The sequence below is a fragment of the Ochotona princeps genome, chromosome 4 (assembly GCF_030435755.1).
Source record: "Ochotona princeps isolate mOchPri1 chromosome 4, mOchPri1.hap1, whole genome shotgun sequence".
Taxonomy (NCBI): Eukaryota; Metazoa; Chordata; class Mammalia; order Lagomorpha; family Ochotonidae; genus Ochotona; species Ochotona princeps.
Genome location: NC_080835.1, coordinates 54,441,748 through 54,580,751, shown reverse-complemented (window position 1 = coordinate 54,580,751; position 139,004 = coordinate 54,441,748). Strand labels below are relative to the sequence as shown.

The 139,004-nt window shown below is 52.9% G+C and overlaps 2 protein-coding genes and 1 long non-coding RNA gene across 6 annotated transcripts; 1 reads left to right on the top strand and 2 right to left on the bottom strand.

The window, feature by feature from the left end:
- The first annotated feature begins 30,846 nt into the window (after nucleotides 1–30,846).
- ARRB1 (arrestin beta 1) lies at nucleotides 30,847–96,460 on the top strand. 4 transcript variants are annotated; one of them, XM_004589888.3, is made up of 16 exons: nucleotides 30,847–31,088; nucleotides 78,125–78,155; nucleotides 79,647–79,707; nucleotides 82,676–82,720; nucleotides 83,348–83,544; nucleotides 84,501–84,560; nucleotides 85,258–85,325; nucleotides 86,740–86,875; nucleotides 87,338–87,422; nucleotides 87,696–87,768; nucleotides 89,302–89,439; nucleotides 90,137–90,220; nucleotides 92,355–92,378; nucleotides 94,134–94,204; nucleotides 94,765–94,816; nucleotides 95,823–96,460. In XM_004589888.3, exons 1-16 carry the CDS (start codon nucleotides 31,069–31,071, stop codon nucleotides 95,932–95,934), a joined length of 1,257 nt encoding a protein of 418 aa, XP_004589945.1. In that variant the 5' UTR covers nucleotides 30,847–31,068; the 3' UTR covers nucleotides 95,935–96,460. The 4 variants fall into 4 exon arrangements, with proteins under 4 accessions (XP_004589945.1, XP_058519569.1, XP_058519570.1 ...); XM_058663586.1 differs by lacking the exon at nucleotides 30,847–31,088 and adding an exon at nucleotides 65,247–65,419; XM_058663588.1 differs by lacking the exon at nucleotides 30,847–31,088 and adding an exon at nucleotides 75,162–75,528.
- On the bottom strand, nucleotides 31,432–36,321 carry LOC131480210 (uncharacterized). Its single transcript, XR_009245334.1, has 3 exons — nucleotides 36,264–36,321; nucleotides 32,533–32,995; nucleotides 31,432–31,929 (listed from the first exon to the last, which is right to left on the bottom strand). It is a non-coding gene; the product is annotated as an uncharacterized LOC131480210 (long non-coding RNA).
- A 15,553-nt stretch (nucleotides 96,461–112,013) lies between the features above and the next one.
- TPBGL (trophoblast glycoprotein like) lies at nucleotides 112,014–113,817 on the bottom strand. The gene has a single exon (XM_004589889.2). The coding sequence runs from the start codon at nucleotides 113,368–113,370 to the stop codon at nucleotides 112,192–112,194; it is 1,179 nt and encodes a 392-aa protein (XP_004589946.2). The 5' UTR covers nucleotides 113,371–113,817; the 3' UTR covers nucleotides 112,014–112,191.
- Between the last annotated feature and the right edge of the window lie 25,187 nt (nucleotides 113,818–139,004).

Sequence of the window (139,004 nt, the reverse complement as noted above, 5' to 3'; positions counted from 1 at the left end):
CTGATAAGGAAATAAATTGGGCAATAACTTTGTGGCACATGAGAACCAGAGCTGTAGACAGGATGCGTAGCCAGAGAGCCTGCATGTCAGGACTCCCTGAGGCAGTTCACGGCACCTGCTGTGGGGAGGGGCCCATCAATGGCTTTGGTATCAGCAAACATTCTGTACTCTCATCACTCGAAGACCTCAGACATTTCAGAATATCCCATCTCAGTTACCGGAATTCATGGATGTGTGGTCTGGTCTTGGAGCATAGCTTGCATAATTAGATCCCTGTGTCACCTACTCCTGTGCAAAGAAACCAACAACATCTCAGAGTGAAGATGAAGATGTAGAGGACATAGACATTGGCACTGAATGAAAATTCTCCAGTTCATGAGAGAGACACATCAGATGAGGTGGGGAGCTCTGTGTGCTCTGGGTATCTGTGGAAAGGTTCCTTGAGTTTGGCATTCTGAACATTGTGGTCTGGGTACTTCCTGACTGTCGGGGCTGCCCTGTGCACTGTAGGAGGTGTGGCCTCCACAGAATGGCAGCAGCAACCAACCCCACTCCACTGTGACAGCCCAAAGTGTCCTGGCCTTTGCCGAACTTCCTGGGGCAAGGATGTCAGATTGAGCTTAAAAACATACAAGACACCCAGTTAAGTGTGAATTTGGATTTCTGGTCAATGACAAGTGAGTTGTTGTTGTTTTAAAAGATTTGCTTGTTCATTTGAAAGGCAGAGTGACATAGAGAGAGAGAGAGACAAATCCACCTTCTACCTGTTGGTTCACTTCTCAGATGGCTACAACAGTCAGGGCCAGGCAGGGCCAAAGTCAGGAGCCGGGAGCTTCCTCTGGGTTTCTCACTAGGGTAGCACAGGCAGCAGATGATGGCTCAGATGCTTGGAGCTGCATAAACTCAAACTGGTGCTCAGATGGGACGCCATTGATACAGGTGGAGGCTTAGTCGGCTATGCCATAGCACCGGCCCCTCAACAAAGATTTTACTGTAAGTACTTCCCAAATGATATCCTGCTCAAGGAACACGCTTAGTAAAAAGTACTTGTTTATCTGAAATGCACATTTAACTGGCCTGTATTTTCTGGCACCACTGAGGGGGCAGGGGAAATGCTCTATGCTGAGAGCTCCTGCCATGCATTTCTGACCCAGCTCCCTGATGATGCCCTGGAAAAGAAAACGAAAATGGCCCAAGTGCTTGTACACCTGCACCCACTTGGGAGACTTCGATACGATTCCTGGCTCCTGGTTTCAGTTTGATTCAGCCCCTGCTGCCATGTCATTTAGGGATTAACTAGTAGATGGAAGATCTCTCTCTTCTCTCTCCATCACTTCATCGTTCAAGTAAAAAAAAAAAAAATCAATCTTAGGAGCTGGTACTGTGTCATAACAAGCTCATCCTCTACCTGCAGCACCAGTATCCCATGTGGGTATCAGTTGTAGTCCCGGCTGCTCCACTTCCAGTTCAGCTCACTGCTATGGCCTGGGAAACTGACAGAAGATGGCCCAAGTCCTTGGGACTCTGAACCTTCATGGGAGACACAGAAGAAGCCCCTGGTTCCCAGCTTTGGACTGGCCTTTGCAGGCATTTGGGAGTGAACCAAGGGATGGAAGATGTCTCTGTCTTTCTCTTTCCTTCTTTCTCTGTAGTTCTGATTTTCAATTAAAATAAAGACATTTTAAAAACAAAAGTATTTTTAAAGCTCAGCTGTGGGCCTGGTGCTGTGGCCTAGTGGCTAAAGTCCTCGCCTTGAATGCACCAGGATCCCATATGGGAGCCGGTTCTAATCCTAGCAGCTCCACTTCCCATCCAGCTCCCTGCTTGTGTCCAGGGAAAGCAATCGAGGACAGGCCAAAGTCTTGGGACACTGCACCCACGTGGGAGACCCGCAAGAGCTCCTGGCTCCCGGCTTCAGATCTGCACAGCACCAGCCATTGTGGTCACTTCGGGAGTGAATCATCGAACGGAAGATCTTCCTCTCTGTCTCTCCTCCTCTCTGTATATCTGCTTTTTCAATAAAAATAAATAAGTCTCAAAAAAAAAAAAAAAAGGAAAAATGAAAGAGGAAGAGGAAAGAGGAAGGAGAAGGCCTCTGAGCTGGAGAGAGCCCGGAGGGCAGTGAGGGATGAAAGAGTCAGAGACGAAGTACTGCTGAATGTGCAGCAAAGAGCACCTGGGAGAGCAGCATGCAGCTAGTGACATGGTGGGGAAAGCAGGTGAGCATGATCCTCCTGGGGCTGCAGCCTCTGTGATGCGCAATGCATGGGGTGCTGCTGCTGCTGCTGCGCTCTCCCCGCACTCAGTCTGCACCTGCTCACTCCAGTCTCCTTGCTGTTATCAGCATGCCGCTGTGATCTTGCCTCAGGGCCTCTGCACACGCTGTTAAGATGCCCCCATCTCCAGGCTTTTAGTTCAAGGTTCTCTTGCCCATCTGTCCTTCTCTAACACAATCTATTTATTAACAACATTTCCTAATCATCTTGCCTTGTAACACATTTATCATCATCTAATGAAACTTATGCAAACACCTGCTAAACTGCTGCTTTGATTTGAAGGACAATAGGATCATGTGGTTCACAACTGAAAGTCGTACTTTCGCCGTTATAAGCAGCACTGTCCACATTGGCTTTCTGTGCACAGGCAGCTTTGGGTGAAGGTCCCAGCCATAGGACTGCTGGACCCAGGGTTAAGCTCATTTGTCCCTTTATTTGCTCATAAAATCTTTCCTGCCTCTCACTAGATTGTGAGCTTCCTGTGAGAGTGCAGTTTTAGAGCTTTTGTTTGTTGCTGAATCCCAAGTGCTGCCAACACGTCTCAGCACCCAGTGGGTGCTCAAGAAACACACAGCATCTACAATATTTAAATGCAATTAGGCCTGGCACAGTCATGCAGCAGGCTAGTCCTCTGTGGCACTGGCATCCCCTATAGGTACCGGTTTGAGACTTGTCTGCTTCATTTCCTATCCAGCTCCCTACTTATGACCTGGAAAAGTAGTGGAGGATGGTTATTGTGCCAAAGACTTGACCTGGTAAATACTCGTGGTGTGAATGAATGACCCCATTGCTGGAAGCTTGAGGGTTCATTCCTGGCAGCTGTCCCAGCTCCAGCTCCTTCCTAACCCCACGGTCTTGATGATCTTGGCAGGAGCTGGTCTCTACCTGCTGCTGTCAACTCTTCTGGAAGTTGGGAGCCTTGTTTCTTTTCAGACTCAGCAGTGTTTGTCTAAGACGTCCTTATTCTCTTCTGCATCCCCCACTTTGTTTACCCAGAAAGGCATTCAAAACTGCACCTGTTAACACCAGGCAGCCTGTCACCCCCATGCTCCTTTCTTTGACCACGATTTCCTCTTTTCTAGTAACTTACAAAGCCATCTAGCACTTGGAGGTATAACAGGTGGCAGAGCAAGAAGGAGAATTATTTTCCTTTCTCCCCCCCAAATACTTGAAAGGCAGTTACAGAAAGAGAGATCTTTCATCCATGTGTTCACTCCCCAGATGGCCGCAATGGCTGAAGCTAAGCTGATCTGAAACCAGGAGCCAAGAACTTCTTGTAGACTCCCATGTTGGTGCAATGGCCCAAGCATTTGGACCACTTTCTACTGCTTTCTCAGGTGCATTAGCATGGAGCTGGATCAGAAATGGAGTAGCTGGGATTTGAACAGGCCCTCATATAGAATGTGGATACTGGAAGTGGTAACTTTACCTGCTATGGTTCAGAACTAGATCCAAGAGGAGTAATTTTCAAGACATAAATTCACGGAGCAAGTGTTTGATGCCATCCCATGTGTTCACGATAGGAACAGGGCAGGGACAGAGTGACAATGGTCCTACCATGGAGGGAGCATCACTCACGGGAAGACAGGACCCAGAATCAGTGTCGTGGAGGACAGGGCCTATACCCTCTCATCTCAGAGTCCCCAGCTTTCAGCACAGCCTGTGGTACAGGCAACACGGCCACCTGCCCCGCTCCCTCTATGCTGCAGAGAGAGTTTGCAGTGTGAGGCTCCAGTCCCTTGGAGAGTAACTGTGAGCAAGCAGCCCAGAACACTCCTCACCTGCTGAGAGGACCCTTCTTGTTGCCTGCTTGATTTTGGGCTCCACTTTGTGTTTCTGGGTGTGTTTGTTGATATTTGTCTAAGTCAACAGTTTAACTGCAGGACACCTGTCCACTCTGTTTCCCGGCATTCCCGTCTGTGACCCACAGGGAATACCCAGCTCAGTTCTTGGGTTTTTGCCTGGCTTCCAGGTTTTCCCCAAGAGTGCGGAGAAAGGGAAAGTGGCTAAGGTCTGCAGCCGGAGCCATCTGGGTTTAAATCCTTGCCTATGATGTACTGGTGGTGAGGGCTTAAGGACTCTGCCCTGCCCTGCCCTGCCCTGCCCTGCCCGACCCCACTGCCCCTGTTAACCATCTCGATAAGGAAGGAGTAAAGTTCAAAGCCATGATTCAGGGCTGTGCCTGGGACAGAGCTGCCACGACGACATCTGCGTGCCCAGGGCCTGGCTCTGCCTTCACCCTTGTGGTCACATGGACGCTTGAGATGGGTCCTCTGACCGCAGAGAACTTCTGAGGATCTTTGGTGGCAGCACCGTCACACCTTTTGGCTCCTCAACTAAACTTCTAGACATTCTGAGAGAATGAGATGAGATGAAATGAAAATATTGCTTGGTTGTCTTTGATCCTGTCTGGCACTGTCTCCACAGCAGGTGAGAGCTCTCAACAGCAGGTATTTCCCGGGAGAGCTCTTAAATTTCAGTCGATAGAAAGGCACAGAATATTCTAGAAGTCAGACACCTATATCAGTGTCCCTACTGGAAAGGGGGAAATCTCACTTTAAAAAAAATATTTTATTTTATTTTTAAATATTGCTTACGTAGTTGAGAGGGATGCATACCCATGTGGACCTCTGATTAGCTATTGAGGAAGGTGGGTGGGATAAATGTTCCAGATTTTTTTTTCCTCCTGTATTTGTGGGTCTGGGTAGGAGGAGGAGAGAGAATTGCTCTTTGCTGTCAAAGTACACCAGCACCTTGGGAAGAGGGAAGGTCGTTTGACGAAGCCTTAGAGACCTTTATATGGGGAAGCATGTTCCATGGGTGTTACTTGAATGGATTTGATCATTCTGAGACATTGTCAGTTTCACTGCTCCAGGGTTGAGAAAAATCTTTCCAAGTTCTATTGGTTGACAGAGTCCATTTTAGTGCATCCACAGACCAACACTTGCTGCAAAATTCGGCCAGGAGAGCCATCCGACCTGTTCCACTTTCCATTTTTGGATGAGCACTCAATACCTTCTGCTGGCCTAAATGAGCTAGCCATCATGTTCCCTGTGTTCATCTGTGTATGCTTTTCCACTATATGGGCATCAGGTATCGAGGAGGCCCAGTTCCAACGTGTGCACTCCAAGGTCTGACCACATGTCTTGTGGTTTTCCCTGTGGCTGAGGTTTGAGTCCAGCAGTCTAGCTGGGAGTCCTGCAAGACGCCTCTCATGGGGTAACCTCAGACTTGACTCTTGTGTATGCTGGCTAGTGCAGGGTCAGGTTTAGTCCCTCACTCATACCAGCCAACACAAAAATCAGTGGATGCAGCTGCTTGGTTGATTCTATCCCTTGCCCCATGTCTCACATGAACTGACAGTCCTACCTCAGCCCAGCCTGACACAGGGCCAGTCCTCATGCACACCAGTGGGTGCTGTGGACTAGTTGTGGTGACCTCAGATAGCCTCCACCAGGCCGCCCCCCAGTCCAGGTTTTGACATGTGCCAATATATGCTGCAGTCTAGCCCAGCCCATGCCACATCCCACCCAACTTTCCTCTACACCCATGGATGCTATGGCTTAGTTTAGCTAGTCCTACCCCCAGACCTGGCCCACATGTATGCTGATGGGTGTAGCTCTCTATCCAGCCTGATCCAGTTCTAGCTCTGGCTCTTGTGCTCTCTAGTGGGAGCTGCTGCTTAGCAGGGCAGTGCCCAGAGTTCCTTTACCAGGTTTGCTTCCAACCCAGGATCCTGGGCTTACTAAGGAGCACGGTGGTCCAGCCTGACATGACTTGTATCCAGCCCTGACTCTTGTCAGTGAATGCTGTGTAAAGCCCAGCTGATCTGTACCTATTCTTGCTCTTGGGTGTGCCAGTAGGTGTGGTAGTCTAATCCAACCTGGCCCTCCCCCAGACCCAGTCCACATGCAAGCCAATGGATGTTACAGGCCTGCTTAGCTGTGTCCACCCCAATTCCAAGCTCTCACATTCACCAGCGAAGCAGTGGCTTAGCAGGGGAGTCCCCAAAGCTCCTCTACCAGGCCTGCTCCTAGCCCCAGGTCTTGTGTATGCTGGTGGGTGTCATGGTCCAGACTGACATGGCCTGCCTCATCTTGGCATTTGCTGGTAGATACTGCAGCCTGGCTGTGCCTGGCTTGCCTCCAGTCCCAGCTCACACTGGTGGGTACTGCAGCCTGGCCCAGCCTGGTTAGCCTCCAGCTCCCACCCCACCATGCGAACCAGCAGGTGTTGTGGCCTAACCTGGACTGGGCTGCACCCCATCCTGGCTCTAGCACATGCCAGTGAGACCTGTCAACTGACCCAGCCTGGCCCACCCTCAGACCCAGCCCATACTTATGCCAAGGGGTACTATAGCCCAGCTAGTCTTGGGCTGCTCCCATCCCCAGCTTTCATGCTCACTAGCAGGAGCTATGGCCCAACAGGGGAGTTCCCCACATTTATTTTTAAATCTTTCTTTGAGAGGTAGAGATTGAAACAGAGAGAGCTCAAATCCATTGGTTCAATCTCCAAATGCCTGTAATAGCTGGGAGAGGCCAGGCTGAAGCTGGGTAGTGGGAACTCAATCCAGGTTTCCCAGGTGGGTAGCAGGCACTCAAGTACTTGAGCCATCACCTGCTGTTTTCCAGAATTCACATAAGCATGAAGCTGGCATCAGGAGCCAAGCTGGGACTCTAATCCAGATACTCCAATATGGGGTGTGGATGTCCCAATGGCCATCAAGATACTAGGCCATTACCCCCCCCCACACACACACACTAGACCAATATCTATAGTGACTGACCCATCAAGAAAAGGCTCTTTAAGACTTGAAGAAACTGGAGGCTCTTGATTGCACAAGAAATAGAAGATTCAAGAGAGGCTGAAACAGTCTGAACTTGAAGATTACCCAGTAGTCATTTCAGGAGAGAATAGCTATTAAGATAAAGGATTTAGCCTTCAAGCAAGAACAAGGCAGAATATACAGATTTTGTGGCTGAGAAAGAAACGAGGTTCTCACTCACTAGCACTATGCTAGTGCTGTCGAAAGGGAGGGTCCTGCTGTGGCTAGGAAAGGTTTAAGGGACTTGTCAGGTACACGCAGCACACAGGTCTAACACACATCAGTTACATACAGTACACAGGTTTAAGAAAAATGTCTGGTGCATGCAATACACGGATCTTGTTTGGGTTAGAGTCAAGCAAATTAACTGTAAAAAAATGGGAGAAAAATTACATGACCTTTTGGGAAATTTGAAAACTGATAGGTATTGATTGACCAGATCTTGAAGACTGTTAAAGCTGGTGATGGGTACATGGCATGGTTTTAAATAAGTTTTAAATTCTCCATAATATAGTGAAATAAAACAAGGCCCCAAGAAAGAACAAAAATGGAGTACTTCAAATGTTCAGAGCCACTGTGAGGCCAGCATCACATCTGAGCACTGGTTTGTTTGAGTGTCAGTTTCTCTGCTTCTGATCCAGCTCCCTGCTGTTACTCCCTGGGAAGCAATTGAAGATGGCACAAGTGCTTGGGTCCTGTTGTGAAGAGTGAGCTGTCAACAGGCAGTTAAGGGGGTGGAGTCTAAATGAGAAGGGGGTGGAGTCTCTCTAACGCTGAACATAGTCCTTCTTCCCAGAGGCTGACTTAGCAACTCTTGTTCTACCATGAGGACAGACTAGTTAGGATTTCGGATTCTAGCTCTCTGATTGGTGTTATCCCAGCCTCCTGATTGGTTTTTACCTGTTATTCTGCTTGTACTCCTCTCCTGATTGGCTAAGTCCCAGCACAAAAACAAATAAACAAGCAACAACTTGTTTTGTCTCCATATTCTTGAATTTACACAACTTTTGTATGTACAATATATTTTTTAATAAATTGTTCTTTTTAACTCGTCAAGTGGCTGCAACAGCTGGAGAGGAGCTAATCTGAAGCCAGGAGCTTCTTCTGAGTCAACCACGCAGGTGCAGGGTCCCAAGACCTTGGGTTGTCCTTGACTGCTTTCCCAGGCCACAAGCAGGGAGCTGGAAGGGAAGCAGAGCTGCTGGGATATGAACCAGAGCCAATATGGTATCCTGGTGATTGCAAGGTGAGACCTTTAGCCACTAGGCTACTGCGTTGGGCCCACATCTAGAATTTTTTTTAAAAGATTGATTTATTTAAATGAAAGAGAGTGTGCGTGCATGCGCATGAGAGAAATCTTCCATTGCTGGTTCACTTCCCAAATTGTGGCAATGCCTGGGGCTGGGCAAAGCCAAAACCAAGAACCATGAGCTTCATTCAGGTCTGCCACATGGATGCAGGGCACACGTGCTTGAGTCATCTTCTGCTGCTTTCCCAAGTGCATTAATAGACAGCTCAATAGGAAGTGGAGCAGCAGGGACTCAAACTAGTTCCCAGATGGGATGCCACTTCTGCAGGTGGCAGCCTTACTCTATATACCACAACGCTGGCCCCTTCTAAAATTTAAAAAGCAACAACAATAATGAACATTTAAATTAATTAATTATTTGAGAGCTTGTTTGGAGGTTCTAGCAGGGGAGTGCAGTTACTCATATACCCTAGACCGAAGACCAGTCTTCCTCTAGCAGGGATGGTCGTCCTCTTCGACCGAGTGCACAGCTTTGGGAGGGATGCACATGGAGCTGTGAGGGAGGAAGGGGATACCCCCCTAGGCCACCCAGATTATCCAAATCAACCCTGGTGATCAATGGGGTGACAGATGTCACAGCCAGATCGCCCTCACATCCTAATTAATTAGTTATTTGAAAGGTAGAGTGTCAGGGAGAGAGGAAGAGATGGACAGAAATGTCTTCCATCTGCTCTTCACTTCACCAGAAGTCTACCATGGCCAGGGCTAGGCCAGGCTAGAACCAGGAGCCTGGAACTCCCTCTAATACTCTCATATGGGCATCAGGGACTCAAGTACTTGGAGCATCTTCCCAAGAGCATTAGCAGTGAGCTGGACTCAACCCAGTGTTATGATATGAGATGCCAGCATCAAAAGGGGCACAATGCCAGCACAACCCTACTTTTAGAATTTTTAAAGGAAAAAGTTTGATTTGTGGACATTTTAGATTTATAGAAAACTTACAAAGATAACATACAAAGTTCTCATCTAGAACTTATCCAGTTTCCTCTAATGTTATCACCTCACATAATCACCATCAGAACTAGCAAGTTTGCATTTGTGCATCACCTTGAACTAAACTCCAGATTTTGTTTCCCTAGGTTTCCCGCTGCTCTCCTTCATCTGTCCCACACCGTGTTTTTCACCACGGTCTCTTCTGTGACAGCTTCTCAATGTTGCTTTGTTTCTGAACATCCCTTAGGCTGCAGACTGCTACACAGGTTTTTTTCTACTATTAGACCAGGGTTCACTGTTTCAGGGAGAAAACCAAACAAAGGGTGACGCATTGGGCTCATCCATGACATCAGCAGGTGATGGTAACCTTGGTAACCTGCATTGCATAGGGAAGCAGTCACTGTCAGGTTAAAGGGACCCTGCTGGCCCCTTCTTCCTGTGCTTTGGAAGTGAGACCTTAGGTCCTGCACATGTGGGAGGTAGGAGGGCCAGTTAAGCTCCAGTTGGAAGGAAGGCGTCCACATATATCATCTTGTGTTTTCTGTAGGGAATGTTTCTCTTTTCTCTCCATGTGTTTATTTGTCCAACCATTTATTTAGAGCAGTATGGACTCGTGTTTATTTATCTTATACTTGTGTGATAAATCAATACGACCTTATTTGTTTTCTTGTTGAAATGGCTTCAGCTTTGACTGCTGGGAACTCTTGCAGATCGGCTCCTGCCTCCCTCTGCTGCATCTTGGTCTTATTCAAGCACTCCCGTACTTTCTGGCACTGGTTTTCCAGCCTTTTCCATTGTATTTTTATTTGAGTAATCATTTTCCATTTCCCTGAAATCGATCATGTTTTCTGATCCCTTGGATGAGCAGTTCTTTGTTGTTTTATGGATCTGACGTGATTGCAAATTAGAATTTTTTTTTCCTGAAGATTTATTTATTTGAAAGGCAGAGTTACAGAGACAGAAAGAGAAAGAAAGAGATTCACCAATTCCTTTCTCAGATGGCCACAATGGCCAGGGTTGTGTCAGGCTGAAGCCAAGAACCAGGAGCCTCATCCAGGACTCCCTCAGTGGTACAGGGGCTCAAGCACTTGAATCATATTCATCTCCCTTTCCCAGGCAGGGAGCTGGCTCAGAAGTGGAGCAGCCGGGACTCTAACTGAGGCCTATATGGGATGCTGGTACTGCAGGCGAGGGCTTAACATGCTGAACCACAGCGCAGGGCCCCAAAACTTTTCTTCTAATCATTGTATTGAAAATGCTACTGAGTGGATTTAAATAATCTGAATTACTGTTTAAAGAAGACTTAATTATGGTTATAAGACACATGCAAATGTTATAATTCTTGGCAAGGTGAAAGTAATAGTGCGACTGTCACAGTTGAAAGAGGGAGATGCAAGAAGATTGAAAACCTCAGGTGCTGATGCCTTCATTCTCCATAGAAATCAAGAGATGTTATCTAAAGCGAAAATAGCAGTCGGCCCTGTGGCAAAGCACATTAAGTCACCGCCTGTGACACCTACATCCCATGTGGGTGCTGGCTGAAGTCTTGGTTGATCCACTTTCAGTGCAGAATATGGCCAAGTATATGGTCACCCTTGTGGCCGACCCAGATGAAGCTCTTGGTTCCTGGCCTCAATCCATTGTTGCTGTCTGGGGAATATACTGGCAGATGGAAGATCTCTCTCTCTCTTTCTCTCTCTCTGTAACTCTGACTTTCAAATAAATACGTAAGTATTTAGGAAGAAAACAAAATGTGTAGAATTAGAAATAAAGAGCTGTGTTTTTCTGTTTGAGAAGGTTAATTTGTTTTTATTGGAAAGGGAGAGACAGAGAAAGATTATCCATCACTGCTTTACTCTCCATATGGCTACAACGGCCAGAGCTGAGCTGATCTGAACCCAGGAGCCAGGAGTTCCCTCTGTGTCTCCCCACGGGTTCAGGGTCCCAAGGCTTTGGGCCATCCTCCACTGCTTTTCCAGGCCATTAGCAGAGGATTGGATTAGAAATGGAGCAGCCAGGACATGAACCGGCACCCATATACTATGCCAGTGCTTGCAGGTGAAGGATTAGCCAGTTGAGCTGTCGCACCAGCCCCAGAAATAAAGATTTTAAGTGTCCCAGGGTGCAAGGGATTGAAAGAAAGTTATCACGGTTAAAAATAGAAAGGGTTGCTTTTCTTTAGAGAGGGGTGGTAGGGTATATTAAACATTTTTAAAGAACAATCATGTATTACTTTTTAGTTATATGGTAGCTAATACATATGTAAATATTGATTGCAGAAAAAGGCTGATGTTAGAACGTGCAGCGTGGGCAGGAGCTGGTGATGTTGATGGGACAGAAAGGCCGCTTGCCTGCTGTGGTGCAGGGTGTGTGGGAAGCAGGGTTCGTAGCTGCAGAGTGCAGGCAGTTCCCACAGGGTGAGACTCTTGCTTCTGCTCCTTTGATAGGTTTGTCTATCCAACAATTTGCTGCCGCTTGCGGAGCTTCAGGCCCTGTCGCTGGGCTGAGGCTCTAGAGCCATCTTTGCTCTTAGCATTTAGATCAAGCATTTCAGAGACTGCTGACTATGGTGCTTGCAGCCCCTGCCTCCCCATGGGAAGGGTGGAGTCCAGCTGTCCTCTCTGCCTTCCAGGAGGGAGATTGGAAGATGTCCAGGAATGTGGTGTCCAAACACCTTTGTTTGCTTATGTCTGTCCCTGTTGTCCCATGTGTTAGGAAACCCCTCTGTACTGGGCAAACCTACAGAGTGTGTCCCTCTTCCAAAGGAACGATTCTAGCTCAGCCTGTTTCTTCCATGGTCCTGGTTCTGCTGGAGGAAGCCCAGGAATTCACAGCTAACATGACTTGCTTTCTGAATATTGGATGGGTCAAGGCTGTACTTGGGGAGGATGCAGATCAGGAAGCTGGGTGGCAAAGGGGAAGGGAAGGGAAAACTCCAAGGAAGTGAACTAGGAACAGTAGGATAGAGTCAGGTGGTGTGGCTTCCCAGCCTTCAAAGACAGTATGTTGGGGCCATTTAGCTGGACCCAGAGAAGGGACCAGATTGTCATGCCCACCCTATTCCTAAAAATGCATTTAGCTCGTAAACATTTACTGAGCATATATGATTGTGTACTAGACATTATTATATACTAGGTAGTATCTATTTGAAAGGCAGAGTTAGAGATGGAGAAAGAAAGCTTCCATCCACTGTTTCACTTCCCACATGTCACAATGGGTCAAATTTAAGCCAGGAGCCAGGAATGCCATCCAGGATTCCGGTGTGGGTTCAGGGGTCCAAGGATTTGGGCCATTTTCTTTTCTTTTCCTTTCTTTTTAATTTTTTTTTAAATTTTAGATGATTGTTTACATAGTTGATCAGCATGGGAAGGATTGAGGGTTAGGGAAAAGTGGATGTAATCATCATTTCCAATTTTTCTGTTTCCTCTTCCTGTTTCTGGGGGAAGGGAAGAAATAAAGGGAGGAGTCAACCATGACTACCCAGGGATGGGGAACAGCCACCTGATATCAGCTTGGGTCCCGATGTGACACACACTCTGAGAGTTCTGCCCAGAGAGTTTTGATAGTTATGAAATGTTGTCAATTTTGCCAATCCAAGGGTGAAGAAATCCTTTTAATGTCCATTGGCTGACCTAGTTAACCCTAGAGTCTCCATCCATTGGGCCATTTGCTGCTGCTTTCCAAGGTGCATTTGCAGTGAGTTAGATAAGAAGTGTAGCAGCTGGAACTTGAATCAGCATCACAGGCAGTAGCTTAACCTGCTATGTCATAGTATTGGCATTAGGCACTGATTTTGAAGTTACATTACACTGATTCATTTTTAAAAAGATTTATTTACTCATTTATTTGAAATGGAGAGTCAGAAAGATGGGGAAGGGGATACAGAGAGAGATAAGGAGAGAGAGAGAGAGAGATTCCACTTATTGGTTTACTCCCCAAATAACTACGACAGCCAGGGCTGGCCAGGCCAAAGCTAGAAGTCTGGAACTCCATCAAGGTCTTGCAAACACTTACACCATCTTGTTGCTTTCAGGTGCATTTGTAGAAGATGGATTAGAAGCAGAGCATGATAGACTAGTGGCTAAATCCTTGCCTTGCACGCACCAGGATCCCATGTGGGTTCCCGTTCTAATCCCGGCTGTTTCACTTTCCATCCAGCTCCCTGCTTGTGGCCTGGGAAAGCAGTTGAGGATGGCTCAAAGCCTCGGGACCCTGTAACCATGTGGGAGACCTGGAAGAAGCTCCTGGTTCACTATTTCAGATCAGCTTAGCTCAGGTTCTTGTGGCCGCTTGGGAAGTGGACCAATGTATGGAGGTTCTTTCTCTCTGTATCCCCTTCTCTCTTTAGATTTGTGTTTCCAATAAAATAAATATATCTTAAAAAGCAAAAAAACAAACAAACAAAAAACGAAGAAGAAGCAGCAGAAGCAGAGCAGCCAGGACTTGAGCTGGTGCTCTAGTATGGGGTGCTGGTGTCACAGGTGGCAGCTTAACCCACAACACTGTGATGTTTTGCCCTTACACACATTGACTAGTTCAGGCCCTGGGGATGTACCCAGGAATGAGACAATAGAGGTAAAGACCAGAGCTTTTGACCAAGACGGGAATATTGATAATTGACTATTCTCTTTAGGCCCACTTCCCATTCCACGAATCAGCTTGTCTATCCTTACATTTGTACCATTAGATAATCCTCACAATCATAACTGGATAGTAACCTTTTGAAATCTGATGGTATGAGTATTCCAACTTTGTTCTTTTCCCCCAAAAGGTTGATTTGATTGTTTTCATGTAAATATCCCATGTTAATATCTTAAATGTTTTATAATTTTCAGTGTAAAGGTGGGAGTTCTGCATTACTTTTATGAATTTTATCCTTAACTATCTATGCATTTTTGTGTTTGATAAATAGAATTTTAAATTTTATTTTCAATTCTTTCTATAAACAATTGACTTCTATATATTGATCTCATGTATTAATTCTAGGAGCTTTTGAATATTCCTTAGTGTTCTCTATGTAAGTGATAATGTCATCTGCAAAAAAAAGCTCTACTTCCTTCTTCCCCATTTTTGTGCCTTTTACATTTTTTTTATTTCTAATCATCGTGACTAAGATCTTTGGTTTCAGATTAAATACTAGTGATGACAATTGAGGTTGACATCTTAGTCTTAAGCTAGAACTGCTCTAACACAAGACTTTAGACAGAGTAATTACAAACAACAGAAATGTTTTGCTTATAGTGCTGAAGTCTGGCAAGCCCAAGATCATCACTAGATGTGGTATCTGATGAAGGCCCTATGTTGGAATGGGAAAAAGAACTCCATGAAACTTCTCTTTTAAAAAAAATCCATATTCTTAAAAAAACTTATTTATTTATTTTTATTGGAAAGTCAGATATGCAAAGAGACAGGAAGATCTTCCATCTGCTGATTCACTCACCAAGTGGACGCAATGGCCAGAGCTGTGCTGATCTGAAGCCTGGAGCCCAGAGCCTCTTCCAGGTCTCCCATTTGGGTACAGGGTCCCAAGGCTTTGGGTCATCCTTGACTGCTTTCCCAGACCACAAACAGGGAGCTGGATGGGAAGCAGGGCTGCTGGGATTAGAATGGGTGCCCATATGGGATCCTGGGCATGCCAGGCAAGAACTTTAGCCACTAGGCTATCACGCTGGGCCCAAAAAACTCATTTATTTTCATTGACCTTGAAAGGTAGAGACAGAAACAGCGAGAGGTTATCCATATACTAGCTTACTCCCAAACTGCCGGTAGCAGGGCCAAACCTTCACCATAGCCAGGAAATTCCCTGTCTTTCAAGCAGAGGGCGCAGACCCTAGTGCTTCAGTTATCACCTGCTGCCTGTGAGGGTGCCCACTAGCAGGAAGCTGGGTAGAAAGTGGAGAGACTGACCTGAAAAAGGGCACTCTGATTTGGGTTGCTGGTGTCCTGGGCAGCTACTTACCTGTTTCACCATTTGTGCCTACCTGCCCTGAAACCTCTTTCAAAAGCAGAGGTGCTAACTACATTCACCGGGTCTCTTGCCCCAAGATCCAATCACTTGCTATGGGTCCTACTTCTTGGTACTTACCCCAAAGAGGATTGAATTTTAGTGTGAAATTTGGAGATACAAGCATTCAGACGATAGCAGAAAGTAGTTGATATTTTTCCAATTTTTTCTTTTGCATTTATTTTCATTCATTTTATTTTTATGGTAGTATAACATTTATCTTTTTTATTTTTTATGTTTACATAGTTGATCAGGCTAGGAAGGGTCGAGGATTAGGGGAAAGTGAATGAGACCATTGTTTCCAAATTTTCTTTCTCTTCTTCCTGTGTACAGGGGAAGGGGGAAGATAAGGGGAAAAGCTGCACCCACCCTACCAACCGCCCTGGTACCCATGGATGGGGAATGGCCACCTGATATCATCCCAGAGTCTCAGATGTAGAGCGTGCTCTGAAGGTTCTGCCCAGGTGGTTTTGATAGTTCTGAAACGCTGTCAATACCACCAATCCAAAGATGAGGAAATCCTGCCAAGGTCCATTGGCTGACATAGTCCACTTTAAGGTCTCCATTAGCCCAGATATTCACTGCCAACGCTTGACTGGGGTAGTTGTTCAATTTGTTCTGCCCTCCTTCCTCTGCTATGGTACCAGATGTCCTCTGTAGGCCCCAATGGACGGCCATATCCTCCATGTGCATCTGGGTATGCTATCCACTGTTCCACCAGTGGCTTCACTGCAGAGGCCCAGTTCTGACACATGCACTTCATGGTCAGACCACAGATCCGGTGATTTTAATCATGGTTGGAGTTCAGAGTCTGGTGGCTAAGTTGGGGGGAATCCCCCGCAAAGAGACCTCATCTGCAGTGATCCCTGACCTGACTCTATTATGTGCTTGCCAGTATGGTGTCTGGCTCAGTCCTATTACTAGATAAGTTCTGTCTCTAGTCCCATCTTTTATGTAAACCAATGGATGCTGCAGCCCAGCCCAACCCTGACTACCACACACTCAGCCCTCACATATCCTAATAGGTTACAGCCCAGTTGGAGTTGATACCCAATAACTGTCACCAGGCCCACTCCTAGTCCTGGTCCCTGTGCTTGCCAGTTTGTGCAACAGACTGGTCCAGTCTGTCCTGCATCCCATTCAGCTCTCATACATGTCAGTGGGTACTGAGGCCTAGCTCAGTTCAACCAATCTCACTATCCAGCCCACACTCATGGCAGCGGGTGCCACTGCCTGTCTAGTCAGGCCCGCCCCCAGTCCTGGTTCTCCTGCTCACCAGTGGGAGCTGCAACCACCCAGAGAGGTGCCCAAGTTTCCCTACTGGGCCCACACTCAGTCCAGGATCTTATACTCTTCAGGTGGTTCGGCAGTCTAGATTGACAGGACTAGCCCTAGTCCCAGCACTTGCCAGTTAATGCTGCGGTAAAGCCCAACCAACCCACTCTTACTCTGGCCTATGCATCAATAGGTACCATCCTTTAGCCCAGCCTGGTTCTCCTCCTTACCCGGTTCACATGCAGGCCAACTGGTGTTGTAGTCCTGCCTGGCCTGGTCTGCCCCTGATTACACTCACCTGTGGGAGCAGTGGCCCAGCAGGGGAGCCCCCTGCAGTCCTCCTATCGGGCTCATAATACCCCCCCATTCCCCAACTCTCATGTGTGCTGGTGGATGTCACAGCCTAGTCTGGCATGTCCTGCCTCACCTTGGCATTTGCCAGTGAGTGCTGTAGCTGTCTGGCCTGGTCTATCCCCAGTTCCAGCTCATGCTGGCGGGTGCTGCAGCCTAGCCCAGCCCAGCCAGACTCCAGGCCTGGCCTTAATGTAAATTGGCTGGTGTTGGGGCCTCACCCAGCCTGTCCTGCGCCCTATCCTGGTTCTCAAATCTGCCAGTGGGTGTTATAAACTGACCCAGACAGGCCCGCCCCAGACCTGACCCACATGTATGCTGGCAGGTACCCTAACTGGTTTGGTCTGGGCTGCTACTAGCCTTGGTTCTTGCCCTCACCTGCAGGGACTACATCCTGACAGAGGAGTTCCCCAAGTTCCCCTATCAGATTTCCTCCCAGGGGCAGATATCATGCATAGTGGTGGGTTCTTGGTCCAGACTGACTTAGCTACCTCCTGTCCTGGCTGGAATTGTGGCCTTGCTCAACCAGCCCCACCCATTCTGTTTCTTACTGTTGGGAGCTACAGCCCAGCCACACATGGTCTACACCTAGACACAGCTTTGGCCTGCTTTGGCAGATACTGAGACCTAGTCCAGCCCATCTTACACTCTCCCTGGCTTTCACAAGCCTGCAGATGCTGGAGTCTAGCCCAGTTTTGCGCACCCCAGACCCAGTCCACACCCATTCCAAGGGACACCACAGTCATGTCCAGGCCAGACCATCACCCCCATTCCAGCTCTCATGCTCACCAGTGGGATCTACCACCCAGATGGGGTGTCCAGCTCCCCAATCTGGCCTATTCCCAGCCACAGATCTTGTGTGTGCCAGTGGTTGCTCTGCCCCAGCCTGGCACAGCCCCTCCCCTGTCTTGGCCTTTGCCATTAGATACTACAGGCCTGGCCTCTCCAGCCCCACCCACAGTTCTAACTCTCACTAGCAAGTTCTGCAACCTGGCCCTGTTCAGTCTGATCTCATCTCTGGCTCATGCAAACCAGTAGGTATGATAGCTTAGTCCAGTATGCCCTGCACTTCAGCCTGGCTACTGCACATGTCGGTGAGCTAAGGTTGGCCTGGCCCTGCCCGGTCCACCCCTCTCCAGAACCAACCCACACACTTACCAACAGGATAAGCTACCTTGCCCAGCCTGACCAACACCCAAGCATGAATTACATGCTTGCCAGTGGGAGCTATGGCCCTGTAGGGGAGTTTCCCAGGTTCCCCCATTTGGCCCACTGCCAGACCCAGATCTCACAAGTGCAAGCAGGTGGTAGGCTCTTATTCAATGTAGTTTACCCCCTACGTCCTGGCCGTTGTATGAGCTGGTGGATGTTGTGGCCCAGCTCGCCCCATACCCTATTCTTGGGTGTGCCTGCAGGTAATGCAGCCTGGACCAGCCTGGCCTGTTCTCAACCCCAGTACCCATGAGTGTCAGAGGGTTCATAGTCATGCTTAGCTCAGCCTGTCACTACCCTCAGCTCTTAAGCAAACCAGCAGATATTGTAGTTCCATGGAGGGGGGGACATATTCTCAACAGAATCTACCCCCAGAGCTGGTTCTCTTGCATGTTGGTTAGTGTCATGGCCCAGCTTAATGTGACCTGTCCCCTGTTCCAACACTCACTGGTGGATACTGTGATCTAGCCCTGCCAGGTAGGCCTCCAGCCTAGATTTTGTGTGCACTGGTAGGTGGTGGTTGGTAGTGGTCAATGGCAGCTAGCACAACTCAGGTCTCCCACTTGGGCGGGTGTATCAGTCTGACCCAGAAAGTTCCTCTGGCTTCCCCCTGCCAAACCACTAGGTTTCAGCCCCCTTACTTACCTGCAAGTACAGTGGCCTTGTTGGTGGAAATCCCCCAGAAGTCATTCCTCTTTGTAACAAACTCACTCAGTGGTTCCTCCGCCATTGCATTCCTGTATCCCCCTTCCCTGAGCAATCTATATTCCCTCTGTCTAGGAGGGCATGGGTACGCGAGGCCAGTCTTCCCAAGCCCAGTCTTCTGCGTTGGGTGGTACCCTGGCCTGGAGCTCTGCCTGCCCACCAGAAACTCAAGATCATAGACAGGTTCCTAGACCTGGTCCTCTGGCACACATATAGGCTTGGGTCCTTACCTTTCCACTTCCCTGGGACACAATTGTGTGCTGGAGACCTCAGGCTTGGCCCACAGCCCACGGGCACACCACACTAGCCTTGGGCTTTTCCTTCCAGCCTCTCTATCCACCCTTATGCCAAAACATGATCTCAGGCCTGTTCCAACAGTCCCCGGTGCAAGTCCCCAGACCCCAGAGCTTGTGGAAGAGAGCAAAGCTGCAGGTGTCTCTGGCTTCACTTTTTTTCAAGTGTAAGTATCATGTTAAAATATGATTTTTCCTTTAATGGGTTGAAGAAGTTCTCTTTTTTTGTTGTTGATTTTCTGGATGAGTTATTATTGTTGCTGCTATTTTTATTATTTTAACCATTAACTGGGATTGCATTTTGCCAAACATCTTTTGTGCACTTGTTGAGATGGAGTATTTGGCTTTTGTCCATCATTTGTCAATGCTGTCAATTATATCAATGTAAGTGGTAAGCCAATCTTATATCCTGATATAAAATTCACACAGTTGTGATGTATTCTTTCACATCTATAGACAGATTCAGTTCTTTCATGTTTTGTTTAGAGTATTTCGCATCTAGATTCATGAGGAGTATTTATCTTTTATTGTTTTTCCTTGCAATATATTTTTTAGATTTGCCATCATACTATCTTGGCCACATAAAATAAGCTGAAGAGTGTTTCCTCCTTTATTTTCTGAGCAAGTTGGAAAATAACAAGATTAGCATTAATTAGCATTAATTCTTCCTGAAGTGCTTTTAGAATCCACCATTGAAATCCATCAGACTTGGGGTTTCTTTGTGGCAAGGTTTTTGATAATGACATTGCATTTGCTTATGAATTCAGATTTTGTATTCATCTGTGTCAGTTTTGGTCATTTGTGTCTCCTAAGGAATTGGCTTATTTCATCTAAGTTTTTAATTTTATTTCCATAATTTGTTTATCATTTCGGTTATCCTCCATTTCATCTTTGTGGGATCTTCATGAGATTCTCACTTTTAGTTTTTTAAAAATAGATTTTACTATGTGCATTTTAGACCACTGTACTTGCAGGTAAGTGAGGGGGCTGAGACTGAGTGATTTGGCAGGGGGAAACCAGAGGACCTTTCTGGGTCAGACTGATGCACCTGCCCAAGTGGGAGACCTGAGTTGTGCTAGTTATCACTGACCATTGAGATGATATTAAGGAATATTTACAGGTAGTAAAACAGTTATTATAGTGAAGCAAATATTAGCTCTCACCTCACATAACCTTTTTTTTTTTTGAGAAGCACAGATCAAATCTGATTTATTTAATAAAAATCCCTAGTACAATTAAATCTTTTTCAAGATTTATTTATTTGGAAGCCAGAGTTACAGAGAGTGAAAGAAAGAGAGACAGAGGGATCTTCCCTTTACTTATTCACTTCCCAAATGGCTACAATGGCTGGGGCTGGGCCAGGCGTAAGTTGGGAGGCAGGAATTACATCCAGGTCTGTCACAGGGTGGCAGGAGCCCAAGTTTGGGTCATCTTCTGTTGCTTTCCCAGGCACATTGGCAGGGAGCTGGGTCAGTAGTGAAGTAGCTGATATTCAGACTGGCACTCGTTTGGAATGCTGGCATTGCAAGTGGCAGCTTAACTCAGTTTGCCCCAGTGGTGGCTCTCATTTTGTTTTTATTCTTAGTCCTGATGTTCAACATTAACTCTCTAAGCTTGTTTATCCTAATATCCAACATTTTAACTTTCATTCTTGATATTTGTAATTTGTGTTTCCTTTCTGTAAAATCAGTGTCACTGAAATTTCATGGTCTCATCATTTTGCTTCTGCGGTGGCAATTTTTAGCTTTGTTGGGTTTTTCTAATTCCTAAAATTTGTTTGGTTTATATTCTCACATTTATTATTTCCTTTTTTTCATTTACACAGGGTTTAATCTTTTTATTTTCTAATCGTGGCAGAAACTCAGATTTTTTTGGTTTACAAACATTTCTACTAGAAACATATAAGCTACACATTTCCCAGAAAGCACAATTTTAATTAGATTGCACATTATATTTTTAAAATATGTATTTATTTATTTATTTTTATTAGGAAGGCAGATCTATAGAGAGAAGGAGAGGAATCACCATTGCAGCCATTTGGGGAGTAAACCAGTGGATAGGAGATCTTTCTCTGTCTATCTCTGTCTCCCTACCTTTCAACTAGAATGTATTTTTATTGGAAAGGCAGATTTACAGAGAGAAGAAGAGACAGAAAGATCTTCCATCTGCTAGTTCACTCCCAAATGGCTGCAATGGCTGAAACTGAAATGAAACTGAAACTCCAAACAAGGAGCCAGGAGCTTCTTCTGGGTCTCCCACGTGGGTGCAGGGTCCCAAGGCTTTGGCCCATTTTCTACTGCTTTCCCAGGCTATAAGCAGGGAGCTGGATGAGAGGTGGAGTAGCTGGGACACAAACTGTCACCCATATGGGATCCTGGTACTTGGAGGTGGAGAATTAGCCAGTTGAGGCATTGTGCTGGGCCCAAAAGCAAATTTTAAACATGTTTTTAAAAGACTACATGTAGGTCAAGGCCAGATGACTCAGTGGCTAAATCCTTGCCTTGCAACTGCCGGGATCCTATATAGGCACTGGTTCAGATCGGCTCAGCTCAACTCTGGCTGTTGCGGCCACTTGCTGAGTGAACCAATGAATAAAAGATCTTCCTCTCTGTCTCTCTTTCTCTCTGTAAATCTGTCTTTCCAATAAAAATAAATAAATTTTTTTAAAAAAGGCTACTTGTAACAAAATTGTAATGATGCTTAATACCCTAATATGGGCATTGGTTCAAGTTCCAGCTCCCTGTTAATGTGCCTGGGAAAGCAACAGAAGATGACCCACTGTATACTTATACACCCTTGGTTACCTGCACCCACATGGGAGGCCCAGATGGAGTTCCAAATTATTGGCTTTGGACTGACTCAGTGAAATAAAATGGATCCAGTAGCCGACAATGAGAAACAATGTAACCATCCATCAACTTGGATGGACAAAATGGATTGACAAATGCAGTTTAATCATACATTCTTGCTGTTTCTTTGTTTTAAAAAATTTATTTACTAATTTGAAAGAATAAGAGAGAGACATAGAGAGATCCTCCATTTTCTGGTTCATTCCCCAGCACAAAGCTGGGCCAAAGCCAGCAGCCAGCAGCCTCCTCTGGGTCTCCCATCTGGGTGCAGTGGCCCAATCACCCAGGCCATTCTCTGCTGCTCTTCTAGCCATACTAGGAGGAAGCTGGATAGGAAGAGGAATATCTGGGTGCTGAATCAGTGCTCATGTGAAATGGCAGCACTGCAAGACAGTGGTCTCACCCGCTATACCACTGTGCTGGCCCCTGATGATACATTCTGATTTATAATGTATAATCATACACTTGGCAGTAGATAGACATATTGATTATAATGTGGATAAAACATTATGCTACATAGAAAAGGCCAGACACAGAAACTATATGTGGTAGGATTCATTTGTATGAAATTTGCAGAAATGGCAAATATAGACAAAGTAGATTAATAGCTTCCTGGAGTAGCGACGACGAAAAGGGAAGTGGAGATTAGCAGTAAATGGTCATCCGGGAGCCAACTGGGAAAGGAAGGAAATGTAGAACTTGTTCAGTTTACCAAAAAGAATTGTCAAATATGCTTCAAATAAATAATTTATTTACACTGTGATTGAATCAATAGGAAGTTTATAAACAGTATGCAATGAATTTTACCATTTTTTTGTAGTTATTTCCAAAGGGAAATAACATAAGAGTAAAACATAAATTTCAAATAGGAGAGATTTAAAGAGTTCTTTGACAATCCAATTAATATTAAAGTTGATAAAAATAAGACATTAAAAACACTTGTTAGAAAAATTTACTTATTTGAAAGGTAGAGTTACAGAGAGAGACAGAGACAGAGACAAAGACAAATCTTCCATTTGCTGATTCACTTACCAAATGGTAGCCACAGCCACGAGGAATTCATCTGGGTCTCCAAACTGCGTGACTGGAGCGCAGGTATTTAGGCCATTCTGTCTGTTTTTTCAGGTACATCTGCAGGGAGCTGGATCAGGAGCAGAGCTGGGACGAAACCAGTGCTCCAATGGGAGCTGGTGTAATAGGCAGCTTAACCCTCGGCACCACAGCTTTAGCCCCTTTATCTTCTCTAGAATCTTGGACAAAAACCCTTGGTTATGAGACACAGTGTGTGCTGTTAATGTCTCTGTGACAAGCCTGACTGTACTTATGGACTCACATTCCAATTCTCTCTTTCTTGCTCTGGGCAACATTGGAAACCTCTGCCGTATGCTTTCAGCTTTTCACCTTCCACTGCCTACTGGGAAGTTAGCCCATCAGCTCTGAGCAGGAACAGGAAGGGGTCAGCCCAGGGCCTGAGGAAAGTCTATATATGCCCACCTACCCTTCAGGAGCCCCCCAAACCTGGGGCTTACCTCCACTGGGCCTGCCTCCTCTCCAGGGTTTCCCCTGCACTTCGCAGACATGCTCAAAGCTCCAAATTCCAGCCTCCTTCAGGACTTCCAGCAGCTTGCTGTTTGGGTGCTGATTTCCCTGCACTGCCCAACTTGGGCACCACCCTCTGGAAGAGAGCACAGAAATTTACATTTACCCAGTGTAGTTCCCAACTTCCACAGGCAAAATTCCCTGCAGCTGTGGACTCTTCTGTTCGCTCTAAGTCCTTGTAGGTTTTATATTTGATTAAGCAGAGTTACCAGGGAGGGATGGCAAGACACAGCAGTGTCTTCCATCCACGGGTTTATTTCTCAAATGGCCACAGTGGATTGGGTCTGGGTCAGGCTGAAGCCAGGAGTCTGTTAGTAGAGACTATCTACCTCATATGAGAAGCCGACCTTTCAGGTAGCAGCTTAACTCGCTATGCCACAATGCCTGCCTCAAATCATTGTTTTTATCTTGTGTCCCAAATGGATATATACTGTTGCCTGCAGGATGGTTGGTCTATCATTATTAGAATCAGAAACATTATATCCTGTTACAGAAAGCTGACCATATAAAGGTATGCTGGCAACAATGGCCTCTCTGGGAACAGGGGCAGCCACAGCTTGTTGTCATCTCTTCATTCTTAGCCGGTGCTGCAGTTCACTTGGTCGCAAGTCACAGTGAAGTGAACCTTGAATGTATGTGACTACTCAAGCTCTTTTATTATGTTTGGGAAAGTTTCTTCCTTACAAATCTCAGAGTCAGTTAAAACTCATATCCCAATATGAAAACTGTAAATACTTATTACATACTTTTTCAGCAATGATCACATGACCTGGGATCAGCTGTTCAGATGTGTGGGGAATTTTGCCTCAGAGATGCAGGGCCAGCAGGCAGCCCACTCTGGTGACCAAGGCAGCAGTGGCCATACCTAACTCCCCAGGCAGCAGGATTGAGTCAAGTGCTGGCAATCGTCACAGCTTGAACTTCAGTGCCGACCCTCCCCCAGCAGCAGCTCCCTAAACGCATTGTCAACAAGCATCTTCTGTGTTGAATTCAGCTGGAACCGTCTTTTGTTGACTACAATTGAGAGCCTCCAATTGCCCACTTGGGGTTGAACACCAGCAATTCCTTATAAGGAAATGAGGGTCAGAAGGGTGGTAAGACAGCCGCAAAGCAGTGCCTGCCACATTGGCACGCTGACCTGTCTCAACCTCATCTTCCTCCCCAGCCCTGCCCCTCCCCTCTCTGTGTGGGGGCCACAAATGCAACTGAATTATTCTACCACAGTGGCATGCCCTTTCCTTCCTCCCTAGAGTTGTAGCTGCTGTGTCATTTTTCCCGCACTCATCACTCCTCCTTCCACCACTGACACCACCTCCTAACTGGTCTTCCTGTCTGTAACCTCTCTGGCCCATGTCCCATCCATTCTTTTAAAAGGTGTATTTATTTATTTGCAATGTGGAGGTGGATAGGGAGAAACAGACACACACACACACACACACACACACACGAATCAAGGTCTCATCTGCTGGTTCACTCCCCAAATGCACAGAAGGGCCAGGAGCTGGGAAAATTTAAGCCAGTTCTTCCCCTGGGTGAAAGGAACCAAGTGCATGAGCCTCCCCACTGCGTTCCCAGTGACTGCATGTGAAGGATGCTGGAGTCAGGAGCCAGCCTGGACCCTGGCACCTAGGCACTCCAATGGCAGATGCGGGCATACCAAGCAGTGTCTCAACTGCTAGGCCTCAACTCTCTCTCTCTATCCAATGCATACTTTATGCAATAACCAGGGCATTTTTTCCCCCTTGAAACACATGTCTGAGCATACCACTTCTCTTATTTACGCCCTTCCAGACCTCTTCTCTGATTTTTGGATGAAGATCCAATTCCTTGTATGAGCCACTGGGCCAGGCTGGTCTTGATCTTTGCCCAGCTCTCCAGTTCTGATGGGAGAGACCCAGGCAGAAGTCCTGCGGAGGGTCGGACATGGATGGAGGTGGGCAAGAGATGAGTCAGGGTTGACACACAGATTTCTGATAGGGTAGCTGCTTCGTTCTTTAGTCTCCAATGTCTCGAAAAGCAAATCCTTTGTTGCAGGTAGAGCAGAGTACACATCCACCCACTCGCTGCTGTTTCAGTCTGACCTTCAGCCACCTGCCTGGTTAAACAGCAGCTCTGTGTTGGAGCCCTAGCTCTACTTCCCACTCACTGCGTCCTTGGCTCGGGTACTATCTCCCTTGCAATTTTATTTTCTCACTTACTAAGCAGGAATCATACTTCCTTTCCTTTTCTTTATAAGCAACAATTATCCTTGAGTGGTGAATTTCAGCCCTGTGATTGGTTCAGTTGGAACATAGTTGGAGACTCCTAGGAGCCTCATTAGTCGAATCCATTTTCTTTATTAAAAAAAAAAAAAAAATCGGGCCCGGCAGCGTGGCCTAGCGGCTGGAGTCCTCGCCTTGAAAGCCCCGGGATCCCATATGGGCGCCGGTTCTGATCCCGGCAGCTCCACTTCCCGTCCAGCTCCCTGCCTGTGGCCTGGGAAAGCAGTCGAGGACGGCCCGATGCATTGGGACACTGCACCCGCGTGGGAGACCCGGAAGAGGTTCCAGGTTCCCGGCTTCGGATCGGCGCGCATCGGCCCGTTGCGGCTCACTTGGGGAGTGAATCATCGGATGGAGGATCTTCCTCTCTGTCTCTCCTCTGTATATATCTGGCTGTAATAAAATGAATAAATCTTTAAAAAAAAAAATCACAGAGTCAGTGTTATAGTGTAGTAAGTAAAGCTGCTGCCTGTAAAGTAGCATCCTATATGGGCAATGGTGCATGTCCTGGTCCAGCTCCCTGTTAATGGCCTGGGAAAAGAAGAGGAAGATGAGACCTGGTGCAATAGCCTATAGGTTAAATCCTCGCCTTACATGTGCTGGGATCCCATATGGGCACCAGTTTATATCCTGGCTGTTCCACTTTCCAGCCAGCTCTGTGTTTACTGCCCGAGAAAGCTGTAGAGGATGGTCCAAAGCTGTGGGACCCTGCACCCAAGTGGGAGACCTGGAGGAAGCTCCTGGCTTCAGATCAGCTTAGCTCTGGGCCGTTGTGGCCACTTGGGAGTGGACCAGTGGAAAAAAGATCTTTCTCTGTGTCTCTCCTTTCTTTAGATCTGAATTTCCAATAAAAATAATAAATAAATCTTTAAAAAGAAGAAGAAAAAGAAGAAGATGGTTCAAGTGCTGGGCCCTGTCATCCATGTGGGAGACATGGATGAAGCTCCTGGCTTCTGCCTGGCCCAGCATTGATTGTTACAGCCACGTGGGGAGCTAATCAATGGATGGAAGATCTCTCTCTGTCTCTCCCTCTTTATGTAACTCCCCCTTTCAAATAAATGAATAAATATTTGTGGAAAAAAAGGGAAAGAAAAGTGGCTCTTGAGTTCGAGTAGAGGATGCCTTCCAAATGGGTTGAAATGGTAAGAATAGAGCCTGTGTTTTCCACCATGACCTACCTTGGGGAAATGCATGGATGGGTGATCTGCTGAAGGTGGAACAGACACTGCCCCAAACTGGTGAGTCATTCTGAGCCTTCTACTAACTACATATGGGATGCCCATGTTGCAGGTGGCAGCTTAACTCATTGTGTCACAATGCTAGCCCCAAACGTAGCTTTTAATTCCATTTTCTAGGAACTTCTAAAGAACCCTGATTTATCTGGAATCCCTTTGTTGTAATTTCTGCTGCCACCACCCTAACCCAAGCTGTCCTCTCAGCTCTTTGGTGTCTGCTCCCATTTGGGAACAAGTTATCCCATCCAATAGCTATGTAACTTTTACAAGGGTCACACAACTTGGCACGATGGTTAAGAAACTGTTCAGGGCCTGGCGGCGTGGCCTAGCAGCTGAGGTCCTTGTCTTGAACGCGCAGGGATCCCATATGGGCGCCGGTTCTGATCCCGGCAGCTCCACTTCCCATCCGGCTCCCTGCTTGTGGCCTGGGAAAGCAGTTGAGGACGGCCCAAGGATTTGGGACCCTGCACCCGCGTGGGAGACCCGGAGGAGGTTCCAGTTTCCTGGTTTCGGATCGGCGCAGCACCGGCTGTTGCGGCTCACTTGGGGAGTGAATCATTGGACGGAGGATCTTCCTCTCTCCTCTCTGTATATCTGACTTTGTAATAAAAATAAATAAATCTTTAAAAAAAAAAAAAGCAACTGTTCAGGACACTGTATCCCCTCTCGGAGTGCCTCAGGGTGAGTCCTGGCTCTGCTTCCAAGCCCAGCTTCCTGTTCCTGTGCATCCTGGGGAAGCAGCAAGTAGATGGCTTGAGTGCTACAGTCCCCACCACTCACCATGGAGATCTGAATTGAGTTCCTGGCTCCCAGCACTGGCCACATATTTCTGGCTGCTGCTGGCACTTGGGAAGTGAACCTGCAGGTGGAAGATCTTTCTACCTTTCAAATAGTTCAAAAATAAATTTGGGGCCCGGCGGCGTGGCCTAGTGGCTAAAGTCCTCGCCTTGAATGCCCCGGGATCCCATATGGGCACTGGTTCTAATCCCGGCAGCTCCACTTCCCATCCAGCTCCCTGCTTGTGGCCTGGGAAAGCAGTTGAGGACGGCCCAATGCTTTGGGACCCTGCACCCGCATGGGAGACCCGGAAGAGGTTCCTGGTTCCCGGCTTCGGATCAGCGCGCACCGGCCCGTTGCGGCTCACTTGGGGAGTGAATCATCGGACGGAAGATCTTCCTCTCTGTCTCTCCTCCTCTCTGTATATTCGGCTTTCCAATGATAATAAAATCTTTAAAAAAATTTTTTTTGAAAAAACATAAGTGCGCTACTGTTACTCAAATCCAGTTGGTTCCAAACTTGCTCCTTGTATGTCCTGGGCCCTGCTTTCTTCCCCTGCACCCCTCTCCCCCCATTTACCAGCTGCCCCTTCTGGGGTTCCTGTGCTTCTGTGGATGCTGCTCTTTCGGCAGGGCGGCTCTTCTCAGATCCACCCCTCCCATCTGGGGAGCCTCACCTTTAGGCCTCAGCCCACAGCTCACCTCCCTGAGGCCTTTCCGGAGGACCTGGCCCCAAGGCTCATCTCGTTACTGCTTTATTTACTTCATTATACCTGTTCCTGCCTAAAGGTACGTTGCTGGCCTTCAGACTCCTCCCTGGTGCCATCATCGCGGCTTTATTATTATTACTATTATTATTGATTTGGATCATAAAGGGAATACACACATGTGTTTTCCATCGAGTTTGAGCAGGAGAGTCAATGTTCCCCTCTAAACTCCTCTTCTTCCATTTGAGATCGCTCCCTGGAATGAAAGATAAGTTTGTCCCTAAGTCCCTACAACCACACATGGCACATGCCATATGGACACCAGAGGTTACATTCTGGCTGCTCTAAACACTAGCTTGGGGAGGGCTAGCAGGAGGAGGTCAGATGCCAAGGTTCACAGGAGGTTATGGATTTGGGATAACTGCTTCCCTGAACATCGATGTGTTTAAAAAAAAAAAAAAAAGTGTGTGTGAGGGTGTGAAGGCGGGGATGGACAGCATTTATCTCACAGAAATGCAATCATCCAAGTAGTGCCAGGGACGTTCTCAGGCTAGCAGAGGTGACCGTGAGATATGGCTTGCTGATCACACAGTCCAGCAATCTGTGCAGTGTCCCTAGTGTGAGGGACTGGAGGAGCGGTGTGGGGGCGGGGAGACCTGAACCATATGGTGCATCTTTCTGGACTGTTTGCTGTCCTCGGAAATGATTGAACACAGTTCTACAGTAAAACAAACACAATTACGTATTGAGTAGAATGAAGACTCTGAATCTTTGAATTCAGATGCCCCGTGTGTCATCTTGGGGAAAGCCGGCTGGAGACTCCAGGGCTGCGTGGAACCGGTGTTTCAAAGATAGGAACCAGGCCTCCCGCAGCTGTCTGGGGCCTCCTTGACTCACAATCTCCTGTCCATAGAGAGGACTCTAACCTGCTCCACTAACCCCTCTGCGGGAACAGCAGGCCGTGCCCTCTCTCCCTGAGGGGGTAAAAACCAAGCCCAGAGGCTAAGGAAGGTAGAGCCATCTCTGGGCTAGGCGCTGCCTATTTTCCCTTTGCTCCGCACATTGCCCCGAGGGTGGACCACCCCGCCGCGCATCAGCTTCCATCCCACCCAAACCCAGATTTAATTAAAGGAGTTAAACTGGGATATAATTACCAACCATAAGTAAACAGCATAGGTAACTGCTTCAGAGTATAATTACAGGCGATGTTTACAGACCCATAATCGCATCAGAGTCAAGGACGGCTTCCTTTCCTCCCATAGTTCTCCTGCACTAACTAGAGCCCAGTCGGGGGCTAATTAGCCAAATCCCAGCAGTGAGGGGCGTGGGGGAAGATCTCACACCCTCCCACTACCTGCAAAGCCGAAGGGACTTTCGTGAAAGGCTCTGGCTCAGACATCAGAAAGCCTGCAGACAAACGGGCTAACATTTTCTGGACACCTACTGTGCACATGCGCTCCTACGAGGCCAGCCGACCCAGGTAGTTCTTTCAGCTTAGGAACAACCCTTCAAGCTGCTACGAGCATCTATCTGCGCGTCACCCGTCTGCAAATGGGTTCGGAGGAGGCTGGAGTTCAGGGTCACGCCTGAGGGGTTAGGCCACCCTCTGGCCACCCAGCTCTGTGCCTCCAGCTTATCTCCTCTCCCCACAGCTTCCTCTTCCCGCCAGCGCTGGTCCTGCAGCTCCCTCCCACCCTCACCACCAGCACCCCAGCGTCGAGGCAATCCGCAGCCCCCGCCGCCCCTTCTTCCTGTCGCGGCAGGGGTGCTGGGTGTTATCTCCCCAGGGGGGCGGAGATTGGGGTGGAGGAACGTTGGAACAGGGCAAGGGCCTTGTCAGGGACCCGGCGTTCGCCGCCGGTCCTCAAGTTAGGGGCACTGCGAAGAGTGGAGGAGAGTCGGCTTTGAGCCAGGAATCTGGGGCTACCACCCACCCGTGCACACACACACGTATACACAAAGGCTGCCCTAGCGCGCGCGAGAGAGCGCGCTCGCACCCACGCCCGTGCGCACACACGCACAACCGCACAAAAACGTGCACACCCCCCCACCTCCCCTCGGCAAAGACCCACTCCTCCCGGCCCGCGCGCACGGCCGCGCTCACGCCCCCGCTGCCCGGCTCAACCCCGCGCCCGCGCGCGCGCCCTCACGTACACACTCGCGCTGGCGCGCCCCGGCCAGTCTCCCGGGGCCCTCGGCTGGCGGGCGGCGCGCGCACTCCCAGACACGCACACGGACACGCGCGCCCCCCGCACGGCTCCACGCCCCTGGCCGCGGCCAGGGCGCTGGGCGGCGCGGCGGGCGGGCACCCAGGGCGGGGGCGGCGGCGTTAGCGGCCGAGAGAGCGGAGGAGGCGGAGCGGGAGCCGGGAGCGGGCCGGCCCGCGCTCCTCCTGCCGGCCGGGGATTTTCCAGGCTGGGTGCTGACGCCGTGGAGCTCCCTGCGGCCGCCGCGGACCATGGGCGACAAAGGGACACGGTGAGTGCGGGCGGCCTTGCGAGCGTGGGCGCAGCCTGGGCGAGGGCACGGGGCGGAGGTTCCGGAACGCGTCCCGGCCCTGTATTCGTGGTCACCCAGCGATCAGGAGCCCCCAGTTCTGCTCCAGCCGAGAAGCCCGGTGTGATCGGCGGGGCGGCGGGGGGCCGTGCACCGGCCGTGGAGGTGGGGGTGGGGTGGGCTGTTACTGGAGAAGGCGAGGACAGGCCGCCCCATGTGGCCCGTGCCTCTGGGCCGAAACACACGCACACACAGTGACTGGCTGACAGCGGTACCCGCAGACGCGGGCACGCACGTTCGCAGGCTGTGCACACACACACTGGTCCTACACGCTCCCTGGAGCGCACCGTCGTCGGCCCACGCGTTCGTGCTGGCAGCCCTGTCGCCATACACGGGTCACAGGTACCAAAGCCGGGGTACGCATGTGTCTGTGCAGATACACCTTGCCTTGCCCTCGCTGTGACCAGGATTCTCATCCGCTGACACACATTGTCTCCCTCTCTGCCATGACACTGGCGTGACATGATGCTGGTACTCTTCTCGCCAGCCTAATGGAGCCCATTCCCTCCGTCAGGGGCCCCCACCCTGACTGGCACCCCCATGGCTGTGCGCTCTCGCTGTGTTTCTCACACACTCCAGCCCTGGCATGGCCAGAAGTGGAGACACGCTACCGGGTGAGGGTGCCCGCCCCCCTCTGGAGCCCAGGCCCTGGGGTTCCAGTCCATTTGAGCCCCTGGGTACAGGTGGTGCCTGGCCAGGGGCTGGTTTTGAGTTGAAGAGTTGGGGATAGGGGCTCCAGTCTTCTTCCAGTTGTTTTGGAAGGCTGAGAAGGGGAGAGCGCAAGTATCAGAAAAGGGGGGGGGAACCCCTGGGGACAGCTCTTGACACCTGGACAGGTTGCCCAGGCGTTGGCTTTGTGCTCTCAGCCTCCTGCCCCGGAAGCCCATCTCTCCCTTCACCCCTCTCTGTCTTCTTGAGCCCCACTTCTCCCTGCTCTCTCCCCCTCCCACTGTTCCTGAGACCTTGCTGTGTTAGCAGCCATAGTGTGAGCCATCACAAGGGTGCAAGACCCACTCCTCCCCTGAGGGAGCTGACCCACTGGGGGTGGCGCTGGCCACAAGGCTTCTTCCCCCTTGCTGTGCCAGCCCCTTCACCACACGGTACAGGTGCTCCAGGGGTCATTTCCATCGCCTAGCAGAGGAAACTGACACTTCACAGGTGAGTTTGGCTGCTTGGGACTTGCTTCCCAGTCATCCTCCTGCCAGCTCTTTCACGTTCATATTCCTCTGCCAGAAGAGGAACTGGCACTGTTAGAAGAGTCTTCTTGAGACTCTCTGAAACACCCCCTAGGATGGAGGACTGGAGGGGTCCTCCTCCGTGCTGGAGCACCAAGCTTGTGGCAGGAGAATGTGGAATGCACTTTTACCTGCATGGCCAGTCCCCATTGCAGCCAGCTGGCCCAGGTTGTGTTCTCAGCAGGAGGGGATGTGACTCCCTCCTTCACTGTGTCTGCTCCCTCTCACAGCCAAGACCCTCTGGGGCGTTGGCTTTCTCGCTGCTGGGGGGAATAGTAGCCATCGCCCTTCTTTGTTCTTCCTCTGCTAGTGGTGACTCAGCCCCTCTTGGCCTCTCTTAAGGAGAAGAGGTGTTGCTCCTCTGCTGCTGGGTGCTGTCAGCAGGCCGAAGGTACCCATTTTCTGCTCCATGACTGCCCCTAATGTGTGGCTGACTCCTTGTAGGACCTTGGGGATATTGAACAGTTGACTTTTGCCTTTCGGGACCCCAGTTTCTCCGTAGGCACATCAGGGTGCTGTTGGGCTTTGTGCATTTTCCACAGTCCTGCCTGCTTGCTGAGTTCCCTGGACCTGGGAGGTGGTGCCACCTGAAACCTGGAGCTAAGGGCTTGGCTACACTTCAGCATATGGCGGTCCTGCCCCCTTCAGTCGCTCTCTGCAGCCCCACGCTGTCTCCCTCTCACTGTCCACACAGATCCCTGAGTAACTTGGAAGAGAAACGATCATGGTCTTCTTCCGTAAGCCATGGTGTTGTACTTTATGAATTGGAAGAGGACACGGCAAATGTCCATTCCTCTAAGGATCAGGAGCAGCCTCATCCCTCCCTGCATGTGAAAAGGACAGGGAAAACCAATCAGAAGCTGCCACTGCCCTCTAGCAACTCCCAGGGTCAGAGGAAGGAAAGCAGGAGACCAACACCTGGGCAGGGTGACTTACAGGGCAGGTGAATAGCAGTTTCTAAAGCTCTAGGGACAGTCGTGCCTGCACGTGACAAGTGTCAACTGGATACCTTCTGCATACTGGGGGTTGGGGAGCTTAGTGATGAGTGGGTCTGCTTTGTTCTGAAGAGTTAGAGCAGAGCAGGTGGGGATAATGCAGGGTGCGGGTGGTGGGGGAGCGGATAGCATTGGGGCAGGGCAAGGATGCTTTGCTTGGAAGGAGGTTGTGTTGGAGCTATGGACCTTCATCAAAAGAAGATGAGGAGCCTGTATTAGGGAAAATGACCAGGGACGTCATTCCTGGCCACCGGGTGCCTGATGTGTAAAGGCTTGGAGCCATGATGCCCAGGGCAGGGCTGGGGCTGGTGGGGGAGCCTCAGGAGGCAGGCAGGTGATCCACAGCGTAGGAATGTTGAGCTGAGGAGCTCAGACCAGGGAATGTGGATTCAGAGACAGCGGGCTATGATGGGTGAGGGAAGAGGTTTGCTTTTCAGAAGTGACTGTGATAGAGCCAAGCAGGGAGACAAGTGAGGAGGCTCGACAAGAAACTGCAGCGAAAGTGGAACAGAGGCAGGTGAACATGGATCAGGAAATGCCTCCACAGGCCCTCTGCTGAGTGTCTGGTCTGTGTTAGAATTTCACGCAGAATCTCCCCACCATCCAGCCTCCCAGGGATTGTTGTTTCACAGACTAGTAGAGATGAAGTCCTTCAGCCAGCAAGCCTCTGAACCCTGTCTGCTCCCGGAGCTTTCTCTGCCACTCTCTACTTCAACCCTGGAAGTTGGTAGGGCTTGTGTGGCTAAGCATGGGCCTCCCAGGCAGGCCCCCACATGAAGTCTCAGGTTGAGACAGCAGGAGGGACTTCCTGCAAGGCAATGGGATGGAATATAATTTCCGGTCCTACTGATGTTTATGAACTCGTTCCTTTGCTGGGGGAGGAGGCGGCTGTGATGTGGATGTGTCATCACCAGTTCCCTGTGAACCTTGGCTGTCATCTCCCTTGGCGGTCAAGCCCTGTGGGACCCGTTGTGGCTGAAACACAGGGAAGGCCTGTGGCCTTGGCTAGGGAGGCTGGCAGTTATGCTGGGAGTGGGAGTGTCTGTCGAGCCTGACCCTCTGTTGCTGAGTCCCTGCTACAGCCTCTGTGGCTCTCTCCCTCCCAAGCTTGAGCCTGCTTGCCTGATGTTGGCATGGGTTCAAGGGTCCTGAGTCATGGACTGGCCTCTTGCAAGGCTTTTGACACACTGGGGCTGGGAGTCAGCAGGCACGGTCAGCCACTGCAACAGTGACTGACCGTGCTGACCATCTGACTGGGAAGGGGCGGCCTGTGGGACGAGGAGTGGTATGCAGGGCTGTGGGTGGGTGCAGTTGGCTGTAGAGGTTTAAGGAAGACGTGTCTGGGGAGGGCTTTGGGAGATCCCTAGAGTTGCAAAGTCCTGGGTGTCGAGAGGGTGGCTGCCCGTGAGCAAGTGTGGATTGCAGTATGCAGGGAGAAGATGGAGGGGGCGGGAGGAGAGGTCACGGGGTGGGGAAGAAGAGGGTCCTGGAAATCTCCAAGACCTGCTGATGGAGAGAGGAAGTGGGAGCAGGAGGGGAGAAGTCTAGGTCCCACTGGGTTGTAGTCAGAAGGCAGAGGTTGGTGGCCTGGGTTGGGTGGCCTGGTGAGGGCTAGAGGGGACAGATCCTGCTGTTTAGGAGGAAAGATGAAAGGTACAAAGCTGTGGTCTGGATCCCCTGGGGGCTGTGGGTGTGAGGGATTTGGGGGGTTATCTCCTTCCTCAGGCCTTGCATCTAGAGCTGGAACATTCCAGCTCTGCATAGTCCCTTCAGGCTCTGATGAGGGTTGGGAGAACATTGGTATATTGTGGTTTGGTGGGGGGCGGGAGGGGAGGCATGCACTCTGCCTGCTCCTGAAAGAAGGGCATTGACTCAGGCTGGTGGGGACATGGGGAAGGCTTCCTGGAGGAGGTGAGCGCTGAGCTGGGTGCCAGAACGTGAGGAGGATAAGTGTTCTAGACAGAAAGAATCTTTGCACAGTCGCAGGTTCTGAGGGCAGGTGCAGGAGTGAGGAGGCTGCAGGGAAGGGAGCAGCCCAGGCTAGCAAGGGTGCTGGAGGGGGTGGGTTTCCAGAAATGTGAAAAAAGAAGAAAGATTTATTTATTTGAAGGCAGAGTGTCAGAGAGAGGGGGAGAGATGGAGCTATCTTCCATCGGTTGCTTCACGCTCCAAATGGCTACAGTTGCCAGGGCTGGACCAGGAGCCAGAAACTGTATCCAGTTCTTCCTCATGGCTGCCAAGGGCCCAGGTACCATCTTCTGCTGCCTTCACAGGCCCATTATCAGGGGCATGAGTGAGAAACTGAGCAGCAAGGATTCAAACTGTTTTTCTGAGCTAGGAGGCAGGCATCCCAGGCTGGGCCACAAGCTGCAACACTGCCCCTTATAGCACTTCTGGCTCTATCACACTCTAGGAATCTTGCTCCCTCCAAACTGGTTCCTAGAGAGGTTGGTTCAATAGCACTGAGCATAATGCCCTCTCGCCCCTGCTCCTAAATCAGGAGCTTGCTCAGTGCCAAGGTTAAGGAATCGCTGCCCCCTTCCTCCGCCCAGGGAATTCTAAGAATGAAAGAGATGCCTCCACATCAGACTGAGTTCTCAAGGGTGCCTCCTCCATCAGACTGGGAGGTCCATGGGTGGGGAGAAGATAGATGGTTCCTATCAGAATGGAGCTCCTGTGTGGAAGTGTGTCTCCCCCAGTAAGACACGCGTGGCTTCTGAAGGAAGGATGCCTCCCTCATCTGCCTGGGCCTGGTCTCTCCGGTCTGAGTGCTGGGACTGGGACAGGGGTCATCTCAGGTAGTTTCCCCGCTCAACCCCCTCCCCACCCCACCACCCCCTGCAGCCACCGCCCCATTTGCCACCCACCTCCTGTATGCAGGATGGGTCCTGTCCCAGAGGAGTGCTAGTACAGGGGTAGAGGACAGAGGAGGTGGTGGCCGCTTTTGAGAAGGGAACAAAGAACCCTGTTGTCCCTGCCCCTTCCCCCTCCCTCCCCAGGGGCCCCGGGCTGGGTCATCTCTCAGGAGACAGCCTCCTCCTTCCTTGCCTTCATCTTTTAGTCCCACTTGAGAGGAACTGCTTGTTCCTTCCCAGAAGACCTGGAGCCAAGTGAGGCCCCTAGGAGGCCAGGCCTCAGGAACTCTGTGTGGCTAAAGTCACCCCCGCAGCACCCTTGCTGGGCCTGGATGAGGCCATCGCAGAGTTGTGGGTCCCCCTGCTTGTCCCAAGTGGGGTCTGTCCCTTGGTCTGAAGCCTTCCAGCCAGGTGGGTGCTGTGCCTCAAGGTGAGGTCTGCCAGAGGCTGGGCTGGGATGAGGCAGGAAGTCCCTCTCTTAAGGCACGGACCTTACAGTCAAGGTGACCAGGTTGAGTTTTGGCAGAGGCCAAGGGAGAAGGTAGACTGCTGGGATGGAAGGGCCCAGCCTCAGTATGCTGCAGGTGGGGGCTGGGGGGAGGCATGTGCTGCGCTTACTCATTGCCATGGAACCCTATCGGGATCCAGGCATCCCAGTGCAGTCGGGTCATCCATCTCCTGTGCTTTGCTAGTCACTGGGGGTGAGTTTTTCTGGGGGCCAACCCTGAGGCTGTTGGGTAGCTGAGGAGTGTGTGGGGTGCTGGGGACCAGGAAAGAGCAGGCTGTGCTAGGAGCGATGCATTCCTCCCTCCCCACTCCTCCTCCCTCAGGGTCTGGTCCATCTCTCTAGGAGCACCTCCTGGCTGCCACCGAGAGCGGCAGGTGTAGTGAGGGGCAGGTCCTAGAGGGACCTGGAGCTGGAGCTCTCTGGAGCTGTCCCAGCTCTCTCCCTCTTGCTTTTAAGAACCTGCTTGGAATCACTCTCCTGGAAGCTTTCTTAGGAGTCTCCACGGTGTCTCCTGCCCTCCCAGCCCCTCCCAGAATGATCTGATTAACATAGATTAGAAGCTTATTAGCATAGAGGTTAGGCTGCTGGAAGAACCAGATTTCCTGGTTTTAAGTCTCAGCTGGGTGACTTTGGGTTGGCTCTGTAGCCCTTTCTCAGTTGTAGGTCTGTAAGGTGGGCTATGGGTTGCCTGTGGGGCTTCTATCAGAGTAGAGACCTCTTTCTCCTTGCCCTAGTCAGTGCTGTGTGCCTCACTCACAGGACTGTGAGCTCCCAGTGAAGGACCCTGTTTGATTAATCTTTGAGCACCTTGTGTTGTTGGCTGCTCCCAGCATCCTTCCCTGTCCTTTGAGGTCTGACCACATGCATCTCCTTCTTCAAGTGTATTGTGTCTGCTGTCTGTACTGGAATGATGTCTTTATGTGAAGTTAGGACTTCCCCAAGGACAGCTGACCTGGGTCTGCTTGTCCCCAGCACCTGCACAGAGCTGGCATTGCACTGAGCTCCTTAAATATTTGTTCAGTGGAGGAAGCTGACTGTAGATCTTTCGTGGAGAGTAGAGATCCTTGGAGAGGGAGGGGAAGTGTAGTAGTGGTAGCGATGATAGGGTGTTGAGGCATCAGTGCTGATTTCAAAATACGGAACTCCTAGGGGGCACAGAACCACAGAGCTTAGCTTAGCTTTTGCAATCCCTGGCTAGAAAATGACAGTTTCTGACCACAGGGTGGTCTCTATACCCCCAGTCTTTATACCCTCTCACTCCAAATGCTGTTCTTGCTTCTCTTTGCAGCCATCCTTCGCTGGCACCAGTAACTGGGCTGCATTCATCATCCCTATACTCAGCCATTGGAAGAGCCTCTGGCAGTGTGTGTGGGCAGTAATGTGGGGAAAGTGGGGGAGTCCCGTCCTGAGGATGGACATCTGGGCCTGGTGGCAATGTGCCCAGTGTGGTTTAACTCGGTCTGAGGAGGGGGGGCAAAACTTCCGATGACCCACCAGTGATCAAAGGGCTCTTTATGTGCTGGGGAGCCTTCCCAGTGGCCAACTGAGCCCAGAATTCCCCATTGGCCACCCGTTGGGCAAGTACTCAGAACCCACCTCATTACTGGGGACAGAATTCTGGGCACTGGATCCAGCAGGCTGTGGTCATAATCAGCTAATTAAACCACCCAAGGATTGCTCCTTGGCTCAGAAGAGTGCAGTGAAGGGCATGCGGGGGTGGGGAGGCTCAAAGGAGAAGTGGGGGGTGAGGGAAGCTTGAAATGGATCTCCTGGACAGGGCTGGGGGTGTAAGCAGGTGTAGGGAGGGTGCCCTATGGGGAGAGGGCCCAGGGAAGTGACTGGAGGCGGACAAGAAAGAGACCCTACACCTTCATTGCTTTTCCATTTCTCCACCTGTCAGCAGGAAGCAGGAGAGGCTGCCAAATCACTAGGACCCCTTCCCTCTGGGTTTCATCTTCAGCTGGGAGTGTTGGTTCTCTGCTAGACAGCTCAGCCTCTTAGCAACCATGTCTTCTGGGACAGTGGATGATGTCTGATTCCAACAGCCTTGAGATGGAGCTGCTGGAGGGTGATTGGAGAGAAGGCTGTTGGTGGTGGCAGGCAAGTTGCTTGCATCCCTGGGCGCAGCTTGTCCCCCAGCCCTACTCTGAGTCCTGCCACATCCTCAGGATTGTCCTGTGCTTCCCTGAGCTGTGTAGGCAGAGTCCCTGGATCTGGAGAAAGTGTTGCTGCCCAGCTCAGTGGCTCAGAGGCTCCTTGGCAAGATCTCAAACTGCCTGGGCCTCAGCTTTCTCCTCTGGGAGACAGGTGTAACAGTATCACTATGAGGGACAGGTGTTTGGCACAGCAGTGAAGATGGTGACTGGGATGCCCACATCCGGTGTCAGACTGAAATGTCTGGGATTGAGTCCTGGCTCAGCTCCCAATTCCAGCTGCTGGCTAATGCACACCGGGGGAAGCAGCAGGTGGTGATGGTTCAAGTACTCTGGTCCCTGTCACCCACGTGGGAGATCTAGATTGTAGTCCCACTTCCTGGCTTGCCCTCAAGCCATGGTAGGCATTTGGGAGAATGAACCAGTGAATAGATCTATGTCCCTATACTGTCCTGTCTCTACTTTTTGAATAATAGCAATAATAAACACCATCTCTCTCTTGGGGTTGCTGTGGGCAGAGGGTAGGGGCTTTAAAAAATGTAAGGGCTGGTACAATAGCTCAACAGGTTAATCCATTGCCTGCAAGCACCAGCATCCCATATGGGCTCTGTGGTTCATGTCCCAGCTGCTCCACTTCTCATCCAGCTCTCTGCTTGTGGCCTGGGAAAGCAATGGGGGATGGCCCAAGTCCTTGGACATTTGTACCCATGTGGGAGATCTGGAAGAAGTTCCTGGCTTCAGAACAACTCAGCTGAATTGGCCATTTGGATAGTGAACCAGTGGATGGAAGATCTTTGACCTCTTTGTAAATCTGCCTTTCCAGCAACAACAAGTCACTGTTTTTCAAGCTAGAAGGAGAGTCTTGGCTGTCAGCTTTGCCACTCCCTCCCGCTGCACCCTGTAGCCTGCCTGGAACTGCACAGGACTGTGGGGCCAGAGGAGACAGTCAGCTGATGGTGGAAAAGAGAAGTGAGATTGCCAGGACTCTGCAAGCCATGGGTGCTGGGGCAGCTGCCTGGGCCTTGCCTGGTGGCCCCTCACCCAGGGCAACTTCTCTAGGAGGAAGTGGGGAGCCCTGTGGAGCAGGAAGCGGGGGGTGGATGTGTCAGGAGGCCCTGTAGCCTTTGCCTTAGCCTGGAGCCTGAGGCTCTGCCAGGGAAGTCAGCAGGCCACTGCCTCACACACTCAGGGAACAACAGCCCTGCCTGGTTCCCAACCCTTAGCAAGAGGTGCCTGCTTAGAGCCTGACAAACAGCTGGCTGGCTGGCAGAGTGGGTAGCTACAGGGGTCTGCCAGGTCCTCCTTCTCTGCTCCCAGCCTCTGCTGTCCAGCTGGGGGCTGGAACTTGCAAGGGCCCCTAAGGAAGCTGGTTACATAATTCAACATGGCTCCCTGCCCCCTCTCCTGCACTACTCTCCCCAGAAGTGGCTTCTGTGAAGAGAGGAAGTCACTGCTCGGCTCAGACCTCCTAGCCACCCCCTTCCCTACCAAGGTAATAGTGACCATCCCTCTGCTGGGGTGTTGGTTTGTGCTGCCTGTGCCAAGTGGGGGCTGGGATAGGAGCTGAGGGGGCTGACCATGTGCCCTGCCTCCTGCCATTCTCCCGGGAGCAGAGCTACTAGGGGTGAAGCCTCATTCCAGCCTGAGCTAATTTACCTGCAATCTGCCCCCACAGTGGAGCTGGCCTCCCTGCAGCCAGAACTCACAGTCTACATTTTCCAGTGTTTTCTCTGCATGCGAGGGAGTGCTTGCTGGGTGCCAGAAGCCACACCTCCACTCCCAGCTGGCCTGTTGCAGCTCTCCTGGTGAGGAGGCCCTTGATGGACAGCTCTGCTGGTCTGCCACCTCCCACCAAACCCTGTCACTGAGCCGGACATCCTGGCCCTCCCAGGTCTTGGCATGGCAGAGAGACTACTTACCCTGAGTACTGCTTTCCAAGGGGGGTTATGAGTGTTCTGAGTCCATTTATGCCTTGTTCTCTGGGGCTACTCCTGACCTTCTGAGAATCTTCCAGAGAATAAAGGCTTCTTTGAGGGTATCTGACAGCCCAGGGCCTGTGAAGAGGAAGGCAGACATGTTTCTACCTCTGTCTCCTGCCCCGGTGTTTGGCTGGAGAGGGGACATAGACCAGGCACACTGTATGATGAGGGGACAAAAGTTAAGGGTCAGAGGTGGTTGAGCAGGGTGCAGGAGCAGTGCAGGGGCAGTGGACAGGAGGTGAAGGTGACATTCATTAACCGTTGTGACACACATTGACCGCAGGACCAACTTCCTTCACTTTCCAACACTTGGGAAGCCACCAAGTGCCAGCACTGGCTTCATCCATGGTTAGAAGCATTGGCTTGGGAATATGCCTGCTTGAGGACAAAAGCGAAATTAAAAAAATAAGGTGAAAAGTGAAAGTTCTTCCCTGTGAAGTCACAGAGGGGCTGGAGCCTGCAGAGAGGAAATGGAGCAAGTGCAAAGACTTGGGGATGGGTGGGTGGTTGTGGGCTCAGCAGACGAGCCACGAGCGACTGGAGTGGGCCAGGGGCTGTCCCAGTGGAGGCAGCGACAGCTACACTCCTATGCAGCTCTGGAGACTGCTGAGGGCTGTTCCCAAGGAGTTGGAAGCTGTGACTTGGCCTGGAGCAGCATCTTGGGAGAAGCAGTTCCAGAGGATTGCATGGCCTACTGGCATGGTGGAAAGAGGGAGCAGGCTTCGGGTCCTCCTCGCCTGCGCCACAGTAGCTGAACGCCTGTGGGTGCTTGTTCCAACATTGCTTCCCATTCTTATCAAAATGCCTTAGCATGTGAGCAAGACTCCACCAGTGGTTGATTTAATTATGGGTCTGCACAGCTGTGGGATATTTTTTTGGGGGGGGGTAAGATTTAGATATTTTTATTGGAAAAGCAGATTTACAGAAAGGAGAGAAAGAAAGATCTTCCATCCTCTGGTTCACTCCCCAAGTGGCTGCAACAGCCGGAGCTGAGCTGATCTGAAGCCAGGAGCCAGAAGTTTGCTCTGTGTCTCCCTTACCTTTGCAGGGTCCCAGGGCTTTTGGCCATCCTCTGGTTCTTTCTCAGGCCAAGCAATGACCTGGATGGGAAGCGGGGCAGATGGGACATAAACTGACGCCCAAATGGATTCCTGGCAGGTGCAAGGCAAGGATTTAGCCACTGAGCCATTGTGGCCGGACCCAGCCCTGGGTGTTTAAATACTCGTAAGGAGATTTTTCCCCCCAACACAATGGATTTTTAATATGTCCTAAACATGACAGTGGTGACGGCACCATCCAAGCCGTGTGGTTGGTAGGCACACAGCCACTTCTCGCTTCGTGTGTGGTTCAGTGTGCACACTGGGGATGACACAGCCATCTCTGATGCTGATGACATTTGTCCAAGTAAACTTTGTCATGGGAGAGCTTTCAAAGAATTAGGACCTGGGCCACAGACTGACCTGGCTCCCTGTAGCCACAGCTTCTACTGCAGTCTAGAACAAGAAGACTACATTTCCTGTCTAGACTGGTCTTCCAGACTGAAGGGTAACAGATAACCGCCTGTTTCTGCTGACCAGCCCTCCATGCAGTTCAGATCTCTGTTGTGACCTGGGCTGTCACAGTGACCCAGTGCCTGTCCTGTTATTCGCTATCCCTTCCATGCCTTCCTCTTATTCTGACCACGTCCCTCCCAGCTTGAAGCTGCCTTGTGGGGCCTATAGAGAAGTCTGCATTCTGCCGGTAGCCCTGGTGGCCCACCAGGACCCATCCTGACTCTTCCTAGCATCCAGCCAGCAACCTGGCACCCCTACCGTTTTGAATACTTCTAAATCACACCTTTGCTCCTTGTCCAAGCCAGTCTCTTAGTCTGAATTCCCTGCCTCCTCTGACTGATAAATTTCCTTGCTATTTAAAAGTTTATGCTGAAAGACCTGGCACGGTAGCCTAATGGCTAAAGTCCTTACCTTGCATGCACTGGGATCCCATATGGGCCACCGCTTTGTGTCCTGACAGTCCTACTTCCCATCTAGCTCCCTGCTTGTGGTCTGAGAAAGCAGTTGAGGATGGCCCAAAGCCTTGGGACCCTGTGCCCATGTAGGAGACCTGAAAGAAGCTCCTGGCTCCTGGCTTCGGATAGACTCAGCTCCAGCTGTTGGGGCAATTTTGGGAGTGAATCAGAAGATTTCTGTCTCTCCTTTCTGTATATCTGAATTTCCAACATAAAAAAAAAACTATGCCATGGGCCCAGCGCGATAGCGTAGTGGTTAAGGTCCTCGCCTTGAACGTGCTGGGATCCTATATGGGCGCCAGTTCTAATCCTGGCACCCTGCTTCCCATCCAGCTCCCTGCTTGTGGCCTGGGAAAGCAGTTGAGGACGGCCCAAAGCCTTGGAACCCTGCGCCCACATAGAAGACCTGGAAGAGCTCCTGGCTCCTGGCTTCGGATTGGCGCAGCACCGGCCGTTGCGGTCACTTGGGGAGTGAACGATCGGAAGGAGGATCCTCCTCTCTGTCTCTCCTCCTCTCTATATATCTGCCTTGCCAATAAAAATAAATAAATCTTTTTTTTTTTTAAAGTATGCTTAAAGACACCTCAACCTCTGCAACTGTTCACTTGCATGGGGTACCTGCTTTGGGCACAAAGCCCTCTCTTGCTGCTCTGTTCCCTGCTTGGCAAAATGCCCACCTGCTGTGCACCTTACAGACTGCCCTCGCTGGTGGCTGTTTCTGCCTTGCTTGGCTGCTGGCCTGGCAGTGTCCTCTGCTGCGTGCAGACTCCCACCTCCTGACAGGGGTTGGCATGATGGGCTCGGGGATGTATGGGAGGGTGAACCTCCAGAGTGGGTCCCTGGAGGAAGTGGGCCTTGAGGTGCTGACTCAAAGGAGAAGCACTCTTTCTCCCTCCTCACTTCCTTCCTGGTCCTGGTGCTGCAAGAAAACTGCTGAAGTTGACTTAGAAAAGGGAAATGTTTGCATTTTGAGGTGGGGGTTGGGCCCTCCCAGCCTGGAGGTGATGAAGTAAGGCATGGGCTGGCCTTCCTCTCACTCTCCCCAAATGGTGCAGTGGCCGGAGCTGAGCCGATCTGAAGCCAGGAGCCAGAAACCTCTAGATCTCCCATGTGGATGCAGGGTCCCAAGGACTTGGGCCATCCTCCACTACCCTCTCATTCTACTGAGAGCTAGATCAGAAGTGGAGCAGCCAGGACACAAATTGGTCCCTGTGTGGGATGCCAGTGCCTGCAGTACAAGGATTAGCTGTTGAGCCACAGCACCGGCCCCTCCTTCTCACTCTCCCTTTCTTCCATCACACTCTTCCTGAACTGCTAGAGCCTACGGGACACTGGGGCAACAGCAGTACACAGTATAAAACATGCCTGCAAGTGTCTGCTTCTGTCCTGCAGCCATCTTCTTGGCTTTGAGTTCAAGTCTTAATTTGTCACGTGTCTCTTCAGATCTCTGGCCAGTTTGTCTTACCCTTTGGAGTGTTACTGTAGAGGTGAGAGTGTCCTTCTCATAGGCTGTGGTTGGTCATGAGCTGAGCAGGCAACTTTGGCAGTGGTTGTCACTCTCACACCAGAAGCAGCTTTTAAACAAGATTTATTTGTTTTAAAAAACAGATGTATGGGCTACTCCCCTCTTCCACTTGTGGTGGTATGGGACATCTTCCAGTCTGTGAATAAAGACTCCCAAGTTTAAAAAATAAAAGGATTTATCTACTTGAAAGACAAAGTTACACACACACACACACACACACACACACACACACACACACACACACATCGTTACTGGTGCACTTCCCAAATGGCCACAGTGGCCAGGGCTAGACCAGGCTGAAGCCCGGAGCCAAGAGCTTCTTTCATGTAGGTGGAGGGAGGGACCCATAGACTTGGGCCATCCTCTCATGCTTTCCCAGTGCATTAGCAGGGAGCTGGAACAAAAGTGGAGCAGCTAGGACTCAAAGTCATGGCTCACTTGCTGTGCTGTAATGCCAGGCAGCCGTGATGGGGGAGTTTCTTGTGGGCAGTGGCTGTGTTCATTCATCTGTGTGTTTTCAGAGCCTAGCCCAGGGCCAGGACACAAGGCATTAACGGACTGTACCACCCTAAATTTCCTGGATCTGTCTCAGTCCAGCATCTTAGGAACCCCTCTGCTCAGTCTTGGGTGAGGTGGGATGGTTGACCATCCTCCAGAACATTCTCTGAGAAGATCTGTGGACTGGCTGCGTTGGTGTGTGGGCAGGCACTGGATTGCAGGCTTGCGAAGGTGGTGGTAGGAGAGGTGGGGGCGGGGGAATGGTGCAAGGATGTGAGAGGCCCAAGAGGCAGTGAGTGGAGAGAGGAAGGGCCAGGGCCTCTGCTGTTTGACTGGGCACAGGGAAGTCAGGGCTCTGAGCCTATAAAGCTGCTGCTTTGGAATCGCTTTCAAGCTCCTGGGCCCGGGAGCTGGTCCTGGGACGCTTCCAAGGGGAAGGCAGAGGCTGGTGCTCCTTTTCCCCGGAATGCCCTGTGCTTCCCTGCCTCCCTGCCTCTGTGGCCGGGGCCTGTCTCTCCCCGGCCTATGTTGGCCCAGTGTGCCTGCCTGCTGCTTTGTGAGCTGTCCACTCCACTCCTTGTCCCCCCCCCCCGCCTCCCAAGTTGCCTGGAAAATGTCACCTGTGAAAACCCACTGGACAGGGCCAGTGCCTGGTACCTGGATAGCACGTGTTGATTGTTCATCCCCTTTATGTCCCGTACACCTCTCAGTGCACGTGGGCTCTGGGACATGGGGACACTTGGCTTCCAGTGTCACCATGACAGGCACAGATGCGGCTGCCCTTGCTGGAAGGGTCCCTTGGCCTTGGGGGCCAGGGAGGAGGCAGGTGGTATGTGGCCAAGGGCCACGGAAATCCAGTGGTGCTTCTGCTTGGGTCAGAAGCAGAGCCTGCTGGCAGCACCTACGCAGAGGAGTGCAGCAGGAGAGACAGATGAACTGGACCCACCGACCTGGCACAGGGAGGGGTCAGGAGCAGCCGGAATTGTGTCCTCGGGAGCCACCCGTCTGTTGGGCTGGGGGCAGGGCCTTTGTGAAGGCGGGTTGTGCTCGGATCGCCTCTGGGCCCTTCCTCCAGCCCCGAGATGGATTCACCACCCACCGCCAGGCTGCTGCCCTCCACGCTCTACAGCCTCCAACCCCGTCCATTGGCGGCCTGATAGCATGTCCGTATACCCAGTGCTGGGATGTTGATCTCACACCTGCTGTGTATCTTATAGCATGGACTTGGTCCATGGCTAGAGCCCTCCCAGAAAGGTATCTGGGGGAGCCAGCTCTGGGCCAGGCTGAGCCTGCCACACCTGTTTGCTCTGTAGATGATTTGAGATTAGGAGAAGCCTCTCCGGCCTCAGTTTGCCAAATGGAGAGAGGACAACCACGTAGCCAGGCCAAGATGAATTCAGGGACCACAGGTGATGCTGCCAGGTGCAGTGCTGGGCTTGTCCTGGGACCCCAGGAAGTGCTGGGTGAGGTTGGGTGGAGATGGCTCAGGAGGACCCAGTCCTTCCCTTAGGAAGGGGTTGTTCTGTTGTCCCATCATATTCACTTGCTCTGGTGCTGGGACACTTGGCTGCTGGTGTGGGGGGTGGTGGTTGTTGGAGAAGCTTAGAGGGGGAGAGTGTTTATAAACTCTGGAGTGGGGCACCTAAGGAGGGGCCATGGGTCTCTGAATGGGGACAGCTGGACTGACTGTTCCTACTTGGCCAACAGGGTGCGCTGCATACCTCTTCAGCAGAGAGGGGTAGGTTTGTGGTTGGTTTTTCTCCAGTCCTTCCCCAATAGCAATGTCCCTTCATCAAGGGGAAGACAGGATAGTGAGGGCTACAAGGCTTCATCGTGAGCCTTGGGACCACCCGAGGCTGCCAGTCCCACACCCACTCCTTGCTAAGTTGGTGACTTTGGGGCAGTTACAGGATCTGTCCCAACCTCAGTTGTTGTTGTTGTTTTTGTTTGTTTTTAATCTTTACAGTGGAGGCAATAATATCTCCTGGCCTTCCTGACCTATGACCTTGTGATTCTTGGGACTGCCGTGTGGCTGGCTGTGCCCCACCAAGCTTGAATGACCGCTGTGCCTGTGCTCCTCTGGATCAGTCACTTTGTCCTTCTCCCCCAGCACCCTTAGCACCCCCTGTGAGCAAATCAATATTTGACAAATGTCTGAGACAACTACATGTCCTACCTTGTCGCCCGCCCCCTTGGAATGCAAGTGCCCGGGAATGCCAAGTGTTGCCAAGTCCCAGTGCCAGGCACCGAGGGCTGGCCGACATTTTTTGATTTGCGCAAACAGCTGACGTAGTCTCTCGTTGGTCCCTGAGTCAGGCGTGGTTTCCCTTCCAGCCTGGCCACTTTCTGGCTGGGGCCAGTGCCTCTGCCGCTTGCAGCTTTGGTTTGCCCGTCATAAAGACAGGGGAGAACCTGGCCAATCCAGCACTTCGCAGAGCAGGCTGCAGCGGGGTGCAATAACGACAGCGGCTGTTTTTCAAGTGATTTCCTGGGGTCCTCCCAGCTCTGACCTTCAGAGCCTATGGCCAGGAGGAGCCAGGGAGGACATAACTTCCCAGCAGCCTCTCTGGCCTGGCTTCACAATGGACTTGGAGCTTGGTGCAAACTGTTTATGTTTCCCCGGCAGAGTTTATTACCCAGCCGGGCCTTCTGCAATTAATTAGAAGCAAAAGCAAATAACTTGTCCCTGGGAGGCTGGGTTCAGTATAAACATTTACATGCAGCCAGGGGCCAGCCCTGGGGCTGGGCTGTTTGCTCCAATCTTGGAGGGATCAGACTTGAGTAAAGGATCTGGGTGGGGTGCATGGTGGTGGTGGGGATACAGATGGCCTCCCTTCAGCAACATTTCCTGGCCTCCTGTCTGCCCTTGCGGGGCTGGGGTCTCCCTTATTAGCCACACAGGTGAAATCCCTCTTTGCAGCAGAGGCAATGGAGGCCCAGCTACATAAAGCCATCTGCCCAAGACCTTGCACCTTGCTGGGATGGCAAGATCATCAGTTGAGATGTCAGCTAGAGCTTTGTTCCTTCACTCATTCATGCAGGGTGTGTGAAGGGACTGGAAGGAGAATCACTGAGGCCCCGCTGTTGTGAAGGGGGTCTGAGAAAGCAGCAGTGATGGTGGCTGCTGTCCATCCCTACACAGAATGCCATTCACTGTCCCTTGAACAGGCTCATCTTAGAGGAGGGTGCTGGGGCCTCTCGGGGCCCCTCATGGTCACAGCCATGCCAGGACACATACACAGGTGGTTTGCATAGAAACAGTCATTACGGAATGGGGCTCCGTGAGGGCCTCTCTAAGGGCACCTCCTCCTCCTCCCATTCCGGCTCTGGGATTCCAGAATGTTGAGGAGGTCCAGAGCTTAGATCAGGTTCACAGGAAGGGATAACACGGGCCTTCTCAAGGTGTTTTTCTTGGGTGCTTATAACTGGGGACAGCCCACCCAGGGCAGCTCTGAGCTCTGTGTTTCCTGGTGGCCCTTCCAGCCCAGTACCTCCTGCTCTACCTGTCCTGCACCTGTGCTGACCTCTGAAGCTGCCTGCCTGGTAGGAAAGGAAGGAGCTGGGTGCTGGCCCTGACCCTGGTCCTGGGTCCTGGAGCTACTTGGTGGGGCAGGAATCCATCCCTAGGGATGGACTTGCAGCCCTTGGGCCTCTGGCCTTCAGCCTGAGTGGTGCATATCTCCACCAACACCCTGCTCAGAGTCACCGAGTGTAACGGAGCTCCAACGCAGGTGTGATGAGTAGGGCGAATGAATGAAAGTGCACATAGGGAAGGGTCCTGAAGCTTGGGAGGTGGGCTGGCTTGCTTCCAAGTGATGAAGCTCCTGGTGGGGTGGGGGCAGGGATGGGGAAGCAGAGCAGCAGTCCTTCCTTGCAGGGTGTTGTGGGGAGGACCAGCAGGTGGTATCTGACTGCTCCCAGTATCCCCAGATGGGGAAACAAATGATCCAAAGGTGCATCAACGGGTTGTGGATAAACAGACTGATCTGTGCCATGGAGTCATCCTCAGCTCTGAGAAGGGATGAAATACTGACTCATGCTGTGCAAAGACACGGGGCGCAGTGGGAGAAGCTGGACACCCAGGACCTCCTGTTAAATGGGTCCATCACAGATAAATCCACAGTGACGGAAAGCAAGGGTTGCCAGGTGTAGTGGTAGAGGATGGGGAGAGGCTCCTTCATGGGTAACTTTGGGGTAATGGGTGTGTGTTGGAACCAGACCATGCTTGGCATGACATTGGGAATATGCCAGGTGCCACAGAAATTATGCGCTTGAAAATGGTGCGTGTATGTTTTGCCACTTGCGCTGCGATAAGTTGTTCTTAAAAATCAATAATAATAGTCATGTTTGGGATAGTAGTTGCAGTGTCCCTTGGGATGCCTGCGTTCCATAGCTGAGCACCTGTGTTCCAGCTTCCTGCTAACACAGGAGGAAGTGGATGATGGCTCAAACAGTTGGGTCTCTGCCACCCATAGGGGAGGTGCAGGCTAACTTCCTGGCCCAGCCCTGGCTATTACAGGGATGTGGAAAGAATCAACTAGTAAATAGGAGAACGATCTGCCTCTCTCTCTGCCTTTTGGATCAATAATATTTAAAAAATGATCTTTGATAATCCAAAAGGTAGCATCTGTTGGAGGGCCAAGGTTGAGGCGAGATGTGGGTATTTGGGAGAGGCATGGGTGTTGGGAGAGGCAAGGGGTGAGCAGCCAAGATCAAGGTCCTAGAACAAGAGTGCCAAGGTTCAGAATTGGATGTCTTGGGGCTTCTGACTTAATCATTCTTTGCTGCAGTCTCTTCATCTCTAAAAATGGGAAGAATAAAGATTTTATTATGGAAATCTTAAATTTCTCATGAGGAGCCAATGAACATTTTTTTTGTGTGCTAGGCACATGATGAGGGGTAAGGCTTCAGCTACCGCTGTCATCGCCCCACTCATGTTCTTATTTATTTGTTCAATTGGAGCACCTGCACCGAGCCGGGCCCTGGGCTGGATTCTCGGGACACAGCTGGGAGCATGACTCAGGGCCCGCTCTCAGGAGCTCCCGCTTCCATCCTTCCATACCGGTAGAGGAATTATAGAGACATCAGCTGCTAGTGGCCCCTCCTCCTGCCCCCTGAAGCTGCAGCTGATGATGAAAATTGTGCTCAGAGCCACCTCTGGGACCTGTCGTGGGGGCAGGGGTACAGGACTGGCTCCTGGGTGACCTTTGAAAAGTACTCTGCACCAGGGGCTGAAATCCTAGGCTTGAGGGGACCCCTACGCTGGGCCTTGTTTTTCGCTACCCATCACGGGGAGGCCAGACCCCTGAGCTCCGAGGCTGTTAGTGGTTTCTGACCTCTAAATGTGTGAGTCACTTGAGTGCTGGCTGGGGCCTTTGAAGGAGGTGTGAGTGAGTGCTTGGCTGAGTCAGCCTCAGGGGCCCTGAGAGGTGTTTGGTCGGGGGTTGGAGGAGCAAGAGTGGTGATGGCCTCAGCTGTGAGGTTCATTAAGGTGCCCTTAGCCTGTGCCATGCCCATGTGCCTTTGTTGGGGAATGGGTCAGCACCATCACAGGTGTTGAAATGAGAAGTGGGATTGGGAGCTTCACACCTGATTGGCAGCCTTTGAGGACTGGACTCCTGCTTCCTATGGTCAGGGTCACCCACTTGGGCCTCCCCCACCGTCAACAGTGAAGGTGACCTCCACTGTTGGGGCAGGAAAACTGGGGAGATGAGTCTGGACTCGTGTCCTGGCTTTGATGACGATTTACAAGAACAGACACATCGGTGAGAATAGAAGTGATTTTTTTTCCTCAAGATTGATTTATTTTTGTTTGAAAGGCAGAGTTATAGACACAGAGATGGATTTTCCGTCTACTGGCTCATTCCCCAAATGGCCTGGAGCTTTTTCCGGATCTGGGTGCAGAGACCCATGGGTGCAGAGACCCAAGGGCTGCTTTCCCAGGCCATTAGTAGGGAGCTGGATCAGAAGTGATGCAACCAGGACTCGAACCAGCGTCCATATGGGATGCCAGTGCCAAAGGTAAAGGCTTAACTTGCTATGCCATGGCGCCAGCCCAAGAAGTGTTAATAGAAGTTCTAAGTGGGGAGGTGCTGATAGAAAGACAGACCAAGCCGTTGAGATAACCACAGCTTGTTATCTCCAAGAAGCAAGAGTGGTGGTTATACATTAGCTACTGTGAGTGTAAGGGCAGTCATAACAGAGCCCTTTCCAACTCGTTCCTGTCAAAACCTAAATCTTGTTGTCCATTGGCAAACATTTGTTCCAAGAGGCTTCTGTCCTACTTGGCTTAGTGTGTACATGGCTGGCAGGGAACAACAGGATCCAGCTGGCCTGGCCTGCTTCTGATTCCAGACTCCCGCACTATCCTGGAGGGACGCAGGCCATGGCCTGTCGCCCTCTGTCCACCTGGCTAGGCTTTCTGTTCCAGCATTGTCGTTCTCAGCTATCCCTGGCATCCTAGTTCTGTCCTGCATTCCCTGCCACCACGCCATCTGGCCACGTGGTCCCTGCCAGCCCAGTCCTTCCCAGGACTGGCTCCCTGACACCTTCCCTCCCACCCAGCTAACATCTACACCCCATCCCCCCAACTCATACCACCTGCCCTTGGCCCCCACCTGCTGGCTCCCCTCTCAGGTACTTGCCACAGAGTTCTAGGAGGGACCTGCTGCTTCCTGTCTTTGACAGACAGTTGCGTGTAGCGGGGAGACAGGCTCTGGGGCAGGGCCTGGGGAGGCGGACTGGGACTCCGAGAGGTCCCAGCAGCTGGGCTATGGTCTGTGACTCCAGGCACGCTCAGTCCTTCCATAGCCAATTTTATGTTTTTAATTTAAAAAAATGTATATTCATCTGCCTATTCACTCCCAAGATGCCCCACAACAGCAGAGACTGCACTAGGCCAAAAGCCAAGAGCTGGGAACTCCATGTAGGTTTCCCATGTGGGTGGTCGGGACCCATTGATGTGAGCTGTCACCTTCTGCTTCCCAAGGTGCAGATAGCTGGAATCCAGCTGGGGCAGCTGGGACTTGAATTGGGCACCTTGATAGGAGATGTGGGTGACAGGGCCCCAGGGCATCATCCTCAGTCAGCCCTTTTCCCCTGCAGAGTGCAACTCCTTGCAGAAGCTTCTTGAGTCCTCAGGTTGGAGGCTGCTGCTGGGCATTTCTGTTTGCCAGATGTGTCTTACAGGCCACTTGCAGTGGACGCCATCTCTGTAGGAATCTGTGCCATGGGACTGAGCCATGCCAGGTCTTGCTGTCTCCCCTCATGGGGACAGGGGCCGGGGTGTGCATCTGCCCTCCCCACCGTCTGTCTGGTGGCCAGTGGTGCCTGCCACACAGTATGCTTCTATCAGTGTTGGCTGCTGATTGTCCACATTGGAATTGTATCCTTTCAGCAGGTGCCAGGTGCTAACGCTGCTGTTTCCCTCCTCCCCTGGGGACAGGTTGAGTGTGGGGAAAGGTGACGTCCCCAGGAAGTAGAGGTTTCACAATGCACTTTTTTTTTTTAAGATTTATTTTATTTTTATTACAAAGTCAGATATACTGAGAGGAGGAGAGAGAGAGAGAGGAAGTGGAGCTGCCGGGATTAGAACCAGCGGCCATATGGGATCAAGGCGAGGACCTTAGCCACTAGGCCACGCCGCCAAGCCCTCACAATGCACTTTTGCAGTACGAGAACATGGGTGTGTCTCACCAGGGTCCACCACTGTGGCTCCTAGCTCAGGCTTTCTGCTGATGCTCACCCTGGGAGGGAGAGAAGGTGACTCCCGTAATTGGGTTTCCACCAGCCACATGGGTGAAGACCCAGGTTGAATTCTGGGCTCCTGGCTTCAGACTGGCCCATGAATGGGAGATTATCTCTTCTTCTGTCTGTCCATCTGCCTTTCTCTCGCTTTGTTTCTCAAATAAGTCAGTAAAAATGGAAGCTGGGGCTGGTGCGATACCACAACAAGTAGTACCTCTGACTGTGGCACTAGCATCCCAAATGGGCTCCGATTCTAGTCCGGCTGCCTTGCTTCCTATGCAGCTCCCTAGTGATGTGTCTGGAAAAGCAGTAGAGGATAGCTGAAGTCCTTGGGCCCCTGTACTCATGTGGGAGACCTGGAAGAAACTCCTGGCTCCTGGCTTCAACCTGGCCCAGCCATGTAGTCATTTGGGGAGTGAACCAGCGGATGGAAGATGTTTCTCTCTCTCTCTCTGTCTATTCCTCTCTGTCTGTAACTCTGACTTTCAAATAAATAAATAGGTCTTTGTAAAACATGAAAGAAAATACAGGGAATGGAACAAGAACTTCCAGCAGTTTTGGAAGAGAAGAGCTCCTAGGAGAGAGCTGTGGGGACAGGCATGGGCAAGAGTGACCCCGACAAAGCTGCTGTCAGGATGGGAGAGGAGTGTGGTGCCCCCAGAAAGGGGGGAGAAGAGACCTGCTGGACAGGAAATGGGCTTGCTTTGGATCATCCCGGTCCTCTGGGGTGGCCACATCTTGCATCCCCCAGGCTTGCTCTCCCACAGTGGAGACTGAGGGGAGGGTGCTGGCCAGGGTGGGATTCTCTTCTACCAGGGTGGGACATCCCAGCAGAGACCCTGGCTGCTTGCTCACCCAAATGCCTCTGTATCATCTGGTGACTCCTCTGGGACCCAGGGAGCCAGGCCCCCTGTGTGCAAGGCAGAGAACACAGAAAAGGGCCTCTGGTCAGTGTCCCAGAGCCGTGCCTAAAACTAGTCCTGGAAGATGCTCCCAGTGGGCATGCATGGGCACAGGTGCATGTGCATGGTGGGGGTACAGGCAAGGGTCCCTGTGGCTTCTCATCTCAGCTACTTTCCACTCAGAGGCAAATGAATCTGGGGGTAGCTGCAACTTCCAGGCCTCAAACTCGGGGGCTCCAAAGCCATCCTTGTGCTGTGTGCCCTTTCCCAGCAGCCGCCGCCCCCACCCCCTGGCTTCCCAGAAGCTGGTCCTTAGCCACCTTCTCCCTTTAGATCTGTTTTGCACAGCCTAGCCCCACATAGGGTGGGAGGGGAGAAGGGGAAGATGTGGATACCTGTGTGAGGCATGGAGGGAAGAACAGGTGCTACCAGATAGAGCCTCCAGCCCCTGTGGGTGGAACCAGGCAGCCTCTGAGGGCTGTGGGGCCTCTGCAGCTTCTACAGGATTTACCTAGGCAGCTCCCCACAAACTCCTAGAGGCTGCACCCCCCTGGGGCTGCCATCCAGCCCCCTGCCCCAGAAGACCCCTGTCCTTCACCAGCTGACTGCTTCCTTGTAGGTCTCCGTCTACTGGGGATTCTGTTTTGGTTGGAAGGAGGAGGTGGGGAGGAGTGTGCGTGTCTGGCTCTTTTTTCCACGCTTGCTCCTCCTCCCTTCCTCTGGCAAGATGTTTCCTCCGCCAGCCTGGCTGCGTTCCAGCCCCTCTGCCTGGGGCTGAAGGGGCTGGGGAGGCTTCCCATTGCTTCCCGACCTGGCCTGGCCAGGCCTGTGGAAGGTCTGCAGGCCAGCTCATCTGGGATGAGGACGTCTTGCTGCCTCCTTCCTTGCAGTGCTTAAAACCCAAACGAGGCTGCAGGTCCACTCCAGGCGGCTGCGGGTGGGAGTTGGGGCTCATCCCTGGCCCTCTTGGGGCATGCACTTCCTAGCCTTGTATTCATGGCCTGGTGCTCCTTGCTGCTCAGACCCTGGGGACAGTGGCAAGGGCTTTCTCAACCTTGGCTTGGCTTGGAAAGTAGAGTACAAGCATCTAGCTGAGGTCCTTTCTGCCTGAAGTCCCCCAGGAAAAAAGCAGATTCACACTCCAGGTCAGTCTTAACTTTGTGTCCTCAGCACCTTGCTCTTTGCTTGGGGCAGGGCAGTGGTGTCATGAGTTTTCCTGAAATGAGTGGCTCGAGGAGCAGCCAGGAAAGCAGAGTGACATGAGGGAGTAGAGACAACTGACACAGAGACCAGGAGCAATTCCCAGAAGAGGTGGCTCACTTCCTAAATGGCTGCGATGACAGCGCTGGGCCAGTGTGAAGCCAGGATCCTGGAGCTCCACCCAGGATGGCTCACATGGATGGCAGGGAGTCACAAACTTGAGCCTTTACATGTTGTCTGCCAGTAGCATTAGCAGGAAGTTGGATGGGAAGCGGAGATGGGGCTTGATCCCAGGCACACCCGTGTGGGATGCAGGCATCCCAAGTAGCAGGTGCACCTGCCCTTTCTGCAGTGATCACCTTTCTGTCTCCATCTTGACATCTGAACAAAAGGCCTTGTGCTTTCCTTTTGCCCGGTGCCTACAGGTAGCACAGCTTGGCATGGGCTGGTGCTAGTCATGTTCTGGGCTGGTTGGGTAACTCCAGGGAAGTCAGTTCTCTTCTCAGGGACTCCCTATGCAGGAATGAGATGGTCCCACCTTCCTAGAGTGTGCACAAGGGTAACGTATGATCCATGGACTCTGGCACAGATGGATGTGCCTGTCTGTCCTTGGTCTGGCCGCCAGCACTGGGCACACCTCTGCGGACTGCAGTCCTTGGCATGGGAGCTTGTGTTCTGGAACCAGGAACCAGAAGGCAAAGCATGGGCCCAGCAGGTCTTTCTGGTCAGGATGTAACTTGGTTTTTGGGAGGGGGTGGTTTGGGTCACTGAGCAGATGCTGACTGTGCAGAACGGAGGGATAGAGAGGGGTGTGGGCTCAGCATGGGGTGGAGGCAGCTCCAGGAGGCATGCACTTCCCAGTTCTCAGCAGTAATTGATAGCAAACCTGGTCAGGGAAAGGGGGAGGTGTTAAAGCAGGTTTCCCATGGGAAGTCCAGGGGGCCACGCTGTGATGAGACGAGGGGTCAATGGGGAGAGAGTCCAGCGGGCTGTAGCTGTTGCTGAGGGAGGCATAGGGCAGACACCTGGATGGAGCCTACGGAGGAGCTGGGAGGAAGCTGTGTCGGTGTGACTAAACCAGGCTTCTGGAATGGGAAAGTGAGACATTGATGCAAGCTGAGTGTTGAGGCCACAGCAAAGTGTGAGATGGCACCGCAGCGGGGGAAGGAGGAGCGTCCCAGCCTGCAGTGTTAAGCAGTGCACACGGTGCGAACTGGGCCTCAGGAGCAGCTGGCCCGCATCAGTGGCTTTTTCACGTGCTTCACTTGTTTCCCTCATTTTAGGGTTGAATCTCAGAGAGATTCCATCTCTGCCCAAGGTCACCTGGCTCGTGAACAGCAGACCCCAAAACCTTCATCCCTATCCTGAACTTACTCTGGTAGAGGCTGCTGTGGGGCCTTGTGTAAGTTGAATCGTGAGTGTTCCACAAGTTTCCCTTGGCTCCCGTGCCCTGGGGTCTGTAAAGGGTCTGTATTACAGGAGGGCCTGTCCTCCACGAGTTGTGCCCCGGCCAGTGGACTGTTGATTTTCCCATGCAAGAAATAACTGTCTCCAACCTCCCTGGCCGCTGAGCCAGCCCTCTTCTGCTCCCAGAGGGAGTGGCGGGGGCAAGAACTGTGGTTTCTCCACCTAGAGTATGTGCTGTGCGGGTGATCTGGGCTGGAGCCCCGTGTGGTCAAAGGTCGTGGTGGTGGGAAGGTAGTGGGGGCAGGCGGAGGGGTGGGCAGGAGTGGTTCAGAGTTTTAGTTGGAGGAAGGTGCAGGCAGGTTTGCTTTGCTCTGGAAGGGCTGAACAAGTGCCTTCAGGAGAAGGCAAGGTGAGGTGTGTGGGTTGCAGCCGCCGCCAGGCCTGCCCCTGGGCTCTTGCTGTGATGATCATCAATTCTCAGCCTCCATGGTCTGCCAGCTGCAAGGACTTGGGCCAGTCATGATCCCCTAGGGACTCGTTTTCCTTCACAGTAATGTGAAGGGATAAGGTGCTTTCCTCTTGGGGATTGGATCAGGATCAGAGTAAGATAATGGGGAGATTTTGAGTAATCGCAGTTAATCCTGCAAATGCTCAGCCAACCCGCCTAACACATGCCGGGGCTTTTCCCGTGTGTTGTGGCAGGGTCAGTCCTAGCAGTTTTTTTAACCACCTGCTGCAGGCACGGCTGGGGCAACTGGACCTTCTCCAGGCTCCCACCCTGCCCTCCACCTTAGCCCCACAGCTGTCGACTCCTGTCTCCTTGGACTCTCCTGGTTCAGGGGCTCCCAGCCATAAGAGCCCATAGAGATCCTAGTAAGCAGGGGTGGTGGTGGGGGGCGTGTAAGGCCTGAGGAAGCCCTGTGCCTGCTTTGAACCTCAGTCTCCTCATTTGGGAAATGGACGTGAGAATCCCTGCTACAGTAGTCTCCTGTGGATCCTGTGACAACACCCCACACCCCTAGCACCTTAGAACAGCATGGTTCTAGACTCAGACTTCTGGAGGCTCCCTGTAACCCCCCATTAACCTACCCTTGCTGGTTTCTAGAAGTTACCTGTTTTCCTTAGCTGCTGGTTCGAGTCTCGGCTGCTCCACATTCCATCCAGTGCCCTGTTAATACTCCTGGAAATGCAGCAGAAGATGGCCCAAGTTCTTGAGCCAAGAGAAGCTGCTGGTTCATGGCTCTGGTCTGGCCCAGTCCTGGCTGTTGTGGTTATTTGGAGAGTAAGCCAGCTGATAGAAGAGTCTCTCTGTGTTCTTTCTTCCTCTCTTTATAAATTGTTTATTTGTTTGAAAGGCAGAGTTGCAGAGAGATGGTTAGAAACTCAGAGAGCGTGGGAACCTCTGCTGATTCACAGAACCATTTGATGGTTCCCTGTCTCAACAGCCACAACAGCTGGAGCTGGATCAGGCCAAAGCCAGGAGCCTGGAACTCTGCGTGGGTCTCCCTTGTGGATGAAGGGGCCCAAGTACTTGGGCCATCTTCTGCTGCTTTCCCAGGTGCATTAGCAGTGAACTGGGTTGGAATGGGGGTGGCTGGGATTCTAACTGATGCTCATATGGGATGCTGGTGTCTTAGGCAGCAACTTAACATGCAGTGCCATAGCACTGGCTGCATGAATTCTTAAATGCACTTTAGTGCATTTGCAGATTTGCTTATGCTGTGTGAGGTTGCTCAATCCCAGCTGCCAGAGTTAAGATGTTGGAATTTTGGGGGTTGGACCTTCAGCCTATTCCACATGCCTTTCAGGGCAGCAGTGAGGGTTACATGAGGCTTGGGAAAGGCTCACCAGGGCCTGGAATGTGGCTGTCAGTTGCCAGCTGTGCCCATTCTTCCTCCTTGTGGGCTTCTCCCCATAGGGCACCTGCCAGCTCCAGCCACCTGAGCCCGCTTTCTCCAGAGCGTGCAGGAACAACAGGCCTCCTCTCCTGTCTTACCTTGGGCTCCAGAGGAAGCTGCAGAGCTGAGCCCTACCCCCAGCAGGCACCCCTTCTTCTCCATCCCTGGGGCAGGCCTCCCCTCAGTTCCTGGCCCAGTGAGCATTTCCCAGCATTCCAGGGATGGCTGATGGGAAAGACTGAGCTCACCACTCCCAGGGGAGGTGGGGTGGAGGAGGAGAGGGAGAGGCTGGCAGCTGTGAGAAAAGGAAGGAGGGCAGCTCAGAGGCTGGGGAGATTTGCAGGCCGGGAGCCCAAGGTTATCAGTGCCCACACAGGGCGGAAGAGGATGTGGTGGGCCCCTGTTCCTCTGCTGGCCGCCTCTCCTGGTTGGCCCCTTGCACAGGTCCTGGGGTCAGGAGGAGTGTCCATGTGTGAGGGGAGGTGGGGGTGGTGGAGCCACGGATGTGCAGGGTCTGAAGTGGGGTTTTGCAATGGGCAGGGGTCTGGGAAGCCCCTGGTTTTCTTTTTTTTTTTGCTTTTTATTATTATTATTTTTAATATATTTTATTTTTTTATTCATTGATTACATTGTATTATGTGATACAGTTTTGTTGGAACTGGGAATCACCCCACCCCTCCGCCCGCCCTCCCCCCATGTGGAATATTCCACCTTGTTGCATATCCACTGATCAAGCACAGTTGAGATTCCCTCTTTGCAAGCATAAACTAAACATAGAGTCCAACATCTTATAGTCCAATCTAGTTCCTCAGCTTCCTGGGGAGACCCTGTCCGGTCCGAGGGCAGAACCATCAGATTATCAACCCGATCAATTAAAGGCTCCAACATACCCTCAGCAACAATTAACTTCGTTGTGTAACTAATAGTTATAGTATTGAGTAACCAATATGTTAAAAACAATCGCAATTTCTTAACCATCTTCTGTGATCACCTCATTGTCAATTCAGTTTTAGTTTATACACAACATATAACATAATATACATAAAATAACATGTTTTACATAACATCATATCCTCTTAAATTAACGCAAACATGTGGTATCTGACCTTTTGGAATTGGCTCATTTCCCTTAGCATTATGGTTTCCAGTTTGGCCCATTTAAGCCCCTGGTTTTCATGCCACCTGAGCGTGCTGCTCTCAGGAGTCCTTGGCCACTTGGCTGTGGACTCTGGTCTGTCCTCACTGGACCTCGTTTGCCTAAATTATCCTTTGCATGGGTGCGTGCTACTCACACAGTTGTGGGATTTGAGAACCCAGTGAGGGTGCTTTAGAAGAGTGCACCCTGCTGGGTCAGGACCTGTAATTCCATGCACCTGCACACCTTGGTGAACTGATAAGCCTTTCACTGGCTCTTGGGACCCAGCTCCCAAGTCACCTGCTTTGTGCATCGATCTCTGTCACCCCCTTGGTCCCCCCTCCCTGCCTGGAATTCCCAACGCTACCCCCGTTCCCTGCCCCAACCACAGGTGCGTCTGATCTGATCGGCTGACCAGTGCATCCACATCCTTCATAGACTTCCCAAGGGTGCAGGCAGGCTGGGGGCAGGATGCAGAGGCGTTGAAGAGTGGCCTCCTGGGGAGCTGCGTGCAGTGCAGCCCATAGACTCATGCCCGCCTCTGTGGCTGACTCAGTCCGAGTCACAAGAGACTGAGCTGAGGGCACGTGGGCAGAATCTTCACCTTTCTGTGATGTGATGACACCCACACTCTGATAATTAGGCCCCCAAGGGCATGTTGGCTATGAGGTTTTCTGAGGAGGGCGAGGTCTGAAGAGGTGGGCTAGGCAGTAAGGTCTGGTATCCCACAGACTACCAAGTGCAGAGAGTGCCAAGTAGATGCTGGGAGACAGGACTCCTGCACCTCCCAGCCCTTTGGTCTTGTGTGTGTAATCATTACACTCTGCCCCCCTCCAGATGTTAAGCACTCTCCCCCACCACCGCTCCTTATGGCAGGCTGCTGGCCCAGGATCCAGGTGAGAACAGGCGAGGGACTGTGTGTGCACAGGGCCATTAAGCGCCAGCAGGGAGGTCTAGAGCCTGTTCCCAATTGTTCTTCCATACATCCATTTCCACTGCTTACCTCTCCCTGGGCTTGGGAGCAAATGGTAGAAGTCTGCGTTGGGGCGTGTGGAGCTGCTTCTGCAGTTCGTAGTCCAGACAGGTTAATGGTTAAGGAGGAGCCATCACTGTTCCCTTCCCACCCACAGCAGGCTTCTCATGACCCGACCTAGGACAGTACAAGGGAGTCAGGTTGAGGAGCAGGTGGAAGGGCTGAGGCTGGGACATTTATTATCAAGTCCACTATATTGGAAAGGCTTCTCGCCCACCCGCTACCACCCTTGACTGGCGTTGCTGTCCCCATCTCCTCTGTAAGCTGGTGTGTTCTTGTAAGTAATGGAAATGCATTTTCTAAAAATGCCTGCTAATTTAGCCTGTCCTAATAGCAGACCTTGTCTCTGTCCCGCACTCTGGGCGCCCTGAGCTCCTCTTCTTCCCATTAGCTCCTATGCAAGAACGGGGCTCCCACTGAGAGCCTGCCAACGCCAGGATGCACAGGCACCTGCCCGAGGCCATCAGATGAGTCTGATTGTGTTGGCGATGGTGAGTGTTGTCTCTACTTCCCAAGCTGTAACTCTCTGCCAGGCTTCACTCAACACCATTGCTGGCTGCTGGTGGTGCTACGGGGCTGTCTAACACCAGCCTATGCCCAGTCCACTTCCCTGATGCATCAGGGCATCTGGGCAGCAAACACCCAAATAGACAGTATGTGAGACAGGGCCCTCAGCCTGGGGGCAGGGCTTGAGCCCTGTGCCCCAGGGGTTTCTGTATTTTGGGGGTGGATCCAGTAGGCAGCCCTGTCTGAGCATATTGATGCTGGCCACTTCTTGGGGGCCTCTGGCCACCTGCTGAGAGCCCTGGACAGTGTGAGCAAAAGAAAGGTAGCAGAGATTCTAGGATGCCTGAGAATGTGACTTCTTGGAGATATTCTGCATCCTAAATTGCGCCACAGTGTGTCCAGGAATGAATGTTTTTGGTTGGGAACACACTTAGGATAAATTGTGTCTTTCAAAAATGTTCAATACGGGACCCAATGTGATGGCTCAATGGCTGAATCATCAACTTGCAAGAGCCAAAATCCCATAAGGGTGCAGGTTCATGTCCTGGCTGCTTTGCTTTCCATCCAGCTCCCTGTGTGTGGTCTGGGAGGGCAGTAGAGGACCGCCCAGGGCCTTGGGATCTTGTGCCCCTGTGGGAGACCTTGTGGGGAGGTTGTGCTTCCTGGCTCCTGGCTTCAGATTGGCTCAAATTGGGCTGTTGCAGCCATTTGGGGATTGAGCTGGTTGATGAAGGGTCTCTGTCTCTCCTCTCTGTGGCTCTGCCTTTCCAATGAAAATAAATAGATCTTAAAAAAAAAAAGTATCCAATTCTTTGCAAAGTCAGAAGCATTATCTGGTTTTTACTTCTCAGTTTATCAGGCAGATAGATGGCTTGAGCTGCTTCTGTTTATTTCCTGCTGTGGACTTTGGGTTACAGTGGGGATACTATGTGTCTACTTTAGAGGGTTCTTGTGTCAACTTAGTTTAACAGTGTTGAGAATACCTCCTGGCTTATATTAAATGCTTAAACATCAGCAGTAATAATAATAATAATTTCTTTTTTAAAATTAATTACATTGCATTATGTGACACAGTTTTACATTGCATTATGTGACGCAGTGTCATAGGCTCTGGGATTCTCCCCACCCCTCCCCAAACCCTCCCCCCATGGTGGATTCCTCCACCTTGTTGTATTACCACGGTTCAAGTTCAGTTGAGAGTCTTTCATTGCAAGCATATACCAAGCATAGAGTCCAGTATCTTATTGTCCAGATAAGTTCAACTGCTTGTTGGGGTGACCATCTCTGGTTTGGAGGTAGAGCCAGCAGAGTATCATCCCGATCGATTAAAAGTCCCAACATAACATCAGCAACAATTTATAACGTTGTGGAATTAAATGACATAGTATTGAGTAACCAACATGTTAAAAAAAAATGCAAGTTCTTAACCACATCCTGTGACTTCTTCATTGACATTTCGATTTTAGTTTATATACAATCGGGTTCTATACACCTTAAAATGGCTATAGATTACTATTCAGCTGTCTTGTGTCTGTTTTCATTATAGTATTTATCATTTTATAGTGTTGAAACATAATTTTGTTGAACCTGGCTTTTTTCGGGTAGTCTAGACTGGCTTATAACTCTAACAAGATATTTGTCAACAGTTTAGGAGGGGTGTGCAGAGAAATCTTGAATACCCTAGTGAGGAGTAACTAATCATTGTGTCCCACCTAGTAAGGTATAAGTGAATCCACACTGACCGTTTCCTGTCTGATTCTAAGCTTTCCTTGTTGTTCTCTGTCTATCTATTCTATTCTAGTTTGTTTGTTTGTTTGTTTGTTTGTTTGTTTTGAGGGATTTCCGGAGCGATCCTGATGGTCATTGCCAGAGAGGTTGGGGACCCAAAGTTGTAACCAAGTGAGGACCAGAGAGAGCTCCTCTCCCTAGTCCTGAAGGAAGTTTACTATTCTGTTTCTGCGGACTGCTCATGGCTCCTGGCTGTTGTTCTGATGCCCTTGGATCCTGCGAGGAAGGATTTGGACTTCTTCTATCCCATGTGGTAGATCCAAGCAGAGTGGATGACCTCAGAGTTCATGGCCTCTGAAGGTACTCCAATTCCCCCTGGTCTCCTTGGCAGTTGGGATGTATACCTTGGTGCTCGTACTGATAGTCCTTGGTGAGGATCCAGGAGTCTTCAGGGTTGGAATACAAGCCTCCTCCTGTCCTCCTGCTCCGCTCTGGGGTCCCCCATCCCGCTCCATGATAATAATTTCTTAATAAGAAAGTATACCTTAAGGAGTAGGCAGGGGGGCTGTTTGGGAAAGCAGTTATGTTTTCACTTAGAATTTCCACATCTCATATCAGTACCTGATGGGAGTCCTGGCTACTCTACTTCCAACCCAGCCTTCTGTTAATGTATGTCCTGAGGGCTACAGACAATGGCTCCAGTATCTTGGTCCCTGTGAAGACCTGGATTGAGCTGGCAGGTTCTTGACTTCAGCCCAACCCAGACCTGGTTGATGCAGGCATTTGGGGAATGAAGTATTGTCTCTGTCTTTCAAACAAAAACGAAAGTAAATAGGGCCCAATACGGTAGCCTAGCAGCTAACGTTCTTGCCTTGCACGCACCAAGATCCTGTGCTGGTGCTGGTTCTAATCCCTGCAGCCCCGCTTCTCTTCCAGCTCCCTGCTTGAGGCCAGGGAAAGCAGTCAAGGCCAGCCCAAAGCCTTGGGACTCTGCACCCGCACGGGAGACCTGGAGGAGGCTCCAGGCTCCTGGTTTCAGATTAGCACAGCTCTGGCCATTGCGACTACTTGGGGAGTGAATCAATGGATCCAAGATCTTTCTCTCTGTCTCTCCTCCTTTCTGTATATCTGACTTTCCAATAAAAATAAATAAATCTTTTTAAAAAGCAATAAAAATAAAAGTAAAAATAAAAGTAAATGAATAAGAAATAGAATCAGAAACATCATTAGAAATAGTTATAAATGTGGGTTTGCTCTTCAGTTACATGACTACTGTTCACACTGAACTTGTGCTGGCTGTGGGTTTGCTTGACTGGTGGAGTTGGGCCCATTTCAAAGGGTGGCTCTGCAGATTCCTGGTTCTATCCTGTTGCCTAGGCTCCTGGGCCTTGATTCTTGTCTCTTATCCTTAGCCCCATGTTGGCATAGCACGCTGTGGATTGATGCTAGCTAGTAATAGCTCTCTGAAGCTCACATATGGTGTGTGTGTGTGTGTGTGTGTGTGTGTGTGTGTGTGGTGGAGGCAGGGACAAAGACTGTGGGTGTTGTCTGGCCCTGGCTTGGGGACAAGCACTCAAGGGAAGACCAGTGTTGTCCCTAAAGCAGGACCTTGGGAGAGCGCTACTGTCTCTGCTTCCTAGTGCTTCATGCTGCTATAGCCATGAATGTGTACTGACAGTTTGTGGGACTGTGGCTGGGACTGGGGAAGAGATTTGTCTACTGAGTGATAGAATCCCATGTTGAGACCCATCTAGGCCACAGTGGGGCACCAATGCTGGGGCACGCCGCATGCCCTGGGCATCCACTTAAGAGAGATTACCCGGGGTTGTCCCAGAACTCGGCGCCTGGCCAGGATGGATGAGCTCTGGCCTCTTCCCAGACACATCCTAAGTGCACAGGGCAGCGTTGGTGTAAGTGAGGGCGTGGTTGAGAGGTTGGCTTGGGAGGCTGGCCTCCTCCAGCCTGGACCCACTGGGAAGCACTTTTCTTGGTCTTAGACCAAGCTGAACTCTGCTCTCTGGAAATTGCCTGGGGGCAGCAGATGGGCACTGTGTTGTCTGAGAGCTGCTAGTCTGATGGAGGAGGCACCATGCTGTCCCCCAGGAGGACATCCTGTCTGATGGCAAGAGCTTATCTCCTGTTCTTTGCAATTCCCCAGCTAACAAAGAGGGGACCTATACCCCTGTCCTCTGGCAGCTGCCTCGTCTGATGGAGGTGTCCTGGCCACTCTGTTTTAAGAGATCTTTGCTTGATAGAGGAGACCTGGCTTCCATGCTCAGGAGGGACCCCTGTGGCTGGGGAGGGAGGCTCATTGTGTCCTGTCACCCCAGAAGCCACATTTGCTGTTCTCTGCCTGATTCATGGGGGGCCCAGGAGTCACAGGACGAGCCCAGCAGGATTATGAAAGGGGACTGCGGCAGGGTAAGGTGGAGGGGATGACGGGAGACCCTAAAGGGAGCAGGGAGGGTGATGTGGAAGGCTTGTTGGTGGAGGTCCGAAGCACCCTGAGGGCAAGAGGTGCCCAGCTGGAATGAGCCTTCCCTCCCCCTCTCTGGGCTCTGGGTGGAGGCTCCTCCAGGCTGAGAAGGGTTACTACAGTGGAGAGCAGGCCAGGCTGGACCACAGGAGACCCCCGTTGAGCTTGGCGAGACCAACCCCACCTGGCCGCCCTCGCACAGGCCAAGCACAGCCGGCCCAGAGACACCCGCCCCCAGCCGCAGAGGAAACAGGACGCCTATCAGGCACGCCTTTTCCTTTTCTTTGTAACCAACCCCTCACTTGGGCTGCGGGCTGCTCCTGCGTGCATGCGGGCCTGCCCTGGCTGTTGCTGCCCTGGTTGCAGTCCCCAGTCTGGGCTCTCTCACAGTCCCCTGGCTTGGCTGCCTGACCTGGTTCCACCCATCAAACCACTGAGGCTCAGGATTTTCCTCTGCAAAATGGGGTAAGGCTTCCCGGCTGCCTCACCAGCAGCTGGGCTGTTCCTCTGGCCCTGGGCTTTGCCTCATGGATGCTCATATCCCCGACATGTGTGTTGAGCACTTCTGGTGTGCAGCTTCTGGGCTGGGCGGTATTGGGAGCCCAAGGGAGGGAGCTACGTCAGGGAGGAAGCTGGGGACAGGCCAGTGTAGTCTGTCCCAGGGCTGGAGGGTGTGGAAGAGATTGGGTCTGGCTGGAGGTACATGCAGCCCCGCCCTGCTCCCCTTTTTTTGACTTCCCTGATTTTAAATGAGGGTTTCATCTTTCCAGGGTGTGTCTCTCTGTCCCCGGCTCCTGAGTGTAGCCAACCTGGGAACAGGGCCTAGGGCCTGTAGCAAGCAAGAACAGTGCCAATATGGGCCCAGTGCGGTAGCCTAGTGACTAAAGTCCTCACCTTGCATGCACTGGGATCTTTTATGGGCGCCGGTTCTATTCCTGGCAGCTTTGCTTCCCATCCATCCTGTGGCATCCTGAGTGATCTGGTGGGTGGAGTCAGTTTAGGAGCTGACTTTGGGAAGGGCGGAATTCATCTAAGCGCTGGAGCAACCCTTTTCCCCTCAATCCCTTGGGACAGGGATGGAAAGCGTTCAGCCAGGGCATCCATTGGGACCAACATGGTCAATGGATTTAGGGAGGACCTTGTCTTAGGAGAGTATGGGGTGCAGGGAAGTGTGGAGGCCAGAATGTGAGGAGGCCAGAGTGTGAGGAGGCAGTGAGGTCAGTGTGATTCTCCTGATTCTCCCAGTTCCTCCTCCACTGGCCTGAGGGTGGATGTAGCAGCACAGGTAGTGAGGGATATAGGATATGTGTGTGTGGTGTGTGATGAGTGTGGCGTGAGTGTGTGTGTGGGGAGGGGGATGCAGTGTGTGTAGGTATGTGTTCAGTGTACGTGTGTAGTGTGTGTGTGTGTGTGTGTGTGCAGCTTGTGCCTGTGCCCATGGCAGATCCTCGTTGCATACTGCACGCAGCTGGCTAACGCTGAGCTGACTGAGCTGGCAAGCTGGTGAAGGCTTGCGAGTTTCCTTTCTCTACTTACCGTTAAACCCAGCGGTGTGCTGCTAATCTGTGACCCTCTAGGAAAAAAGCGGGGGAGGAGTCTGCAGCCTGTGCTGTTCTGTGGTGTCAGTATGCACTGTATTATTTCCTAAGGTCACCATTGCAGTGTCCCTGAGCACGGAGTCGCCCAATAGATGTATTACACAGCATTCCCATCATCCCATGTGTTAGAGACATTGCAAGGGCACAACATGTTTGTGTGTTTTGTTTGAAAGACAGAATGCCTGGGAGGAAAAGGCAGAAACTGGCAGGGAGATCTTCCACCCTCTGGTTCACTCCCCAAATGCCCATCACAGCTAAGTTGGGGCCAGGCTGAGGACAGGAACTCCAGCCGGGTCTCCCATGTGGGTGGCAGGGCCCCAGCTGTTTGTACAATCACCTCCAGCTGCCTGCAGGTGCACATTAGTAGGAAACTGGAGGAGAAGCGAAGCCAAGATGTGAAACCAGGAACTCCGATGTAGGATGCAGGTGTCAGGGAGGGCTTAGCCTCTACACCACAATTCCTGCTTTTTTTTCCCATGCAACTTATTGAATTGTCAGTTTATACTGGAATTTCCTCATAATGGCACCATCAGCATTTGGGCCTGGAGCCTTTTTGGGGGAGGTAGGGATGGGAGACTGACCTGTGCATATGGCCTCTGGGTCTTTAAATGTTTGCAGAAGATGAATACTTCAACATGTTTGCATCCACATCATCTTGGAACTTCCTGAATGTTTCCAAGTCCATCCTGTCTGTGGTGCCAATCACTGCTCTCCGCCAACTCATGACAGACTACAGTGTCTGCAGACATGGCCAGAGTCCCTGGGGTGCACTGTGGCTCTTGGTTAAGAGCCACTGGCAGTGACTATGTTTTTGCCAAGTTCCTAAACATGCAGCAGTTGGCTCTAAGCAGCAGGTGCGAGTGCCAGCCCACCATGGTCTCTGGTCTGGCTACGCAGATGGCCCTGGGGTATGATGGGAGCGATGTCTGAGCCACCTCCGGCCAGAGCTGTGCAGGTCTCCAACTTCTTCCTGCTGCTGGCCATGCTGCTCCCTCTGACTTGCTGCTTGGCTTAGATTCCACTCTTCCCCATTCTGAGGGATTGACTCCTGTTTGTTCACCCAGACTATTCAGTAAGCACCTGCTGTGTGTCCAGGGTGGTAAAGAACTGGGGGAAGATACATTCTGCTCCCTGGGGTTTGTTGCTGTTCCAGCTCCAGGGATCTGCTTAGGAGTCACAGGTATAGGCTCTGCTGTGGATGCTGTGAGAAGTGGGCAGGTGAGGGAGGGGAGGGCATGTGGTATGTGTTTGTACCTGGTGTGTGTCCAGAGCCCAGCTGGTGATATGCATGCAGCCCCGCCTTGTCCCTCCTTCTCCAACCTCCCTGATTTTGAATGAGGGTTTTGTCTTTCCAGGGTGTGTCTCTCTGTCCCCTGCTCCTGAGTGTAGCCAACCTGGGAACAGGGCCTGGGGCCTGTAGCAAGCAAGAACAGTGCCAATATGGGCCTAGTGTGGTAGCTTAGTGGTTAAACTCCTCACCTTGCATGCACTGGGATTCCATATGGGCACCAGTTTGTATCCTGACGGCTCTGCTTCCCATCCAGCTCCCTGCTTGTGGCCTGAGAAAACAGTCAAGGACAGCCCAAAGCTTTGGGACCCTGCACCCGTGTTGGAGACCTGGAGGAGGCTCCGGGCTCCTGGCTTCAGATCGGCTTAGTTCTGGCTGTTGAGGCCACTTGGGGAGTGAATCAATAGATGGAAGCTCTTCCTCTCTGTCTCTCCTCCTTTCTGTATATCTGACTTTCCAACAACAACAAAAGAACAGTGCCAGGCTGGGAAATTTAAGAAAGGAAAGGAGGGGACAGGATGGGCAAGAGGGCAGGGGAGTCCGGACCAATGCAGTGCCAACCAATGCAGTCAGGGAAGGCTTCCTGGATGGGGTGATGCTGGGAAGGGTGTGAGGAAGATTAGAAAGGCTGCACTCAGGATAACTGATGCTGAGAACAACAGGGAGTTGCTGCAACATGCAGATCCCAGCTGGAAACAGGCGGTTTTCTCCTAGGACTGCAAGGGAGCTGGCAGGTAAGAGGCTCTGTTGCATGCAGGTGCTCCTGGAGCATTTTCTGTATCCCAGGGACCCTTGGGTAAGCGCTCTGTTGTGAGAGCATGGGGCTGACTGCCACCTCTGTCAACCTTAGAGACAGTATGGGACTGGCCCCAGCTCACCTAGCACTCTTGCGGGGTCTGTTTGCCTCTGTGTTTGTGCCTCTTTCCCAGCCAGGCCATATCTTCCCACTGCACCCCTCGGGCAGGCTGGCGATTGTGCATGTGGGACTGGGGGCTCCTCGGGCTCCAGCTTCTACCCTCTGATTTTCCTAGCTCCAGTTCCATGGATTACTCCGTTAAGAAATTTTCCTTTCAGCCCCTGGGGTGGGGGGCTGCCCAGACACTTCCCTCTCCTCTGGCTCTACACCCCTTTTGTCTTCACAGGTGTGATGCAGGCAGGAAGCTCTGAGGACTCGCTGTCTGCATTAGAGACCATGGGTATCAAGGGCCCAGGAGCACAGCCTGGCCATCCCCCATCCCCCAGTGCTTCCCTGTGCCCCCAGGCCTGTGTTCTGAGAGCCATGTGGAGGCCCACAGCAGCCATGGCAGGATTTAGAGCAGGGACATGGACAGGAGCCTGGATGCTCAGCCCTGCTCAGCCCTGGGCACAGCAGAGACTCTGTGAGCAGGGTGTCTGGTCCTCTGGGCTCTAAAGTAGCTAGCACGGTGACCCCACTGGCTCCCCCAAGGCTTCCTTAAGCTCCCCTACAACATGGACAACATTTCCAGTCTTCCTAGTTCCTTTATGCTCCTGGGTTGTGCCAGTGGCGGGTCAGCAGGCAGTGCTGCACAGGACGAGGGCTGGTTATGTTCTAACAGAGTGCAGCAGTTTGTACACAAGTAACTCTGCCACCAGGGGTGCGCAATCAGGCCCTCCCAGTCTCTTGGCTGCTGCCATCTGCTCCTCACACCTCCCTGTTGGCTGTTCTTGCACCCACTGATCTGGGTCAGAATGTAGGGTGGCTGCATCTGAGACTGAACACCCCCTCGCGTGGTGCCCTGTTCCCCAACTGAGCCAGGAAGCAAGAAGTTATCATGGCTCCTGTTGTGTCTGGGGATATGGTCTAAGCCCCTGAGCCTGGCATTCAAGGCCCTTCACAGCTTCTGCCAGCATCCTAACCCAGGGCCCACTGGGGAAGTTCGGGAAATGAATGGACCCTTCTCTTAGCCCAGTCTTCTCTCCCCAGTGCTCCTCCCTGGTACACAGGCCAGTCATACTGGGCTGCGGGCACCCAAGTCCCAAGCACCAGTGCCTGCAAGAGTCTCTTGTTGCAGCCTCCTCTCTTGCAGCCTCTTATGCTGTAGTCCCTGTCCCTGACACTACTCCAGACAGAACCAGTCCAGCCCGACCCCCGCCTCTCAGGCAGTTTTGTAAGTGGATGAAAACCTGGGATCCAGGATCCAGATCCGCCTGCCATTATGACCTCATGCAGGCCCCTCACTGCCCTCTTTTGGTGTCTGTTTTCTCATTTGTGAAATAGGATGGCAGTGGTACCCCGATAGAGTTGCTGATGGAATGAATGTGTTTCTATCTGTCATATACTGGGAGTAGCATTTGTTTGTTTTCATTTTTTGCCCCAGAGTGAGTTTTCTGATGGTCACGGATGGGAATTAACAGTGCTCTCTTGGTTCCCTGGAAAGGAGCCCATGGTGGTGGCCAGCCTTTCCAGTGTGAATTGTAGGTGTGCAGTAAGATGCTTGGGCAAGTTCTTTGCGGGTTTCTCTGAAGAAAAGGAGGAACTTTAGATGGAATAGCAACTGAATGGATGTGAAGTTCCTGGCACCCTGCCTGGCTTGTAGAGAGAGCTTCCTCTGGGGGTGGGGGGTACTTCTGAGAGTTGGTGGAAAAATAGAAGTAAAAGGTGAGTTTATTTGGGGGGGCACAAGTGGTTTTTGAAACCCACACATTGCTATTTCCATATTACACATTTTCCATGAAGCTTTTGAAGCCCCCTCGCATGCATGGCTCTCAACATTTTTTGCACCACAGTAAACTTGTGTTTCAATTCCATTTTCCACTAGCGTTCGCGAGTGCCCTGTATAAGGAGGCTCCATTTGTAGGGAGGTTTTGAAATGTGTCTGCACCAAGGTCTCTTGTCAACAGCAGGCTGTGGCTTTTTGTGTAGGTGACCCCAGAGCCTGTGGCTGGTCAGGGCTGGGCAAGTGGGCCTTGGGCGTGGGAAGGGAGTTTGGAATGGGCCTTGCTCAGAGGCTTGTTCTGGGTGGATTTGCTGTTGTCCTGGCCCAGCCTGCCCTGGGTGGTGACCCTGCCTTTGAGCCAGTGCCCCAAATGCTGACTGGATGTGCATCAACCCTGCTGTCCTTTCACATGCTGGGCCATCCTCACGCTTGCCTCATATTCACTCAGCAACATTCAGCCTCTAGGTACTTAATGAGCACCTGCTGGGTCCCAGACACCAGGCTGTACAGTAGGTGAGCCCTCTGTTCTTGCAGAAATGATACAGCGTGTGTCCAGATCACTGCCAAGGTGTGGGGTATGCTGGGAGTGGGGACGTATGTGTAGCTGGGGGTTCTGACACAACCTTGGGGGGCAGTCATGGAGGCTTCCAGAACATTGCTGAGTAGACAACACAGCACAGCAGCTGTGACGGTGGGCACCACAGGCCTGGGGGGACCTGGAGGGATCCAAGGAGTGTGGACGCTGGGTGAGGAAGCTGCAGAAGCAGACATCCGGATGCTCACAGTTTAGGATCTGGAACTTGTCTACGTCGCCCACTTTTTTTTTTTCTCCATGCTCCTTCCTCTCTGACTTGAGACATATCCTGTTAGGGAAGTCCCAGAATGTTTTTAAATGAATCAATACTCATTATCCAGCCCAAGGAAATGAGAAATGTGAACAAAGTGGTGGCCAAGTCATTTCCACTACTGTTCATTCGTAGGCACATTGGCTTTCAGTCTTTGCAGACAAATGGAGACACAATTTTAGTAATATCTTTAGTATATTAAAATTGTGTGACTATCACTACTTAACCCAATTCTGGAATATTTTATCATTGAGAACAATCTGCCCAAGCCTCCTGCCTGAGTACCCCTGACAGCTGCTGATCCACTCTCTTTGTGGTTAGGTTCTTAGCAAGTTTTCTGGATTCATCTGCATTGCAGCCTGAACAGTGGTTCCTCCTGGTTCCTGGCTGGGTAATATTCCATTGGAGAGATAGATTGCTCTAGAAGCACATGCAACAGTCTCAGCTGCTGGGTCTTTTACTCTCTGTGGCCATCTTGAAGAATGCTACACCAACCTCCAGGAACATGTTTTTGTGTGAACATTGTTTTCAGTTTTGTTGCAATGAACTTGCTGGGTCATATATTCACTTTTAGGTGGGGCAGGTGTTGGGTTCAACAGCAGCTTGGAATGCCTATCCCCTGTATTGGAATGCTGGTTCAAGTCCTAGATGCTCTGCTTCCAGTCCAGCTCCCTGCTGATGCATCCTGATGATGATGGTCCAAGTACCTGGGCCCCTGCCATCCACATGGGGGACCTGGATGGAGTTACTGGTTCCTGGCGTCAGCCGGCTCAGCACTGGCTGTTGTGGGCATTAAGGGAGTGAACCAGTGGATAGATATTCTCTCTCTCTCTCTCTTTCTGCATCACTTCACCTTTCATGTGGGTCAATATAAATAAATGCTGAAAAATAAACCTTTTAGAGCAAGATCAGACTGTTTGCCACTGGCCCTACAGTCCCACAGCAGTGGATAAGGGTTGCATTGTCTCCACATTTGTCTGTATTTGTTCTTGTCCATGTTGTTTATTGTAACCATCTTGGTGGGTATGAAGTTTATCTTGGTACTTTTTAAAATATATATTTATTTTTATTGGAAAGTCAGATTTGTAGAGAGAAGGAGAAACAGAGAAAGAGATCTTCCATCTGTTGGTTCACCCTCCAAGTAGCCACAACAGCCAGAGCCGAGCCAGTCTGGAGCCAGGAGCCATGAACTTCTTCCAGGTCTCCCATGTGGGTGCAGGGTCCCAAGGCCTTGGGTGTTCTCCACTGCTTTCCCAGCCTCAAGCAGGGTGTTGGGAGGGAAGTAGAGCAGCCAGGACATGAACCATTGCCCACATGGGATCTGGGATCCTGGCACATGCAAGGGGAGGACTTTAGCCACTAGGCTATCATGCTGTGCCCTGTCTTGGTACTTTTTACATGCATTTCTCTGTTGAGCATCCTTTCAGGTCTCATCTGTTGTTTGTATGAGTCTTTCTTTCTTGGAGAATTGCCATTCAGGAAGACCCGTTGCTCATTTCTAGTTTTGTGTCCATGTATGTGTTTCTTTCTTTCTTTTTAAAAAAGATTTATTTTATTTTTATTGCAAAGTCAGATATACAGAGAGATGGAGAGATAGAGAGGAAGATCTTCCATCCGATGATTCACTCCTCAAGTGACTGCAACAGCCGGTGCTGTGTTGATCTGAAGCCAGGAGCCAGGAACTTCTTCCAGGTCTCCCACATGGGTGATGGATCCTAAGGCTTTGGGCCATCCTCGACTGCTTTCCCAGGCCACAGGTGGGGAGCTGGATGAGAAGTGGAGCTGCTGGGATTAGAGCTAATGCCCATATAGGATCATGGCGCGTTCAAGGCGAGGACCCTAGCCGCTAGGCCACCGTCCCGGCCCTGTATGTTTCTTTTCAAACATTTCTTAGTGTATATGGGAAGAGGCAGAGAGAGAGAGAGAGCTGGTTCACTCCTCCAGTGCGCATAGCTGCCAGGGCTGGGCCAGGCAGCAGCCAGGAACCCGGAAGTCATCTAGATCTCCCATGTGAGTGATATGGACTCGGCTACTTAAGCCATCGCTACCATCTCCCAGGAGCTACATTAGCAGGGAGAGTCATGATGAGCGAGACATGTTTAGTTTAGACCTGCTTGTTCTGGAACAGATTTTAACATCTTTGAATTTTCAGCCTGAAGTTCATTCTACCTTGTAACCTACCACACACACATTCACGGCAACTGAACTGTCTCTGCATGCTACTCATGTTTTGCATCAGCTAAGAGAGTTGGGCTGCTGCAGCAACAAGCAAATCCTAGTGGTGCAAGAGCTTCTTTTCTCCCTCAGGCATGACAGCTGTCAATCAGAAGATATGTCCCCATCCAGATCATTGCTGGCCCAGTGACAGCAAAGAGGGCGTCGGCGGCAAGGGGATGCTCTTCACAAAGATGTCTGTTTTCTAATCTTGGAGCCTGGAACTATGTTCTGTCACAGGGCAGGGGGGGGTGGTGGGAGTGACAGCTGCTGATGGAAACAATCAACTCATTTTAATAAAGAGGTTACTCTGTATTCTTCAGAGGGGCCCAGTGTTATTTTGTTTATTTATTTTTAATTTAAAAAAGATTATTTGAAAGCCAAAGTGATAGATGAGAGAAAGAGAGAAACCTCACCTCCACCTGCTCGCTCAAATGCCTGGAATGGCTTGGGCTGCTGAAGCTGACAGCCAGGAGTGCAGTCCAGGCCTCCTGCATAGGTGGCAGGAACCCAAGTGGTTGAGCCATCCTCATTGACTCTAGGGGTCTGCATTAGCAGGAAGCAGGAGTCAGGTGCTGGGGTCGGCTATCAGGCCCAGGCGCTCCGATGTGGGACAGCAGCATTTCCACTGCTAGGCTGGATGCTCGCCTCCCAAAGGTCTTAAACATGGAAGAGAGTGAGAGCAGCAGTCAAGGCATGTGATGTGGCAAGTGTTATGTTTTAGGATTTTTGGGTTCAGAGGAGGCGACTAGTTAAAGTGGAGAAGACTTTATTTTAGGGAGGACTAAGTGGGAGGGATGAGGAGTGTGGGGGTAGAGCCTGCTTGGCCAGAGGACAGGGGATTTGAAACCAGGCTTCCCTCCATGGGAGTGCCAGGCAGAGTCCCTGGGGAGATGCGGAGCGCCATAGGGGACCCTGATGAGGTGGGTAGGGAATGTGTGGAACCACTCCTGGGGGAAGTGTGCAGAGCCTTGCCTTAGCAGTCTGTAATGTCCCCAGGTACAGAGCTTGCCTTAGCAATAAGCATGCCACTCACCTTCAGTTGAACTCTGTATATGGTTTCATCAGGCCTGGGGCTGGAGGGTCACTGTTCCAGTAGCATGAGCTGCCTTACGCTTACTGGTGTTGACAGAGCAAGTAGGAGACTGTGAGGCAGGAAAGTGGGCAGCCTCGAGAAGGTGAAGAGTGTCCAACAGGACCTCTGTGTCCCCCTGGAGTTTCTGGGCTGCCAAATCTGCGGTCTGTAGCAGCAGCAGCAGCAGCCATAGAGAACTCACAGAGGGCACAGGGATTGTACAGCAGTGTTCATGGTGGTGTTCAAAGCACCTGCCCTGACGTGGCACTTGTCTTCCTGTCTCCTTGGCCTGGGCAAGTCACCCCATGTAGGACTGGATGCTCCTGTGCATCCTACAGAGAGGGAGTCTAGAAGACTGGGGCCATCCAGTGAATGGGCTACACCCCTTTGTAGGGCCTGCCTCTGCTCCCCATTTTATGTCATTTCAGTAAGAACCAAGACTTCTTCTAAGTCCATGTCCTCATCTGTGACCCTCCCTGGTTTGAAAAACCCCAGCTCTGCAGACCCTCTCCCCAGATTGGGGTGAAGGGAACATGGGCACACCCACCCGAGGCAGAGCTGATTGGCTCTGGTGGGGGACACCTGACCCAGCGAATCCATCCTGTTCCTCCCCTGGGTATATGAAATTGGGCCACCGGGCCGCCCAGCCGGCGGGGTGGTGAGCCATGGGAAGCAGAGCGGGAGGCAGAGTGGATGGAGGAGCAAGAAAGCCCTGAGTAAGCAGAGGCAGCTGCCACACTGAGACCATGGGGCGGCCGCGCAGCCCGGCACTCAAGACCCCAGAAGAGCTGGAGGGAGCTTTCAGCCGGCCACCAGCCTGATGGCGTCCCCGCACCTGCCGCCAACCCGCGTGCATCCTGACTGCACCTCCTTCCCGTGAGATTTCTGTCTCCTTATGTACCCTCCCATCTTTGCTTGAGTATCCTTCGTTTTGTAGGGGGTTGGGGGTTGTCCGCCACTAACGGGGCCTAGCTGACAGAGGGTCAGAGGGGGCGGGGCCCAGTTGGGGCAGGGGACAATCCCTTGGGCTTGCACTTTGCAGTGGACCATGTGGGTGTTGTGTTCGTGGTTATGGGGAGGGGGAGGGTCTCCGGAAACTGGAGGTGCGCCCCTCAGGGCCTCGTTGCTGGTGTGTGGGAGGGGAAGTGGGCAGGATTGTTTCGGTGGGGCGGGGTGGGGGGTGGGGGCAGCTGGCTGGGTCCTCAGCTTGGAAAGGATGTGGGCAGCGGAAGCCGGCCGACCGCAGTGTGCCTTGCAAACCTCAGTGTTCTCATCTGTGGAATGGGGTTACTGTCTGTCAGTGGTGTCCTGGGAAAAGGACTTAGGAGACCTGACTCAGGTCCTCTGGGATTGCGGCAACTGCTGCTGTTGGAGAAAGCCATGTCTGGCAGGAGGGGGCTTCTGGCGCTGGTTAAGTTCATGGTGGGACGTTCCAGCTGCCGGCTGGGCTTCCTGCCCCTCGCCTTTCCTTGCCTTTCCCCTTCCCTGTCCTTGTTTTCCCCTCTTTTCTGCTGTTCCCTCTGATGGATGCACCTGCTTTAGGAGAGCAATAGGACTGGGTCCAAGCCAGCCAGCTCAGCCCCCACAGGCTGTGTGTTCTCGGGTAGACCATGACACCTGTCTGAGCCATGAGTTATGACCGGGAACACGGGGCCGTGACGCCTGACTTCAGGATTGTGACTGCAACTCAGTAAATCCTCATTCCTACTTCCCACCCTCTTCTTGAAGATCGTTCCTGCAGGCCTGGGTTTAATGCCCAGACCCCTCTCAGCAGCCCCTGGAATGGCTTCCCATGACTCAGTTATTCGTGGTCTCAGGCATTAGTGGCCTGGGTTTGCTGGGAGCAGGAGGTGTGGGGTTGGAGCCAGGGCTTCGGGAAGCAGCTGAAGTCCTCGAGGGCTGTGGCATTTCCTCTGTCCTCTCTGCAGGGCCGGTCCCAGCTTGGCAGCAGCTGGGCCAAACCGCATGATCTGTAGTCTTTTTTTTTTTTTCTCACTCTGGCAATTATCACACCCCAGCCAACTGTGGCTTCACACTCCAAACACTGATAAATATTTATGAGCAGAAAAGCCTGCAGCTCCTAGGGGTGATGGGGGAGGGATGTGCCAGGCTCTTTGCAGGCCATATTCAGACCCCATCAGTGATCCCTAGGGGCTGCAGAAGTCAGGGAGTGGGGTGGGAGGAGCCAGGCTGGGAGTGGTTCCCCTTGCCTTCCTGGGGGTGTGGCTTTCTCGCTGGTGGGTGCTCTGGACCCCACGTGGATGCCTGCTGGACCTCTCGCTTCTTCTCAGCCTTGTGTGTACCTGCTCCATCTCACTTGGTCTCTCTCCCGCTCTGTTTTATGAGCTCTGTCCTCATCCCACCTCTCCCCTCCTCCCTCGCACTCCTCTCCTACCTGGGTCTCTTTCCCTTTTCTCCCCTCCCTCCGACAGCTACTCTGAGAAATTCAGGGGCTAGAGGCTGGTGGACAGGTAAGAGGTGGGGAGGGTCTCAGGCTCCCAGGCCCAGCTAGAGGGGAGGGAAGGGCAAGATGAGCTGCGGAAGGCCAGTGAGCGCTTTTCAGAAGGACCACAGTTCTGCCTGATTCTGCATCCTGTGTTCCACAAGGCAGTTGATTGCTTCACTAGCTTTCAATCACCTGTTCAACTAGTACTTACAAGAGCTTGCTAGCTGCCACTAACGTGTTGTTAAGCATTAGCATGTATTTATTAAACAGCTGGGTGTGCCCTTCTGGGTGCATGGGTGAGTGGGTAAGAACCAGGATCCCTGGTCCATGAAGCAGCCAGACTAGCAGTGTAGATGGGTCAGGCACAATGAACACGTAAGTTAGAGAGCAGCGAGTGCTTGTGGAGACAGGAAAAGTGGAACTGGAAAAGCGGAACTGGAAAAGCTTGGTGCCCAGGTTGTTGAGCTGGCAGGAGCACACGGAAGATGCTTGGCCCAGCTGCTCAGCTGCTGGTGAGGAAATGTGTATCTTATATCAGCCACCACTTTAACTCCTGACTCCAGCCTCCTGCCAAGGCAGACCCTCAGAGGCAGCAGGTGGTACCACTCATGCCGGAGACCCCAGGTTGAATTCTCCCTGCCTGACCCAGCTCTGGCCCAGCTGTAGCCATGGTCGTGGGCATTCGGGGGAGTGAACCAGTGTGTTCTGTTTCAGCCTCTTAAATTGGAATTTTCAAAAGGCAGCACGGAATCAGGTGGTAGGGCTTGACCAGCATCTCCCCAGGGAGAGCCTACCTGTGAGAGCCTGGTGCAGCGGAGGCAAAGCTGAGAGTGGATGGGTGGGAGAAGAGTGGGGGGCTGTGCAGGAGGGAAGGCAGGCCTGGAGGCTTTCCTTCCTGCACTGTGTGCAGAGGGGACTTGACTGCAGGCGGCTTCCTATAGGTAGCAATCCGAGTGCCTGTGAACCCTGTCCCCCTGTGTCAGGCTAGGGTACACTGACCCTGCCCACATCTCTTTCTCTCCACAGAGTGTTCAAGAAGGCCAGCCCCAACGGAAAGGTGAGTCCCTCCCAGCAGCTATGTCCTCCCTGCCTCCTAGCCCCGTTCCCCACCCCCAAGCCTTGAATCTACTCTGGGAACAACAGAGTAAGTGGCCTGTTTTCTGAAATGCACCTGTGGGTCTGTAGGGCCGAGGCTGCCCCTGCTGTGGGGAGACACACGTGTGCCTAGGAGCCCCCAGTTGGTGGGAAGGCGAGCCTCTGTTCTGGGCTCATGACTACAGGTAGGTGGCAGCTGGTTCTTACCCAGGGTGGCTTGCAGCCTGACCGCTGCATCCCACCTTCTGTGGATAGAGAGATGCATTCCCACAGCCTTTCTGTGCCAGGCTGCTGGGTACAAGGCTGGGGTATGCCAAGGTAGGTCAGGCACAGCTGTGCCACTCACAGCCAGGTGGCAAAGGCAGGCGCAGACCTCTGACACAAGAATGAGGTGCTGGAGGGGGGGATGTTTGGGGATGGCAGGGCTGGCTTTCCCAAGAGGGATGCATGTACAGGCCAGACAAGGTGGAAAAGGAGCATTGTAGGCAGGTACATAGCATCAGGGATCCCACGTGGTGGGCAAAGGGCATGGGAGCTGGGGCAGCGGGACTGGGCCCTTGGAGTCCTGTGGCCGGGCAGGGGGTGCTGGGTGCCCTAACCTGGGTCAGTGTGTTTCCATGGCTTCTTTTGGTGCCCACCGCAGACATCACCAAGTACCCTTTCCTGCTGTGCCAGAATTCCATCTCTGATTCTCCCTCAGCCCAGGGCCCCAGCAGCCCCCAGCAACAAGCCAGAGTTGGTCTGCATACCTCTGGCCACCAGGGAGCCAGTGAAAACTTTAGGGCAGACGTCACACTGTCTGTTGGAGGAGGGAGAGAATGGCCCAGAGCATGTGGGATCTCCTGAGGGGCTGGGTGGTCCTCCAGGCTGCAGGGTAAGGGAGCTGGACCCCCAGGTTGAGGAACTGTAGAGGAGCAGGAGTGTTCAGCCTTGAGCTGCTGGGATGCTAGCTCAGAGTGAGGCTGGGGGGTCTTCCATGTGAGCTGGGTGCTAAGCGGAGTCTGTCAACTCCCCATGGCACCTGCCTCAGAGAGGTTACCTTCTGGGGGTGGCTCCTGCCAGGGTGCACGCAAGGCCAGTGCTCAGAGGCTCAGCCTGGCGCCCCTGAACTGCCCTGGCTGCCCTGACCCTTGGTAGAGAGCTCCCGGGCTTGGGCTCTGATTTGGCACACTCCTTTGCTGTCAGTGCTCCACCCTGGGCTTGGCATAAAGATCTCCTCAGGCTGTGGTATCCTCATTTGTAAAATGGGGAAAGCCGCCTTTGCAGGGCTTTGGGGAGAAGAAGTGCTTTCAGAAGTTGCAAGGATGTGCTATTTGGTCAGTTGGGGTTGGGGATGGTTAGGGATGCATTTCTGTGTTCTCCGGAGGCAGTTCGGTCCCAGGGTTTCCCCCGGGGCAGGGGTCTGTGCCCTCTAGACCTGTGGTTGCTAACACCCTGCGCTTTCCTCCCCCAGCTCACTGTCTATTTGGGCAAGCGCGACTTTGTGGACCACATTGATCTGGTGGACCCTGTGGGTGAGTCCCTGGAGGATGGGGAGGGAGGAGAGGGGTGGACCTCAGGCCTCCAAAGGGGTGGGGGCATGAATTTGGCTTCCTGTTCCAGCTGCTAGCGTCTCTGTTCAAATGAGGACTTGAGGGTCTGGTACAGGCAGGCGATCTAGGAGCACTTAGCAGCCATCACTTACGTCACCAACAGTGGGGGCAGCTGCAATCATGGTCCTTGCATTACAGATGCGAAAGCCCCAGAGAGGCTTGTGTGATGGGCTTCAGGCAGCAAGCAGAGCAGGACTAAGGATCTGTTTATTTGACAGACTGAGTGACAGAGAGGGTTCACTCCCCAAATGCCTGCAACAGCCTGGGTCAGACCAAAGCCAGGAGCCAGGAGCTCCATCTGGGTCTCCTCCATAAGTAGTAGGGGTCCATCAACTCAGGCCATCTCCCACTGCTGTGTCAATTGCATTAACAGGGAGCTGGATTGGAAGTGGAGTGGCAGGGTCTCAGCCGGCATTCTGATACAAGATGTGGTTATTCCAGGTGATGGCTTAACCCTCCTTGATGGTTTTTTTTTTTTAAAGATTTATTTTATTATTTTTTTTTATTACAAAGTCAGATATACTGAGAGGAGGAGAGATAGAGAGGAAGTGGAGCTGCCGGGACTAGAACCAGCAGCCATATGGGATCAAGGCAAGGACCTTAGCCACCAGGCCACACCGCCAAGCCCGATAAATGATGTTTTAAGGAGAGACAAACAGACCAAAATGAGGCCCAGGCTAGAGGGCGGGACCTGGAGGCCAGATCACTTGAGGAATGAGTTTCATAGAGTGTGCCTTCCTTGTCATGTCCCGGGGTTGTGTCCCGGATCAGAGGGCAGCAGGGACATGCAGGGCACCAGAGCCGAGGGGACAGCACAGTGGCAGGTTTCAGGTTCTCTGGGGGTGACTCATGTGAAGAGAGGGTAGACACGTGGGGAGGGGTTCCTATGCCAGAGGGGAGTGGGCAGGGCCTGGGAACTCTCAGGCTGGCTTTACCCCTGCCTGGAGTCCTGACTTTGACCAGGGACCATATGGTTCTCATGGGAATTTGGGGAGCGAATGAGCAGGTGGAAGATCTCTCTCTCTCTGCCTTTCAAGTAAATAAACACATCTTATAGAGGGGCTGGTGCCATGACATAGTCGGCCTAGCCTCCGTCTACAGTGCTAGCATCCCATATGGTCATATGTTCAATTTCTGGCTGCTCCACTTTCCATCCACCTTTCTGCTAACGGCCTGGTAAAACCATGGAGGGTGGCTTGAGTCCTTGGGCTCCTTGCATCCAGGTGGGAGACCTAGAGGAAGCTCCTGGCTCCTGATCAGCTCAGCTCCAGGTGTTGAGGCCATTTGGGGAGTGAACCAATTGGATGGAAGATCTGTCTCTTCTTCTCTCTCTAACTTTGGCTTTCAAACATATATATGAATGTGTGTGTGTGTATATCTTTTTAAAAAAGAAAGAGGGAAGATATTGGGCATGGTCCTGTTGCTTGGAGCTACCAGGATGGGGCTGGGACCAGAAGCCCCACAGGTATTCACTTGCAGTCTCACAGCCTCTGAGGGCAGCATGGGGTAGGTGTGGGGATCAGGGAGAGAGACTCAGGGGTGGGGAATGCTGGGCAACATGGACTCCCCATTTAGTGCTCCCAGGAGCTCTGGGAGTAGATTCCGCAGGTCACAAGCCCTCTGTGGCTGTCCCTAGGTTCAGTGCAGAATTCGTTTATCAGCAGAACTTGACCCAAACTGATGGGATGTTGGGCCTTGGCTGACCTCCAGATGTGCATGCGGTGGCACATCCGTGTTCTGAGAAAGTCTCATTGGGCGAGTTTGTTGTGTAGACACCAACTGCTAGGGCTGGTGTCACAGGTGACTTTGCCTGGTAGGGGATCACGTATGTGGCACATTTTTGAGTGAATGCTGGGGTTGGGTGCAGGCTGGCCTTGCGTGTTCCTGCAGAGGTGGGAGTGGCATGGATGGCCAGGGGCTGACCCTGCCAGGCACAGTCTGGGATGGATGATCCTTGTGCTGTGTTGCCTCCACAATTCAGAGCTGCCCCATCCCAAAATGTATGTGGCCTTGGGCCTTCTCAGCCTGTGATTTTTTTTTTTTTTGTCTTTTGGAACGTTTATTTATTTTTATTTGAAAGGCAGAGTTACGGAGAGAAAATAGGAGATAAAGATTTTTCTGTCTGACGGTTCACTCTCCAATTGGCAACAATGGCTGAAGCTAGACTGTTCCAAAGCCAGGAGCCAGGAGCTTCTTCCAGGTCTTCCACGTGGAAACAGAGGCACAAGCTCTTGAGCCAGGCACATTAGCAGGGAGCTGAGTTGGACATGGAGCAGCTAGGACTTGAACTGGCATCCACATGGGCTATCAGTGCTATAGGAGGAGGCTTAGCCTGGTATACCACAGCGTTGTGCAATTCTTTTCTTTATTAAAGATTTTCTTATTTGGAAGCCTGGATGACAGGGAGCAAGAGAATGAGAGCTTCCATCCACTGACTTACTCCCTGAAGGTCTGCAGTGGCCAGGGCTGGGCCAGGCCAGAGCCAGGAGCCAGCAACTCCATCCAGTTCTCCCACTTGGGTAGCAGGAGCCCAAGTACTTGAGCTGTCCTTTCTTGCCTCTCTGAGTACACATCAGCAGGCAGCTGGACCGGAAGCAGAGCTGGCACTCAGATACAGGATTGGGCATCTCAGGTGATGGCTGAACCTACTGTACCACAATGCTCACTCTCCCTCCTCCCCCCCCCCCCTTGTATTTGGCTTCTTCCTAAAAGATGGGAGATGCACAGATCTGGTAACCTTTCTGGAACCACCAGCTGGGTCTGTGCCACTAAGCTGGGGAGAGTAGGTGTGCCACCCTGAGGGCTGGCCTTCTAGGGTTGGGTTTGGATTTGGGTTGGCATTTGGGGCTCAGGGCTTGAGGAAGGTCACTCACTCTCTGTCCTCCCCCAGATGGTGTGGTCCTGGTGGATCCCGAGTATCTCAAAGAGAGGAGAGGTAGGCTGTAGCCCCCACCCCTCCTCCCCACGAACCTCCAGCCTGGGACGTCTAGGGACGTCTTGCCCGTGTGCCTGGGAAGGAGACCAACTTATCCTGCTATCTCTCCCTGCCTGTTCATCCTCCCTGGTGATCCTGAAGGCCCCAGCCAGGCCCACAGCAGGTGTTCAGGCCTCCTGCCCCAGCCCTGCCATGCCAGTCTGGGGGTGCAGCAGAGCAGGAGTTAGGAAGGGAGGAGGCAGGGTTTTGAAGAGGGGGAAGAAGGGACAAGTCTCTGCCTGGCAGACGTCACCTGGCAGCACCTAACACCCCCTGACCTGGCCCCCACTTTTTGTGTCTTTCCACCTCTCTCCAGGCCAGACTGGCAGGGAGAGAGAGACAGAGACAGCCAGCAAGCAGTCCCTGCCTCCTGCCAGGACCCTCCCCACCCACCCACACAGGTCACCCTTCTAGGCACCCAATCATGGCCTCTGGGGGACATGGCACTGGTCTCCCCCTGTGCATGGGAGCAAGAGGGTGAGGGGGCTGCAGTGAGAGCCGTGGTGAGGTAGTGGTGGGGTGAGGGTTTTGCTGTGGCTCTCCCAGGCCCCTCCTCATGCCCTCTGCTCCCTCCCCACCCCCCTGCAGTCTACGTGACTCTCACCTGCGCCTTCCGCTATGGCCGGGAGGACCTGGATGTGCTGGGCCTGACTTTCCGCAAGGACCTGTTCGTGGCCAACGTGCAGTCCTTCCCACCAGCCCCGGAGGACAAGAAGCCCCTGACGAGGCTACAGGAGCGCCTCATCAAGAAGCTGGGCGAGCATGCCTACCCTTTCACCTTCGAGGTCAGGGAATGCCAGCCCCTTTACCCACCCCCACCCCACCTCCGCCCCAGGGACCCCGCCCTGGGGACCCACAGGGAGCACTAGTTACTTCTAGGAAGCTCCCAGGGTGGGCATGTGGGGGCAGGGGGCAGCTGAGCTCATGTCCCCCAGGCGTCCAGTATACTCAAACTACCTGTCACACTACCTGAATAGTGTCCCTTCTCTGCCCACCGCTGGGTGGTACCCTGATCGCTAGGATATCCCTTGAGTCCAGGTACTGGTGGGAAGCAGGGGGCCCCCGGGATGGCTGCGGAGAAGGAAGGAGCACTGACTGTGTGGCTCGGGGGTCACACATCAGCTCCAACTCCCTGCCCCAACTTCTCCCAACTCCGAGATCTCAGAGAGTTATGCTTCTTAGCTGCTAATCCCATGCTACCAGCTTAGAGCTGAGGGAGCGCTTGCTATGCTGCCCTAATGGGGGTGGGTGAGGGTGGGCAGAAGCCCTTGCTCACCTCTTCTGGTTCACACACCCTGGCTCACAGTGTCCCCTCTGCCCTCCAAGCCCCAGGGATGGCCCAGGCTCCTTCCCACCCCTTCCTCCTGGCATGAGCTTGCCTGTGTCCTGCCTCCTCTTGGAGTGACCCAGAGGTCCTTGCAGAGTTGTTCTGTCGTAGACAGGAACATGTTGGCAGGCCTGCAGGCCAGGAGGTGGACCTCCGTGACTGTGGTGACAGGGCCAGGCCTTTGGATAAAGCATGTTCAAGAGGGGCCTCTGGCCCTGGCTGAGGCATGACATGGCCGGGACTGATGCAGGCAGCACCACCTGGCCCCTGGAGCCTCTAGTTTGATGGAAGAGGCACAGCCTGCCCTCAAGGGCCTGGTGTGACGAATGTGTGGGAGTGGCAGGGCTATATGACGTGGGTAGAAACAGAGCTGCCTCCTGTGATAGTGGCTCATTGTGACTGTCTTTTGAACAGATCCCACCAAACCTGCCATGCTCTGTGACGTTGCAGCCTGGGCCAGAAGACACAGGCAAGGTACACCAGTCACCCCAAGCACAGTCTCTCGGGGTCTGGGATGTGCATGTTGCCGGGTCCTGGCTTTCATCCCTAGCTGGTGCCTGACCCATGGGAACCACCCACCTTGTGGGAACTTCCTTGGGACTGAGCCAGGCCAATTCCGCCTCGGACAAGCACAAAGCCACAGATGGCAGTCAGCCTCCCTCCCCGGCTCACCTGGATCCCCTCTGCCTGACGATAGGACTAGAATGCTCTGAGCACCTACAACTGGCCTCGCCCACCCCTCCAAGCAGCTGTGTACTGTGGCATGATTGCTGTTGTCCCCCAGATGGGGACAAGGCTCAGGGGAGGTGCGTGACAGCACGAGGACCCCAGGCCCTGGACTGTGGGAGAATAGGATGTGCCTCCTCCTGTGGTTAGAGAGCTGGGGGTCAGCAGACTGGCAGCACCTGTGTCGGCTTTACCTTCTGTAGGTCCATCTCAAAAGAGCAGAGCGCAGCCAGGGGCTCGGGGTGCCCAGTGCTATGAGGGGTGGGCAGGCAGAGAAAGCAGCTGTGGAGGGAGGCCACGCAGCCTGACTGGCCGGGCTGAGATTGTCAGGGTCAGACCCCGAGCAGCAGCAGCAGAATTGAACGGTGGGAGGTGAGGTCCTGGACAGCAGGCACACACCTGCCGTTCCATGGCCCTGTGCTCAGCGGCCCCTGCACTGTAACAGGCCTGTGGTGTGGACTACGAAGTCAAGGCCTTCTGCGCTGAGAACCTGGAGGAGAAGATCCACAAGCGGTGAGGAGGCCAACGGTGCCGGGATGGGTGGGGTGCGCTTGGCCAGCCGGGGGAAGGAGAAGGCAGACAAGAGGGGCAGGGTCTGAAAAGGAGATCAGCCACAATACCTGGAAGTGTGGGAGGAGGAGCAGGACATTCCTGCCTCTGGACCTCAGAGAAGGGCACGTGGAAGGCTGACAGGTCATGCACCAAGGACTGCCTGGGGGAGGTGGCCCCAGCAGCTCTTCCTTGACACTACTGCACTGGCTTCCTGCCTCAGCTCTTGTCCCCTCCAGGCCACTTGTTCTGACTGCAGGCTGTAGAGGCCGTCAGCAAGACCCAAGGGCTGGGGCTGAGGCCCAGAGCAAGGAGCAGGGGAGGTGAGAGGAGGAGCTTCCCCCTGGAGGGGCACAGCCCAGGCTGGCAGTAGGGAGAGTAGCCCTGACTTCCCATGCCTGCCACTCCCAGGGTCCTGCCTCTTGCTGCCCCTCCATCCTATGTTGGCACCGTGGTTAACTACAGCCACCTCCTAGGGAGTGGGCTTTGCCTGCCACCTGGTGGTCATAGGCCGTACTGCAGGTACAGTGAGCCAGCGTTGGGAGGAGGGAGACCCTTGGACTGGGGGGGAAGGGCTTGACTATGGCAAGGAACAGGAGCCACCAGGCCCATCCCTGTAACAATTTAAGTCCACACCAAAGGATGACTAAGAGTGAGGAATTAGGAACCACCATTCCCAAGGACTCACTGGGCAACAGACTGGGCAAGCTGGACTAACATACCGCAGATTACCCTCACACCTTCGTCCTGCTGTTGTCACTGTTTCACAGATGAAGATGCTGAGGCCCAGGAAAGCTAAGTTAGTAAGAGAGGCAGGAGTTAGGCACTCCCGAGTTCAGGAACTGGATCTCCAGTTTCAGGGAAATGAGATAGTTGTCTGAGACATGGGGCTGCCCACGTGTGCAGCATGGGGGTCTCCATCCCCTCACCCATGCCTGATGTCCTTGCTTAAGTCCAGTCAGCTCTGCTGAGCCTGTCTCATCTGCAGGCTCTGTCCCTCATTGGGTGTCCTTCCCTGGCGTGCGCCCCCAGCATCTGCACCCCTTCCCACTGAATCGCAGCTCCTCCCCTGTCCTCAGCATCCTGTCCCTTGGTGCACACCAGGCAGCTGTGGTTGCACAGCAGCGGGCTTACACACACATTCCTCTCCCCAGGGTCTGGGAATGAAAGTAGCCCAGGGTGGGGAGTGGTTCTAGGATGGGGTGTAAGACTTGCATCAACTTCACATCATACAGTTGGATGCTAAGGCCATGGGGAGCCTGGGTGTGTGTGTGGGGGGGCGGGGGTCTCTGGAGCAGGAGAGGGCTGTGGGGAAACACCAGGAAAGGGGCCAGAGGTGGGGTCTCTGGTCATCTCTCCCCCTGGCCATATCCACCAGGAACTCTGTGCGTCTGGTCATCCGGAAGGTTCAGTATGCTCCCGAGAGGCCCGGCCCCCAGCCCACAGCTGAGACCACCAGGCAGTTCCTCATGTCCGACAAGCCCCTGCACCTGGAGGCCTCCCTGGACAAGGAGGTAGGAAGGAGGCAGGACCGAGGGTGGGGGTAGGGATGGGATGGGGTTGGTGGGCGGGGCCTAGGCCTCAGATTCCAGCTCTAGGACCACAGATCAAGCCACCTCAGCCCTCTCTTGGGTACGTGAGGAAGTCTCTCGGGGCCTGATGAATGGTGGAGGGGTGCAGGTGCCTGCACAGGGCCTAGTCCTCCCCACCCAGCTCTGCAGAAGCAGGTTCAGGGAGGTGAACCCTTGAGTGACAGAGCAGTAATACCCTTGAGGAGGTCAGGGACACCCCGAGCTGGACACTCTTGAACCTTAATCCCTAACCCTGCCCTCTAGCCCCAGGACTTGGTCCAGTGCCGGAGCCTGAAGCTTAGTGCATCTGCTGGTGTCAGTGTACAGTGAGAACAGGGTCAGCGTAGCCAGGGTTGGGGGAGCCCTCCCAACCAACCCTCCCCCTTTCCTTCTGTTGCTGCCCAGATCTACTACCATGGCGAACCCATCAGTGTTAACGTCCATGTCACCAACAACACCAACAAGACCGTGAAGAAGATCAAGATCTCAGGTACCCTGGGGACAGCTCAGGCGGGTGAGGGTGGGCTAGCCTGGGGACCTGCCCTGGTTCAAATAGCCTTGGAAGTGATCCCGAAGCCAGTGGATGTGGCTGGGTGCTTATTGGCCAGCTCACCACCTGTGGGTGTGGCTGTGGTTAGGACCCCGGCTACTTATTGGCCAGGTGAGCTGGGTTTGGGGCAGAGCTGCCCTGGAAGGGGCGATGGGGGGTGGGCTTCCCTCCTGCAGCCCCTTTGGGGTTCACATACCTTGCTACCCTCCCTAGTGCGTCAGTACGCGGACATCTGCCTCTTCAACACCGCGCAGTACAAGTGCCCCGTCGCCATGGAGGAGGCTGAGTAAGTGAACACCAGTTTGGCCCTGGATGGGCAAGCTGGTGAGCAAAAGCAGGACCAGCCCCCGCCACAGGTGTCTGCACCCACTCTCTGGTGGAGGCCCTCAGGCTTGTTGCTGCTCCAAGTGGGAGGAGAGAACCTTCTAGAAAAACCATCCAAATTCTTTAGTTAGAAGAAAAGGCATTCTTCAGGGGATGATCCAGAAAAGCTGAGTGACTGAAGAGATGCCATTGAGTGCAGGGGGACTGGAGATGTGGAGAGAATCCTTGCTGGGGGGTCTGGCACTTGGCTGGAGGGGGCTGCTTCCAGGAGCTTCCTGGTGGCCAAGGCAGTAGGTATGCAGCTCTAGCCATCTGACGTGGAAGTCCTGCAGCTCCCTGGATAAGAGGAGTTGTGTGGAACATTGGAGACTAACCGCGTCTTCCTGGAACCTTCCGGAAGTTCTAGGCTTGAGGAGGGCCCCTACAGCCCAGCATAGCTTGGTTCCCAGCTTGGCGACCGTAATGCAGGTGCAGGGGTTCCACGTGAAACACCTGTGGCTACCTATAGGAAGCAGATGCTCCTGTTAGAAGCTCCTGGCCCTGCAATTGTGTTTTATGTAGTTTTATATACACACATATATGAGTGTGTATATGTATATTTATATACAGTTTGGAAAATGTTGATATCCAGACAGCTTATTCATAATACACATTTCCATGAGCTTTTTGAAGATCCCAGTTTGCCCGAGAGTGGAAACTCCAGGCTGTGCAGAGGTGCCAGCAGCTTCGTGACTAAGCACAGATGGCCGAGTAGGTGGTCATGGTATCCTAGGGCTGTCTGTGGGTCAGGGGTGGGAGTCCCAGGGTTGGGACCTTCTCGGTCTCACAGAACTGGGCCCTGACTTGGGCCATGTGCAATTCCAGGCTTGCCCACTGTCTGCTTGCCTGCCAGCTCTGTCCTTGAAAAGAAGAAAGGGGTAGGGCAGGAGCAAAAACAAGGAAAGCTGACATGGTTAGGATTCCCGGGATATGATGGAGAGACAGAGGGGAGACAAAGCCAGGACCGTGGCCCAGGCCTCTTGTGCGGATGGAAGGAAGCCAAGCACTTGAGTCCTCACCCCGGGCTCCCAGGGTACGCATCAGCAGGGAGCTGGAGCCAGTTCACATCCAAGCCCTCCACGGAGGGAAGCCTGTGTCTCAAGCAGCATCTGGAACACTGGGCCCAGCGCCTGCCCCCAACAGGTGTAGCATGAGGTGGTGCACAGGTGGGTGCCCAGCAGCTTCCTGCTGGTTGTGTTCAGAGCTGGAACTTTTCAGGTCAGCCTGTGTTACCACCATGCTCTTGGCTAACAGGACTTTTGGTGAGATCCCCTCAATCAGCCGTGTGTGTCCTCTGAGTGGTTGGGGTCTGCCTGCCAGGACTGCGTCTGATCCATGTGGTCCCTGCACCTGGCAGGGACAGAGGTGGGGTGGGAGCAGTCTGGATGTCCTGATGGCTTGCTGGTGTGTGAGAAAGAGGAGGAGACTGATTTATATCTGCCCTGCTTCTCCCCAGCGACACCGTGGCCCCCAGCTCAACGTTCTGCAAGGTCTACACGCTCACCCCATTCCTGGCCAACAACCGAGAGAAGCGGGGCCTGGCGCTGGATGGAAAACTCAAGCATGAGGACACGAACTTGGCCTCCAGCACACTGTGAGGCTCCCCCATGGGCCCCACCAGTGTGGAGACAGAGCTTGGGCTGCCCTCATTCTCAGCTGCTCCAGGGGTGTCCTCGGGAGCTTGGTCTGTTGGGGAGGCTCTCCCCCAGAGAACAAGGTCCCCCCAAATCCATTCACTCCATCAGTGCCAGCCCCACCAGCGCACACAGAAAGGGATGGGGGGCAATCTAGGAAGACTTCCTGGAAGAGGCAGGAGGGAAAGAAGGGAGTGGCCGGTGCCTGGGAGGGTCCTGGTGGCAGGTGATGAACAGGAGGGGCTGGGCCCAGTGGTGAGCTGGGCTAGACTAGGTGTGTGGGCTGCCTCTAGGCTGTGTGATCGCTCCTGTCCATACGACTTCAGCAGGTTTCTCTGCTCCAGCAGGACAGCGTGTCACCCTTCCCACCCAGGGCTTGCCTGGTGGGGGTAGTTGGGATGGACTGTGGCCCTCCAGTGCCCCTCACCCCCAGCCCTAAACAATACCACCCACCCTCAGCCTCCCCTTACACCCACACAGCTGTGAGAGAGGCTGGCTCCTTGGGAGGGTGGGAGGGGCTGCACTCCCAGAGGCCACGCCCACCCTGCTCATCTGGAGGCTCAGTTGGCTGAATGGCCCAAGATGGGCTGGACAGCTGCTGCCCCTACAGCTCTGTCCCCTCATCACTCCCCAGACTGCTTCCCTTGTCACCCACAGGATGCGGGAAGGGGCCAACCGCGAGGTTCTGGGCATCATTGTCTCCTACAAAGTGAAGGTCAAGCTGGTGGTGTCGCGGGGCGGGTGAGTGCTGTCCAGGGCCCCTGTCCCACCATCCCCTGCTTCCCTCCCTCACCTCCTTCTGGTCCCTTCTCTGCCTCTTTCTTCCTCTTCCTCCTCTTTCAGGGGTCTCTTCTCTCTCTGGCCTTTGCCCTGAGGTTGGCTGTGGCCCCAAAAGGGAGGATGTTGAGGCCTGGGAATCCCAGGGATGCTGACCACTTATTCCACCTTGGGGTGCAGCAAGCCCTGCTCCAGCTTATGCTGGGGACATAATTGAAGGGGCTCAGAACCCTAGAGCTGGACAGGGGGTTTGCTAGTAGCTCTGGCTTCCCCATTTCATCGATGCCCACACAGTTGGCCAAACGTTTGCTTAAAATCTTCCCCCAACCCCACACCACCAAGGACAGGGGGTTGACTGGATGTTGGGGTCATGGTACTTCCTAGCCCTGAGAAGAGTTTTGTGGGGACATAGGGCAGACCCCCACTCTCCCTGTATACATGTTATAAGCCATTACTGGGATTTCTGCTTTGTCAGAGGATGCATTCTAATTTTTTTTTAGAAGTTTCTATAGAGACCGACAGTTCAACAGAGCACGTGTTGGGCTGTGACTTAGGGTGCTACGTGAGATGCCAGTGTTTGGTACCTGGCTCCCCTCCTGGGTCCAGTGTCCCACTGAGGGGAACCCTGGGAGGCAGTTGGGATGACACCCAGAGCAGGAGGCCTGGACAGCGGGTTCCTGGCCCCTGGTGCTGGCTGCCCTGTCACAGGCATTCGGGGAGTCAAACTAGGGGGTAGTATCTTTCTCTGTGTCTCTATCTCTCCAATAAATAAACAAAATTTAAAAAATAAAATAACCCTAAAACTAAATACCATTCAATGTAGAATCTCCTTTATTGTGAACGCTCCCTTGTAAGTGGCTGAGTGCAGAACTGGGCACCTGTTTCTAGTGCCTGAGTAATCCCCAATGCCTTGTGGGACTCACGGCCTTGACACGTTCTCGTTTAGCCCTGGGAGATGTCCTTCCGCCCTTGGCTAGCTACCTCCAGACCTCATGTGCAGCAGGCAGCAAGGGAGGTGTGAGTGTGTGTTTTAAGGAGAGGCAGAGGGAGATCTTCCACCCCCTGGTTCACTCCCCACATGGCATCAACAGCCGGGTCTGGGCAGACAGAAGCCAGGAGCCCAGAACTGCATCCACTTCTCCCATGGGAGTGGCAGGGGAATAAACACTTGGGCCGTTGCCTGCTGCCTCCCAGGCACATCAGCAGGGAATAGGATCAGAAACAGCAGTGGGACTGTGTCCTGGGCCTCAGGTTGGGATATCAGTACCACAGACCACTAATGGCTTAACCTGCTATAATGCAGTGCCAGCCACTGGGGCTAGGTGGGCCAGAGGAGGGGTCTTTCCTGAGGAGGGGCCTGCAGCTCAGGGTTTGCTGAGCTGGGCTTGGATCCCAGCCCACAAACCCTCCCCATCCCCAGGGGCAGGGCCCTGCCATTTCAGAGCACCCGTGGGTGAGCTGTGGGGCTGTGCAGTGTGGGGGGGAGGGGGGCAGGGGTGAGCTGTGGGGCTGTGCAGTGTGAGGTGGGGGGCAGGGGTGAGCTGTGGGGCTATGCAGTGTGATGTGGGGGGCAGGGGTGAGCTGTGGGGCTGTGCAGTGTGAGGTGGGGGGCAGGGGTGAGCTGTGGGGCCCGTGCAGTGGGAGGTAGAGGGCAGGGGTGAGCTGTGGGGCTGTGCAGTGTGAGGTGGGGGGCAGGGGTGAGCTGTGGGGCTGTGCAGTGTGAGGTGGGGGGCAGGGGTGAGCTGTGGGGCCCGTGCAGTGTGAGGCGGGGGCAGGGGTGAGCTGTGGGGCTGTGCAGTGGGAGGTGGGGGGCAGGGGTGAGCTGTGGGGCCTGTGCAGTGTGAGGCGGGGGGCAGGGGTGAGCTGTGGGGCCTGTGCAGTGTGAGGTAGAGGGCAGGGGTGAGCTGTGGGGCTGTGCAGTGTGAGGCGGGGGGCAGGGGTGAGCTGTGGGGCTGTGCAGTGGGAGGTGGGGGGCAGGGGTGTGTGTCCAGGGTCTGCTCCACCTGAGGGGCAGCAGAGGTAGTGAATGAATGTGCTTTCTCTTTTCTTCTCTCAACTCTCTCCTGACCACTCCTCCTGCCTCCTCTGACCCACTCAGCCTGTTGGGAGATCTGGCATCCAGGTAAATTCCCTCGCTTGAGCCTGGCTGATCTGTCCCCTTCCTTCAGGGCCCGCAGACCCACAAATCTGCAGCACAGGGGGGTGCTGGGTTTGGAAGGAACCTTAGTGAGTCATTTCAGATCGCCAGGGCCAGGTGTGTTGGGGTACCCAAGCCTTTGTGAGAAAGACACGGCCTATCTTGTGAAGGCTGCACCTCGCGATGCCGTCCGTGGCTGTCACGGGCAGCAAAGCACAGCAGTGGTCTGGGTTGAGCTGTCAGAATGGGTGGTCTGCGAGGTTACAGGTTTTTTTGGAGAAGTGCAGGCTTTGTGACTCAGCAACTGCTGCCCATGGGTGAGGAGGAGTTGCTGAGAGTGGTCAAGGAAGGGTCGTCCTGGGGTCTGTCTTTGTGGACTGACTTCCCAGGGACAATGGTGAGTGAGCCCCCAGCGTGCATGTGGCCTCTCCCTGGCACAAGGCGGCCTCTGGCTTGTCCTAGGGAATCATAGCCGAGTTGTCAGAGGTGAAATTCTGTGAGCTCTGTGTAGCAAAGGTTTTCGGCCCCTGGTTTTGTGGCTAGGCTGGCTCTGGGTGCTGAATTCGAGATGGGAATGAAAGACAGGCCAGGAGCTTCCCTCCGGGGCTTTTGTGGGGGCTGGCAAACCTCAGGTTCCTGCAGTTTCTGTTCCACAATGGCTCACCTACCTGTGGACCTAAAAGGGCAGTGAAAAAAAAAAAAACCCAAAGAGCTCCGACAGCCTGTTCACCCGAGTGCCAATCCCAGCAGGGTGGCGACTCTGATGGGCACAAACCCCTCAGTTCAGCCAGGCTTTCACGTCTGCCTGCCATCTTCTGGACTCCTCCCCTACAGGGCAGGGACTCTGCTCTCCTGGTCTGCAGCTGAGCCTAGGGAGCCTCACAGGTGTATCAGGCTGGACCAGGGAGAGGTGGAGCTGGTGGGACAGATCTCAGAGCACAGCCTGTGCCCTTGGCCACTGTGCTGCCCTGGGAGACAATGTGTCAGCAGACGAGAGGTAGGTGTTAGGACTGGCTGTCGGGGGTGTCCCAGGGTGATGCTGAGAGAAGGCTCCAGGCTGTTGTCACAATTGCACTGCTGCCATGTGGTACTGAGGGCGTGACCACGGAGCTGGAGTCCTCTCTTAGTCACCCAGACTTGGGCAGGATGTATTAATCTTGTTCCTCAGTTTTCACATCCATTCACTGGGGTCAGGGATAGGGTTGATGGAATGATTCAATGGGCTGCTGTGTGGGAAGAGTCCAGAAGAGTCCTTGGCCCAATCAGTGCCATGGCAGTGTTTGCCCTTCAGGGACATGGGCAGCGAAGGCTGGATTGGAAGCGCTGGCTCATGCCTGGCACCTCCGATCCCCTCAGCAGGCTGTCTGTGTGCAGCAGGGCCCAGTTCCAGGGAAGTAGGGTGCATGGGGGTGGACATGCTCACAGCCAGGAGCTGGGCAGGCAGGGGTGGCGTAGTGGCAGGCATCTGAGGTAGGTGGGCTCCAGGGCACCTGTGGGGCCACCCAGGGACTGTGATGCCCACTGTCTTGGGTTGTCCTCTCCAGGGGCTCTCGTCCACAAAGGGAGAGATTTCTGTTTTTTTAGGGAAGAGGTCACTTAAGTTCTTCTAGAGAGAGGGAGGCTCAAAGAGGGCAGGGACCAGCTGCTCCCACCAGGAACCCTACCCCTCTGCATCCAGTGGCCATGGAGTCAGCTTGAGGCTCAAGGCTCAGTACCCCTGGCTCTCTCTCTCTGTTTCAGTGACGTGGCCGTGGAACTGCCCTTCACTCTAATGCACCCCAAACCCAAAGAGGAGCCCCCACATCGGGAAGGTGAGCAGGATTAGGGTTGGGGGAAATCCCTGCTGTGGGGGTCTCCAGATGGGTCAGCCCCCGCCTGGGTCAGCCTCTCCCCAGCCCTCAGCATCCTTTGTGGTCCCCACAACTCTCACTGAAGATCTCTGTGGGAGATCGGGGCTGGGAGTTGGGGAGGGAGCTCCTGGCTTGGGATCCAGGCATGGGCTGGGTCCTGGTTGGGAGTAGGAGGAAGGGCTGTGTAGACAGCATTCTTGGTGGCATCCAACTGGCCACAGTTCATGGACTCACAGTTCATGATACACAGCTCCAGATCAGTGAGACTCAGAAAGGGTTGTCTTAGCATCAGTGGGAGGTATGGGCAGTGTATTAAGTGAGAAGCTGCTGGCAGCCTGGGGTTTCCCTGCTCTTTTGGGCATCTGGAACCCTGTGCTGACCTTTAGATGATTGGGGTGTTCCAGGATGGGTTGGGAGCCCATTTCTTTCTTGGTCCACTCAATTGAACCTGGCTGTCCCGGGGTCCCAGGCTGTGCCCACCTTCTATACTAACCTCTGGGTGCCCCCTGCTCTGTGTTCAGTTCCAGAGAACGAGACGCCGGTAGACACCAATCTCATAGAACTTGACACCAAGTAAGCGGAACCCTGCCTGCTCATATTGGGGGTGGGGAAGGTGCAGAGGGCATGGGAGCGGGGTGGTCATTTGCTTACATGCTTATGAACCTTATCTGGAGGAACAGCCTGCTGAGAGCCACCTTTGCTCACCTCTTCAGCAGCCCGCTTGCCTGCATGTGACTTGAAGGCCATGCCTGTTCCTCTTCCTCCTGCCTTGGTGGGGTCTGTCTTCCTTCGTCCTTGCACGTCCGTTCATCAGTCCGTGCGTCCGTCCACCCACAGCACCTGCTCACCTCACATAGGGCTGGTGCCGCCTCACTGATGGAATCAGGCAGTGGGGTGGGCCAGGATCGGGGGCTGGTGGCTCCTGGCTCAGAGGCTGGGGTGTGCAGGACAGTGTGCTGACCGCTTGTCTCCAGGATCAAGTGGCTTGGTTGCTGAAGCTCCCAAGATCCCTGCCATAGTTTCCCCCCAGGATACTTCTGGGATATGGGGCATCTGATTTCCCCTGAGCATGCCCCGTGCAGCAGCTGCCGTCTGTGGAGGCAGGGATCGTTGGGTCCCGAGTGGACAGATTTTAGGGTAGAAGGGAGTGGCCGTTAGCGCTGACCTGCCCTGCCTTGCCCTGTCCTGCCCCACCCCAGCCTGCTGTAAGGATGGCTCCATGTGGGTGTGAGCCTGCTGTGGCTGCGGGAGAAGCTAGCGCCTCCAGCTGCTGCAAACACACTGGGTGGGGCTGCTTGGGTCTGGTCTTAGGGGTTGAGAATTTGCGTGAAGTTACTAGGGTCCAGCCCCTGCCCTGTGAGAGCCTTTCTTTTCTGGACATTGAGGCATGCGGCTGGCTCCTTTACTCCTTCCCAGGTCCACTACACCACCCCACTTTCCTAGCCTTTAGCATCACGACCCCTCCCATCCAGCAACCCCAGAGGCCTCCTGCGTCCCAGCTTTGCTTGGCTGGGCTGCGGGAGAAGCTAGCGCCTCCAGCTGCTGCAAACACACTGTTTCTCCTTGTTTCTTCCTCCAGCGATGATGACATTGTGTTTGAGGACTTTGCCCGGCAGAGGCTGAAAGGCATGAAGGATGACAAGGAGGAAGAGGAGGACGTCACGGGCTCCCCGAGGCTTAACAACAGATAGGCTGGGGCCGGCTTTCCCTATGGGCAGCTCCGGTTCTCACACACTAGGATGCTTCTCCGTCTACTTCCTATTCTGGTGTCCGCCCCCACCCCTGCCCCTTCCTGCCCCACCCTGCTACCCTGTTCTTCCAGTTTCTCCCAGGGGGCCCAGGGGTGGTTTTTTAGGGGGGCCTTGGAGATGAGCCTCAGGACCGGCCCCGCAGCCTCCATGGCAACAGGACTCCAGCGTGCCCTCCTTCCTGTCTTCACACTCCGTTCTCACTCCACCTGCTCCTGTTCCCGGAAAGGCCACCTGTGGCCTTGGGAATGGCCTGGTGTTAGGAGGAAGGAAAGAGGGAGGTTGAGGACTTGGAGACACTGGGTTTGCAGGCCTCAGACAAAGGAGACAACATGCACAGCAGCCCCTGATGGTTAGTGTGGTCTGGCAGCTAAAAGATGACCCACCTTGAAGGCCACCTTCTCCTGGCTGGAGGAGGCAGGCTGCAGATTGATGCTCAATGCCTTTGTGCAGTTTGGAACACCAAAGACCTCTCCCTCCTGCCCGCTCCACCCTGGCCCCTTGAGCCTGTGTTGGACAGTGACCTTCATGGACGGTTCCTAGCCCAGGGAGTGGAGAACAGCAACTGGACTTTGTTGCCAGCGGTATTGCCAGTCGAAGGGAGGCCGTGTGAGCTAGCTGAGTGCATCAGCGTGGGTTGGCATGCCGCATTGGGTCAGCCTGTACTTCAGGGGACCTTTAGCAGGGAGGGAGGGGCTCTTTAGCAGGCTGTGGCCCTAGGGTGGAGGAGGGAGGCTTCCAGAGGTAGGAGATAGGCTCAGGAATTGTCCTGGGAGCCTTGTGTTGTGGATTTAAGATGCTCACATGGGAGGAGGCAATAAGGGAGGCCCCGAGGCAGCTGGGGTTTCCCACAGTGTCTTCCTGCTGCCTCCTTCCTGCTTCCCCCTGGACTAGGCTGGGCCTGCAGCCAGGGTGCAAGTGCTCATGGCCAGTTTGCCCAGGACAGAGGGTCCTTCCCAGAAGGCGCCAGGTCCTGCTGAGATGCAGGCACTCAAGGAGGTGGTGGATACCGAGGACCAGGAACTCCTCCTTTTCCCTTGCCAAATGGGATACCCCAGCCATTGCCGTGAACTGCCACAGGCAGACAGGCAGTGAGGTAGGGTGTGTTGAAAAGATCTTGTCTGGTCTTTGATACTAACTTGCTGTGTGATGCAGGGCAAGTTCCTTCCCCCCTCTGGGCCTCTGTTCCTCACCTGGAACACTGAACAAATAGATGGTGCTGGCTTCTATTTGTGAACAGGTTCTGATGTGGGGGAAGGGTCAGAGCTGCCTGCTGGTCCTCTGGTCTCCAAGGGGTCACACCGGGTGTGGCTGTGCCCTTTGATCCACAGCCTGGAAGGCAGACGTGGAGTTTGCCTGATATCTGCAAGGCCACAGCTTACATATGCTGCTCAGTTCTCGGGCCTGGAGCTTCTAAAGAGGGACAGGGTTTGTCTCTGGTGGGCACGGATGGCTGCTCGCAATAGGGCATCTCATAGTGCACAATCCCAGCAGATGTGGACTCCCTGAGCTCTCCCCATGCAAAACGGTTGCTTAGCAGGACAGACAGTGCACCCCAACATCTGCTGTCTTCTCTGTCACATACCAGCTTGAAAAAGGGAGACAGTACTTTTGGCACTCAAGGCCAGTGCTTCTGGAGGTGGGCAATGGCTCAATTCCCAAGCCCGGGGTCCCTTCCTCTTCTGAGTCTCATGAACGCTCAACCCAGCTCAGAACCAAGTCAGTGCAGGACAGTGGCACTGCCCTGGCCAGTTGTGAGGTCCCAGCCCCCTTGCCAGAGATTTGGCTGGGCCCTTCACACTCACCCCACCCCAAACCTGGGCAGCTGTACGAGGGGTCTTCAAAAAGTTCAAAAAGTTCATGGAAAATGTGTGTGATGAAAAAAAACTATGCATGAATCTCAACTTTTTTTTTTGCACCAATAAACTTACTCTTTTAATTGCATTTTCCCACCACTTGTTGAAGGACCCTCGTAGAGCTGATGAAATGCTGGACAGTACATGGTGAGTGCTCCAGTGTCTTCTGCTGACACCTCTAGGGTGATGCAGGGTGCTGGAGCTTTAGGGGGTGGTGACCAGTCCCCTACAAGCCTTCCCCCCATCACTCATGCGTACACACAAAAGCTTTGTCCGACTGGCTTTCGGAGCATCCTCAGCCTCCCCTTCTGGCTTTAGCCTAATATTGCACTGCAATGTCTCCAGCCACCGGGCAGCCCCAGAGCACCTCCCCCCGCCCCCCGCCACACACGCACCGTCATTGAACCTTTGAATCTGGATTGCACAAGATCAGTGGCCAAGTTTAATTGGATTCAGGCTCACCAGTCTCTTGATGGCGCCCGTGCCCTGTGCCCCACCCTGGAGCTGCAGAGATGGGGCTGTCCCAGCCCCTGTCCTCAGGAAGCCCATGGTTCAGAATGCTAGGGAGGGACTCTCTCATCTTCTGGGGCCCTTGGCTGCTGCTGGTCCACATAGTGCCTTGAGGGGAATTTGCCAACCACGTCCCTTCCTGTTGGTCACAGGCCTGCACCGGAAGGCACAACTTGGTGAGGGGTTGCATTTGAGGCACACTTGCCCTTGTCCCAGTGCACTCCTATATGATCCTGTGCTGTAGCCCTATAGGACACACAAACCACAGCGTCCTCTCTGGCCTCTCTCTGAAGAGAAATGCCCCGGGTCTCTCTAAGGCTTCTAGTCAGGCTCCAGACTCCAGCCCTAGTGTTCACTCGAGCCTGCAGGGTGAGCTTCCCAGAGCTCTGTCCACTCTGCAGGCAGCCTGCCCAGTGAGACCTGGTGAGATGGCGGGAAGCCTTGCTAGCACCCAGGCACCAGCCCATGGCATTGTCTGTTCCTATGCCAACCACATAGTGCTATGTGGATGGTGCATCCATGCCAGTCTGGATGTGGAGGAGTGGTGTGCCCTGGGTACGGGGCATGCAGCCAGGCTTCTCGGCACCCCAACCAAGAGGGGCATTCAGCTCTTGGAAGGCAATGACCCAGTTATTTGTTCCCCACTCCCAACCCAGGTCTTCCTTAGCTACAAAGCCGGGACAGGTAAGGGTGGTTTTACCTGCAGAATGGGTTCTGCTGGGAGATCTGCAGGTCCCCACATGGTGCAGTAGGGGAGTGCTGTGCTGGAAGCCCCTGGTGCTGCTTCTCAGGCCTGCAGGGTGGCCTTGAGCACATTGATCTGGGTCGTGGACTGTTTTCCTAACTATAAAATGGGACATTGACCCCTTCTTCAAGGAGGAGTTGTGGGGCCCAGCTGAAACTAAGGCCAGCCCATGGTGCCATGTCTGCTGCAGATGCCTGCACAGCAAGGCCGGCCCTGCACCTGCAGGGGCATGGCCCCGGGCTCACAAGCCACTCCCCTTCTGCTGTGAGTCTTCACTGCTTTGTCCTCCTTTTCACGTGGTTGGTGGCAGGCAGAATGAGATGTAGCCAACTTGGCTTGATGATGCAGCTGAGACAGCATGCCATGACCAAGGTCGACCTTCTCGGCAATCAGGACAGAAGACGTGGCTGTTGTCAACAGTGGGAGAGGAGGGCATCTGGAGCCAGCTGGAGCTGCCACCCATACCTCCCACATGGCAGGCTGTGTGGGGGCTGAGAAACTTGGGTGCCGACTGGCTTGGGGAGAGGAACGCCCTCATGCCCGGGGAGTTCAGCCCACTACCTGTCTCTCCAGCAGAATAGGCTTCGTGGAAACTGCCTGCTCCTGTCCTTCGAAGGGTGAGGCCCCATCCAGCATCAGAAGGAGCCAGCGCAGTCCCTGGGAGAGCTTCAGGCCCAGGGACGACCGAGGTCTTAAGCCTGGACCACCCATTCCCCAGATGACCCATTCCCCAGGAAGCAGCGTCTCTCTTACCTGTGTCTGGGCCTGTGCCTTCCCACCCTTCCAGGAGGGCCAGGCCCTCACCTTGAACTCTCACGGGGTCTCTTGAATGCAGGTCTAGACTTGCTCTGGCACCTTGCTTTTTACACTAGGTGAGGACCAAAACAGACGCCTCGCCCCTCGCTCACACAGCCTGGCATGGAGCCTGCATACCAAGTGGTGCCATGTCCCTTCGGCTCTCCTTCCTGGATTATAGTGGCTCTACTCGGGGACAGGTTCTCCCATCTCTTCCACTTGCCTGCAGGGTTATTTCCCAGTGGTCTCAAGGAAGGAGGAGCAGGTGCAGGTCCCTGGGACCCCTGCAGACCCAGAGCCTGTGGCTTTCCAGCAGGGGCTGTGGGCCGTTCGAGAGTTTGCAGAGTGTGCTGAGGATCAGCTCCGGTGGTGAAGAGGGTGAAGGCAAAGGGGAGGGTTCCAGGTCCATCTCCATCTCTACCCTTTTCCCTTTCTCCATTAGCAAGGTTTCCCTTGCAAACTATGTTTTTGAAGAAAGATGTCATGCCCCTGTTGTGAGGTTTGAGGTGAGGCCCACAAGCCTGGCTTCTCTGGTGATTGTTGAAACAGCTCCAGTGTGGCACTACAGAGGAACTTTGCACTGGTACCAGGATCACAGACACATGCATGTACACACTCACACGCTCCCCAGGCACCCTACTCTGTAGTCCTGACCTGGATTTGATTTGGACAAGGTGCACAGTGAGGAAGGGGCTGGACCCTTGATGTAGGTCCTGCAGCACTGGGGACTGTGAAGCCAGAAATGCTGTGTCTACACATCCCTGGTGACATCCACTCCCCGGCTGCAGGCCTTTGGGGCAGCAGGAAGGGGTGTGATAGAAGAGCCAGTGAGATTCGGCATGGATGGAACTCAGGGCTCACAAAGATGCAAGGAGGGAGAGGGAAGCCTTTAAGACAAAGTCCCCTTAGAGCCTTTGGAGCAGCAAGTCTCCCTGGAGCAATTCTAATAGAGCTGCCCTCTTACCCCTGGGGACTAACAGGTGCACATGCCCACAGGGAGGTTGGTCCCCACGCAGAAACCCCCAAGCTTTGAACTCTGCCTAATTCTCTGCTTGGGCTTCTCCCTAGAGCTCATGAGCAGGTGCACATTTAGGTGAGATCTGAACCAGCCTTTGGCACAGTTGCCTGCTCAGAGCCTTCTACCCAGGGCATCCCGAGTAAAAATGGGACACTCAGAACACAGCCAGCCACAGGGTACCAGAGTGCCAGTTAGGACTTGCTGTGTGATCTGAGTGGGCCTTTTGGGCCTCTCAGGATCCTCAGTCTCCCCAAGTATAACATGGGGCTAGTGCCAGGCTCCGCCCACTACACAGGGACCCTTGCAGAAGTCACAGGGGATGTGGGTAGAGGTGTGGTCTTGTGAGGCAGTGGCAACTGAGAGGCAGGCGCCTCACCAACTTGGGGCCGTTCTGCTTGGGATTCTGTCCCAGCCACAGACACATGGTGGGGTCTGTCTCCTCCTCCTGACTGGGCCTCTGCATGCGGGGGATGGCGAAGGGGGCAGGAAGGGAGACGGCAGCATCTCCAGGCCTGTGCTGTGATAGTCCTGGACCACTCGCCAGGGTCACCTGTTGTACCCGTGCCATTCTTTATCATGTCTGATAAGTTTCTCTAGTTTTCTCCAACTGTAACAGGACAAATGAACAAAAGAAGCTTATGTAGGAGGCCATTAAAAGTCTTTCGTGATGGAGGGTGCTGGCTACAGTTGTGTTTCTGTCTCAGAAGCCTGGGGTAGGACACAGCAGGGAGCGGGCCCCCGGGGCTGGCCTGCGTGGTGTTCTTGTTCCACAGTTCCCCTCTGCAGGCAGCCAAAAGCTTGTGTCCTGCCACTTGCCAGACTTCTGACCCTGCCCAAATCCCACGACCCCCAGTTTGTAGCTTGGAGCAAGCATTTCTCCCTCTCTTGGGCACCACAGCCCCTTTAGCTGCAGGTGCCATCCTGGTCCCAACTCAGGACCTTCCTCACTCGCCAGTCCCTGCTGCCCGTGTCTCCCCAGCATCACTTGATTTCCAAGACAGACTTGCCACCTGCTGTGGCAGGAGATGTGGGTGGAGCCTGGAATAGATGAGAAAGAGCTGTGTTCTAATAGTGACTAATGGCTGAGAACCAAAAGGAACAAACTCTCGTGGACTCTCCCGGGAAACTGATGCTACCTGCAAAGCAACTTTAACAACAACAGCAACAATCCTGTAAAAGAATGTATAGTTCAAGTCAAACCATTCCCCCTGCCTGGCCTGTTCCTTCAGCCAATGTAGGGATGACAGGGACGCTGGAGTGGGCAGACATGGTCTGGCGCCCTTCCAGTCGGGCTGTGTTTGTCCAGCCCTCCATGTGAATCCCTGTGAGTAGTCTGTGCTGGCAGCAGGCAATGACTTGGAGAATCAGTGGAGAGATAGAAAGTGGGATGTGTACAAGCTCAAGTACAATAGGAAGCCACTATCACTTCTGAGGGGACGGAGGCAGGCCAGGAGGGACCCCAGGGGAGGGGATCTGAGGAAGTCAGGATCCCAGGAGAGGCGCAGGCAGTAAGTACTGCCTGAAGAGGAGTGGAGGGCTCCTGGGGCTTCTCTCCTCCCCCCACACTCCCACTCTGCAGTTTCATGCCAATGCCTCCTATTGGCGGGATGGCATTAGGAGCTAATTGTCAAGGAATATGGGAGAATGGAGCTTGAGGAGGCAGGGAGGTCATGGGATTCCATCAGAGACAAAGAGGCAGGTGGCCAGCTCTTCCCAGTCTTCTCAGCCCCAGGTAAACATGGCTGTTGCTCCGGTAACCCCAGTTCAGAGGGACCATTGGGTGGGGCTTGTCATCGGCCCCCACTTTTGTGCTTTCTCATCACCCCCACTGACTTTTTCACGTGTTCGGCCTCTGTTTCTCTTATTTAAGAGGCAGAGTGACAGATCTGCCTTCCACTGCTTCACTCCCCAAGTGGCTGCAGTGGTCCAGGCAGAAACCAGGAGCCTATACTCCCATCCGGGACTGCTACATGGCTGCAGTGCACAAGCATATGGGTCCTCCTTCACTGCTTCCCCAGGCTCATTAGGGAGCTGGGTTGGAAGCAGGCAGCTGGGACTCAAGCCTGTGCTCACTTGCAGAGTATCGATGTTGCAATGCAAGGCTTAACCTACAGTGCCACAGTGCCAACCCATTACCTTGGAGACAGCAGGGTTTCATCCGCAGCATGAGGTTGAAAAATTCTACTCAATCCAAACACAGTGGCTGTTACCCTGTATGCAGAAAGGGTACTTGACTACATGCATGTTTGTTAGTAAATTCTAAAAAGTTGTGTTTATTTGAGAGTGGGAGAAAGGAGAGAAAAACCCCATCTACAAATTGATGTCTGGAACTAGAAACTCAGTCTGGATTTCTGGGGTGTCCCTGCTGCCTCTCAAGGTCTCATTAGCAGGATGCTGCAGTTGGGGGTTACAGCCAGATAGCAAAGCTAGGTGCCCAATCAGATAAGCCTGCTTAGTCACGATTTTCTCTAAGAAAATATTTTTTTTTATTTGAAAGGCAGATTTACAGAGAGAAGGAGACAGATTTTCTATATGTTGGTTCACTCCCTAAATGGCCGCAATGGCCAGAGCTGAGCTGAGCCAGGAGTCAGCAGCTTCTTCTGGGTTTCCCATGTGGGTTGATAGGTGCAAGGACTTGGCTATCCTCTGCTGCTTTCCCAGGCACATTAGCAGGGAACTGGATCAGAAGTGGGGCAACCAGGACTCAAACCAGCACCACAGGGCAGAAGCTTAATCTACTATACCACAGCACCCCACCCCCACCAGCAATAAATTTTTAGAAACTTGTCTGACAACTCATACAGCACTCCCACAATGTGATGACAGACATTTGCCAAGTTCCTGCAGTTAACAGAATTAATAGTGAGACACTGACACTTTGCCATGGCAGGGCATCCAACATGGATGGTCACCCTCCCTAGCTCACCCCGTTGTGCTGGAGGTTCTAGGCAGTACCATAAAGAGGTGTGTGTGTGTGGGGGGGGGGATTGTTTAAAAGGCCTACACACACACACACACACACACAAGCCTTCTGTCTGATTCACTCCCCAGGTGCCCACTGTAGGCAGGGCTGGAGTCAAGTTGAAGCCAGAAGCTTCACCTGAGTCTTCCAGGTAGGACCCCAAGCATAGGGGCCACCGTCTGTTGCTCTTCCAGGCTGTTAGCAGGATACTGGATCTGAAGTGGAGCAGCTGGGACTGCAAGCAGTGGTCACTGGGATGCTGGTGTTACAAGTGGTGGCTTTATGTGCCATTGCCACAGTGCCAGCTTGCAGGCCTACTGATTGTGAAGGAAGAAATAAAAATCCTCTCAAGGTACACTGAGAATCTCCAAGGAATAGAGTAGAATCAAGCACTGAAATATGTAAGTGTAAATGCAATAGGAGATGATTTCTATGCTGCGAAGTAAAATATATAGATATAGATGATATAGATATAGCTGTACTACTGGCAGTCATTGAAGTGGATCCACATAAATGGAGCCACACTGTGTGTGCGTCTCCCAGATCAGTGTTGCAAAAGTGCCAGTGCTCCTCCCGACGTTGCCTGTAGATTGGTCATAAGCCAGGTCGGTGGATAACGGATGTTGATTCTGAAGTCTCCTAGACTGATGAAAGAGCTAGGATAGCCAAACCATTAAAAAGCAAAAACAACAAGCCTGGATCCCTCCACTGCCTTCATTCAGGATGGCCAATAGGGCTCCAGCCATCAAGGAGATACGGTGCTGTCGAAAGAGTTGGCAGCTGCATGAGCAAAACACCGAGCTGGATGGCCAAAACAGATGTTCACAGAGCTGCAAAGGCAACTCAAGCAGTGTTCTAATGGAGTGCACCCGGGAGGAGCAGATCTCAGGTAGGCTGCTGGCACCAATGCAAAAAGGGACACTTTGGAAGGCGTGTTATCTGTTTTTTTTTTATTTTTTTTAAAAGATTTATTCATTTTATTACAGCCAGATATACAGAGAGGAGGAGAGACAGAGAGGAAGATGTTCCGTCCGATGATTCACTCCCCAAGTGAGCTGCAATGGGCCGGTGCGCGCTGATCCGAAGCCGGGAACCAGGAACCTCTTCCAGGTCTCCCAAAAGGGTCCCAAAGCTTTGGGCCATCCTCAACTGCTTTCCCAGGCCACAAACAGGGAGCTGGATGGGAAGTGGAGCTGCCAGGATTAGAACCAGCGCCCATATGGGATCCCGGGCGCTCAAGGTGAGGACTTTAGCCACTAGGCCACGCCGCCGGGCCCTTTTTAAAATTTTTTAAAAATTTTTATTGGGAAAGTAGATTTACAGAGGAAAGGAGAGACAGAAAAAGATCTGTCTGCTGGTTCACTTCCCAAGTGGCTGCAACAGCTGAAGTTGAGCTTATCCAGTCAGGAGCCAGGAGCTTCTTCCCAGTTTCCCGCATGTGAGTGCAGGGTCGCAAGGCATTGAGCCGTCCTTGCTGCTTTCCCTGGCCATCATTGGGGAGGTGGATCAGAAATGGAGCAGCCAGAACCCAAACTGGCGCCCTTATGGGATGTTGGCACCAGAGGTAGAGAATTATCCTGTTACACCACCGTGCTGGCTCCAGCATCTTCTTATAAAACTCCAATGCATGATAAGCTTCGGCAATTCCATTCCCATAGGAAATCCTGAGTTTCCACCTCTCAAAAACCTGTGTGTGAACGTTTATGATGGCTGCACCCACAATCACCAAAACCTAGAGGACCAGATGCTCTTCAGCGGGGGAATTCACGAAGCATTGCACAGCCCCACAAGCAGGCTTCACACTAGACAAGCCACCTCTTCCGCAATGTCAGGGACCCTCCAAGGCACTGTGTTAGCTGGGCTTATGTGACCTTCTGGCAAAGGCAAAATTATGGGGACAAAAGACACCCAGAGCTTCTGCTGTGGTTGGGCTCCAGTGGACACTGGGCACGAAGAAGCAGACCAGAGACTTGTCAGAGTGACAGAGCTGTTCTCCACCTTCACTGTCACGACTCACACACCAAGAGGCTTTGGGTCATCCTTGACTGCTTTCCCAAGCCACAAGCAGGGAGCTGGATGGGAAGCAAGGCAGCCAGGATTAAAACTGTTGCCCAAATGGGATCCTGGTGCGTGTAAGGTGAGGACTTTAGCCACTAGGCTACTTTGCTGGGCCCTGCTTCACTTTTGATCCAACTTCCTGCTTGTGGCCTTGGAAAACAAAGGAAGATGGCTCAAAGCCTTGGGACCCTGCACCCACCTGGGAGATCTGGAAGAGGCTCCTGGCTCCTGGCTTCAGGTCAGCTTAGCTCTGGCGGTTGCAATCATTTGGGGAGTGAACTAGAGGATGGAAAATCTTTCTCTCTGTCTCTGCTTCTCTCTAAATCTGCCTTTCCAAAGTCTGTCTTACTCTCTACAGATTGTGTTTCGATCAAAAAGCAATAAGTGAGAAGCTGAACGATGCCTGCCCCAACAGGCTGTACCCTTTGTGCCGGGACTCATGCTGAGCCCTGGACTCAGGAGGCTGAGCAAGACACTCCTGCCCTCCGCTCGCTCACAGGCTCCTGGGAAGCATGAGGCTCTTGAATGGCTGATTAGCGGTCTTGCAGTCAGGGCCTGACATGTCTGTGCAGTGCACCTGAAAAGCATCCTGGAAGGAGGGATCTTCAGCCAGGCTGTGTGTGATGGGGATTTGGAGGTTCTCCCTGGAGGAAGAAGTGCTTGATCTGAGTTCTAAAGGGTGATCAAGAGTCAGGAGAAGACATGTTGGGCAGCAGGGACTGAGCATGGACGCCTCAGGGGGTGATGGCCCCTGGGACCCACAGGGACTTTAAGGACTTCCATGTGGCTAGGGGCTGGCAGCAGAATGGACAGCAGAGGCCAGGTATTCAGTCCTGGGGTGCACAGAGAGGAAGGGTGTTCACCTCTGCTGTTCAAACCCTGTGTCTCCAGGCCTTTGCAACCAGAGTACCACCCACCTAGACTGATCTTTCCCAGGCCCTTCAGGGTTGTCTCCCATGCCACAGTCCGCGGAAGTCGGCCTGGGAGGTAAGTTGAATGTGGTCCCTCATTGGCCGTGTGCTCTCAGCAAATTCTCTGTCTCTCCGTACTGTGGCCTCCTTATCCACATAGACGGACAGCAGCAGGATCCAGCGGGTGAGTGCATGTGAAGTCCCCAGTGCCATGTCCGGCCCCAGCGGACTCCAAGTGTTAGTTATTTCTGTGATCTTACAGGGGTGGAGACCTCGTCAGTTTTTATTTCATTAAGGTTGACTTTTTAATTTATGATCTTCCTAGATCGTAAGACAGAAATCTTTTACGGGCATTTGTCGATTATATTTTTGAGATGTAAAGAAGGGTGGAAGGAAGTAGAATAAAGTTTGCTCTTGTTCCCCCATTGTCAGGCACTTTTTGCACAGTGCTGATGCTTTTTTCCCTTTCTTAGGAACCTGGGTTTCTTGCTCTTCAACAAACTGAAAATCCTCTGTGAAGTGGGAGGGAAAATGTGGTGGTGGTGGTGGTGCATGAATGGTTTGTACATGCCAGAGCTGACAGCACGTCATGATCACCCGGCCAGAACTCAGTCTCGTGGCTCACGGGGATGTAGAGTGCTGGGAAATGCAGTTGTATCCAGGAGGAACAGAAAAGTGTTTTCTTTCATGCTGATGACATTTGTTGAGTCCTGAGACTTTTGTCGTTTCCCTCAAAACTATCCACAGCTGCTTCCAGCACAGCGCTTGGTGCACAATAGGTCCCTCCAATCCTCAACTGGATTGTTGGCTAAATGGAGAGCGCATTCCCACCTCCACCTGCAGATGGCGCCCGCCCGCCAGGTTTGTATCCCATTCGGCTCCATGCACATCGGCCAGCAGATCTGGCCTGAGCGTTTTCCAAGGCGAGGGAACAATGACTGCCAAGCTCTGGCAAACGCTCTCCAGACAGGGTCCTGGACAAGCATTCTGAACAGAGAACCAGAAAGCCATAATCGTCTGAAAAAAGGCAAAGTGAATTCGCCGAAGAGTAAATTATGCTTTGCACGACCGCGTATCCCACACCTGCCATTGCTTTGTATCTACACAGTTTGTAGAGTAGTAGCAAGAAGGTGGCCATGCAGACAGTACCTATCACCATTACTCCAACAGCAAGAAGTGGAGAGAACGAGGCTACGGTGCCCTGTGGAAGGCTTGTGTCTCTGCATTTTGGATGGCTGGCTGCAGCCATTTGCAAACTGGCTCTGCCTCTGAGCTGGAGAAGCTTCTGATCAGATGCCTGGCAGGAGCCAAGAGCCCGATGAGCACACGTGAAGGTCTGGGTGGCACAGCCACAGGAGGGGGTGTGTGGCTGTGCTGCAGCAGGCATCTCAGAGCCGAGCGTGGTGTCCAGGCAAAGGCACAGGGCAGAGAGTGGATGGGCTGGTTGACCAAGGTCCAAGGAACGCCTTATGGCTGGAGGGGAGGGCTTGGGGAGGGAGGGGAGCCAGCCTCATCTGGCGCTCCTTCCTCTTGGGGCTTAACTACACACCTGATAGGTCCTGCTTTATTCCTGTCCTGATGCAATGACAATAGTGGGCCCTTTCACTCCCAGAGCTTGCTGGGTTGGATGGCCACTTTAGGGGAGTCCCCAGCTGTGAGCTCCTCCCTCAACTCCTGTTGCACCTCAGTTTCCCCAGTTAGCCAGCTAGTGAAGGGTTGGGGGCAGGGGTTGGTCTGTGTTTTTTTTTCTGGCTATGTCCTGGTAAAACGACTTAGGGTCAGCGCTTGGAAAAAGAGTGTGGGCAGTGAGGCGGTGCTGAGGGGCGGAAGGGACTGCGTGGGCGGCCAAGCGCATTTCCCCGGGAATATTAACTACCCCCGTCCCTGCACCCGCCTGGGGAAGGCCAGGCCCATAAATTAGGGCCAGGAGTCTGCCAGGCAGAGGCTTAATGAGGAAGGAGATGGACTTCAGTGAGAGCGAGCAGTGCCTCCAGAGGTCACGACTCCGGCCCCAGCCTGGACAGAAGGAAGCCGGAGCCAGCGGGAGGCAGGCAGGGGCGTCCAAGGTCAGAGCAGCCAGCAAGGCCAGGAAAGAATGTACCACATCTGCCACACTCCCTGCTGCGTTATCTGTGTCTAGCACCTTGGGTGGGGTTTGAGGGGGCTGAACTTGTAGGCAAACTTGCACAGCCCTTCCAGGACCCCGCCCCAGATTGGAACGGGTCTGGATAGGCAAGGGGTCATGGAGGGGTGCAAAAGGAGGTTCCACTCCAGGAGGTGGGTCTTGTTGCTGGAGGCAAGCCGTGCCCAGCCCAGCACTGGCAGGGATGGGGTCCCCCTCCCTTCTTGCTGCTGCCTGATGAGCCTGTCTCTGGCTGTGTAAGCTAGAGCTGCAAAGCAGGGGGTGCGGCAGGGGTACATGGGGGCATGGCACTCCCAGAGGGGCTCTGAGCAGGGCTAGCTGGGCCTGCCTCTCACCTTCTCCTTCAAGCTGTCTTCTGGGCTTGCCATGGACGCAGCTGAAGTCTGATTCCTCTCTCTAGCTCCAGAGGAGGCCTGCCCATAAGGCCTCTACCTTCCAGGACACAGGGCCGGTGGTGATTCCCAGCGATGAGTGGGGAGACCGCAGATCCAACTTACACCTCCCTGCCCCCCACCTGCACCTTGCCGCTGATCCCCCCTGTCCTGCCCCACTAGTCATCGTTGCTCCTCCATGGTTCTTAGACTAACCATATTTCGCTTGCCTTTCTGCAATCGACACTTGGGATCTTTCCCTGTTTTGCCAACTCCTGCACATCCTTCAAACCCCACTGCAAAGGTGACTTTCCAAGCAGGTGTGCCTAGGCTACCCAGAAACCCTCACTCAGAGAATTCTGAGCAGGGTTTCCTGAACTTGACTTTCTCCAGACCTTGGGTGAACGTGGTTGCTTCCTGGGTCATGAGCCTGTCTGGTCCGGGAGAGTGTCTGGCTGCATTTGCATAGCAGACAACAAGGTTGGGGACCCTGGGACCAAAGGCTACTGGTGAACAGCCAGGAGGGTGGCATCCCAGAATTAGCATCTCACTGGCATCAGGGACTGGCACTAAGGGAACACAGCGGTCACTCAATTAATTGTTGACAAACTATCCACTTGATAATTAGCAGTAGCTCTTTCGGGGGAAAATCTTCAGAGATTTTGGCTGACAACAAACTTGCATCTGATAGCATGCTTTATTCGCCAGGAGTTCCTGTAAATAAAACCGTGGACTTGGCTTGCATTACCAAAGGGTGTGTGTTTGGAACTGGGGAGGGGAACTTTTAGAGACACGGTTCTCTAACTGTGTGGGGGAAATCATAGCTGTTTTACCCTAGGGAATCGTCAGGGCACTCTGTGAAGGTCACTGGCAGACAGGACTGCTTCCAGAGGATCTAACTTGTCTCACCAGGACAAGATAGGGAGACGCCTGCACTGTCTCCACTCTGCCTGGCCCTAAGGTGCCAGAGTCCTACACTTACCTTGTTCCCCTGGTGTGAGGACCCTGTAACCCCAAATACCAAACTGGCGAGTTCTGAGGATGTGGCAGCAAGTGCTAAGTCCCTTACCTCAGCCCTCCTGGCTGGGACCCCCACCCCAGGGAGACCCCGGCTCCCTCCACATGTTGGAGCCACACCTCCCCTCTAAGTGCTGCTTCTCACACACTCAGCCTCTGTCTCTCTGGCCAGGAGCGCACGGTGTCACCCAGGGGACACACAGGATGTGTCGTGTTGGGGGATTCAGGAGAAGGAGTGATGATTCCCTTCCCATCTGGCTGACAGCCTCTGTCACTCCCTGCAGGGATCTCCTGTAGGGACAAGGAGGCAGGGATCATAGTGTAGGATTGCACTTAGGCTGTCTGTTGGAACCCCATCTCCTGCTCTGGGAAAGGGAAGCCCCTCCTGTGTCTGTGCACAGTCAAAGCCCACTTCTGTCTGCCAGGAGCACACCCCCAGGGTTACCATCCCCTCCCCCCAAGTCCCGAGGGCAACACGAATGACGCAGTAGCAGCACACCCAAGGGTCCAGTCCAGGAGATTATTGCAGACTTTATAGAAAATTGCCCAGGATGGAGATCCAGGCTCTTGGGTGGCGGCGGTGATGGTGGGAGGGAAGGCAGACCTCAAGCCAGGACGCTAGAGAGGGGGGCTTCCTGTGTGCGGAGGCAGCTCAGGCCAGCCGCTCTGCCTGACCTAGGGGGTGGGAGGTGGAGGGAGGCAGCCCCCTCCCCACTCCACCAGTTGTGCTTTGGGATCATGCAGAAGGCGGGGCGCTGAGGCTCCCTGAACAGGAGGGCGTGTGCCTGAGAGAGCAGGGGTGGGCAAAGGGGTCCTGCTGGCCAGGTCCCCTCCAGGTGAGGCAGACCACAACTGGGTGGAGAGATGTCAGCGGGCAGGGACCCATTGGTTCCCGCTGAGCCACAGTGGGTCGGTGACCCTGGTTCTGAGCCTGCAGCATTGCATGCCCAGGACTCTGTGGTTGGGGGGAGGGGGTATTAACACCTGCACCTGTCCTGGAGGACTGGAAAGTGCTTCCTGGGAGGAAAAGGGGTGTGTGTGTGTGTTGGATCCCTCACTGTACCTGACCCCCTGAATGAGTGCGGGAGGGGATAATGGGAGGGAAGGTGGAATGTGAGCCTAAGAGCTGGGCAAGAGTGAAGCTGGGATGGGGGTGCAGAGCTGAGAATGAGACGGGGATGAGCAGGGTGTTGGGGGAGCAGGTAGGAGACACTGCAGACTCCTCAAAGGCTAGAACGGGGGTGGTGGTGGTGATGGTGGTGGTGGTGGTGTGCCTGTCCCTGGAAGGAGACAGCGGAAGGGGCCTGAGGCGCAGCTGGGGTGGTGGGTAGTGGATGAATGGAGAGGGAAGCTTGGGCATGGAATGTATCCTCGGCTTTGGGCCTCCTTGGCGGGATGGAGGATTCTGAGCTCCTGGAAGCGACAAAGGGGCTCGAAGTCCATGGAATCTTCTGCTGAGGCCAGAAAGGAATATGAGGGTTCGTGGTCCGGGCGCGCCAAGCGCAGGGTTGGAGGAGGCGGTCCTGGCGCTCTCAGCTCCCAAGGCAAGGGGCTCCTAGCACGAGGGTGGGTGGATGTGTGGTGGGTGCATTCGGGGTCTCCGCTTCTGAACCTGCGGCGGGCGGCACCTGGCAGGGTTTCTGCAATCCAGAACGGAGAGGGGGTGAGAGGTCGCTGGGTCTTGGAGCTTGACAGCGCCCTGGGAACAGGGCGAGGGGTGCAGCTGGGAACCGTCCAGCAGGAGTCCCATCAGAGTCCCCAAGGTCCCAGGCCGATGGAGGTGGGCAGCGGGCCCGGCGCGAGCTCGCAGCAGCTCAGAGGCCGGAGGCTGGGGAGGCGGTGCGCGAGGCTGCGGGCGCGGCGGGCGCGCGGCGCGGGTCGGCGTCCTGCTCGTAGCGGTAGTGGTAGCCCTCCATCTGGTCCCGGCACGCCTCGCGCAGGTTGCGCATCCAGCGCTGGATGCCGCGCCGATTCAGATAGAGCACCATAAGGAAGATGAGGCCGATGAGCGCTAGCACCAGCCCGAAGAACACATAGGAAGCTTCCAGCTCCGGGCCGGCCACTTCCTCTTCTTCCCCGCGCCCGTCGGCGTGCCCGCAGCGCAGCCGCGCCTCCTCCAGGTCCAGCAAGGGCCGGTCGTGCAGCGCCCGCGGGCCGGCGCAGCGCAGGCGCCGCGCGTCGGGCACGCGTTCCGTGGCGTTGTGCAGCCAGGCCAGCAGGGGACGCACGGCACAGCCGCAGCGCAGCGGGTTGTCGGCCAGCAGCAGGCGCGGCCCCGGCAGGCCGGCGTCGCGCTCGAGGGCGCGCAGCTCGTCGGGGCCCAGGCCCGGCAGCGAGTTGTGGCGCGCGTCCAGCTGCTCGAGGCGCGGCAGGTGCAGCGCGGCGGGAGGCAGGCGGCTCAGAGCGTTCCCGGCCAAGCCCAGCAGGCGCAGCTCGGCCAGCGGGGCGAGCGCGGCGTCCAGGGAGTCCAGCAGCCCCGGGCCGCCCCGGGCCAGCGCCTGGTTGAGTTGCAGCGAGCGCAGCGTGGGTAGCCCGCGGAAGGCGCCGCCGCCCAGAGCGCGCAGCGGGTTGTGACTGAGGTCGAGCGCCGCCAGGCTGGGCAGCCCGTCGAAGGCGCCGTCCTCCACCACCTCGATGTTGTTGTGCGTGAGGCGCAGCGCGGTCAGGAGCGGCAGGCGCACGCCCGTGGCTGCCGCCGCCCCCTCCTGCTGCCGGTCCCCGGCCGTGTCTGCGTCCCCGCCGGCGAAGGCGGCGGCGCGCAGCACCGTCAGGTTGGCGCCCACGATGGTGAGGTTGCGCGCGTCAGGCGGCACGTCCCGCGGCGGTTGCCGGAGCTCGGCGCCCGACGCGCAACGCAACAGCAGCTTGGGGCCCCCGAAGCAGTAGCACTGGAAGGGGCAGGGCGCGGCGGGCCGGCTCAACGCCGCCGCCACGAGCAGCAGCCCCGGCAGCATCGGTCGCCGGAGCACGGGCTGTCCCGCGTGCGGGGCCATCGCAGCCGCCCCCGCATCCAGCACCCGGGCCACCGCGCTCACCAGTGAGTTGGGAGCGCCTGGTGTGTGGGAGGGGGGCCACAGGCGGGGCAAGTCCTTGACCCGGAGCGGCTTGGCGGTCTCCTTTGATTTGTCCGCTGTCTCGAAAGCCTAAGAAGCCTTCACTCTTCTGGCTGGGCTGGGCTGGAGTGACAGGGAGGGGTGAGGGGTCAGGCGGGGAGCCGTGCCCCCCAACCCCCGTGCCCTGCTCGGCCTGCGCGCCAGCCTCCGACTTCCGCGGCCGTTCCGGGCTCCGAGCCGAGTGGGCAGGGTTTGCCTCCCCCCCCACTCCCCGCCTCCCGGCCTCCTCCTCCGCCCCCAGCGGAGTCTCCGCGCCCTCTTCGCCTGAGGGAGGCGGGGTGGGATGGAGGCCCCTGAGGGTCGGCCGCGCCCCTCACTCCTCTTTCTCCCTCGGGCTGCTGAGAAGTTTGGCTCCCGGAGGTGCTGACTTGCCGCCCCTCCACCCCCGTGTTTTAGCTGGTTCCTGACTCTTGGCTCTCGGGCACGTGCGGGGCGGGGCCTGGCCGGGGAGGTCTGGCAGGTGGGTCCGCCCCAGGAATCGATGATTTTGGGGGGTGGGGTGGAGGAGAGGGGGAGTAGGACTTTAAGTTTGCTTTCCTCTGCTAGGGGAGGCGTGCAGGCAGGCGTGAGGGGTGGGTTAAGCAAGTTACTCACTAGGCAGCCGATTCCAAGCGCCTGGCATCAGGGACTGGAAAATCGCTAGCCTTGTCCACCTCCCGCGCCGCCCCGATTCCCTTCAGCTCAGCCGTCTGGTGCGACCACCCTGCTCTCCAGTCGTCGCATCCGCTGGAATGCAGCACCGGCCCCTCCCACCTCGCACCCCGCACCTCTGGCTGCCGGGTCTCTGCCCTGAGATCTCCCGTCCCACGGGCTGGTCTCCTCCCAAGATCTCTGCTAGGCGTCAGGACCCCAGGCTGAGTAGTGAATCAGCTCTTTGGGCTTTTGCTTTCTGCCCCAGTACCTTTGCACAGATCCACCAGCACACTGCCAACGTGCCTCTGCTGCACTCTGGGCTTCCCCACCTGTAAGTGGTGAATGGGGAAGAAAGCTGGGAACTGGGGTGGGGGTGAGGGGGCAACCCTAGAGGATGGCAACACAGCAGCCAAGTTCACAGTCTGGAGTGGGCTCAGAGGGGCCCTGGGCTGTGGGTGGGGGACTGGGTTGTTGATAGGTTTGTTTTGTTCTGGACATATTTATTTATTTGCAGAACTGGGAAGCTCCAGACCTGATTTAAAGAGACAGGGCTCCTGAAAAGGGAACCTTCCTGGCGTTGGCATGAATTATTCAGATGTGCGAAGCTGACACTTGATCTGCAGGCCGCTGCGGTATCAGCAGAGTCCGTTGGGCTGGACGGCCCCCTCTCCCAGGTGCCAGACTCTTTCTCTCCAGAACTGGACACGCTGGTCTAGTGAATCCTTCCCCGAGGTTATATTTAACAGGTCCAGCGATAGATCGATGCCACTTAAAGGAAAGAGGCAGACCCTGCACTGACCAGAACCAACATAGAAAGCCTAAAGCTGAGGATGCTGGAGGGTCCGCCCACACTCCCACTCCGCCCAAAGCCCTCTCACCTCTTTCCCCTTCCTGTCTTTCCCAGGAACTGGCCTGGGAGGGTAGGAGATGCAGACGTGGGCATGTACACACCCGCAGGTGTGTAGGTGGAGAGGCGAGGTGTGAACCCACGGCCTCATGCTTACTTGGCTGTGCGTGCAGGTGCATCGGAAGGCTTGGGAGAGCTTGTGCATGGTTCCAGGTGGGCTTTCCGCAGGCATGTGCAGGCTCTTTCATCCATGGGTGCATGTGAGCAGATGTTTGAGGGCCTCCAGGTATGTGTGTGTATGTGTGTGTATGTGTGTGTATGTGTGTGTATGTGTGTGTGTGTATGTGTGTGTATGTGTGTGTATGTGTGTGTGTATGTGTGTGTATGTGTGTGTATGTGTGTGTGTGTATGTGTGTGTATGTGTGTGTATGTGTGTGTGTATGTGTGTGTATGTGTGTGTAGGCTCACAAGCGCTGACACACTGGACTTGGCACCAGCCCACATGCCTGTGTAGACATGAGCACCTGGCCCTTGATCTGGCAGGGAGGTGGGGGTCTCAGGTAGATGCCTCTGGGGTCTGGGGCTCTTCTCTCAGCTGGAGCCCTTGTCAGCTACAAGCTGGGGCTCTGACATTTGCCCCAGGGCGAGGCACACTGACTTGCACAGGACACAGTGCATGAGTCATTGTGGGCTGATGAAAGGATGCTTGTAAGAGGCCAGCGTATGCTGTGCGTGCTGTGCCAATGGGGGAAGTGGAGGTTGGAGGGCCAGGGATCTGCCCCAAAGCCAGTGGGTGTTTGGTCTTACAAACCTGTGTCTGACAGGGTCTTGCATGCAGGGAGTTTCAGCCTGACCTGAGGCTGGGAGTAGAGGTGGCGGTGGCCAAGGGGGCAAGTGGAGATCAGAAACAGGTGTCAAGGTCTGGCCTGAGTGACTTTGGACCTCTCTTTCTGCTCTGTGCCATCAGATTCCTCCAGGGTATTCCTTTCAAGACCAATGTTGTGCTAAAGTGAATTCAAGATACATGCAAAGAAGAAAAACCCCATCGCCTGGGGTCTGGGAACCTGGCATCCACCCCCTCACTGCTTCCTTGTGCCTTCACCGGTTGGCCCCAGGTAAGGCACCGCCCCTTTCAGGAGCTAAGCTGGCTCCTAGGCCATGTACCTTCTTTCCCTTGCATAGGGCATTGGTGGTGGGTGTCAGTACACGGAGCCTCTCACAGCTTGCCTGGATACACGGCAGTGTCGGCTGCCTGGATCTAGCTCTGTGCGTTTGGGGGAGTCTCCGTTTTCTGCAAGAACTGCTCTTGCCATCTCGGCATTGTCAGTGTTCAGCATACAGTTGGTGTTCAATAAATGCATGTCAAGTTGATTCCGAGGCTGTCTTTCTTCTCTGATGTATCCAGTGGACGTATCTTGGACTTTCTGTCCCCTGGAGGTCTCTCCCCTGACTCTGCAGTCCAGCTTATGTTCCTCAGGCTCGGCATGAGTACTGCCACCTCCAAAAAGCCTTTGTGGCTTCCTATCTCCTTTTGAATTTTGCTTGGTGGTCAGAGGACTGCCTTGAGCTCCTGGACTGTCTGCCCTGGGGGGGCCGTAGTGGATTCTGGACTGCTTTGACTCACAGCTCTGTATTGCTCAGCTCACAGAAGGCATGAGGGAATGAATGCTAACCTATTGGAAAATTCCAGGCTCCAAGACTTGAGCTTCCCTTGCCTGCAGGGAAGCTGGAGGAGGTCCCGTGCCCCTAGCTGTGCTTTACTTGAGGGACAGGAAGGTCAAGTGCTTCCCCCAAGGCTGCCCAGCCCCGGGCTTCCTGCTCATCTCTGCAGCAGTAGTAGTGCCACACAGCTGGGTTTGGCTTTCTCTCTCGGGCATGTGTGTTCTCGGGGCCAGTCCCCAGGGGAACCTGGGGTTGAGGAACTCAAGTCCTTGGGGATTTCTTTAGGGCCAGGGGCATGTGTGTGTGGCACCCCCATTCTCATCCAGCCATGCCCAGGGGAGAGGTGCCTAGGCCAGCCACACTGGACGTTGCTTCTTCATTAACCCACTCAGCCCCAGAGCTCCTCTAAGTTTTCAAAGGATTGTCCCCTCCCTAAACCTCTAGCTGCCCATCCTTGGGCCCCTGTTCTCTGACAGACCTTGCTCTCTGAAAGCTCCAGACCTTGCTCTCTGAAAGCCTTGGGAGGGAACCCAGAGAGGGGCCTGCCCAAGCTTCCCTGATCCAGGACAGTAGCTCCATTTTGCCATCCAAGGTGTCTCAAGATCACCGAGGCCCTTGGGCGAGTGTGCGCCTTTGTAGCCCTCACGTTCTCTCCAGAAGTGTGTGTGTATGTGTGTGTGTGTCAGGGGTGTGAGGGGATAGTAGGAGAGAGACTACCCTTCAGTCCTGTGTGCCCAGACTTCTTATAGGGACTGGGGTCTGGGAGGGTGAGGTACCACTGTAATTTTCTGGTTGGTGCCCCTGTTTACTGATGGGTGACCTTGAACTTGACTCTACCCCAGGTATGCCTTTAGTTTTGTCAACTGTACAGTGATGTAGGGTAGTCTGGGGGTACTGCCAGGCCTGGGAGCCAGGCTCGCTTTGTGGCCGCTCCTTCTTTCCCTCTGTCTTCCTTCCTCTGAGACGCATGGCGGCACCGAAGGTGGGCCTGGTATGGTGAAGATAAGTCATTCAGTGGTGGGAAGGGGGAGGTCCTAACTCGCTCCCCCTGCATTGCCTTGGCACTGGCCAGGAGAGAAGACTTCGCCCTGGGCTACACCACTCCCATTTCTCACCCCCTCTCCCATCGCCTTGGAGACACAGGAAAATCCATCGGTCCAAGATTCATTTTCTTCGTTGAGTCAGCAGAGGCCACGCTCTGCTTCGGAGGGGTGAGCAACTGGCTTTTAAATAACTCTCCGATATTTAATACCCTCCTCCACCTCCTCCTCCACTCCGCGGCCTGGGCCTCTGGGAAAAGGCCAGGATAAATGAACTGGAGGAGCACTTGGAAAGTCAGATGTGCTTTTACTCCCATTGCAGTCCTCCCTGTCCCACTGGCTTGCTCAGGCCATCGCAAAGCCAGGGTCCTCTCTGCCATGGCTGTGTGCTTTACAGTTTGCAAATAATCTCCTAGGCTGGTCTTGTCATCCCACCCATGTAGAACTGGAGAAGGGGCAAGGGACTTCCTTTTTGGTCTTGGTCCGTAGCTGGCTGGCTGTGTGACCTTGAGCAGATCTCTCTGTCTCTTCCTGGCTTTCTGGTTCCTCATCTGTGCTGCTGGGTGGCTCAGCCAGGGCTCACCACTATGTTGGCACAGACTGTGGGATTGCATGCAGTGCTGCACTTGTCCAAGTTGCCTTCCCTCTGGAAACCACCATGTTTGCACATTCCTCCTCTGGGAAAAAGCAGGAAGCAAACCAGACTGGGGCACAAGGCTAGGTGGGGTCTGGTGGAGACTCTGTTGAGTCAAGGGCCACACTGGCCTCCCTTGCTCCCTCATGCCCCTCCCCACGTCTCTCTTTTTCAAGTGGAGGTCAGGTTGGACCAAACGTGATGACCTATGTGAATCTGGATTTCCTTAAAATTCAGCATCTCAGCTGGTATGGATGCAGCTGGTGCTGCAAGGCAAACTTCTTCCCAGCTACACATGGACCAGGCCCTTGCTGATGGAGTTCAGGTCTCCTGGTTAACTTAAGGGTCTGCCCCATTCAGAAGACAAGGGATGGTGGCTTGTTTGGCTTTATGGGGACACCAGGAGATTCAAAGCTGTGCTTGGGGTCACCCCAGATTCATGATCTAGCAGGGTCTATAGTCTCAATTTTGTTGTTTCCCAATGTGGTGCCCGCACCACTGCCCTGATCTAGACAGGAAGTTGGGGATTGAGAGATGGGGATGGGGAGACAGGCGGTCCCTGCTCAGGGCTAGGAGCAGGTGCAGTTTGCCCATCTTCCTTAGTTGCTTTTAAAGTCTTCAGGATTTTCTTCAACTGTTCTAAGCCTTCCAATTCTAGAACCATAGATTCTTTGAGTCAAAATGTTGAGTTCTAAGAAACGGACCATGAGGAAACGGACCATGGTCTTTATGGGATCCACATGCAGATTCCTGTGGTGTTGGCGGCACTCTGATTGGCAGTGACTGAAACACCAGGAGCTGTGGTGGGGGTCATATTCCCAAGTGATTGCTGCCTAAATGTATCCACTCTTTTATACTGCTCCTTACTGTAGTGACTGGCACGGCCATGCATCTTCCTTTGGCTAGTGAAACATCAGCAGGATTAAAGAGTTCTTGTGAGTTGAGACTCCTCTCCTCTTGCTGCACAGAAGTACCAAGTGTAGAAACAAAGCTAACTCTTTAGAGGAAGAGACCAGAAACTAGCTATCCCAGCTGAAGCCCCTCTAGACCAAGCAGTTTCCAGGTGCTTTCCTAGCTGGGGGTAAGGGGTCCAGTTGCCTAAGTGATGGCAAGTGAACCGGTCGCACTCACCGGGCATTCCCCACCCACGGTGATCTCTAGAGAATTGGGAACAACTGTAATGGTTGTTTTAAGCTACTCAGTTTTGGGGTGACTTGTTACACAGCAGTAGATAACTGATACAGAGACTTAGAATTGTAAAAATTGTGGCCATAGGTTTCCTAACAATTTCAACTTCAGTATCTTAGAAGCACAAACTGGATCCACTCTTGGAGAAACAGAGGAAAAAACAACTCCCATCCATGATACACTTGGCTTTCATTCAGAGACCAGTTGATTCCCTGACTTGTAACACTGAGCCCTTCTCCTGACCCACAGGAGTCCCATATTTCTGTCAGATTTTGTTTTATTTATTTGAAAAGCAACGTTGCAGGAAGGTAGAAAGTGAGGGGGAGAGAGAGAGAGAGAGAGAGATTTCTATTCACTGGTCTACTCTCCAATTGACCACAATGACTGGGGCTCAGTCATGTCAAAGCCAGGAGCTTTTTCTGGGTCTCCCACGTGGATACAGGGCCCAAGTACTTAAACCTCTTCTGCTGCTTTCTTGAGTGCATTAGCAGGGAGCTGGGTCAGAAGTGGAGCAGAGCACAAACTGGCATCCATATGGGACGCCAGCAAAGTGGAGTTATGGCTTAGCCCACTACTCCACAATGCTGGCCCAAAGAAGTCCCGTATTCTTAGTGTTGCATGTGTGTCCCCTTGTTCCATACCCTCAACTGGCTTCTCAATCCTTTCCTTCTACTCTAGGGAGATTTCGTGTTTTCAGATGCTTATTCTGGTCCTGGGAGCTGAATGTGGACCTGGTAGAAATTTATCCTGATATTTAGCCCAGTTCCTAGCATGGCACCTGGCCCCAAGCATATCCTGAAGAAAACCACCACTATCACCCTGACAAAACTCCTCCCCTAGCCTCAGGGTGGAGGATCTGTCCATGGTGCTGAATGCTTATTGCCTTTCTCAGTGTCAAGACGACTACTTAATCAAGCTAGAGATTCTTCCCACATCCCGATGTCTTTTATTCTCCTCCCCCTCACTACCCACGCAGATCATTGGCCTGGACTATTTAATGCAGCATATTAAGCGATAATGGTGATACACAATAACTAAGATTTAGTTCAACTATATAAACCAAAATGTCCAAAGTAACAGTCTTGTGATACAGAACTAGATATAAAAGAAAACCTAGGTGTAATCATCCAGAATTAAAAATTCTCTCCATAGTCATGAGGAAATGACACTTCTTAGAACTTCCCCCTCTGCCTGCCCTGCAACATGGTCCTCATTCCTATTGTTCAAATAGTCAGTTAATCAAATACCAGATAGAAGATGAAGAAAAAATAATATGTAATAACAAATACCCTTAGTGAATAATAATAAGTGCCCTTTCCTTTTTGGTCACTCCCTTAACTTCCTTCAGCATTTTATCTTATGTAGCCACACCAAACTGGCATCAACGGAACTGGTAAATATGGATAAATATGCCCAGAAAAATGCTGTGGTTCTTACTCTTATGGAACTAAGTGTGCTAGCTATTGAGAAAGCTGGTAGTCTCTGATGCTTGTGATTGGTCAGGGACCAGAGTGTAACAGATGTGCTGCTGACAGTAACAGTAACAGTCACGGTGGTGGAAGCAATAGTTATAGGATGGCAATGGTGTTGATGAGGAAAGGTGGGGAGGAAGAGGATGATGATACAACTGATGATCATTATATGCTCAGGGCCAGGATACATATTCACTATAACCTGGACTTTGGCTAGGAGAATGTATAGGAGATGGACCCAGCGACTGCAGAGCATCTGGAGTCTGCTCTGAGCCCCAGTTTCTGCTATCCCAGTTACTCAGCAGGCCACCAGCTCTGAACCCCTTGCCTTCTGGAGTGCAAGCAGCCCCAGCAGGACATGAATCAGATTCTTCCTTGTGTAGGCTGGAAATAATGCTGGGATGAAAACTGGAGGCCCTGGCCTAGCGCAGTAGCCTAGCGGCTAAACCTTACCTTGCACACTGAGATCCCATAGGGCACTGGTTCTAGTCCTGGTGATCCCACTTCCCATCTGGCTCCCTGCTTGTAGCCTGGGAAGGCAGTTGAGGATGGCCCAAAGCCTTGGGACCCTGCACCCGCAAGGGTGACCAGGAAGAAGCTCCGGGCTCCTGGCTTTGAATAAGCACTGCTCTGGCCGTTATGGCCACTGGGGGAGTGAATCAACAGTTGAAAGATCTTCCTCTCTGTGTGTGTCTCTCCTTCTCCCTGCATATCTGACCTTCCAATAAAAATAAATAAATCTTAAAAAATGAAAAGAAAACTGGAGGACTTGGGAAGGTAAAGCAGGAAGAGTGATATTGGACTTCCATTGGTTAGTGAACACCCATGGGTTTGGTTGCTACAGTCCAGAGAAACTTTGCTGGGAAATACACAAACCCAGGGATACACACCAGTAGCTTCAACACAGAGACAAATCATTAAAAGACAGACATGCAGGCACCCACAGGCAGAGCGGCACTTCTCACAAGGATGGGGCAGGTCATCCTATTGCCACCACCCAGTATCTTATTCTGAAGGACAACATACAGATGACCACCTGGACCCCAAGCCCTGAAAATACCAAGGAGCCAGAAATGGCAAGGACAGGGCTTTGGAATCAACAGCCAATCAGAAGGAGGCACCCTGATCTTTGATGCTCCGTGGAATGAGGAATTGCACCAAAGAATCAGGGCCTACATCAGAGGGGTGGGGCTCTGGTAGGAGGGGGAGTGTCCTCCAGGAAGTCTCCCTCCAGGGCCCCAAGGACACACCTGGAAGCCATTAGCAGAGGGACCATCAGGCAGCAGGCCCTGGCTCCCGGTGAGAAGGCGTGATGAGAACATGTGGCAGCCTCCTGCTGCCAGAGCAGGGAGGACACCTTGTGGTTCTGGCACCATTCCCTCTGTGCCCACCAGGGCCAAATGCAATGTGGGCCTTGGAGCCAAAGATCGTCACTGAGCACCCTTCCTGCTCTCCTGAACTTCAGACACCCACTTTGCTAGCCTTTATAGTGATGCTCTTTTTCTGGGAAGCATCCTAATGCTTCCCCCAGTCTCCCCCACTGCCTCAGTCTCCTTCTGTGTCTGCTCCCATGGGTCACCATTCCCACCTTCCCAACCCTTTCCATTGACCGGTACCTCTGTGCAGGTGGTCGCTCTGCCAGGTGGGGGCAGCCTTCCTCCTCCTTCCCTAGTGATGTGATATTGGGGTCCTATTTGGGTTCTCAGACCTCCTCAGCACTGGGGTTCGCGACTACCCACATGTCTGCTGTAGTGAGGCCTGGAGCTGGTAGCCTGTGAGAGCCTACTTGTGCCGAAGGACCATCTCTTACCATCAGCTGAGGCCTTGAGGGCTGGGGGCTCCTGTCACCTCCTGCCTACTGTCCCCTCTCAACCTCAAGTGGGCCATTTGCCAATATAATCCATTTCTGCTTTTTCCCTGTGGGTCTGGTTCTAGGTCTCCAGATTTCCCTGAGCATGTCCCAAAATGACCAGGAAAGCAGTCAGTCCCAGCTGAGGTGGCACTTCCTCGGGGCTCTCCCTGGCAGGCTTTGGTTGGGCAGCATGACCTCAAGGGCAGCTCTGAGCATTGATTGACATCTGCCTTAGGACAGGCCCCAGGAGAGTCAGATGGACAGTGGAATGAGTAGTTCCGGAGTCCCTTGTTGGGGCAGCTGCAAGCTCTGCCTCATTAGCAGCCTTGTCCCCACATCCCTGCCACGGTTGGGACAAGCACTCAACACCCTCCTTAGCCCAGGGCCTGGCTGTGGGAAGGGCTTGATCTTTGCCTGGCCAGTGTGTCCCCAGCCCTCCCCCTGGCAAGGAAAAAGGCAGCCAGTTGAAGTTCAGAAAAGGAAAGGCTAAAAAGGAGCCCACAATTGACACTAATTAGCCACTGAGAGAGAGAGAGAGCGAGAGAGAAAGGGGGTCAGAGGACTGAAACTACTCCTGAAAGAAAGCAGGGGACAGTTGGGGCAGGGCTGCCCCTCACATCCCCCACAACCCCCTTGCACATTCACTTTGGGACTTCACATTGCAACATAGACACCTGCAAGCCCTTCATCTCAGGAGAGGAGTTGGCTGAAGCTAAGCAGGCAGGGCGGTGTGGGAGAATTCGCTGAATTGCTCTGGGCAGGGCCCGGAGTTGAGTGCTTCACACACAATTGTGTTTCATTCTTACAAAGCCCTGAGATGTGGGCGCTATACAGAGGGAGCATCAGGTTAAGGCGTTGACCCGAGACCCCACAACTTAAAAGGGGCTGGCCTCAGGCTATACTATCTCTGTGTCCCATCCCCTAATCCCCACACCCAGGCTCAGCTCAGACTGGGTTGAGCACTTGGCATGGGTTGAGCAGAGCTCTTGAACTTAACAAGCAGGAGTGGTTGAACCAGTGAAGAACACAGAGGCAGAATATGCCTGTCCCATGGACACCACGTAGCAGCCCCTGTGAGGAGCAAAGCAGGAACCCAGGACTATATCCGACAGGGACACACCTAGCCTGCTATGTAACCGCAAGGAGGGGAGGCAGGGGAGGAAGTGCGGGAACTGTGAGTTCTTTTCTCTCTCTACCAGCCCCTGTCTTTCCAGATGGTAAAGCCAAAGTGAAAAACAAAATGAAGAACCTTTAGCTCTTGCTGGAGCTGAGCCACCCCTGCCAGAGCTGGACGGATCACCAACAGGCCCGCTGGCCCTGAGTCAGGTGTGGTCCTGCGGTGGGGAGAAGACGGCATGCTGGGCATCAGGGCAGGGCTCGGTGATCCCCACAACCTTCCACCCGGCTGGATCTCCTAGAGGATCACAGGTCCTCACCCAGGGAGGAAGGCAGGGGCAGGTGTTTGGTGTTTGATGCTGATTGGGGAACCTGCATCCCAAATCATCCTGTGGTTTTGAATCGCAGCTGCTCTCCTAATCCCAGCTTCCTGTTACTGTGTACTCTGAGAGGTAGTAGGTGATAACTGAAGGGCTTGGGCCCCTACCACCCACGTGGGTGATCTGGATGGACTTCCTGGCTCCTGGCTTCTGCCTGGCCCAGCCCTGGCTGTTGTGCACATTTGGGGGGTGATCCAGAAGATGAGAAACACCTCTCTTTTTCTACCTTTCAAATAAGTAAAAACGAATAATTTAAAAAATATTTATTTTAAAAATAAATAATTTATTTGAAAGAGTAAGAGAGACAGAAAGAAATCCTCCATCTGCTTGTTTGTTTTTCAAATGGTCCCAACAGCCATTTGATTTCAAAATCCAGGAGCCAGAAACTCCATCTGGGTCTCTCACATGGGGGCAGGGGACCAAGCACTTAGGCCATCCTCTGCTGCCTTCTCAGGCTCATTAGCAGGGGGCTGGTCCAGAAGCAGAGTAGCTGAGACTTGAACCCATGCTCTGGTGTGGGATGCCAGCATCACAGCAGGTAGCATAATCTACTGTGCCATGATAATTCTTTTTTGGGGAGGAAGAGAAGCATTAGTAGGGGATGAGACAGGAAACCCTCCTGCATCCTTGCCTGCGTGTTCCCAGGAGCACCTGGGGAAGAGGAAAGACACAAGGTGGGCCAGGTTGACTTCACAGTCTCTGACCCAGCCCCTCACCAGCCCTGACTTTAGAAAAGAGGACAAGGGGGCACAAAGAGAGCAAGTGGCTGCCCTGAGGTCACCAAGTGAGGTGGTGGAGGTCTGAGCTTTCACCCGGCTGTCTGGCGCCAGGCCTGCAACTTCATCATTCTGGCCTCCTGAGAGTGCCAGCATGGAGCTCGCCCATCTGCACCCACCAGCAATTAGGGGCCTTGGGTGTCGTGAAAAATGCTGGCAGAGTGTGTCTGATTGGGTTCATCAGAGCCCAGCATGGGACACGCATGTCTTGGAGATGGATCGCATTATCCTTGGCTGAAGGGCTGCGTGGGGTTTTCTAATTACAAATTATTCCTGCTGGATTCCATTATGCTTGCTCGTGTCCTGGCTTTCTGTATTCTAAATAATCTTAAAAAAAAAAAAAGCTTTGGAAATCAAGGTTGATCAAGCTTGTTTTCTAAATCTTGAAATACAGACCCAACACCATTATAATTTTTAAAAAGTGAGCTCTTGACTCAATATTAAGATACAGCAATTATTTGAATTTCAGCATCCACATTCATCTCTTGATAAATCGGAAGAGTAGGACACACATTTCTCTTCTGCTATAGAAGGTTTTCATTCATTCAGAAAGCAAATCTATGGCAGATGTTTCCACATTAAGTGGCTTATTTATTTGTTTTTTAGATTTACTTGAAAGGCAGACAGAGAGAAGGGGGCGATAGGAGAGAGATCTTGTGGGTGGCAGGTGCCCGAGTACTTGGCCCATCAGCTGCTCCTTTCCAGGATACAGCAGCAGGAAGCTGGACCAGAAAGTAGAGCTCGGGCTTGAACCAGCACTATTGCATGGGCTGTAAACATCCCAAGTGGCGTCTTGTTGCACTTAAGGGTTTAGGTGGATTTCAACCAAAGCCAACAGAGCCAAGTTTCCTGATTTCAGCCTGGCTCAGCCCTGGCACTGGAGCCACTTGGGCAGTAGAGGATGGAAAAGCTTCCTTTCTGTGTATCTTTCAAACAAATAGAAAGAAAACTGTTTAAATTAACACAGGCTGCTTGCCTACAACATCAAGCACAATAGCAGGGAGCTGGGTTGGAAGTAGAGCAGCCAGGATACTAACAGGTGCTCATATTGGATGCCAGTGCTTTAGGCAGTGACTTGACGCATTACACCAACACAGCAACCTCTGATTTGATCATTTCTAAGTGAATCACTTTCTTGATCACTGAAAATTCTTCAAATTGGACAGCAGTAGCCAAGATAGTGGCATATGAAGGATCTGTATCACTCAAAAAGAGGAGAAAATGTGAGCACCAGGTCAACCAAAGCCAGTTTTCCTAGTGGAAGTCAGGCTGACTCCTCCTTGCTATGGATATAGATTTAGGGGTCAGCCTTGCAAAGACGTCTCTGGCACATCTCCCAAGGTACGGCACTTCCACAGCAATCCCAGGGAGGCATCTGCTCATGATATTCAGGGAAATTCCTAGCTGTTGGACAGCTAGGAATGGGGAAAAACTGGATCAGTAAATCCCTGCCACTGGAGCAAAGACCAGTGTCCTGCACAGGGCAGGACCCCCGTGGCCTCTTGCCCAAGCTGATGTGCCTCTGGCGGACTCAGAAGAGGACAAATGGAGCATTACTTATAAAATGTGTGGCTGAGGAGTGATTGTGGCAAGTGGCAGGACTGGGTTACAAAGTTATCTGGCTTGACTTGCCCCTAGGGCATGAGTATGTTCATGGAGGTAAATGCTGGCTTCCCAGGAGGTTCAAAAGTTGTTTTGAAGGAGAGAAGGGATTATTTGGTGTGAACCATTGCCATCCCCTGACACACAAAATATCTTGCTCAATTGTGAAAACCCTCAGGCCTCTGGTGGTCATGCAGGGCTGCTGGGAGGGGTGTGACCATGACCTGTGATACCACAGCCCACCCCCATGTCTTACAGCTGTCTCTGCAAGACCAAAGGACCAGGAATTGGTGTGCAGGGTTCTTGGTGTTGAGACCAAGTGTGCTGGAGATATTTGAAATAGGGAGAGAGAGAGCAGCACAAGTGTTTGTGCCAGAGGGGGTCACGACGGGGAGTAGGCACAGAGGTTTCCGGGGTAGGGAATAGGGCAGGTGAGCTGGAGGCCAAGGTTAGAAGATGGGAGTAGGGGTTATGGTCGGGGCATGGCTGCAGTGGATCTTTTTTTTTTTTTTTTTTTTTTTTTAGATATATTTATTTTTATTGCAAAGTCAGATATACAGAGAGGAGGAGAGACAGAGGAAGATCTTTGGTCCGATGATTCACTCCCCAAGTGACTGCAACGGCCGGTGCTGCACCGGTCCAAAGCCAGGAGTCAGGAACTTCTTCCAGGCCTCCCACATGGGTGCAGGGTCCCAGGGCTTTGGGCCATCCTCGACCTCTTTCCCAGGCCACAGGCAGGGAGCTGGATAGGAAGTGGAACCGCCGGGATCAGAACCAGAGTCCATATGGGATCCCGGCTCATCCAAGGCGAGGACCCTAGCCGCTAGGCCAGCACGCCAGGCCCTGCAGTGGCTTTTACAGGAATTGTGAGAGATTGTAACCTTTCTCCCAGGGAGGTGACATAGTTGGATTTGCATGTTGGACAGTTTGCTCTTCGCGCATGATTGAAGAGGGCCAAGTGTGAGAAGACAGACAAGGAGACACTGGAGCACAGGTGACAGATGCTGGCACACAAGCTCAGCGGGAGGTATGGGTGTGCTGCAGGTACTAGGGTCGGATGACAGACTGGGATACACGGGCCAGATGGGTCCTGGTTTTCTGAATGGTGGGAGGTAGGACCTTCACAGAGAGCAGGAAGGGTGGTGGGGGGCAGCCAGATGCTCGAGGGTGGTTGGGACAGTCAGTGGTGGCATGGAATAACAATTTAGGTCTAGAGCACAGAAGCTGTGTGGAGGCAGGATCTGCAGAGCTTGGGGCAGGGGCTGTCTGGCTGTTTTTCAACAGCTATGGGGCAAGCCTGGCCATTTATTCAGGGCCTCTGGGCGGTGGTTCTGAACCCTCACCCCACCCCTTGGCTCAGGATGCCCTCTGGCTCCCAGTGCCTCCCCATCACAATTTGTGGGCAGTACCTGCTGCACCTGAGGTATCAATCAAGCCCCCTGGGGGAAGGGGCCATATCCCATCTGCATGCCCAGAGCCCCAGCATGGTTCCTGGCACAGGGGAGGCATTGAGGATGTATGTGAATGATCCCACCAGTGGTGTGGCTGCTGTGGGACAGCACTGTACAGCAAGAGGCATGCCAGGGGGTCTACAGCACACAGAGGGGTAGGGGAGAGGAGAGACACCCAGCAGCAGCCCTCTTGGCACCTGCTAAGCCTGGCTGGCCCGTGCTCTTGTCTTACCTGGAGATGAGAGGAAAAGGAGAAGGTAGAGGTGTTGTTTCCAACATACCCCTGAGGTCTGGGCTTGGGCCCAGGCTCTCTGTGGCCTCTTCCTCTTTTGTAAAGGTTTCTGGAGGCTGTGCTGACCTCAGCAGAATGTCCCCCTCTCCTCCTCCTCCTGGAGCCTCTCTAGTCCTGGGGCTGCCACCCAAGCGTAGATGCCTTGCTCGAGTTTCACAGAAGCTGCTGAGGTAGCTCTGGCTTGGGCCTCCGGCCTGGCTGCCTGCCCTGCCCAGCCTTCTCGACCTCGGCCTTGGCCTGTGGCTGCCTCCTCCTCCTCCCTAGCGTCTTGCACTGCAGCCTTGGCCACAGCAGCTGGAGTGAGCCTCTGCCTGGAGGGTCTTGGGGCCAGCAGGAAGAAGATGCACCTGGCAGGAGGAGAGGGACCGATGAGGAAGGTGCTGTGAGGGGAGTCTTGGCCGGGGCAGAAGAGCTGCCAGATTGTCCAACTTCCTGGGGCTGGAAGACCTGAGAGATGACCCAGGCACTTGTTGGGAACCTGGAATAGCTGAGGAGCCAAGGTGGGGGTGACTTACCATGGGATACACAGTGCCCCAGTGTCACTCCTGGCAATTGGCAGGGGGAGGCAGGAGGAGGGCCTGGAGGTCAGGGGAAGCTGTGACAGGGACTTGGTTTCTCCTGGGAAGGGGGTGGGGAGGCCCAGGTGGCATGAGCAGAAGGTCAGGAGTCTAGGGACTCTGAGATCACTGTCACCCGCTCAGCACCCATCCCCACCCCCATCTTGTCTGCCTATCCTGGACAATAAGGACAGTCTCATTTATTGAATTGGGACATTGTGAAGGCAGGGCGTAATTCTCCCATGGGACTGTAGTCCTCCTGGCCCCTTCCCCGTTGCCCCCCACCCCAAGGCAGGAAGGCTGCCTCCTCCATCAGACTGGGGCCAGGACAGGCCTACATCTTCATCCTGTGCCTATTCATGGCGCCTGAAGAATGGCAAGGGGTTTGTAACTTGAGAGATGCTGCAGCCACAGGTGGAGCAGCCCTGGCTCCCTCACAGAGTGAAGGCAGACCTGAGAGCCACAGTGGAAGCAAGCGTGGCAGACAGAATGAGCACGGTCATTGTGGCTGGGAGCCTCGGGCTGCAGCAGGGCCCCAGAGCACAGGCACACACTGTTATGACAGGCAGCAGTATTGGGCTGTCCCACCATGGCTCAATGTGTTCCTTCCCAGAGCACTGTGGTTCATGGCCAGCTATACCAGCTTTGACAGCAGCACTGCAGGAACTGCTGGCTGCTCCGGGAAATTCACAATTGCCTTTGCAATGGGATCTGGCTACAAGACAGGACCAAGGTGTACTGGGGCCATCACCTAGTCAATGGCGTTTCAAAACATGTGGTGTATATTTCCCCTCATTTGAAAGATACACACACATGCATACACACACACGGAGATAGACACTGAGAGATCTTCTATTTGTAGGTCCACTTCCCAAATGTCCACAACAGCCAGATCGGAGCTAAGTTGAAGCCAGGAGCCCAGAACTCCATCCAGATCTCCCGCATGGGTGGGAAGGGCCTGGGCACTTGGGCCATCACCCACTGCCACCCAGGGTGCACATTAACAGGGAGTGGGATCAGAGACTGAGTAGTCAGGACTTGAATGAGGCACCTCAGTATGAGATGTGGACATTTTAAACTGCTGGACCAATACCATTTTATGCTTAATTTTGAAATAAAATCAGTTTTACTTTTGGGGAGGTATGCATGATCACTATAGAACACTTAAAAAGCTGAGACTGAAAGAAAAAGAAACATACCTATGATATCACCATACAAAATTTTTGATAAATTTCATTCTGGTTTTTTTTTTCTACATATATTTTCTTTACTTACCTTTTAAAATGTATTTTATTTGGGAGACAGAGAGACAGAGAGAGGGAGAGAGAGAGAGAGATACAGACAGAGAGAGAGGGCAGGGGACACACACAGAGAGAATTTCCACCTGCTGGTTCAGTCCCCAAATGCCTGCAACAGCACTCTTCGTGCTAAGCTGGGAGCCCAGAACTCACTCTAATCCCCCACATGGGTGGCAGAGACACAGTCACTTGAGCCATCAGCACTGCTTCTCACAGCCTGCATTGACAGGCAGCTGGAGTCAGGAGCCACAGCTAGGTATCACACCCAGGGTCTCCAATGAAGGACCAGGGTGTCCTAACCACGAAGCTAATTGCCCTCTCTTTCACACCTTCTCTCTTGCACACTGCAGAATCCACAGGAACAAGTGCTTTGTATGTACAATGTGGAAGACAGCACTATGGAGTAACAGTGACAACCAGTACTGGGAAAATGACATTGCCTTTGTTAACCTCAATTTCCTCAGCTATCGAATGGGATCAAGCATTGTCTAGCTAATATAGCTGCATTGAAAAATTGTGTGTAAAGTTCCAGGCAATGTACCCAGCATTTAGTAGGTCTCTGATAAAGGTATGGTGGGCATATTTCATATTCTTGCTGCACAGGACTAACACATTGCTTTACATCTGGAGTAGATCTTACATGAGGTGTGTCTTGCCTCCTGCTTCCAAGCCAGAGATGGCTAGATACTCTTCCACTCCCAGGCCCTGGCAATTTGACCAACAGGGTAGCTGACCTGTGAGTTAGTGAGGCTAAGAGGAAGCTGTGTTGGATTGGTGTGTGCTCGTAGGACACAGTGGTCTCATTCTGCTGTTGGAAGGTCAGGGCCATGCTCTATGGAAACACTTGGACCAGCTAATCCCATGGTGTGAACTGGGTCAGGAATCCGGCTGCTACTGATTGGGTTCTTCAGCTTTCTCATCCATTTTGTACTGCTTGGTGGAACTGCCAGTAAATTTTTTTTTTTTCTGTTTTCCTAGCTTTGCAACCGCAAAAGGTAGTTTCTTCAATCTTTTCATTAGTGAAATACGTTCAATGCACTGGCTTCAATTACTACCCTAATTAAAACAAAATTTTATTGCAGTATTGCAGCAAAGTCGTGGGTGTGCAACAGTAGTGTTCGATGTTGGTCTTTGGGATTAAGGATGGGGTGTCCCTCAGATCTGTGCCTCCCTGCTCTCTAAGAGACAGCCTGGGAAGAGGAGGCACTTGGAAAGAGCTGCAGCATGAAAGAAGGAAAAGATGGAGGCAGTGCGTGAGGGAGGAGACAAAAGGAGGCAGCGTGAGGGTGGGTGGTCTGCCTGAATTCCTCAGGTCCTTGAGGCTCTGCTTGATACACGCTGTGACTAGAGACTGGCCTTACCTTCTGTCTTAACGTCATTATCTTTCTGTGCTTCCTAAAAGATGGCCTTACCTAAGACAAAACCCCTTTGTGTCATCAGAGACCATTCCCTTGCCATGTCTTCCTAGCAAGCCCACCCGCCACCTCCGCACAGCAGTCCACGCCTTGCTGCCCTCCCCAGTGTGCTTGCCATTATCTCTCATCTGCTTGTACGTGGTCCACAGGGCCCTTGCTCACCGCAACACAGGTCCTTAGCTGCTCTCAGAGACTGGTGTTGAGGAATATGGGACATGGCAGGCCCCTGTCTACCCACAGAAACTCCTTGGAGGCAAAAGGTGCAGCTGGAGAAGTTGCAGGGCTCTTAACACCAGCCAAAGGAGAGTCTTGGTTCCATTTGCATTGTGGAGTGATCCTGGTGGCTGGGCCACCTTCACTTGAGGACAAGAGAGTGATTTTCCAATTTGGACCTCTTCCAGCCCAGAGAACGGGGGGTTTGCTCTCTGCAGGAAGAAGAAACTGGGCCTGGGGTTTCTTATGTCCTCTTCCCTGGTTTCTTGCCCCAGTCTGGCTCTACATTTACTCCCAAACCTGGGAACCCCTCTCTAAAGATCCACGGCCTAGGATCCACTCCTTCCATGCCCCACCCCCGCCACTACTCCAGGGCCAAGTCCAAACCTCAATCCCCTGTTACATAAGTGAATTATCCGCTGTCCCCAACCAGCGCCAGCCAGATCTCCTCCTCCTCCTAATTGATTTAATCTTCTCATACCAGAGAGCTGGGCAGGGTTGGGGAGATGGCGTTGATCAGAAGCCAACACGTCAGTGACGTAGATGCATTAATTACAGGGAAACTGGGTCACAGATTGGCTCTGAATGGCCCTCATACTCCTCCCCAACTCATTTGGGTCTAGGAAAGGGCATTTTCAGTAACTCCTCTTTCTCCCACGTGTAAAGAAAGCTGAGGTCTCATAGGACCCTGGCTTGCAAATCCTCCAAGTCCTCGGTTCTGATCAAGAAGTGCCTTGCATTCCAGGATGAGCACAAGACCCAGAGAAGCTTATTTTTGGAGTGAATGAAGAGATGAACAGAGTTCATCTGAGTTCATCTCAAACTGAATTTGCGGGTGGGAGGAGACCCTACTTTACTTTCCTTGCCAAGCAAGTCTACACTTTTCAACTTCCTTCCTGGAGCATATCTACCTGTGTACCTTCAGGAATAGGGGGTTCACTCCCCTAGAAAGACCTGCCCTTGTATGATGATCCACCTTACTTCTGTTGGAACCCAGCTCTGTTTCTGAAATGTCAGGACTTACTCCAGCTCATACCCCAGCCCAACTATGTCCTGGGACATAGTATCCTCTCCCACCTACCCCATCTCCAGGTTTTCTCTTTTCCAGATGAACACTCTTGGTTCTTTCACCACTTTCCACTGTCACTCCTATATGCACAATCTGTGATGTCACCATCTACCATCTCCCTCCTCCCTCCACAATGCTCAGAGCAGAATACAGATGTCAGGGCAGATGAACAGCTCTGGAACAGTTATATTTCCATTGATACAGCCTGAAATTGCCTTGGTGCCTAATACTCTCAGCTCAGCTAAAGCACAGAGTAGCTCGCCCCCACAGGCAAATTTTTAGCACTAGCAATGGGAAATCTCTAAGAAAAACACCATTGTGTTATCAGGAGTATCTCCATGTTTTTCTCCCATAAGTCTTCCCTCCACCTACTCTGACATTTATCTTTCCATACAGTAATACAATTATACATCTAATCCTTCACCTACCCAACTGTACAACTAGATATTAAAAATTTACCCATCTGCCAGCTCCTCTACCTACACCTCGTTCCACTCAGTTGTTTATAGGTTCCCTGGTGTACTCATTCATCTGCTTATCCCTGTAACTATCACTTTTCATCCAGTTTCTATCCTCCTAGCCACTCATGTATTTATCAACTTATTCATTAATTCACCCATTTACTCACTCATCCATGCACATATCCATCGCTCCCACTACCTTCTTTCCTAGTAACACATGCCTTAGTACTCATCATCTACCCATCCATCCAATAGTTACTGAGATCTTATTGCATTCCAAATCTTGTGTTAACTATTTGGAGGGATCCAAAACTGAATTCTTTCTCTCTCTTTCTCCTTCCTTCTTTCCTTTTCCTTCCCTGAGAAGATAAGAAGCAAATGGTAGCAAAGAAGATGGTTGAAATATTCTGAATGAAGTTATGAATGCTCTCTGGCAGGGCAGGGGTTGGATATGGGCTTTGATGGAACAACAGCGTTGGGACAAACAAAGGAATATTGGGAGTCGGTCCCAGCAGAAGAGAAAATGCACCAAAGCCATGGCACCTAGAGGGCAAGGTTCGTGTCTGTGTTAAAGATTCTTGCCAAGGTGCCTGGCAGAGAGCTGGGAACACTTCAGAAACCCAGTATGTACTTGTTGATTGATATTATCACTTCTTTCCTTTCCTGACAGCAGCATCCCCAACACTTGACTGGAGGATAACTCTTGCTCATAGTTTTTAAGGCTGACTGGCCTTGGAAAAGTCACAAAACCTGTCTGGGCTTCTCTGAATTTAGGGATAAGTTTCGGTCTGTCAGGTGATCGCTTTCCCTTAATCTTAATTATTTATGCTCTGCTGTCTGTTCTCTTTGGAGAGATCAGCATTTCCACGTCTCTTAAATGTGATTTTCTTCTGTTGGCACCAATTACTATAATTCCTCCTGTCTTCATTTTCCTCTGTTCCCAGGCAAGAAAAGCTATGAAGCAGATGAAGGAACAAGTTCTGGGCAGGGGAAGCTATGAATTCAAGTCAGCTCTGTGACCTTGTGAAGGTCCCTTTTTGCCTCTGTTTTAAAGGTCTTTCCCACCAAGTCTTAGCATCGAACGTAGCATTTGAGACTGTCCAGTGCAACATTCTCATCTTGCAAATGAAAAAACAGTCTCAGAAAAAGAAATGCATTTGACTTGTTCTGGATTATGTCTAGATGAGTGGCAAAAGCCAGGAGTAAACTCCTGATTTCCAGTTCAGGGCTCTATGCTACCCCCACAGCATGTCAGTCACCATTCCCAGCCTCTGCATGGCTTCCGGAGAACTTCCTCTCCCACCTTCATTCCTCAGGAAGAAGCATACAAGTCTTTCTAGCCTTCCGGCTTTGTTACTGATTCATGCGTGGGTGGGGGCTGGGCAGGCAGTATTTAAGAGCAAGTCTTCCCGGCCTAACGGAGTTAATTATGTTCATAAGGAAGGGAGAAGAGAAAGGAACAAGGCGCTCTGGTTATCTACTGGGCTTTAATCAAATTGAGAAATGAGGAAATCCATCACCCAGAGGCTGAGGGAGTTGGAGAGCTTGCCTTCCGCTGGCGAAGTCCTGTAATGGGTTGGGCGCTGTCCAAGGTGCTGACATCTTCACTTGCTCTGAGTTCCTGGGAGGAGCTAGGAGAGGCAGGCCCATCCTGGGCAGAGAGGCAGCAGTTTCTAGGATAGAGAATGCAGGGTAGACTAAGACAGGGCCAGGACATGCTGAGAAGCTTCAACCTTTTAGAGCTTTGTTTCCTGACTTCCCCTTGTTCATTTATGCACCTGCTTCAGGGAAAATATCCCTTCCCATGGCAGAGTCCTGGGCTGGGATTGAAGGAAAGCATAAAGAGGGGAGAGTCCTAGATTCCTTGCTTTCAAGGAGAGGGCCCCAAGTCTGAGTGTAGAGGTACAGAACTTGACCTTGAGGGCCTCCCATCTTAAGGGGAAATGTGGTTTTTGGTATTATGAACGCCTCACTCCAATGGCAGAGACATAAACTTGTCTTTTTGAATTCATTCTCTGATGAAGCAACATCAGTCTATCTCTGATTCTAACCCAGATGTGACAGAAGCAAGGCCAGGCTCTTGTCTTGTAGAGATCCTAACTGAGAAATCATGATCTTACTCTGAGCTCTTCCAATCTGGTTGAAGAGACTATTCCTGATTAAGGGAGAAACCTCCCATATGAATGAGCAGGATGACAGAACAGACATAGAAGTTGACAAGTGAGCACATTAACTAGCCAAAGAGCTCAGATCCTCACATTTGTGGTTGATATCACTGTGCTAATCATGGAAAGCTTTAGTGTTAATCATGGAAGGCTTTCTGGTGGAGGTGTTTCAGCTGGAATTAGAGGAAAAATCAGGGACAAGGGTCTCTAGATTTTAGGAGAAACAGGACTTGAGAAGCAGGTCCATGCCATCTTATTTCCTGATTCCCCTTTGGAGTAAGTACAAGCTTTGTCCTAGTGAAGGTACTTGTTTAATTAGTAGCTAATGCCAGGTAGGAAGGGAATGCACCCACTTGGGACTTGAGAGGTGGCAGAGTAGAGATGGGGTAGGGAACAGGGTGGAGGGCTGGTTGGAAGGGGGAGCCTAGGGCTCTGTGGTGGGCAAGGCAAGGCAGAATGATAGGGTGGGCAGAGAAAGTAGCCCAATGTGTGGCCAGGTCGCTAATGCACACTCTTTGGAGCAACTCCCTTATGTTTTTGGAGCTGATGAGAGATTCTTCATTGAATCTTGAATTGTTACAGCTAGAGATGATTCAATTACAAAGTCATAGACAGCTCATCTTCTCCAGATTCATAATCATGGAAGGTTGCAGAACTAAAAGCACAGCATTCTCACAGAGCAGAATCACAGTGCATTGAAATGCGAGAGCCACAGGGTCAACAAACCACAACAGAGCATCTTACAATCCAGGAATCTCAGCTTCCAAAAGCAAAGACATGACCGTCTCCCAGCACTTTCTGTTTGTACCAACTGTGGTGCCACCAGTATCCTCAGAGTTATCCCATTTAATTTCTATCCACAGTCTTAAGCTATTCAGCTCCCTCTCTATTTAGGGCGGGACTTCTGACAAAAGCTTATCAAATATGAACTCTCCCAACCCTCATGCCGGGGAGTCACACAGTCTGGGCAGAGCTCTGACTCCTGCTGAATGGCAGCTGGGACATTGTCTGTTATGTAAGCTGTGCTCTGTTTCCCTGCCGTGTCCCCACCCTTAGTCCAGTTGGTGTCCTCCGAGCTGCCCTGAGCAAATCTAATCTCCGGCTTCCATGATAGCTTTTCAGATGGTTAAAGACAACCCTTATTTCTTTCTTCTCTAGCCTAAGCTGGCTTGTTGATCATGGAACTATAAATGGGACAGCAAATCAAAGCATGCTCAAGCTGGAGAGGCCCGTATGGGTCACCTTGTCTGGAGACTGTTTTCCCCATGGGACAATATAGCTGTGTGGCCGGGAGCCTGGCCTCTGGAGACAGCAAAACCTAAGCTTGGCATCAGTATTCCAGCACCCATTGCAGATACAACCTCACTTTGCAGAGCCCCAGCACTGTTATCTACAACAGGAGGAGACTAGCCACAGTGACCTGTCAGAGGGGGAAGTAAGGATAAATGGGAGAAGACAAAGGAAGTTCTTGGCAGTGAGCAGTCAATAAAGATTATCTGTAATGACTGGAGGCCCAGAGCAGGACAGGGGCTTGTTGAGATCACCCAGCAACTCAGAGGCAGAGCTGGGGTGAGGCCACGGACTCCTGCCTCTCCTAGCTCAGGGCCCCTTACTAAGCTGCTCTTCCATTATCTTTCCCAGAAGAAGGAAGTATTCCCAGAGGGAGGTGAGGCTCCTTGCTCACTCAATCATTCAGCATGTGAGAAACTTGCACCAGCCCAGTGGAAACTTTTTGCTTCCTCCATTAGGAGGCCAAGGATGGTGGGGCCAGGATCGTCTGATGATTTAGTGACGTCTTTACAGGCTTTCCTCATTCTAGTTTCGAGGGAGACTTTCCTTGGGATGCCAAGACAGCTGGAGTAGCATCGAATGTCATGTCCCTCAGAGCAGGAAGGAAGGGCATGGTGCAAACGCTGTCTTCTCCTCTCATGCTTGTCTCTTACCTAGGAAGGGCGCTTTTCTGGCAGGTAACCCCTTAGATCTCATTTACCCAAATGAGCCTAAGTCTGCTCTTCACTCACTAGTGATAGACAGGGCATGTCTATTTCTGGCTGGGATCATCCCTGGGGCTTGATGTCTTGGTACCAGAACAAGGAAGAGTGGATGAGTTGCAAGAAGGCAACCAAGAGTGTGGTGACCTGTTATGCCCACTTCCCATCTTCTCTCTCTCTGTTGCTCTCCAACCTCCTCTTCACCTCTGTCAAAAAGTCTTCCTAGGTTGCTACTCCACTCCAAAACATCCTCTCCTACCTTGTAATTAACCATCATCTAATTCAAGGTGCATGGTGAAAGTAGTGGCAGCTACTAATGTGTAAATGCCTACTGTGCTCCAGGCACTGTTCTGGGTGCTTGCAGTAGCCAGCTTCTAAATGGGTCCCAGTGGTCCTCCCCTCCTGATATTCCCTGTAGGGTAAGTCTGTGTGAGCAGTAGGATATAGCAGAAGTTATGGTATGCCACAGGATTAGGTCCTAAGGGACAGCACAGTTGCCATCTTGGTTGTACGGATTTTTTTTTTCTTGGATCATTCATTCTAGAGAAAATCAGTTGCCATGTCACTCCATGTCAGTCCTATGTCACTCCAGCCTTTATAGAGAGGCTCACATAAAAAGATACCAAAGTGTTTGACAAAGGGCTAACAAGAAACAGAAGCCTGACAACAGCCATGGGTGAGCTTAGAACTGGCTCCAACCGTCCCTGTTGGGAGCCTTCTTATGCCCACACCCTTGGCTAGGGTGTGTGATTGCCACATTGGAAATTTTCAGCTGGTTTCTCCTAGTTAATCCACTTGTGGGTTCTTGACCCTCAGGAGTGATATGAGATGGGGCATATGCTTGGCACAGTGGATAAGCCACCATTTGGGACATCTACGTCATATCAGCGTGCTTGGATTCAAGTTCTGACTCCACCCTGCATTCCAGCTTTCTGCTAATGCACCCCCTGGAAACAGAAAGTAGTGGTGCCAGTAGTTGAGCCCTGGGACGCATATGGCAGACCTGGATTGAGTTCCTGGCGTCTGGCTTCTGCCTGGCCCAGTCTCGGCTAATGCAGGCACTTGAGGAATGAACCAGTAGATAGGAGATCTCTGTCTCTCTTTGCATTTTCAATAAAATGTGTGAAGTTAACATGTTGTTTCAAGCCGCTAAATTTGGGTTCAGTTGGTACTTGGCAACAGACAACAACTCTACTATGATCTTATCATGCTAAACCCTCACAACAGTTCTGATGGGTGGAGTTTGTTTCTCCATTTTCCAGATGAGCAAATGGAGGCTCTTATGACTTCCAACCCTCCCGTGTTAAGCTGCAGATGTGGAATTTGCCACCCTGTCTGTTGCACTCTGAAGCAGAAGCCCTGGTTCTGTTTTCTGGACTGGGGTCTCCTCAGATCCAGCC

What these genes read in the sequence shown, in the direction of transcription:
- ARRB1 (XM_058663586.1), top strand. Translation starts at nt 65,283, where the DNA reads ATGCGGGCCTGCCCTGGCTGTTGCTGCCCTGGTTGCAGTCCCCAGTCT. An exon ending in GAGGAGAAGATCCACAAGCG is followed by an intron (nt 85,326 to 86,739) that starts GTGAGGAGGCCA and finishes CATATCCACCAG; the next exon opens with GAACTCTGTGCGTCTGGTCA. An exon ending in AGGCCTCCCTGGACAAGGAG is followed by an intron (nt 86,876 to 87,337) that starts GTAGGAAGGAGG and finishes GTTGCTGCCCAG; the next exon opens with ATCTACTACCATGGCGAACC.
- TPBGL (XM_004589889.2), bottom strand. Translation starts at nt 113,370, where the DNA reads ATGGCCCCGCACGCGGGACAGCCCGTGCTCCGGCGACCGATGCTGCCG.